The sequence below is a fragment of the Dasypus novemcinctus genome, chromosome 22, assembly GCF_030445035.2.
Source record: "Dasypus novemcinctus isolate mDasNov1 chromosome 22, mDasNov1.1.hap2, whole genome shotgun sequence".
NCBI classification, from domain to species: domain Eukaryota; kingdom Metazoa; phylum Chordata; class Mammalia; order Cingulata; family Dasypodidae; genus Dasypus; species Dasypus novemcinctus.
This window is the reverse complement of record NC_080694.1, coordinates 68,809,565-68,951,145: the sequence shown is the minus strand read 5'-3', so window position 1 is coordinate 68,951,145 and position 141,581 is coordinate 68,809,565. Positions and strand designations below refer to the sequence as shown.

The following is a 141,581-nucleotide window of genomic DNA, read 5'->3' as shown; positions in this document are numbered from 1 at the left end:
TTTGGTTCCCAGTACCTGCTAAAGAAGACGGGCTGACCTGACAGGATGACATGGTGAGCTGTTGCAACTAAGAGACACACCAAGGAAACAATGAGAGACACAACAGGCAGGGAATGGAGGTGGCAGTAAGTGCAATAAACAAGGGGAGGAAAAATAAATAAATATATTTTTCAAAAATACCCCAAGCAGGTCCCAAAGTCACAAGTGAACTACAAAAGCAGGTGGGCCAAAATATCCAGTGCCTGCCTCTAAAGCTTTGGCAACTATCGCACAGACCAACATTTAGCCTCATGAATTGTTCTTTATGACTACTTAGTGGAAAAGAAAAATTCACAGACCATATATATATGGATGGATCTTTACAGTAGGCTGACACCACCCAAAAACAAATGACCACTGCTGGACAATTCTGCTCAAGAATATCGCTGAAACACAGTAGCTAGATAGCCAGAGGTAGAGTTCTATACCAATCCATGGGTGGTGGCTAATGGATGATCAGAGAGTCAGAGATGTGGAAAGAACAAAATTGGAAAATTGGTGAAAAGGGAGTCCAGGAGGAGGTGGAAAGATTGACTTCTCAGAATGGGCATTTTTGTGTGAAAATAGTCACATATTATAAATACCCTTCAGAGCACAATTGCCATCAAACAGAATCGCTGTAAACGAAGGGTCTGTAGGTGTCAGTCAATCTCTCTCCTCAGACATGAGTCCATTTCCAATGGATACTTGTGCCAATTAGCCATGTGTGGAAGCTGGAAGGGGTTGAACAGCACAGTTCTCTGGTCACTAAAACTGACTGGCTGCCACCACTGCCACTTGCCTGTCCTGGCAAAGCAGAGATGGGCACCGAGCTTGTGATATGGTGGTGAGTTGGTACACTGGACCTTCCAAACAGAATGGAAGAATATAACTCTGCCTTTTATAAAAAGCAGATTACCACCCAAAACATCTAAGAGCTATGAATCAATAAAATAAATCCACTTTAATTCTATATGGCAGTTTGAGATTATTTATGAATTCCAAAAAGAGAGATAGTAGTTGTAAAGTGGTCTGTTCTTCTTGCCGTGATAACACTTTGATTGTATCAGATTCAGCTGAGATGTCTGAATATATTATGTTAAGATTAGGGCTTTGACATCTATAGGAACTTGTAATAGGAAATGGCTTCATGGGTTTCACACCCAAAGCATGAGCAACAAAAGAACAAATAGATAAATGGGACCTCCTCAAAATTAAAACCTTTTACACCTCAAAGGAGCATGTCAAGAAAGTGAAAAGACAGCCTACTCAATGGGAGAAAATACTTGGTAAACATATATCTGATAGATGACTAATATCCTGCATATATAAGAAATCCTATATCTTGAAAATAAAAAGACAAACAAACCATTTTAAAAATGGGCAGGAGATTTGAACAGACACTTCTCCAAAGAAGAAATACAAATGGCTAAAAATCACATGAAAAGATGCTCAAAATCACTAGCTGTCAGGGAAATGCAAATCAAAACTACAATAAGATACCATCTTTCTCCCATTAGAGTGGTGGCTGTTTAAAAAACAAAAGACTACAAGTGTTAGAGAGGATGTGGAGGAATAGAAACACTCAATCACTGCTGGCGGGAATGCAGAAGGATCCAGCCATTCTGGAGGACATTTTGGCGGTTCCTTAAAAAACTAGCTATAGATTTGCCATATGACCCGGCAATTCCACTGCTGGGTATATACCCAGAAGAACTGAAAACAAGGACACAAACTGACATATGTACACCACTGTTCATAGCAAAATTATTCACTATTGCCAAAAGTTGGAACCAACCCAAATGCCCATCAATGGATGAATGGATAAACAAAATGTGGCATATATATACAATGGAGTACTACTCAGCTGTAAGAAGGAATACAGTACAAACACATGGGATAACATGGATGAATCTTGAGGACCTTATGTTGAGTGCAGCAAGGCAGGCACTGAAGGACAAATACTACATGACCTCTCTGATATGAAATAGACCAAGTTGTCTCAGAGAGCTGGAGACTGGAGGATAGGCTTACAGGGAACTGGGGTGGGGGGGGAGAGGAAGGTTTTGAGCTGATGCCTACATGGGTGAAATCTATGATAAAGTGGAGGTAAGTAGTTGTACAGGACAGGGAAGGGATAAGACAGGGGCATAGGGATGCTATTGGGTGGGGTTTTGCAGGCTTGAGGGGGGCTAGGGTTGGGAGGATGGGTCAGATGGCCCAAGGAATTGGGGGGAGGGTTGGGGGGAACAGGGGAACATGGGAGATTGTTGGGTATGTGCTTAAAGCTATAATGTTAAGAAAACTCTTTAGAAAATATAATAAGGAAGGATTACCTGTTTAAGGTGCTTAACAGGGGCAGGCTTCTAGGGAGTATGTAAGTGCTCATCTTGTCATAGTGTGTTATATCATTGGGTGGAGATCCATACAGTGAGTGGGAAGGGGTACCCACATCCTGGAGAGGCCTGATGTTCTCAAACAGAGGGAACTGTGTCTCTCAAGAGAATTGGTGGCTCCCGATAGGGGAGGACAGTCTAGTATGTCAAGCCCTCAGCATTGTTGCAAGTGTCTGTGAATCTGGTCCTTCAAGTAGTGAAGCTTGGTTGTCACTGTGGGCTCTGATGGGAGTGGGAGGGAGGGATAGAATAGATGGAAGCAGGGTAACTGGGGGGCAATGGAAGTGTTTTCCAAGATTCTGCAATAATGGATATAGGACAGGTTAAATTTTACCAAAAATGTATAAAAGTCTATACGCTAAAATGTAAACCATAATGTAAACCATAGTGTAACTAAAAATTTAGAAAATTGTACAGTCTAAAATATAAACCACAATGTAAACCAAAGTGGAACCACATTTGATAGCTGTTTCAATATCTGTTACATCAGCTGTAGCAAATATAACATGAACGTGTAAATAGATCAATGCTGGGGAAGGGGGAAAAGGATTTGATGTTGGATATATGGGAGTCCCCTATATTGTATATGTGACTTTACTGTGATCTAAAACTTTTTTGAAGACAAAATTAAAAATTAGAAGGAAAAAAAGGATGTAGACACTGAGGAAGAAATGAAAGAAATTGCCTTGCCACTGTACATACAGGGCAACATCTATTACAGTGATGAAAGGCAAAACATCAAAAACAAAGTTTTATGATATTTTTCATTTTTTAATAACCCAATTTATTTTTACTTTATTTTAGTTTTTCTAAATTAGTGTTTTCTATTTCTAATCTTTAAACCTATCATTACTATTTCATTTTCCTATTAATTGAATTTAGTAATACATTACTCTTCATTTTTGAAGAAATTTTGGACCACAGAAGGGTTCAACTATGGCAGGGGAAGAATGCTGGTGTGGGGTGCTAATGATGGGGGACACATGGTTGGGAAGGAGTTCTCCAGAGCATGTATATAGGGTATATAAAAACGTTCAGATATTTGTTGGGTATTTTCATAGTAGTTATAGTTACAAATGACAACTGAGGAGATGTTGAGTGCCTAGCCAGGGGTGCTCTGTCACATTCCCCAATGGAACAGCAACAATCCCCCAAGTGCAAGGGCAAAGACCATTGAAGCAGGATGGTCCAATCATGAGCCCTTGATACTGATGAGTATGCTTATGAGCCTGTGTGCCTGAAATTTTAACTAGACCTAGAGCTGCAGGATGCCTAAGAGTTACCTCCTGAGAGCCTCCATGTTGCTCAAATGTGGCCACTCTCTAAGCCAAACTCAGCATGTAAATGTATTACCTTCCCCCCCAGCATGGGACATGACTCCCAAGGAAGAGCCTCCCTGGCACTGAGGGATTACTACCAATCACTAACTGGTGATGCAACTAGAAAAAGGCCTTGAATAAAAAGGGGAAATGGTAAAGACAAATAAGATTATATGGCTAAGACTCATCGAAAAAGAGTCAGGAGGTCATCAGAGGGGTTGTGCTCACACACACCTCAGCAGGATCCCAGAGACAGCCAAAGTAGATACAACCCCAGGTACTGGTGCTCCTGAGATGTCCAGAGACACACAGGTTCTGCAGTCATGGCAGATAGCTCTGGAGTTCAGCACCTTGTCAGTGGGCCCTACTTTGGAATTTGTGTTCCTGAGTGTAATGAAGATGAACTCAGATGTGAACTTTCTACACATGCCTCTTCAGTCACTTACATGGAACCTGTAGTTGGCACTGGGGTTGATGTATACTAAGGAGACTTGAATCTCTGGACTTGCCATGTGCCAGCTGGGCCCTGAGCCTCAGCTGAGTTGCAGCTTGCACTCCCTGGTTTGTTGGACTTGCACAGGTCTGCTAACAGGAAGTGAAGATGGTCAACCACCACACTGGGGAAACAAGAGTGCCTACAACTACAAGCAGAATTATCCATCAGCCATGTGGGATCTAAGTCCCCTCTCAATTTAAAGTCGGAGTGGACATCACCATCCTAGGGTCCACAGGATGGAGGAATAAAATATGTATTAGAGTGGACTTACTGGTATTCTACTAAACCATTATTTTGATTCTAGCAATGGAAGAAATTACATCATTGATGTGGAGACAGTGGCCACAGTAGTTGCTGAGGGCAGGGAGAGGGAAGAAGAGATGGGATGTGGGGGCATTTTTGGGACTTGATGTTTTCCTAAATGATATTGCAGGGACAGATGCTGGACATTATATGTCCTGCCATAGCCCACTGAGTGGGCTGGGGGAGAGTATAAACTACAATGTAAGCTATAATCCATGAGGTGCAGCAGTGCTCCTAAATGAATTTACTAAATGCAATAAATGTGCCACAACGATGAAAGAGGTTGTTGATGTGGAAGGACTGGGGAGGTGTGGAGTATATGGGAACCTCTTATTTTTTTTAATGTAACATTTTTTGTGATCTATGTATCTTTTTGTTGTTGTTGTTTTGTTTTTTATTTTTTTTGTTTTTTTTTATTTTTTTGTGTGTACCACCTTTTATTTTTTATTTTTTGTTTGTTTTCTTTTTTTATTATTTATTTATTATTATTTTTTAATTACATTAAAAAAAATATGAGGTCCCATTCAACCCCACCACCCCCGCCCCCCACTCCCCCCACAGCAACACTCTCTCCCATCATCATGACACATCCATTGCACCTGGTAAGTTCATCTCTGAGCATCACTGTATCTTTAAAAAAAAAAAAAAAGACAATTAAAAATAAATAAATAAAACCAAAGAAAAAAATTAGGGCTTTGATTCAACCATACCATTAGAGTGACTTAGCATTGAGTCCCTGCCCCCATGGTGGACTGGTAAAACAGCCTCTCACACAGAAGTAAACACACAGAGAAGATATGAAGAAGAAAGACAGGAAAGACCCCAGAAGGAGAGATGAACCTGATAGTCTACAGCTGACCTTGTGAAGAGAAGAGAACAGTTGAGCCTGAAAAGAAATGAGCCCCAGGGAGAGCAATGAGACTTATGCCAGCCTACAGCTGTGACCAGAAGAAGCTGGGACCACAGAGCCTTAAGAGGAAGAGGGCTGGCTGACCCTTCACAGATACTGCCTGCCATCTTGCTCAACATGTGTCAACAGACTTTGGGTGGAAAGTACCTTTTACAATACCTTGAGCTGAACTCTTTAGGGCCTTGTGTCTGTAAGCTTCTAACTCCAATAAATACTTTTTATAACAATCAACAGATTTCTGGTATTTTGCATCAGCACACTTTTTGGCTGTCTAATACATTCTACAAATGCAAAATTATATGAAAATATTTCCAATGTCAGTAATAACCAGAAAAATTCAAATTAAAACAATCACGGGACTTCCAGGAAGATGGAGGACTAGAAAAACACAGGACTCTCTTCTCCTCCAGAAAAATAGCTAGAGGATAGGCTGAAACAGCCTAGAAATAGATCTTCCAGGGCTTAGGACACCAGGCAAAGGGTGAACACTGCCCAGAGGAGAGAGGGACAAAAGAGGAAAATTGCAACTACAGAACTGTGAGTTGAAACCGGCAGCTGCTGCTACCTGCACCCTCCCCAATACTAAAGAGATTTTTAAATTCTCAGGCCTCTGGACCTGCCACTGCAGATAAACAGGGCTCCAGGGATCCACTTCCCCAGGAAAAGGGAAAGAGAGGAACACAGCCTAAGGCTGACTTGCATTTTTTTTTTCTTTTTTTTTTTTTTTTGTATTTTTTAAAATTAAATTGTCTTTTTTTTTTTAAGATACATAGACCACAAAAAAAAAATGTTACATTAAAAAATATAAGAGGTTCCCATATAACCCACACCCCACCCCACCCCGACTCCTCCCACATGGACAACCCCTTTCATCATTGTGGCACATTCATTGCATTTGGTAAATACATTTTGGAGCGCTGCTGCACCACATAGATTATAGTTTACATTGTAGTTTACCCTCTCCCCCAGTACATTCAGTGGTTATGGCAGGATACATAATGTCCAGCATCTGTCCCTGCAATATTATTTAGGACAACTCCAGGTTCCGAAAATGCCTTCACATCATATCTCTTCTTCCCTCTCCCTGCCCTCAGCAACTACTGTGGCCACTTCCTCCACATCAATTCTACAATCTCTTCCATTGAGAATCACAATAGTTCTATAGTACAATACCAGTAAGTCCACTCTAATCCATATTTTATTCCTCCATCCTGTGGGCTCTGGGATGGTGATGACCACTCCACCTCTAAATTGAGAGGGGCCTTAGATCCCACACGGTTGATGGATATGATTCTCCTGCTTGCAGTTGTAGGCACTCTTGTTTCCCCGGTGTGGTGGTTGACCATCTTCACCTTCCTGTTAGCAGACCTGTGCAAGTCCAACAAACCAGAGATTGGGAGCTGCAACTCAGCTGAGGCTCAGGGCCCAGCTGTCACATGGCCAGTACAGAGATTCAAGTCTCCTGAGTATACACCAACCCCAGCGCCAACCACAGGTTCCATATAAGTGACTGAAGAGGCATGTGTAGAAAGTTCACATCTGAGTCCAACTCCATCACACTCAGGAACACAAATTCCAAAGTAAGCCCCACTGACAAGGCACTGAACTCCAGAACTATCTGCCATGACCACAGAACCTGTGGGTCTCTGTAGAGCTCAGGAGCACCAGTACCTGGGGTTGTATCCACTTTGGCTGTCTCTGGGATCCTGCTAAGGCGTGCATAAGTGTGACTCCTCTGATGACCTCCTGAATCTTTTTTGAAGATTCTTAGCCATATATACTCATTTGTCTTTACAATTTCCCCCTTTTATTCAAGGTCTTTTTCTCCAATTTGACTGGGCTTTTGACCCACAAATTTGGTCTGCTGTGTCCTAGGAGCCCTTCCAGGCCGGGTGGGGCTTGGCCATTGTTTTCCTTGGAGCCAGTAAGGGGCTAAAGATATATGACCCTCCCAAGCTCCTTGTCTGCTAACCCCAACTGACTGTTGAGGGCTCAGGGAGGAGTGAAAGTACTTAGTAGCCAGGAAAAGGGAGGGGGCTGCCAGAGAAGACCGGAGAACTGTCACCGAGGAAGTTTGAATTACAAGGCTCTTAGCTTCAGACAGGAAGCTCTGTCATGCTGCTGTCTTCTCATCTGGGTTGCAACAAATACACTCCAACCAGGCATTGAACTGAAAGCTGTCAAACATCGCCATCTGCTGGAAATGAAGGATGTGCACGTGAGAAAATTTTAAAAAGAGAGGCTTTTTCTGCCCTTTATAGCCTCCCTCCCCAAGGCCCTAGTAAGCCAGTGTGCAACCAATTACTGGGTCCAGAGCCCAGTTTTGGGCAACTAACAGGGACAATCCTAACAATCCAGGTCGAGCCAAGAACCAAAAAGCAGTGGTAACACACAGCCTCCCACCACTAAATCCCTACAGAAAAGAAATTGAGCATCTGAGTAAATTACATCCTAATCAGATACCTAGATATCAGCAAAAAATTAAGAGCCCTACTAAGAAATGGAAGACATGGCCCAGGGAATGGAATATATCAAAGCCCCAGAAGAGATATAGGATTTGAGAGAACTAATTAGCAAGATGTGCACAAATTTCCAAAATCAAATTAAGGAGTTGAAACACAATATAGTTAAGCGATAAATGACATTAAGAAGACATTGAGTGAGTGCAAAGATGAACTTAAAATTCTGAACAGACAAGTAACAGAGCTCACAGGAATGAAAGGCACAATAGGTGAGATCAAAACCACATTAAAGGACATGACACCTGGGGATGAGCCTCCCAGGCACCGAGGGATCACTATCAACTACCAGCTGAAGATGCAACTGGAAAATGACCTTGAATTGAAGGTTCGATGCGGATCAGCAGAATATCCCTGTCTACATATAATAACATGACTTTAAAATGCTGTTTGACCTAATGTAAGGGGGAAAAGGAAAGGAGAAATGAGTTTATATGGCTACGAGTCTCTAAAAAAGAATCTGGAGGCTGTCAGAAGGATTGCCCTTATGCACAACTGAGCAGAGTCTAAGAGACAGATAAAGTAGATACAATCCTCAGGTATTGGTTCCTTGGAGGGCTAAAGAGACCCACGGGTTCTATGGTCATGGCAGAAGGGGTTCACTGCCATGTCAGATGGCCCTTCTTTGGAGCTGGTGTTTCTGCGTGATGAAACTGGACTCAGATGGGATCTCTTTTCATAAGACTTTCATGCTACTTTACTGGAATTGTAGTTGGTGTTGGAGTTTAAGATATAATTAGGGGATTTGAATCTCTGGACTGACAATATGATAGCCAGGCCCTGAGCCTCAACAGACTCCAGCTCCTACAATCGGATTTATTGGTCTCACCTCACTCAGCTAAGATGGAGTTGAAGAAGGACAACCACCACACCACGAAGCCTAGAGAGCCTACAACTGAAAGCAGGAGGATTGCATCCAGTATCCATGTGGAATCTGAACCTCCTCTTGACATAGAGGTGCAATGGACACAACCAATCCAAGGTCCACAGAGAAAAGGTGGCATTGGAGTGGGAAAAGTGGACATGGTGGCTGATGGGTATGGGGAATGGCAGGAAGAGATGAGATGTGGAGGCGCCTTTGGGACTTGGGGTTGCCCTGGATGGTGCTTCAGGGGCAATCACCGGACATTGTAAATCCACCCAGGGCCCACTGGATGGAATGGGGGAGAGTATGGGCCATGAGGTGCAGAGATGCCCAGAGATGTACTTACCAAATGCAATGGATGTGTCATGATGATGGGAGTGAATGTTGCTGGGGGGGAGTGGTGGGGTGGGGGTGGTGGGGTTGAATGGGACCTCATTTTTTTTAATGTAATATTTTTACAAAATAAATAAAAATAAATAAAAATAAAAAATAAAAATAAAACCACATTAAAGGCATACAACAGGAGACTCAAAATGATAGAAGAAAGAATAAGTGATACCAAATACAGAACAGCTAAAATTGAAGAGAGAAAAGAATGGGAAAAAATGAACAGGGGCTCAGAGAGTTGAATGACAACATGAAATACAACAACATACATGTCATGGGAATTCCAGAAGGAGAAAAGAAGGAGAAAGGGGAAGAGTATTTGAGGAAATAAAAGCTGAAAATTTCCCAACTCTCATGGAAGAAATGAACTTACATGTCCAAGAAGCACACCCTAGCCCAATCAGAATAAATCTGAATAGACCTACTCCAAGACACATACTACTCAGAATGTCAAAAGTCAAAGATAAAGGGAAGCAAATCATCATGTACAAGGGATGTCCAATAAGACTTAGCACAGATTTCTCTTCTAAACCATGGAGGTGAGAAGACAGTGGTATAATACAATTAGGATACCAAAAGAGAAAGACTGCCAGCCAAGAATTCTTTATCCAGCAAAATTATCCTTCAAATATGAAGGTGAGTATAAAAAAGTCACAAACAAACAGAAACAAAAGAGTTTACAAAAGAATCTGCCTTTGCAGGAAATATTAAAGAAATCCTCAGAACCTGAAATTAAAAGAAAGGCAAGAGAGGCCTGGAGGAGAGGATAGAAGGAAAAATAAGAGAAAGGATAACCAAAAGAGTAAAAAGACAGACAAAAATATGATACAACATAAGAAAACCAAAGAATAAAATGGTGTAGGTAAATAATGCATTTACAGTAATATCATTGAGTGTGAATGGATAAAACTCCCCAATCAAAGATACAGGCTGATAGAATGGATAAAAAAAAAAAAAACATGAGCCATCTGTATGCTGGTTATGAGAAACTCATTTTAGACCCAGGGATACAAACTGAATGAAAGTGAAAGGTTGAAAAAGGTACTCCATGCAAATAGTAACCAAAAAAGAGCAGGGGTAGCTATAATAATATCAGACAAAACAGTCTTTAAATGCAAAAAAAAAAGTTATAAGCAATACAGAAGGACATTATATATTAATACATGGGACAACCCACCAAGAAGATATAACAGTCACAAATATCTATGCACCTAACCAGGGTGCCACAAAATATGAGACAAACTCCAGCAAAACCGAAGGGAGAAATAGACATGTCTACAATAATCATTGGAGACTTCAACACTCTACTCACATATAGTTATATTAGATATAACAATTAGACAGAAGATCAACAAAGAAACAGAGAACTTGAACAATATGATAAATGAGTTAGACCTAACAGACATATACAGAACACTGAATCCAAACTCAGCAGGTTATACACTCTTCTCAAGTGCCCATGGATCTTTCTCCAGGATAGACCACATGTTAGGGCACAATGCAGTTCTCAATAAATGTAAAAAGACAGAAATTATACAAAGCACCTTCTCAGATCATAATGGAATGAAACTGGAAATCAATAATAGGAAAAAAGTAAATTCGCAAATGCATGGAGGCTGAACAACACACTCCTAAATAATCTGTGTGTCAGAGAAGAAATTGCAAGTGTAATCAGTAAATATATTGAGGCAAATGAAAATGAGAACACAACTTATCAAAACATATGGTATACAGGGACGGCAGTCTTGAGGGGGAAATTTATAGCCCTAAATGCCTATATTAAAAAAGAAGAAAAAGCTAAACTGAAAGAAGCAACTGAACTAGAGAAGCTAGAAAAAGGACAGCAAACCAATCCCAAAGCAAGCAGAAGGAAATAAATAATAAAAATTAGAGCAGAAATAAAAGAAATTGAGAATTTAAAAAAATAGAGAAAATCAACAAAACCAAAAGTTGGTTCTTTGAGAAGATCAATAAACTTAACAAGCCCCTAGCTAGACTAACAAATGAGAGAGAGAGAGAGAGAAGATACAAATAAATATAATCAGAAATGAATGGGGAAAGTTACAACTGACTCCACAGAAATAAAAAGGATCATAAGAGAATATTATGAGAAACTGTATGCCAACAAACTAGACAACCTAGATGAAATGGACAAATTCCTAGAAATACACAAACAACCTACACTGATGCTACAAGAAATACAAGAACTTAACAAATCAATCACACTTAAAGAGATTGAATCTTTTATTAAAAATATCCCAGCAAAAAAGAGTCCAGGACCAGATGACTTCACAGGTGAATTCTACCACACATTTCAAAAAGAATTGACACCAATCCTGTTTAAACTCTTCCAAAAAATTGAAGAGGAGGGGAAATTACCCAACACATTTTATGAAGCCAACATGACCCTAATTCTAAAGCCAGATAAAGATACTAAAAGAAAAGAAAATTACAGACCAGTCTTTCTAATGAACATAGATGCAAAACTTCTCAACAAAATATTTGCAAATAGAATCTAACAGCATAGCAAAAGACTTATACATCACAACCAAGTGGGAGTTATTCCTGGTATGCAAGGGTGGTTCAACATAAAAAGCAATCGGTAATAATATACCATATTAATAAGTTGAAGGGAAAAACCACATGATCATCTCAATCAATGCAGAAAAGGCATTTGACAAAATCCAGCATTCTTTTTTGATAAAAACCCTTCAAATGATAGAAATAGAAGGAAAATCCCTCAATCTAATAAAAGGCATATATGAAAAATCCACAGCCAACATTGTACTCATTGGGGAGAAGTTGAAAGCTTTCCCTCTAAGATAGGGAACAAGACAAAGATGCCCTCTGTCACCACTGTTATTCAATCTTGTACTAGAAGTTCTAGCTAGGGCAATTACATAAGAAAAAAAATTAAATGCATCCAGATAGAAAAAGAGGAAGTAAAACTCACTGTTTGCAGATAACATGATCCTGTGTTTAGAAAATCCTGAAGTATCCACAACAAAGCTACTTAAACTAATAAGTACTTCAGCAAAATAGCAGGGTACAAGATCAACATGCAAAAATCAGTAATGTTTTTTGTACACTAGTACTGAAAAATCTGAGGAGGAAATAAGGAGGGAAATTCCTTTTACAATAGCAACAAAAAGACTCAAATAACTATGAATTAATTTAACCAAGGAAGTACAGGGCCTATTTGCAGGAAACAAAGCTAAAAGAAATTTTAAAAGACCTAAACTAATGGAAAGACATTCCATGTTTATGGATTGGAAGAATAAATATTGTGAAGATGTCAATCTTATACAAACTGATTTATAGATTCAATGCAATACTAATCAAAATTTCAAGAGCCTACTTTACAGAATTAGACAAGGTAATTACCAAATTCATTTGGAAGTGAATGTGCACCTGAATAACCAAAAGCATTCTAAAAAAGAAGAGCGACATGGGAGGAATTTCACTGCCTTACCTTGAAACATATTACAAAGCTATAGTGGTCAATACAGCATGGTACTATCATAAAGATAGACACATCAATCAGTAGAATAGAATTGAGAATCCAGAAATAAACCCTTGCCTATAAGATCAATTGGTTTTTGACAAACCTACTAAGCCCATGTTAACAGGACAAAACAGTCTCTTCAACAAATGTTGCTTGGAGAACTGGATATCTATAACCAAAAGAACCAAAGAGAACTCCTATATCACTCCCTGTACAAGAATCAACTCAAAATGGATCAAAGATCTATATATAAAAGCCAGGACAATAAAACTACTAGAAGAAAATGTAGGGAAACATCTTAAAGACATAGTGGTAGGTGGTAGTTTCTTGGACCTTACATCCAAAACCCAACAAAACAAAAGAAAAAAACAGATAAATGGGACCTCCTCAAAATTAAACACTTTTGTACCTCCCAGAACTTTGTCAAAAGCATGGGAAGGCAGCCAACTCATTTGGAGAAAATCTTTGGAAATCACGTCAGATAAGGGTTTAATATCCAGGATATAAAAAGAGATGCTACAACTCAACAATAAAAAGACAAATGACCCAATTTTTTTAAATGGGCAAAAGACTTGAATAGACATTTGTCCAAAAAAGAAATACTAATGGAAAACACACACACACACACACACACACAAGAAAAACAAGAAAAAATGTTTGACATCTCTAATGATTAGGGAAATGCAAATGAAAACTACAGTAAGATATTGTTTCACACCTATCAGAATGGCCGCTATTAAAAAGACAGAACTAGAAGTGTTGGAGAGGATGTGAAGAGACAGGGATATTTATTCACTATTGGTGGAAATGCAGAATGGTACAGCCACTGTGGAGAAATGTTTGGCATCCCTCGAGAAGCTTAATAAAGACTTGCCACATGACCCTGCAATACCACTACTGGGTATACACCCAGAAGATCTGAGAGCAGTGACACAAACAGACACCTGCACACCAATGTTCATAGTGGCATTATTCATGATTGCCAAAAGTTGGAAACAACCCAGGTGTCCATCAAATGATGACTAGATAAACAAACTGTGGTGTATTCACAAGAAGGAATATTGTGCAGCTGTAAGAAGAAATGAAGTCATAAAGCATATGACAACATGGATGAACCTGAAGGACATTATATTGAGAAAAGCAGCCAGATACAAAAGGACAAATACAATATGATTGCATTACTATGAACCAAATATACTGTGTAACATATTGTATGATTTTTAAATAATGTATGTATATCCAGCACATTGAACTGAGAAATGTAAAAAAAATAAAAGAAAAACAAGATCATACCCTTCCCTCCATTCTCTCTCTCATCATACTGTCAAGTATAAAGGTTGTTAATGTACTGTGTTAGCATACATGTACACATAAATTGGTATATCAACATTTAAAACATGTTTGGCCTCTGAATTAACAATTGGACTTCAATCTATCTGCAGAAAAACACTACACATCCGTATAAATACAAGGATGTTACTTGCAGCCGTTTTTTAAGTAGAGAAACATTGAAAACAAACAAAATATCATTAAATATGTAAATGATTAAATAAGGTACAATCAGATGAAATAATACTATATTGTGGTCACCCCTCGGGCTGAAGTGTGGCCCGGCGGGGGAGCGGCCGCGGCAGGCCAAGCCGCTGCCCCCATAATAGGGTGGCTGGTCGGACTCACCGCCACCCCTGAAGGAAGCTCGGCATGGGCGCAGAGTGCCCTCGGGTCTCCCCTTCTCGGCAGCCATGCTTCTGCGGCTGCCCCTCCTCCCGGATGGCGCCACACGATGCCTGTGGGGCGGCACCCTTCTTCTTCTTTCTCCCTGCGCAGGCGCAGGGCGGAAAATTCCAGTCTGCCCTTTTCCCCTCCCCCGACAGCAGCAACAGCCAGGCATGGGCGGAAAAATCCAGTCTGCCCTTTTCCCTTCCCCCGACAGCAGCAACAGCCAGGCGTGGGCGGGAAACTCAAGTCTGCCCTCCACCCCAGCAACAGCAGCCACCAATCCCTAAACCCTGCCCCTTCCCCCAGCAACAGCGACAGCCAATCCCTAACCACCACCCCTCCCCCGTCCAGTACCGCCCACTGACCTTTCGCCGGCAACCAATCAGAACAGGGCGTGGCTTCGACCAATCAGCCTTCCCCAGCCCCTATAAAACTGTTGCCTCTCCCTCAGTAAAGTGGACTTGCGTGTTTACCTTGTCTCCGCGGTAGTTCTTCTGCCGTGCGCCCTCCAGTCCTGAGAGCCCCCGACAAGGGCCTGGCCTCCCTTGTCCCCAGTTCGTCGCCTGCTTCTCCGGGCGACCCCTTCGTCGCCTGCTTCTCCGGGCGACCCCTTCGTCGCCTGCTTCTCCGGGCGACCCCTTCATCGCCGGCTTCGCCGGGCGACCCCGTCAGCCGAACCACGCAACCCCTTGTGAGACCGATCCCTCGTCTGCTGCCGGACCGACCCCTCATCCCAGGTGGGACCGACCCCTCGTCCCAAGCGGGACCGACCCCTCGTCCAGAGCTGGACCGACCCCTCGTCCGCAGCCAGACCCCACCTCTACCGACCGAGCAAGCCGCCGCACTATATTGCTATTTAAATAAACACATCCATTAGTGGAGAAAAAATGGATTTTTCAATAGAGTATTGTGACCACCTGTTAACAATCTGTTAACAATCTTGAAAAAAAATGCTAAAATTGGTAATGTATGTGAACAGATAATTCACAGAAAAGAAAATTAAAAGTGACTCAATATATGAAGGGTTCAGTCTTAGCCATAATAAGAGAAATGTGATTTGAAACACTAAGACGTTGTTGCTTGCTAGTGGACATTTCCTCCCTCAATACAGTTTGTCCACTAAATTACATTGTTAGTTGGTCCAGGAATATGTACTGGAAAGAATGGGAAGTTTTCCTGATCCCCAATCAGTAATTAATTCAAAGATTTCTAAAGAATAACTTCAACCCCTTCCAGAAGAAGGTAACATTAATCTTCAGATAAGGGATAGGAAATAGGAAGACCTGGTCTTGCATTTCTGAGACGTCAACTTTTAAAAGACAGAATTAATTTAGTTTTTAGTAGAAATCTTGAGGAACCCCATTAAAGGGCTCTTTGTCTTATAAGGACATTGGATGATGCTAAGGCATGAATCTCGGGCATACTGCAGGGTGAGTTGCACACATAAAACCTGAGGTCAGGGTCTGTTTGCTCTTCTATTTGGTTGTCCCACCTGTCATTTCTCAGGGGGTCAATGGTGAGGCTTTTTGAGGATATCCAGCGCTTCCCCTTGACCCCAAATGAGATTCTCATTCGAAATGAGATTCTCACTCCAGGGTCTCACAGGATCCCTCAGGAGGTTTCCAGGTGGAGTCTCTCAGCCATGTTGTCAGCCAGCCATGTTGTCTGCCAGGTCTTCAAACAAGTCTTCCCTTTCCCTTTATTAATGTCCAAATTTACAAAAAAAAAATGAAAAAGGTGAACTGTGAAATTAATAGGCTGATAAGCTTGACAGAGATCCTGGCAAAACTCTAGTAGTAGTTATTTTTAAGGGATTGTTTCTAAGCAATTGGAGTTAACCAAGAACAAATAGTGTAGGGGAGCAGATGTGACTCAACTGATAGAGTGTCTGCCTACCATATAGGAGGTCCAGGGTTTGAACCCAGGGCCTCCTGGCCTGTGTGGTTAGCTGGCCCACACTCAGTGCTGCCACACACAAGGAGTGCCATGTCATGCAGGGGTGTCCCCCACATAGGGGTGCCCCATGCACAAGGAGTGCTCCCTGTGAGGAGAGCCACCCCATGCAAAAAGTGCAGCCCACCCAGAAGTGGTGGCTGCACACACAGCAAGATGACACAACAAAAAGAGACACTGATTCCCATGCAACCTGATAAGAATGCATGTGGACACAGAAGAACACACAAAAAATGGACACAAAAGAACAGACAGTGGGGTGGGGCGGGAGGGAAGAGAAATAAAAATAAATCTTTTTTTAAAAAAAAAGAACAAATAGTGTAAATAAATTGTCACTAGATTAGACTAGATTATTAAAGTGGTATACTAAGGGCCTGATTTGGAAGGAAAGTATCCCTATTTCAGTCAAGATTATAGAAAAGTCTTTTTTTAATAAATGCTGTGAAAATATATGAGCTAGACGTTAGTTCCGTTAAGTAGATTAATATTGTTATTGCACAATGTACTTGCTGCCTGATGTACACAGAAGCCAGTACTAAGTCACCAGAATTTTGAAAAAAGAAAAAGTTGTATTGTGAGGTCGGCCATCAAGGAGACAGGAGGCAAGTTCAAATCAGTCTCCCCGGTCTAAGAATTGAGGGAGATTTACAGGAATGAAGCCAAGGAAGGTGGAGAGAGTGACCGGGTTTCAGGTTGGCATATTCTGATTGGTTGTTTATAGCTCTGTCTATATATGGCTTGGATGGGAAGAAAGGTTGCTAAGGACTGGTTACTTGAGGTTATAATTTGCATGGACAGCAGGTGCTTGGGGAATACAACTTTCAATAAGGCTGCCCAAAAAACAAGTTCAAGAAGAAAAAGGAAAAGTTATAGATAAGCAAAGAGGCTACTTGCTCCTAACTGGTTCTGGGAGGTTTCTTGCTGAGTCTGTTAGGGAGTTGAGGGGGCTGAGAAGGGAGAGGTGGTGATATCAGGAAGAAAGACTATGCAGTCGGCCTAGAGAGTAGGTGGCCATACGTAGCATCTCTCCTGCAGCCTCTTGCACCATGCCTTTGCCCAGTATTCACTGAGCCAATTACAGAATTCTCGACTGCCGGCGGCACGGATGTTGGTTTCGCTTTCGCCGCCGCCACCACCACCGCTGCGGTGGCTGCTGGAAGCCTTCCTCGCACCGCCTTCGTGAGCTGTGGGCTGTCGACACACCTCACCAGCCGTGTGCCGGGGACTGCTGGCCGGGGCTGCTAGTCAGAGAAGGGGGACCACGCTACAAACTCACGCAAGCCACTGGCCAGGAGCAGTAGACCGCTTTATTGGCAGAAGCGGGGGAGCCAGGGCGCGTGGGCTTATGCGCGATCTGCAAGCGAGTCCGGGAAGGGGTAGTGGACAGGAGTTATATAGGGTGAATGCAGAAACATTATCTGATTGGTTGAGACAGCAATATGTCTATATATGGTAACTATAGACTTACTAGACAAAATGGCGGAAGGAGATGAAATGGCGGCGCGGCGCATGCGCACTGTCCTCGCCCCATGACTCAGCACTTTGAAGACCATCCCTGAGCTTACTCAAGGGCATGTGGGGGCTAGAGTGTACTCATAGTCCCGAGTCTTGTAGCGCAAGTCTCATGGCTTGGACGGCTGCACTGCCAGGCCTTCCCTCACTGGATTTATCAGCATCCTAGAGATCATTCCAGCCAAAATCCCAATTTCCTTTAGAGAAGAATAAAATCTTATTAAATTTAGAGATTGAAGGAAATGTTTTCATATAATGATCTTAATTTAGCAATTATGTGCTAGGCCCTTCATATACAATACATTGTATTCTAACCACAATGGTAGAGCTTTTGGGTCAGGGATTTAGTGTCACCATTTTACAGATGCAGCAATTGAACTGCAGACAAGTTAACAATTTGCCCAAAATACCATAATTAGTAAGTGGTGGAGCCAGGAATCAGATCTTTTAAATATTGGTGTACTTTCCATAACACCACTTTATAACTAACTTTCCAAGTATTTTCTAATCTCTTTTTTTTTTTAAATAGAAGCCCTGAAGGGGTGGGAGAGGCTGCATTTATATTCAGAATATCCAGGTATAAGATCCAAGAATCTGGAATCACCAGTTTCTTTTCTAATTTTATCCTGTAGTTTCAGGAAAGTTTTTCATTTCTTGGACCTCAGTTTTCTGTGTGAAATGAAGGAATTTTACCAGGTGACCACTACGCTGTCTTCCAGACTCACAAGTCCACTATTCTAACCATGAAATTTGATTAAATAATATTGAGCATGTAATCCTATTTGCCCCATAACAACTCTGAAAGTTAGATATCTGCACTGGACCCATTCTGTAGATGGGGAAACTGGGGCAGATGGAGTAACTTTCCTAGGGTCTCACACACACAGGTAACAAGGAGTGTAAGCTGGATTCCGTCCCACAACTATGCAGATTTGGTTTCATTTTTATAAGTTTTAAAAGAAGTTAAGCATGGCCACGCACAAAGGTGTGTAACCACTCTTCCACTGAAAAGAACCAGGAATCCTTGGGAAAATGTTTGATTCCAGGCCTAGAGCAGGAAATGTACAAGACAAGCCTGAGATATTTTCTCTTGACAGAAAGGAAAAAAAGCTACCAAAGACTCAGAGATGGGTAAAATGAACATAGGAGACAAAATGAAGGGACTCCCACTGGCCAAAATTGGAATAATTTGAACATCAAAAAGAATGATGACTGCAATGGATTGGGATTCATTATGTTTTTTAAAATCCATGAGTTAATAATGATACTCAAATAGAGAAAAAATGTATTTTCTACCACTGCATAACAAATTACCCCCAAATTTAGAATCTAATAACAAACATTTATTATCTCACACAGTTTCTGCAAGTCCTGGCTATTGGAGCTGCTTAGTTGGATCTATCAAGGGCTTACAGTCAAGACATGAGCCAGAGGTGCAGTCATCTGAAGGCTTGCCTGAGGCTGGCGCACCTGCTTCCAAACTCACTCATGGCTGTTCACAGGAGGCTTCAGTTCCTCTCCACATGGCAGCTGATTTCTCCCAGAGTGAATAATCTGAGGGAGTTTTCAAGCTGGAATTATTTTAGAAATAACATCGCATCTGCCATATTTAATTGGTTTCACAAAGCAACACTGATACAGTGTTGGAAGGGATTCCACAAGGCTGTGAATCCTGGGCAGAGGGCTCATGGCAGCCATCCTGGAGGATGGTCACCTTCGATGGCACTAGTGCACAATCGCTTACACTGAAAATTGGCAGTTAAGCTAAAAATTAAACACTCATTCTATCTAAACTATATTTCAGAGTAACCAAAGAACCCTGAGTTTCTAAGGACTTTATAAAGTCCTTCTTTACAAAGGAATTCCAATAAATAAATATATATGGAAAATATATTAAATTAGAAAATCACCATTTTGTAACCCCTAATGAAATGGTTGACTTAGGCAAAGATTATCAGTGGATGAGACCATCAGGTGAAAGATTTCTGGGGAGCTTACACCAACTATCCCTTGCTGACCCATTTATCAATCTTGGCATCTCAAAGAGGGGACAGACATTATATGCCTCCTAATATGATGCAAAAAGAAGTTACACTGGGGAGCGCATGTCACTCTAGTGGTTAAGCACCTGCTTCCCACTAAGTATGAGGGAGGTCCCAGTACTTCCTAAAAAACAAACAAATGGAAAAAAAATTCTCATTGGGGAGCTGATATAGCTCGGTGGTTGAATGCCTACTTTCCATGTAAGAGGTCCTGGGTTCAATACCCTTACCTCCTAAAATTAAAAAATTTTTAAAAGTCGCAAGCTCCACTTAAGAGGAATTCTTGCCAAAAAAAGTTACACCTAAACCTAGTCAAATCTTTAGAGCTAACATCCAATTTAAAGGAAATGCAAAACTAGAGGAGCAAGAAGACAAAGCCAGCATGTGGGACATTCAGAGCTAATGACTCAGTTTTTTCAGCGAGTTGATTATACGGGAGAAAATGTGAATGATGGAAGAAAGAATATTCTAGAGTTAAATTAAGAGGATTAAAAGATATAACCAAATCAAACGCATAGACTTTAGATCTTGGTTCCAAAAAGACAACTGTAAGAAACTTATTTATATATATATAAGCAAGTTGAATATGGACTCGGGGTTAGATGATAATCAGGAATTATTTTAATTTGGGGGTCGGATAACAGCATTCTGGTGCTGTAAGATGTACATATTTTTTAACATGCATACTGAAGGCCATCAAGTTGAAATAACATGATGTTTGGGGTTTTCTTAAAAATATTTCAACAAGAAAAACAGGTAGATGAACAAGTGCAGCTGAATCTTCTTTATTTTTAAAGCTGGGTGTTCATTATACTCCTCTACCATACTTAATGTAGGCTTAAAATTTTCCTAATGAAATTTTTCATTTTTCCAAAAAGACATTCAATTATTTAGTGTTCTTGGTTAATATCTGTCCATCCAATCAAGCCTTCCCCCTATGATAACGGGCCAGTAAGGCAACGTTTCTGCAGCAGCGCGGCTTTCCCCTCGTTAGCTCGTGCAAACTCCTAGAGAGCACACGCGAAGGAGGGCTGGAAAAGTCTAGGGACTCCACCAGCGAGCTGAGGCATTTCCTAGAGAGTCGGCGGAAGTGACTACTGGCGGACTAGGAAGTGGAGCTGGTCTAGTTCCTGTTTCTGGGGGACAGTGGCGGAAGGAAGGTCTGCGTCTTTGCCGGCGCGGGTGGGCTCTGCGGCCGGGGGTCGCGGAGCCGGCCGAGTGGGGTGGGCAGGGGCAGGGGCAGGGGCAGGTGCCGCCTCCTCCTCCCGGGCCCGGGACGTCGTGACGGCAGGATTTGGGGGCGGCCCACTGCGGGTTCCCGCCCTAGACTAGCCTTCTCTCCAGCGCGCCCCTCTCTCTCCCAGCGGACCTTAGCCCTGTTTTCCCTTTTATTCTTCTCTCCAGCATCCAGTCATTTATTCATTCATTTGGCAAGTTTTTAATCTAGCGCCTTTTATTGGCGGGACCGTTTTAGGCTTCGGGACTACAGCTGTGAACAGACAAACATCCCTGCTCTCACGGAGCCTGCCTGTTAGTGAGGGGAGATCGACAATAAACAATAGACATGCTACAAAAGCAGCTTGTGGAACATGTCGTAAAGTGATAACATGCTTTACAAAAAAGAGGAAGAAATGTAAAGCAAGGTAAGGCCGATCAAGATTGGAAGGAGGGAGTGACTGCAGTTTTAAAGAGGATGCTTAAGGCAGGCCTTGGAAGGATTACATAGAAGCAAACACCTGGAAGGGGCAAGATAAGGAGCCAGGGGGATGGCTTGAGGAACAACCAACAAAGGCCCTAAGATGGATATGTGCCAAAAATGGAAGAGAAAAAGATCAGTGTAGCTGAAGAGGATTGAATAACGGAGACAATGGTAGGAAGGACGTTTCAGAGGTAATAGGCACATCCGGTAGAGCCACTGTAAAGACTTCAGCTTTTATTTTGAGTAAGATGGAGCCATTGGCAGGTTTTGAGCAGACAGACAAAATGATTCAGCTTAAATTTTTAAAGTTGACTGCTGAATTGAGGCAAGAGGAAGGCAAAGCTAGAAGCAAGACCTGCTAGGCTACTGCAGGAGAGGAGAGGCTTGGGCCAGTGGAGGTAATGAGAAGGGGTGTATTCTGGATATGTTAACGTTTTCAGTTTGTCTTCCTGTGCTCCCTCCTCTCCCATAGATGCCTCAGTTCCTTAGCGAGTCTATTTTGTTACTGTAGTCACATCCTTCCCTTTTCTCTTCCCTTTGCCAAATATACAGGATAACAAGGTATGTGATCACATTTGGCTTAATGCTGCTGCTGAACCCCAGATCTGGGGCAGTCCTTGACAACATCAAACCAAGCAGAAGCTGCCCTGCAGATCACAAAAGGCCCTTTAGCCAGCAACCCCAAGATCTGTGTGCCCCAAAGGAGGCTGGGGTCTTCAGGAGCTGCTTCAAAACTTGTTGTCGGGGCAAAGCCAGAAGTGGCTTTGGAAATTGGATCTGACCAGCAGAGAAGAAACCGGGATAGTGCTAGAAGACTAAAAGAAAGCTGGGTGAAAACATGCAACAGGTAAAAGAGCAAGGTTCTACCATACATCCCAAGGAAGAAGGAGAAGTGAGTTCAGGAGAGGAAGAAAGTAGTGGGAGTGGTAATGGACCTTGATTGACCTTGTGGATGTCTTTTCCTTCTGGATATTATTTTCCTGGGTGGCCTGGTGATCATTAGGGCTTTGTAGTTATATAAAGCACAGGCATAACTCCAAGATATTGTGGATTCAGTTCCAGACTACCACAATATAGTGAATTTTGCAATAAAGTCACAAATTTTTTACTTCCCACTGCATATAAAAGTTATGTTTACAGTATACTGTAATCTATTAGATGTGCAATACCATTATGTCTTTTTTTAAAAAGCAATGTATATACCTTAATTAAAATGTAACAGAGACACTAAGTGAGCACATGCTATTGGAAAAACAGTGCCAATAGACTGTTTGACACAGGGTTGCCACAAACCTTCAATTTGTAAAAAACACAATATCTGCAAAATGGAGTAAAGCAAAGTGCAATTAAGCGAGGAATGCCTGTCATTGGATACATTCCATTTTTCATAAGGTACATTAAGAAATAAGTCCTTGATTTTCTGTCCCCTTTTGGAATTTCTGGGAGATGATTTCTGTGAATAAATTTTGTGGTCATTGCAGCTTTTGTGTATGTTCCTCGCCTCCCTAACCTCCCTGATTTCTTACTGTGCCCTGCAATAGTTCGTGCTGTCAGGTGCGCACCCAGGACCACCAAGCCACCCATTTTGGATCTGTGATATCCAGCTCCTGCAGGACAAAGGTGAGGCCCACAAGGTACTGTGGTGGCACCCATGGCAGGTGAGAATGGAGTAGGAACTTAGAATGAGGGGAGAGGCCTTCGTGCTCATTACTGAGCTTTTCTAGCCCTCTGTTGCATAGCTGTATAGTAGATTTGAGTCAGTGTCGAAAGGAACTGAATTCAGTTTATGCCCTCATCTTAAATCAAATTTAAGAAAAATAAAGATTCGTTAAAAAAAGACTTTACTAATCAAATGATCAAGGAAATTGAATGCCTTTAATCATTTACCATGTGTATAATCTGAGATGTATAATAGTATACATATGTGTACATAAGTATTTATACATAAAAAAATGTGTGATAGAATTTAGTAGCAACTCCTACCCAACTGCAGGTTTACCATCATGTAAAATTTGTGTGAGTATGCATGTATAACATTTTCCGTAGACCCTTTTGGAATTATGAAAAAATGTGTGAACTAGGCATGGGCAATAGAAAAGAAGATAAAGCAGTAGCAAAAGAATGCTTTCTTAATGGGTCTTCAATACATGCCCAAGTCCAACTCTTCTTTCTGCTTAAAGTCATCTATTATTATTAAGGTCCTAGAATCATCTCTTGGCCTTTTTTTTTTTTTTTTTTTAATTTTATTTTTTATTTATTTATTTTTAGAAATTACATTCAAAAAATATGAGGTCCCATTCAACCCCACCGCCCCCACCCCCCACTCCCCCCACAGCAACACTCTCTCCCATCATCGTGACACATCCATTGCACCTGGTAGGTACATCTCTGAGCATACCTCTTGGCCTTTAGCCACAAAAGCTATCATTGCAGTTTTACTGAAACCCCGAGAAACAAACTGGCTTTTTCCTTCTGAAATTTCCCAAGAAGACTCTTGTTTGGTCTAGGCTGTGCTTAGCTTTTGACCATGACAAGACTGCATCTCAGTTATTGTGGATTCCACTTGGTTTTTCCACTGCCTTACTCTAAAAGCCCCAAAGTGATGGCACAAGCTCACAGCAGACATGCGTTCTGCATGGTAAGAATCTATAACAGTTCTTTGCCTTATAACATGAATAAACATAAACCTTCTAGTTGGACTTTTTTCCCAACCAACATTTTATTACGAATATTTTCATGTATATAGAAAAACATATTTGTATGGTAAACATCCATTTTTCTGTCACCTGTATTCTATAGTTAACATTTGAAATATGCTCTTTATTGCTTTATCACATCCCCTCTCTGTCCTTCTCTGTCCACTAATCCATCCTGGTATTTTTATGCATCTCAGAGTAAGTTGGAAACAACAGTACCTTGAGATTAATATTTGCATACATTTTTAAAGGTAAAATTTATGTGCAGTGAAATGTACAAATCAGGTGTACCATTGGATGAGTTTTAACAAATGTGTATCCCTATATAACTCAGACTTCTTCAGATACATCCCAATTGGATTTTTACCATATTTTCTTTACAAATTGGGAAAATTTTTGTCAACTCATAATGATTCTTAAGGAGAAGCTTTGTTTTTTAGCTGCAGAATTGAAAGGTAAGCTTTTGCCTTCAAGTTAAAGATGAACTTGGGAAAAGGGCTACACACTCAAACAACATGAAACTGTCTGTTAAAGCAATGTGCAGACATTCTTCTGGGATGAGGTTAATTAATTTATATTAAATCTTAGGTAGCTCTAGACTTTATGGTACTGAAAACCTGGGTGATGGGAGTGGATCCAAAGCAGATGAACATAAAACCTTTTGAGAAAAAGAGAACTGGGAGACTCAAGTCAGATTCAAACCATAAGAATGTATGTATATAGTTTTTTTGTTTTGCTTTGCTTTTTATTGTTTTTATATAGTTTTAACAAAAATGAAACAAAATAAGCACCCATTTAAGCAATAGCCATTATTTTATACCTCTCAAATTTATAATAAATATATTCTATGTTATTAATTTTCATGTATGATTCCTTGTACGGTGGAAATTTCTGCATTTCTCTGAAAGTTTCAAGAAAATACTTACAGATACATTTCATTTTTGGGGGGGCAGGTAGTGTACACTAAAAAGCCAGCTTCTGGGCGAACCTAACCCTCTGTCCCAGAGCCTGTGCCTTTGTGGGTCTGATTTTATGACCCTAGAACTGCTAACTTACCATTTCAGGTCCCACCTCCACCAGCCTCTTTTAGACAAATTTTAACTACTTTCCTCTTCACAGATACCACCAAAAAGCATTTCTAAAGCCTAGCCTCACATTTCCCCATCTTCCTTTATTTTTCCCAAAGTTTCCCACTTTTACTACTGCTTTATCTTCTTAAAATGCTATGTGTGTTGTGTACATTGGTGTTGGAAGGATAGTTTAGTACTAGGAAATTAGTAGTAGAAAACTGAATTACAAGGGAAAACAGTTATTCTCTAAAAAGAACAAATGAAATTTCTTTCTAATAAAACTGGTGGTAGACCAGCCAGTTAAGTTACCTACAAAAGTCAGCTTTGCGTACAGCCCTGGACATTTCTGCTCTGTACCTCTCTGCCTAACCCTCCCCTCCAGAGTCATTCTGGAGGAAACAACTTCAGCATTTGAATACAGAAAGAAAGGTCACTGTAGACACTGAGAGCCAGTAATTTTGGGGTTTTTTTTACCTGCTTTGTTTGGGGAGAGGAGAAGGTAATTCCAGGTGAAGACAAGCCAGAGAATCACGTGGGGTGAGGGAAGAAAGGAGGAGAGTTGGCTCAGCTGTGGTGCCAGGGCCTGGTGCGCAGTACTGGGTGCGGAGATGAGAGAAGTAGACTTGACCCCTAGGTTAGAGCTGCAGAAGCTCTGCACTTGGGAAGAGAAGGTGAACAGAGGGTTTCGTTAAGCTGTGCCATCAGCTCTTGGCTTATTTCTGTTTCTCAGTTCTGCCGCCCTCCCCGCATCCTGTCTTTGCCAACGATGGACGCCGAGGAGACCTGCCGGGAGCAGCATTCTCACTGATGACCCCGGCCCATGTGAGCTGAGGCCCCTCCACCCTTCCTGAAATGTGTCCTTGCCGCCTAAGCAGGGCCGTTTTCACCGCGTGGCCCTGCGATGCCCCTCCCAGATCCAGGTGCTCCTTCTCCTAAGGGACGTTTTGTGTATGTCGAGCCCCTTGTGGATTGTTCCTCGTTCACTGCTTTTCACTTCTGAAAGCCCATGCTCCCTTTCACCGCTTCGTTTCTGTAAACCTCCTCCCTGCAAATTCCTTTCTTCCGCGTCTGTTTCCTGAGAGAGCTGTGGGGTTTTCTGCAGGACAGCAGGTACCCACCGTGTCAGGAGGTAGTGGCATTTGAGGACGTGGCTGTGACCTTCACAGCCAGGGAATGGCAGTGCCTAACCCACGCCCAGAGGCGCCTCTATGCAGAAGTGATGCTGGAAAATTACGGGAACCTGGAGTCACTTGGTAAGGGCTGTCTCTGCACTGGCTCCATACTTTGTCCCTTCCTTAAATTGCTTTATTTATGCAATCTAAGGTCTCATTGAAAGTGAGAAACTTGTTCTTTATCAGGATCTGTTATGCAGCAAGAGGATTTTCTGGGCTACCTTGTTGCTATTTTCTGTCTGGGTGAAAAGGAGACCGCTAGCTTCTGTCCTCCCTGGTCCTTGCTTCCCCAAGCCTCTCATTTTCCATGACTGCCTGTCTTCAGATCCCAAAACAGGTGGCCTCCCATACAGACTCCCATCCTCCCAGAAAGAAGAGGGAAATACACCCAAATGACAGTTTCCCAGAATCCCCTTGCTGCCCTTTTGAGTGACTTTCCTGAGAAAGGCAACCCTAAACATGTTCATTTACATGTTCCTGGACCCCTAAATCCTTTTCCTCGACCCAAATGGGCATTTCTTCTCTGTTCCATATGCAAATAGAGGGATTGGGGCTAAGCACTGCTTCACATGGTGTCTTACTCCTTCTCTACAACCAGGATTTCCATGTCCTAAACCTCCTTTGATTTCCCACCTGGAGCAAGGGACAGAGCCCTGTGTGCAGGATCTGCAGGACAGGGAGCCCCTGAGCTGCTCCTGCCCAGGTGAGTGATGGAGAAGCCTGTCTTCCAGGGGATAAAATGGAACGTTATAGAGTGTGCCATCCTGAAGGAGCCAGAGGGGAACTCCACTTGAGAAACCTTGAGGAAGAGAAAAGACAAACCACTGGAGCAGTCATTCTGTCCTTATCTGATTGGTTCTTTGCATCCTGTCTAATAGGCTCTTCAAATCTGGTTCTCAAAAAGCTCAGAGGACTCGTCTCTTGTCTGAGTATCTGCTACTCTGGTCCTCAGAGAGCTTCACACTCGTGCCTCCACTTTTTCTTGGAGACGTTTCCCGTTTTGAGTCGTGGACCTGGGCATTGCCTTTCTCTGTTAGGTCAGATTATTAAGTTAGCTTCCCTCATGGCTTCAGCGCTCAGCGCTGATGCAGATGCCTGCCACATTGATAATGTTCATCGTACCCCTTTCCTGGGACCTACCTGTCTCCTATTTCTTATTCCTGGTTTTTGTTTGGGTATCCCACTGTCATCTGAAAAGCACCATATCCAAAGTCAAACTCATCTGTCCGTACAAGACGTTCTCTTCATCCAGCTGCCCCTATTTCTGTTATGGTTCTACATTTCTCTTTTTGCTCCTGATCCTTCTGTGTAGTCAGCCAGTCATGAAATATTACCAGTTCTTCATTCAAACTGTTCTCTGAGTTCATCCTTCCAAATATTTCTTTACTCTTCTCCTTTGCTTGTATGCTCTCTCCAACTACCCTATTGCAGTATCTTCCTTCCTTCATCTTTCCTTTTTGTCCATAAACATGTTTTGAGCAACTACTATATAGCAGGCATTACACAAAGTACTAGGGATACAGAGTCAAATAAGATAGGGGCCCTGCCCTCGGGAAGCTTAGTCTTCCTTAGTGGGAAGACGTGAGTAAATGAGTAGAGTACAGTGAGGTGACAGTGTACACACACACACCCCCCTCATATATAAAAACAGAAACCTGGCCTGGGGGAACAGAGACGGCTGAGCTGAGGTTATGAGGAACAAGTGAGATCATTTCATTGAAGAGGAGAGGCATTCTAGGCAGAGAGAGAAATGCACAAGAAAGTATTGAGTTAAAGAACATAAACTTTAAAAACAAATGGTCAGAGCAGAGGACTTGGCGACGTGCGTAGGGGAGGTACAGGAGCAGTGGACAAGGGCAGGATCGTGATTTGAAGTTTTTTACAGACTGAGGGCCTTCAGCAGGACTCCTGTAATAACAGCTCATGTGATTAAATACTTCAGTGTGGCAGTGCTTTACATATAGTAACTCATTTAATTAGCGAGGCCCTGTTTTATAGATAAGGAAACTGAGGCACAGGGAGAAGTTAAGTCATCCTCCCAGATTCACACAGCTGTGGGTGTCAGAGGTCAGGTTTGAAGGCAGAGAGTCTCATCCCAGAGCCAGCGCTCTGAACCCTGTGCTTTGCGCCCTCCCCATCTGGTTGACTGTGAAGTACCACTGAAGTGTGGAAAGCGACATGATCAGATTTATTTTAGAAAGAAGAATCTGGAAGCGGCGTAGAAATGAATTAGAGGGAAGCCAGTCTAGAGGACATTTAGGTGTCTCATTGCAGTTAGCTAGAGAGAATGCATGGGCAGTGGAAATGGGGAGGAAGGAATTGGGTTAAGAGAGAAAAAGGTTGAGTTGTACTGTCAGAATGCAAAGAGCAGAAAGTAAGCCAGCTGAAGCAAAAGAACAAGAATTTATTATAAAGGTCAGGGATGGGTCATTGAACCTAAAGGCAGGTATGCATCAGGCTCCAGAAGGGACGGGGCGCCATCAGTGCCCTCGGACTGTCTTCTCTGCTTCTCCTCGGGTCTGCTTGGTTCTTCTTTCTTGGCAGATTGGCCTTCTGTGCTTCCCAGGCCATATGACCAATCATTTCCTCCCCTGCTCCATATACCCCCCACCTCCACTGATCCTCAGATTTAAGTTCTGAAGATCTTACCCTCAGATACTGACATTACCTGCTCTCAGATCACGATTTCAGAGTACAAGGAGAGGGAAGCTGACCTGGTTAAGGTAGGTGTCCCCAGACCTAATCTGCCCTACCTGGGTGGGTAGTCGCCCCACAGAAATACGGCCCTCCAAGGACCACTCTTGGGAGCAAGGTAGGTGGTTCCTTAAAAAGGGACTGTGGGAGGGTGGACCACAATGTTAGCAATTTTTCAGGTATGGAAAAGTCATTTACTCTTCAAACTGCTTAACATTGCTTCCCCTCCCCCATCTCACATGTTTTCTTTCTTCTGAAGAAAGAATCTGACATACTTATTCTCTCTGTTAAGTGTCAACTGAGAAGATACCGTTTGAGAATGAGAAAGCAAGTTCAGAGCAAGAAGTGTTTGAAAATGAAGAATCCTGCTGGGTGAAATTTAAAAGCCTCCCAGAAGTTACGTCTCAGGGTCCTGAGGTTGAAGACGTTTGTGTACAGGGAATCAAATTAGAGAATCAGTGGGAAATGCCCACAAGGGAGAAACCGAGAGAAGAGAAAGAAGGCTCTGAAGAAGTGACCATCGAGAAAGGAAATACACAGAAGGTACTTAGAGAAGACTTCAGCCCGAAATCAAAATGTCTTCCATGTAATAGCACTCCTACAGAACAGAAACTCCACACATGTGCCAAGTGTGGGAAAAACTTCACTTGGCATTCAGACCTACTTCTCCATGAGCGAATTCACTCCGGTGAGAAACCCTATGTGTGTAATGAGTGTGGAAAAGCATTCAAGACCAGAAATCAGCTGTATATGCATCAGATAATCCACACAGGGGAGAAACCCTTCAGCTGTACCCAGTGTGGGAAGGCCTTCAACAGCAGGTCAGCTCTTTGCCGACATAAAAAAATCCATAGCGGGGAGAAGCCTCACATGTGCAGTGACTGTGGGAAGGCCTTCAAAACCAGGAACTGTCTCAGCATGCATCAGATCATCCACACGGGGAAGAAGCCGTACGAGTGCAGCGACTGTGGGAAAGCCTTCCAGTTTAGACACTCCCTCACCATCCACAGCAGAATCCACACTGGGGAGAAGCCGTATGAATGCGAGGAGTGTGGCAAGGCCTTCAGCGGGAGCTCAGACCTCACAAAACACACGAGAATCCACACTGGGGAGCGACCTTTCGAGTGCAGCGAGTGTGGGAGGGCCTTCCATCGGAGCTCAGACCTGAGCAAACACAAAAGAATCCACACGCGGGAGGGAAGCTACAGGTGCCCCCCGTGCGGCAGAGCCTTCAGCATCAAAGGAGAGCTCACCAGGCACAGACGAATCCACGCTGAAGAGAAACCCTACAAGTGCGAAAGGTGTGGCAAGGCCTTTCGTCACAACTGTAAACGCAGGGCTCATGAGCAAGAACACACCGGGGAGAAGCCCTACGGATGTGAGGAATGTGGGAAGACCTTCCAGGACCGGCACTGCCTCACCGTCCATCAGAGAACCCACACTGGAGAGAAGCCTTTCCAGTGTTCAGAGTGTGGCAGAGCTTTCAGCGGGAAGTCCAACTTGACCAACCATCAGAGAATCCACACTGGAGAGAAGCCTTACAAATGTGAAGTGTGTGGAAAGGCCTTTCATCACAGTTCGGTCCTGAGGCAGCACCTAAGAATCCACACTGGTGAGAAGCCGTACACCTGCAATGAGTGTGGCGCAGCTTTCCGGCAGTGCTCAGCACTGATTGGACATAAAAGAGTTCATACCGGGGAGAAGCCTTACGAATGTGACAAGTGTGGAAAAGCTTTCAGAGTGAGCTCGAATCTTACTGGGCATAAAAGAAGAAAACATAGAATGTGGAGAACCCACAAACCTGAGGAGAGTGGGAAATCCTTCTCTCCAGTAACTGTTTCCCCCACTCTATCTGTAGTCCATATTTTGACCACCAGCACCCGAGAGTAATATTTCTGGTGTTTACCAGAACTTTCCCAGGTTTTCTACCTCTTAGACTGATCCTTCTGAGTATCCTAGATTGGTTCGTCCCGTTTCCCTGACCCCACAGGCTTTGCCTTGACCTTTGTAGTCAATATTTATTTGTTCAGTGAGCACATTCACTTCTAAGGCTTTGTCTATCACCCAATAACAATAATAAATTCTTACCGAGGCTTGCTTTTTGCCTGACACTCTTCTGAAGGCTTTACACATTTTAACTTATTTAATGCATACAACATCCCTATGAGATGAGGAAATTGAGGCATAAGAAGATTAAGAAACTGGCCCAGGATCGCATTACTAGTATATTCTATGCTAAGGCCCCCCAAATGCTCGAACATACCTGGGCAATGTCCATATGCCTGCATCACATCTTTTGAGGTATGTGAGGCTGTACCTCAGTTGAGCACAAAACACTTTAATTAATAAGCATCAGTCATTTTTAACATTTTTAAAAATTTGCTGAAAGCCTGGATGGTACTAGTCCATTTGGGATCAGAATTTCTGAGGTGCAGGGGCAAAGGAAGGCAGAGGGAGGGCCGATTTTTAAATTACAGATAAGTAAAGTCAGCTGTAGGCTGTTCATCTAGCAGTTTACATATGAAAGGAGCAGGAGGCCTGCCCTCATTTAAAGTTACAAATACACCAAAACTTTTTTAAATCTTAAGTATTTGCCATGTCAATTTGCATGGCACAATTGATGCGTGCTTCCCTATTTCCATCTGTTCCCTTCCACAAGTTACCACCTCATCAGGTCCTCGTAGACAGAATTAAAATAAATTCCCACACACAGTAATGCTGTTAAAATTGAGAACACTGGAAGAGGATGCAAAATGTATCATCTTAACAATAATCATTAAGTTTGGCTCTGAGTTCCCTGGCTGGTAAAAAGAGATAATAGGTTACCTAGAATTTTCAAACATGTTTTATTAGTGTTTCTTGAAAATGGTAAGTTTGGGAAATTCTGACTACATGGGGTAGGTTGGTTGGTTGATTCTACCCCCTGAGAGACTTTTCCAGGCTTATAAATATGCTAATATCCATTCTGAATCTTGTGGGAACTATAAAAAGCATTGCTTCCCAAAAGTTTTTGGCCACAGAACCCTGTCTTGGGGAGCATCTTGGAGTATTGATTCACAGAAAGCATTTTGGGAAATGGTTAACATCTGATAATGAAGGACAGGAGTCCAAGAGACTCAATTTTCTAGTCCTAAACTCTAGAAGTAGTCACAAGATATATTAAACAGCAATTAAAATATCGTTCCTTAGATTCAATTTCTACAGAAAATTAGGGCATTTGTTTATATGGCCATTTCTTAAATAGTATCTGATGAAAACATTTAGGAATGGCTGTGAAACTGTTTCTAAAGGGCACTAAACTAGGTATGCAGCTTCAGATGAGGCACGATGACTTGAGGACAGAGCTTAGAGTATGTCTGACGAGTTCACAGTGGATCACTCATGTGTAAGGGTAGTTAACACTTGATAACCAAAAGTAGCCATGCTCTGCTGGGGAATCTGAGCTTGTGTTAATCAAAGTATTGCACATGCTTTTGGAAAACGCATGTGCAGATCACTGATTTCTGCCACAGACTGTATGTGCTCATGGATTTTGGACTCCCAAGTCCTCAGCCTAACTAGAACCATGTGTCCTTTGATATCATGTCTCCCAATCTTTTAGCAGGATCTGAGAAGCTGACAATTTCAGGTTAAATTCTGGCCCTCCTGGCATGTTGATACTTTGAGGTGTTGGTGGGGGAGTCATGTTCTTCAGAAAACACCTAGCTGGTAGAAGTGGCGAGTATGGCATACCATTGTGAGAGTTGAGAAACTTCTGATATAACACAAATTGAGGATTATTTCTAGATTCCACCCTCACCAATCCACCTCAACATGCCCATTATCTTCCTATACTACTACTACAATCCTGATGCTCACCTGCTTCACAAACTCCCAGTTGACTCTCAGCCTTGCATTAAGAAACCCCAAATTACTAGCTTGACCTGTAGGAATCTTTTGATGTCTCCTGAGCATTTAAAATGAATATAGTGAGGGAGCATTGAACAAATTTCAGATATTTTACTGGTGGAAGAAAAGGTTTCGAATTGTCTTGAAGTTTTTAAAGGACTACCTCGTGAGCAATGGATTAATCTTATTCTGCATTTACCCCAGGGTGCAGAACTACAACCATGGGTAGAAACGACAGAAAGACATCTCTGTACACTAAAAAGTGATCCTAAATTGAGATAGGCTTTGCCGTAAAGCAGTAAGTTTTCTTTTCCTGAAGGTGTTCAAAGGTATATATAGAAGAAATGGGTAAACATGGTATTGACTGGAGGGTATTTCCACTGTTCATGGTATGCTTCATTTAATCTTCACACCAGCCCTAAGAAACGTTGGTGAAACAAATTCAAGTGGGATAAGACCTCACCATAAGTAGCAGAGCCCAGCTTCAAATCCAGGTCTCATTTCTTTGCACTGTATCGCACACTGTCTTCACAGTAGTTGACCAACTGTTGGGTAGACATAATGTTAAAGGAATTCAGCAATCAAATGGATAGTTGAGTGATAAAACATGTTTACAGCCTTCTTGAAACCCTAAGATACTTGTAGTTCTAAATCTGAGGAGCTACCCAAACCAGGACTATTGACCTTATTATTTACTTAGAAAAATCACCAAATGAAGCTCACTATTTTTTAAACATAACTACATTCTAAATGCAAAGACAGAAAAATTTCATTATGGATATTGCTCTTATGAGATTGCTTTCACTTTACCTCCGTAAGAAGTGAAGGTAAACATTTCCTCAGTTAAAGCCAGGCTAAGATACTTCTTGGTAATAATTGTAGGTAGAATACATTTACCTGATTCTCCCTTGCCAAACCACTAAAGAGATTTTTTTTTTCAAAAATAAAAATAACCTCACAAGCATAGGAAAAATGGCAGGCGGCCACTACAACAAAATTCTGGAAGCTGAAAAGTGGGTAAGTAGCAATGACGTTAAACCCTAGAAAGCCAAATTCTAGCTTACAGGGAGAAAGTAATGGACCATTCCTATTTTACAAAAGAATCCTTAAAAGGCTCAAGAATTGGTGGCACAGGTGCTGGGCAAGGCAGTCACACACCCGCAGATGTTTCAGTATTTCCATTCCGCAGCCCCTGGCAGATGTTAGGTCTTAAGAAAAGGACTGCTTAGACCTTAAACCCAGAAACGGGGTGGACCTGCCCTGATGGCCCTAATCCCCTGCTTCTTGGAACATTTGCGCTGTGTAAGTAATAAAGTGTCATTTGCTGAAGAGGTCCTTTCTTTCCCAGTCCCGTTTCCCTTGAGGGACCACCACGTGGCAGCTTGCTCCATGCCAGGCACCTCCAGAAGTGGGAATGCATGGATTGAAGGGAGGATAAAGTGAAAGCTGTTGAGCCCCCACAGCAGACTGGAAACCTATTTTCTAAAGAAAGTAAAGCAAAGGATGTAACAGTAGATCTGAAACATTATTCAAAGATCACTCAGCTCTTTTTTAGTTGAGATTAGTTTGGGCAATTTACCTAATGCTTGAACCCCACTAGATTTCTAAGTTCCATAAGGAAAGGGGCCCTCCATATTGTGAAAGGCAAATTGGAGTCCAGTTTGCAGACCACAGCATTTTATTCAGGACACTAAAGTTTTGTTGCAGCAAGGGAAGCCAAAACAGAAGTAACTTTGGGGTTCTATGGATGACGAACAATTTTTATAATCATAAGCAGGAAGTTGGTGCTCACTCTGGCTAGAGGAGCTGGCACCAGATCTTGGTATGTATTCCCATCTTTCTCTCCCACCTCTCAGCAAGCTCTGTTCTTTCCCCCATTTCCCAGTAAATTCTTTTTACTGGTGTAAGTAAAAAAAAAAAAAAAAGGAAGCTGACTTGACTTCTGTTGATTGCACAAGAGTTTGTCTGTGTCATCCAGGTGGGTTAGGGCACTGGGTCAAAGGTAATAAACTAGGGGCTTGTTTGGGTATCTGAGCCAGCTGCCTTGGTGGGTGTGGTAGTTTGAGTCTTTCATGGACCCCAGAGAATCAGGTTCTTAAATTGATCCATTCCTGTTGGATTACCCTATTGTGAACCTTTGATTAGATCATGTTTATTTAAGGCCATTTGATTAGATTACTCCAGTAAGGCATAGCCCAGCGTGGGTCTTGAGCCTCTTGCTGGAGTCCTTTGTAAGTGGGATAAATATGCAGAGGAAGAAGGTGCAGAGACAGAGGAGCCCAGGGAAACTGGCCGAGAAAGCCAGGAGGGCAAGGAGATGAGCTGCAGGAGGGGGCGGGGAAGGCAGCAGGAGGCAGCCCCCTGTGCCTGATCACCACAGCTGCAGCTCTGGGAGAACCGTCTCCTGATAATGCCTCCATGTGGACACTTGGCCAGCCTTGGAACTAAGCTTCTAAGTTAACCAACGCCCATTGCAGAAGCCAGCCGTTCCTGGTACATGGCCTTGGCGGCCTTCAGCAACTAAACTAAAACAAGTTTCTAAAGATCCAGAGTCAACTCAGGAGGGCATGGGCTCTTGGGTTCTGGGGGTCCCTGGCCTTCCTCCATCTAATTTGATCAATCCCTCCCTGACGCCTTAAGGCCCCCGGGAGGCCACAGCCGTGGAAGGCTCAGAGGCCCAGCAGGCTGAGGGCGCTGGCCGAGGGGCAGGGGCTCCTCCCGGCCCCCTGCTGGGTTGGAAGCAGCACCTGAGGGTCCGGGGGTCGTAGGGCGAGTTACTCCTCCAGCGCCGTTGGGAGGGCTTCGTATCCAGCCTCGGTGGGCCCCAGGAGGCCGCCGTCCCTGCCTTTAGGAAAAGGCGTAAAGGCCTCCACAGCGCGGCTTAAGGGCCTGCGTTGTCGGCGCTGGACCCACAGCACCAGGACTGGGCCCGTGTACTAGAACATGCACTTACCAGAGTGTATTACGTATGTACTAGGATGTATTAGGAGGAATGACCTACCTGAAGACCTGTTTTCTGCTGGCCACTGTCCGGGTAGCCATGTGATGGGCATGAGAAAAGTCTCCTAAAAACACATACGGGATGGCACGAGGTCATCCTGGACGACCTTGGAGGCTGTCTGAACTCAGGACAGCACAACAGGACTGAGAAAGAAAACACTTCTCGCTGGCAGCGGTGGGATTCGAACCCACGCCCCGAAGAGACTGGAGCCTTAATCCAGCGCCTTAGACCGCTCGGCCACGCTACCAACCGCGAGCCCTGCACTTTGCCGTATTCTCCCTAAGAGCACACCAAGGACTTTCACAGCCGCTCCGGCGCCCTCCTCCCTGGCTCCCCTCCTCGCCCCAGCACCTCAGGGAAACCCTGCCCGGCGCTCAGCCTCGCCTGCCCGACCCCACGCTCGCCTTCTCACCGGGTGTGAGAGGCAAGGAACCCGTGTCACCCACGCACGGAGAAGGGGCCGTGGCGCGGAGCTACGAAGAAAAGCGGAGTCACCTTTCACCTCTCCGGGATGGGGTGTACAGAGTTCACTGAGGAAAGTGTAAAAGCCTATTTTCACATCTAGATTGCGCTCCAGGACGGATGCAGGCCGCGAGGATTCTTGTTTCTCTGCATCCTCACAAAACTTGACATTATCTGATTTTCTTATTTTGCGAACCTGATGGTGCAATGCCATGCTGCTTACGTTTTCATTCCTCGAATTACTGGCGCACTGAATAACTCTTCTTCTGGTTGTTAATTATTCGAGTTTCCCTTTCAGTGAACTAGCTATCCTTCCTCTTTTTCAAAGTTTCCCTTTTTTGTGTTGATTTATTCCTCACATATTCTAAGCGTTAGTCCTATGGCAGTTTATTGTACTGCCATTATCTTCTGCCAACAAGGTCTTTCTGCTCACTTTGTCTGTGATACCCTTACAGAACAGAAACCCTTAATTGTGACGTGTGGGAAAATAGCTTGAATTTGAGTGTGGGAACCGGGCTTGCAGGTGAAACGTTTCCATAACGCAGAAAGAAGTGTGGGCTTAGGAACACCTGGCCTTGACTAGACGGCACGCTGGTCAGCATGAAAACTGTCCGCGCGTGAGGCGTTGGAGCTTCGTGTGGCCTGCTGCCTGGCCTTGCAGGGGCTGCAGCTTTATAACAAGCCGCTTGAAACTAAACATAGAGAACTACTGCTTTCTAATTTCTAATAAATACGGTGTGGAAACTAGGGTCGAGGCTCTCAGTTCCAGAAGCTGATGAGCCCCCTGGCCCCATCTTTAATTTCTCCCTTGTCTTTATTTCTGTTCTTCCATTTCTTCGGTTTTGCGTCGCCTTCCCTTAGCGCAAACCTATTGCTGAGCTGGTCTCAGCGGTGACGTATACCGTATATTCATTTTCTCTTCTTACGGTTTATAGTTTGGGAAGGGGGTATGTCTTTCTTTTTTTTTTTTTTTTTTTCTTTGACCAACCGGTTGTTTAATAGTTTTTTTTGTTTTTTTTTTTTTGTTTTTTTAATTGACTTTGTAATAATATTACATAAAAAAATATATATGAGGTCCCATTCAACCCCACCACCCCCACCCCACCTCTCCCCCACCCCCTCAGCAACACTCGTTCCCATCATCATGACACATCCATTGCATTTGGTAAGTACATCTCTGGGCACCTCTGCACCTCATGGTCAGTGGTCCACATCATGGCCCATACTCTCCCCCATTCCATCCAGTGGGTCCTGTGAGGATTTACAACGTCCGGTGATTGCCCCTGAAGCACCATCCAGGGCAGCTCCATGTCCCAAAGACGCCTCCACCTCTCATCCCCTCCTGCATTTCCCCATACCCATCAGCCACCCTGTCGACCCTTCCCAATCCAATGCCACCTCTTCTATGTGGACATTGGATTGGTTGTGTCCATTGCACCTCTATGTCAAGAGGAGGCTCAGATTCCACATGGATGCTGGATGCAATCCTCCCACTTTCAGTTGTAATCACTCTAGGCTCCATGGTGTGGTGGTTGTCCTTCTTCAACTCCATCTTAGCTGAGTGTGGTGAGTCCAATAAATCAGATTGTAGGTGCTGGAGTCTGTTGAGGCTCAGGACCTGGCTATCACATTGTCAGTCCAGAGATTCAAATCCCCTAAATATATCTTAAACTCCAACACTAACTGCACCTCCAGCACATTAGTATGAAAGTCTTATGAAGAGAGATCCCATCTGAGTCCAGATTCATCACACATAAACACCATTTCCAAAGAGGGGCCCTCTGACCTAGTAGTTAACCCCATCAGCCATGACCATAACTCCCATGGGTCTCTTTAGCCCTCAAAGGAACCAATACCTGGGGGTTGTAGTATCTGCTTTATCTGTCTCTCAGACTCTGCTCAGTTGTGCATAAGGGCAATCCTTCTGCCAGCCTCCAGACTCTTTTTTAGAGACTCGCAGCCATATAAACTCATTTCTCCCTTCCATTTCCCCCTTACATTAGGTCAAAGAGCATTTTAAAGTCATGTCATTTTATGTAGACAGGGATACTCTGCTGATCCGCATTGAACCTTCCATATAAGGTCATTTTCCAGTTGCATCATCAGTTGGTAGTTGATAGTGGTCCCTCGGTCCCAGGGAGGCTCATCCCCGGGTGTCGTGTCCCACGCTGGGGGGAAGGCATTGCATTTACATGCTGAGTTTGGCTTCGAGACTGGCCACATTTGAGTATCATGAAGGCTGACAGGAGGAAATTCCCAGGCACAATGCTGCTCTAGGCCTTGTTCTTATTTTAGGCTTATCAGCTCACAAGCATAGTCATTAGCGTCAGGGGCTCCCTGTTGAACCCTCACTCCTTCCCAGTCCCCGCCGCTGCACCTGGGAGACTGTCGCCGCTCCCCTAGGGACCACGACAGACACCACTGGCCAGGAACCCAGTACCCCCCCCCCCCCCCCCCGCTGCGGTCTTCAATTGTTGCCACTATGAGTATATCCAAACATCACCATGCACCCTGGACATATATTCTGTACAGCTCCCTGTCAGCCATATATCACCTGTCAATGGTATCCTATGCCAGTATCCCTCCATTGCCATTGTTGAAACACTCTGTGATCCAGAACTCCCTGAAATTTGAAGCCCAATATAATGTCAGTGTCCCTTACTAGGGAATGGCATATAGCGATGGGTTTAAAGGTTAGATAAAGAATACGTGTTGAGGGAAACGGACTTTGGCCCAGTGGTTAGGGGGTCCGTCTACCACATGGGAGGTCCGCAGTTCAAGCCCCGGGCTTCCTTGACCCGTGTGGAGCTGGCCCATGCGCAGTGCTGATGCGCGTAAGGAGTGCCCTGCCACGCAAGGGTGTCCCCCGCGTAGGGGAGCCCCACGCGTAGGGGAGCCCCACGCGGCGTGCACCCATAAGGAGAGCCGCCCAGCGCGAAGGAGGGAGCAGCCTGCCGAGGAATGGTGCCGCCCACACTTCCCGTGCTGCTGACGACAACAGAAGCGGACAAAGAAATAAGACGCAGCAAAAAGACACAGAAAACAGACAACCGGGGGAGGGGAGGGGAATTAAATAAATAAAAATAATAAATCTTTAAAAAAAAAAAAAAAAAAGAATACATGTTGAATGGAAAAAATTCTACATCCTATCTTTTTCTTTTTTTTTTTTCCCCCTAATCACTGAGCTTCTCTTCACAGGAGCCCCAGACCACAGCAATGCATATATATAATATACAGCACTCCCATACATCCACCACAAAACCTTTTCCCTTCCACAGCGATACCCTTACACCCTATTCACATTATATTTACTTAACGTGATGTACAGCGTCTAAGACAATAGCTTTCTAACAAGGTGACATCTGTGCTTACATTGTAGTGCATACTTTAGGATACACAGTTTTTTACATTCTTAGTTATCCTATGTTTTACATTATGGTTTACATTATCAGTCTGGGGTATTTCTTTCTTAAGAAGTATTTCTCACCCCCAGATCATAGCGTATTCTCTGACATTTTCTTCTCTTAGCTCTTTGTTTGTTTGTTTTATTTTGGGTTTTAATTCACCTGGGGCTTAAGTTACAAAGTCTCCTCTCTGTGGTGGAATAGCTAGCATATTTTCAGCTGGTGTGTTGTTTGGATTGTTTTCCATCACTCATTACTCATAAAGCTGACCACTAATGTGAACTATTTATTTTCCTTTTAGCAGGTAACTCTTTATGTGCAATAGGAAACTTGGTCACAATATGTCTCCTCCACCCAAAAAAAAAATGCAAGATTAATTATAATAATGATAATAATAAAAATGTATGGATTAGGGTGATGGCATGGCTGAGCACATCTTGTGCATTGTTTAATTGATTCCTCACAACAGAGCTATGCAGCAAATGCTATTATTATCCTCATTCTACAGATGAGAACACTAAGATTGTGTCTTGGCTGTTTTTTCATCTTCACTAGGGACTGGTGTAATGCAACCTGCACTGACCCTCAGTATTGGTGGAAGCACTTACAGTCCCAGCTGTTGTCCTTTCTCTACAACCATCCACATTCTCCTTTCTTTCTCTCTCCCTGATGTGGATTTTTGGTTTGGGGGAGCTTTCTGTTTGGGTTTTGCCATTTCCTCTCTGAAGTTGACTAGTAATCAGGTAGTCTGGTGAGGGAACAGAGCCTACTGTGCTAAAATACAGAATTAAAGGATACAACTGCCTTTATGTGGAGAAGTAGAAACTGGCACTAATAATTCAAGACAGCACCCTCCTTAAGCACATCCAGTGCTCCCTAAAACCAGACACATAAAACCAGGGATATAAAAAGAAATGAGGGCAGTAGAGACATCTGGACACTATAGGCCAGGCAGACAAGCCCAGGAAATTGGCACTGCACTGGTGGGCCTTATCTTGGACTATTTGATAATCCATCTCCCCAGTGTAGCAGAGTTAGACTCATTCATAATTTTCCCACACAGTTCTTATGCCCTTTTATTTGAACCTATAGTTAGCACTATTCTTATTAAATATACATCCTAGAGACTGAAATCTTCCACTGTCATATGTTGATTGAGCTCTGAGTATCAGCAGAGCTGCAGCCAACACCTACTCCCCAGTTCTTTGGACTGATCCCCAACAACTAACAAAAGAATGATGATGGAAGACCCATCCCAAAAAAGAGACTATCTGCAACAACGAAGACAGTTCCATCCCTCTGCCCATGTAATCTAAGCCCCCTCTCTATCAGAAGGAGAGTGGGCATCACCATCCCCAAATCCTCAAGATGGAGGAAAGAACAAATATAAGGGGGGAATGTAACCATGGACCAAAGTAGACGTATTATTATTTTAGTAATGGAAGAACTTGTAACATTGATTTGAAGACAGTGGTCACCAGAGGTTCTGAGGGGAGGGAAAGGGAAGAAGAGATGTAACATGGGGCATTTTGGGGACACTGGAATTGTTCTGCATGTTATTACAATGACAAATACAGACTATTATACATTCTATTAAAACCTATAAAACTGTGCAGGACAGAGTGTAAACTATAATATAAACTATAGACCATGGTTCATGGCAATGCTTCAGTATGCGTTCATCAATTGTAACAAATGTACCACACTATCGAAAGATGTTGTTAGTGGAGAAAAGTGTGGAAGGGGGAGAGGTAGGGGAAATGGGAATTCCCTATATTTTTGATGTAACATTTATGTAATCTAAAGCTTCTTTAAACATAAAGAAAAGCTTGATATAAAAAATAAGAAGAAGTGAAGCAAAAAATTCTTAGGACATATAGAGGACACAAAAATGACATCACTAGAAGAGGGTGGTGCTCGGGAAGCCACCAGGCCTAGAGCATGGATTTCTTGTGAAACATTAGGCTGAAAGGCACAAAAGAGCTTCAGTATATCCAGGGATTTGGGAAACTACATTACTTTTAGTCTTACATCAAAGCAAAATTTTTAGACAAACAGATCTTAGAGATGTGTGAAAGTTTATTAATTCAAGGAGAGAATTCGTAAGATGACAAAGGACTGTCCCTGTTCAAAGAAGATTTGGAAACTGAATTTATATATGGGGTGGGGGGGTGGGGCAGGGAAACGTGCAACTAATTAGGAAAAAATCACTGCTTCATTTACCATAATCATGAAAACATCCTGTCACTCTCTGTTGATAAAGTAAGATCAGGGGCACCACGATCTTTGGAAGCTTCCAGAGAGATCAGATGTACATAGAACGTTTATAAGAAATGGGAAGGAAATAATAAGCAAGGCAAGTGACTGCTTGTATTAGTCAGCCAAAGGTATGCATGCAAAGCACCAGAACTCTGTTGGCTTTTTTAAAGGGTAATGATTTGGGGTAGAGGCTTACAGTCACAAGGCTGTAAAGCATAATTACTTCCCTCTGCTGCCACGTGTTGGAGCAAGATGACTGCTGGCGGTGCTAGGGCCCAGCCTTCCTCTTTCCCGCCAGGCTCCGTGGTCCCAGCGTCTTCCCAGCTCAGCTGGAGGCTGGGGTAAGGTTCCTCTCTCTCGGGGCTCAGCTGCTCCACTCGCTCCCCAAGGCCAGCTGCAAACTCTCAGGCCAACGGCGTGTCTCTCCCTGGGCATCAGAACCCAGCTGCCTCCTTGGCCGTGTCCCCTTCTCTGCGAGTGTCCACCCACCAAGGGCCAACTCACAGCCCTCGTCGTAATTTCACCAAGTGAAGGCGAAGCCTCTGAATCTCATACAAGCAAAGGGTATCCCTCCCAGAGGGACAGACACTTCTGGGCCAGACGGCAGTGACCAAGCGCTCTTCTTCTCCAGCAGGATCCGCAGGCCTCGCCTCCCGGGGGCGTGCACCGCTGGCCTGCTCCCCAGGTCTGTCACCGCAGTTTTCCTTCGCTGCTTAGGTCTGCCCCTTCCCTTTCTTAGGAAAGAACGCATTGGACGTTCACAGAGGACGACAGCGGAGGCCCCGGCGAGACCCGGCAGTCCCCACACCGCTCTGCCCGGAGCCGAGTGGCCGCACCTGTGTACCTGGGGCGCTCAGCGCTCAGGTGTGCAACCGAAAATCCGGGCGCGGGGCTGCTCCACGCCCAGCACAGCCGCCTGGGAACGACTCCCCGTCTCTCTTTTATTCGTGTGACTGTCTTTCAAAGTCCTTAGGCTTCAGCCGCCCAGCTCGCAGGGTCCATCAGCTGTCTCCGAAATCGCCTGCTCACCGCATCGCTCAGTGGAGTGAGGCAACATTTTTTTTTTCTCTTTTTTTTTTTTTTATTGACTTTGTAATAATATTACATCAAAAATATATATGTGAGGTCCCATTCAACCCCACCCCCCCACCCACCCTCTCCCCCCCAAAACACTCGTTCCCATCATCATGACACATCCATTGGATTTGGTAAGTACATCTTTGGGCACCTCTGCACCTCATAGTCAATGGTCCACATCATGGCCCATACTCTTGAGGCAACATTTTGAAGCAATTAGGACAGTACCCGGCCCTCGGTCAGCACCAGGTAAGTGCTTATTAAGTACACCATTGAAAATTACTCGCTCGGCCTTTTGCACTTGAAACTCCAAGCCAGGTGTGGGAGTCTAGGCAAGAAATGCAGCCCATGAATGCTGAAGGGCAACTTATACGCAAGTTCATGTTTAGCAGTTACAAGTTTCCCTTTCCCAGGGACTAAAACACAAAACATCGTTGTGTTGCGTCCCTTTGTAAAGGGAAAAATACTGCGTTCCCTGACCGGGAATCGAACCCGGGCCGCGGCGGTGAGAGCGCCGAATCCTAACCACTAGACCACCAGGGAAGGTGGCAACTGGGCCCCAGAAGAGACTGATGAGCGGAGCTTGCGCGCGGGGACCCCGGCCCGGGGAGGGGTGCGGGTCCTGCTCGGCCTGCCCTGCGGGGCCGCAGGGGCTGACCTCCCGCTCCGCACCGGCCAGGACGTCGTGGCTTTAACTAAGTCAGTCCCCGAGTTCTTACACTAATCTGCTCCTTTCTTCTTGTTTTTCTCCTCATAAAATGGTGTGTCGTTCGAAGACGAAATCGTTTCTTTCTTTGGTTCTCGGAGTGCTTGACGAGCCGTCTCTCCGCTGCGCCGGTATTTAGCTGAAGTGATAAAGTGATAGGACTCTATTTCGAGCGCCTCGTGGGCGGAGCCGAAATAGCTCAGTTGGGAGAGCGTTAGACTGAAGATCTAAAGGTCCCTGGTTCGATCCCGGGTTTCGGCAGAAAGCCTCCGCTTTTATAAACCACATTGTCAGCGCTTCGAACTTTTACCAGCAAATGTGGAAACAGGCTCCAAACGCAAAGGGCAAGAAGACTTGGGCGGCACAGGGTGTTCCAGTAGGACAGGCCTGGGCTGGTCCCGGCGCGGTAGCAGAGGCGCCGGAGAACCTCTCCCCTCGCCGCAGTATTTAGCACCTTCTTTCACTTCCTGGGTTTGGCACCCGCTCTGCTTTGCTGCTTTCTCCTTTCTCCAAACCCTCCGTTCCCCCTCCTCAGGAAGTCGCCCCCGCAGCCTCAGCCCTGGAAGGACTCTTCCCCAGGTCTTCCCACTCCCAGAGCCTCCTTGCCCCCAACCTCCAGGTGCAGGTGGGCAGAGAGAAGAGGTGGAGGAGACCAGTTACACCCTATTTTCTACCCTAGGTTTCCTCCATAGCCATGTACCGAGGGAAGGAGAGCGGCAAGGGCCTCACGGGCGGGCCTGGGGGAGAGGAGGAGCAGGGCGGTCCCAGCGGCCCCCGGGGCTCTGCTAGTGCTGTGACGCCCCTGCCCTGTCCTAAGGGCCACGCTTCATCGATTTCCTTTTCTGCCGGGTGTTGGATCTCGCCCTTCCTTGGGCCACAAAAACAGAGCAACTCCCTCCTGTCCCTCCCTGAAACTTCTCCCCCGACCCCCCGCCCACCACCGAACACACCAGCAAGAGCAGTGCTGACCCCGCGCCCTGTTCCCCCAGTTGCTCCTCTGAGGTCTGCTTTCCCATCCCACCAGACCTTGCATCGGCTTCCCTGCTTTTAAATTCAGAGACTCTTTTTCGGCTTTAAACCTAATTTTGCATAGATGCAATTGGTGAAACTCTCCTCCCTGGGGCCTGGGAACTCAGCGCTCCCTCTTTTTGTCTGGACTCGTTGGTTGCTTCATTTCAGTGCTCCTTTTAACCACTCCCTGCAAATGACTGCGTCTCGGGGTCCTGAGCGTGGTTGTTCGCTTGCTTGTTTTGGGTTTTAGATAATTGCAGATTAATCTGCATTTATAAGAAATAATAGGGAGATTCCCTGTGCTCTTTACCCAGGTGCCCCAATGATATCTTGTTGCAAAATTAGAGTACAATACCATAACCAGGATTTTGGCCTCAAAACAGTGAAGAAAAAGAACGTTTCCTACCACAGGACCCCTCCCGTGGCCCTTCCCCGCTGCCTCACCGCCCCTCCCCAGCCTCTGCCAACCCTGAGTCTCTTCTCCCATCTTTTCATCATTTCAAGAACGTTGTACACCTGCAGCGGGCAGTTAGGGCACCCAGTGGGATTGGCTTTTTTCACACACTATAATTCTCTGGAGATTCATTCAGATTGTTGTGTGCATCAATAAACAGTCCATTCCTTTTTTAATTTTTTATTTTATTTTTAAAGAAGCTTTAGATTACATAAAAAATATAAGGGATTCCTATATGCCCCACTCCCTCCCCCTCCACACTTTTCCACATTGACAACAGCCTTCATTGGTGTGGTACGTTGTTACAATTGACATTTGGTGTGGTATATTTGTTACATTTACCCCATATCTTCTCTGGTAAAATGTCACTTGGGTCCTTTGTCCAGTTTCTTACTGGGTTGTTTAATTTTTCACTGTTGATTTTTTAGAGTTCTTTGTATACTCCACATATTACTGCTCAGTCTGATAGGAGGTTTGCAAACTGCAAATTGATGAACCCATATTGACGCTTTGCTACTAACCATGGACTACAGTTTACATTATGGTTTACACTGTCCCGCACAATTTTGTAGGTTATGACAAATATATAATAGCCTGTGTCTGTCACTGCAATGTCATGCAGACAACTCCAATGTCCCAAAAATGCCCCCATATTACACCTGTTCTGGTGGCCACTGCCTTTGCATCAATGATAAGAGTTCTTCCTTTGCTAGAATAAGTCTATCATGGAATAATAATAAGTCTATTTTAGTCCATTGTTCATTCCCCAATCTTAAGGATTTGGGAATGGTGGTACCCACTCTACTTCTAATTGAGAGGGGGCTTAGATCCCATGGGGCAGATGGATGGAACTATCTTGCTTGCAGTTGCAGACACTCTCTGTTTCTGGGCGAGTCCAATGAATTGGAGAGTAGGTATTGCAACCTCTGCTTAGATTCAGGGCTCAACTGGCACATGGATAGAGCAAAGATTTAAGTCTCTGGGACATATATTATGAAGCATAGTGCTTTTTAATGCTGTTCTGTGTTTTTAATGTGTTTTTAATGTGTTCTGTGGGATGAATGTACCAGTTTGTTTCTGTGTCCACCCAAGGAAGCACACTTAGGTTGTCTCCAGTTTGAGGCTATTATGAGTAAAGCTGCTATAAACAAATGTGTTCAGATTTTTCTGGAATAAATGCCCAGGAGTATAACTGCTGGGTCATATGGTACTTGCATGTTTAGTTACCTAAACTGTCTTCTAGAGTGGCTGGACCAATCTACATTGCCACCAGCCATGTGTACACCCTCACTAGCATTTGGTGTTGTGTGTGTATGTATATACACAAGCCACTCTGTTGGGTGTATGGTGATAGCTCATTGTGGTTATAATTTGCTTCTCCCTAGTGGGTGACGATGTTGAAGAACTTTCGTGTGCTTTTTTTGCCATCCCTGTATCTTCTCTGGTAAAATGTCACTTAGGTTTTTTTTTTGTCCATTTTCTTACTGGGTTGTTTAATTTTTACTGTTGATTTTTGAGAGTTCTTTTTATATTCCACATATTATTTCTTTGTCTGATATGAGATTTGCAAATACTTTCTCCCTCTCATATCTTGTCTTTTCCTCCTATTGAAAGGGTCTTTTGCAAAGCAAACTTTTAAATTTTGATGAAATCTAGTTTAACATGTTTCCTTTATGGATCATGCTTTTGGTGTCAATTCTGAGATTTCTTTGCCTCACCTTAGAGCCCAAAGATTTTCATTCTATTTTTTCTAAAAGTTTTATAGTTTTACATTTTACATTTAAGTCTGTGATCCATTTCAAATTAATTTTTGTAATAAGTGTGAGACTTAAGTTGAGGCCCTTTCTTTTAAAAAAAAATCCAATTTCTTTAACACCATTTGTTGAAAAGGCTATCTTTCCTCTATCAAACTCCTTTTGCACTTTTGAAAAAAATCTGTTGAGATTATTTGTGTGGGTCTGTTTCTGTGTTCTCTATTCTTTTGATCTATGTGAGTATTTCTCTGCCATACCATACAAACTTGATTACTATAGCTAGATAATAAGTTTTGAAATCAAGTAGACTGACAGTTCCCATTTAATTCTTTTTCAAGATTGTTCTAACTACCCTAGTCCCATTGCCTTTCTTTTTTTAAATTAACCATTTAAAAAATTTTTGCTGTTTACAAGTTTATTTCTGAGTTGCAAAGAACATTTTTCCTTCCCCGTGTTTTGGAATTTCCTGTATTCCCCCATTTAATCTTGGCTGCCACAACCAGACAGACAAAAAGTGAGGATCTTCTTTTGTTTCTTTTTCTTGCATCTGTAGTGAAAACCTTAGCAGCAGACATTAACTGCTCCAGGTCTGTCAGAGATGCTTTTCCATTGCCTTTCCATATAAATTTTAGAATAATCTTGTCTATAGCTGCAAAATGTCTTTCCAGTATTTTGATAGGAATTAAGTTAATCTTATATGTCAATTTGGGAAGAATCAACACTGTTACTAATTTTGAATCTTTGATTCCATGAACATGTAATATCTCTCCACTTACTTGGATCATCTTTGAGTCCTTAAATCAGAATTGTGTACATTTCAGTCCTATATGTGTTTTGTTGGATTATAACAAAGCATTTCATTATTTTTTAAGTGGTCTTATTTTGAATTTTATATTTTAAATCTTTGTGTCCATGTGTTCATTGCTAACATATAGAAATACAATTGATTTTTGCATGTTTATCTTGTATCCTGCAATCTCCCTGAATGGACTTTATAATTCTATGAGTTTTTTGTGTGGGTTTCTTGGAATTTTCTCATAGAAAATCATGTCATCAACAAATAGAGACTATTTTATTTCTTCCTGTACTGTTTGTATGCATATTATTTCCTTTTCTTGCCTTGTTTCACAGGCTAGTACTTCCAGCTCTATGTTGAATATGAGCAGTAAAAGTATACATCTTTGTCTTGGTCGCTGTCTGAGGGGGAAAGCTTTCAGACTTTTACCAGTAAGTATAATGTTGCTTGTAGGCTTTTTTGTAGATGCTCCTTATCATGTTGAATAAGTTTCTCATTATCCTTATTTTTCTGAGAAATTTTTAAAAAATCAAGAGTGGATGTTGAATTTTGTCAAATGCTAATTCTACATTAAATGATATGATCATATGATTTTTCTTCTTTAACTTGTTAACATGGTGGAGTACATTGATTGATTTTAGAATATTGAACAAGTCATGTATTCTTGGAAGAAACCCACTTGGTCATGGTGTATAAATCTTTTTATACATTGCTGAATTCTATTTGTTAATATCTTGTAAGGATTTTTGCATCAGTATTCACAAGGAAGCTGCCCCAGCTCATCCCTTTGAGCAGAAACCTCTTTTTGGTGCTGCTCCTGCATTAATGCAACTTTAGCTCAATAAACTTGCTCTGCACTCCTTTCAAAGTCTGTTTTATTTTAGCAGAACAGTATCAAATATAGCATACTGTTCTGCTTTATTGGAAAAATTGGAGGTCTCTGTGTGGGATGGTATAATTTTTGTAACTGTACTTTAAGTTTTAAAGTATTTCAAAATAAAAAGTTGTGTGTTTTTTAAGGTTCCAACAGATCCCTTTCTCAGAATGAAAGCCAGAGTCCCTCCTGCACTGAAAGGCTGTGTGGGACGGGGTCCCCCTCACTTCCCTGCTGTCATCTCCTACCTTGGTCCTCACTGCTCTCCTGGTTTGGACCCTTCTTAGCCCCATAGCAGCACATCACACCCCTTGGCCTCTGGGGCTCAACCCAGTGTCACCCCCTCTCCCAATACACACTCCCCAGCAGTGTTGGAGATTTGGACCCGAAGGGTCTGCGAGTAGAGACTCATCAGACAACTTTCTTTACAAGGGGCTCTCTGTATACCCTAGTCTACGTGACAACAAGCAGGAACATGTAGCCTACATGACAACAAGCAGCAACATGCAGTTAACTATTAGCATTACTAAGGAACTCTAAGGAACTCAAAAAATCTTATTTCATTAGCATCAGGGGCTCACTGTTGAAACCTCACTCCCTCCCGGTCCCCGCCGCTGCACGTGGGGGACTGCCGCTGCTCCCCTAGGGACCACGACAGAGCACCACTGGCCAGGAACCCAGTACCCCCCCTGCTGTGGTTTTTAATTGTTGCCACTATGAGTATATCCAAACATTACCATGCACCCTGGACATATGTTCTGTACAGCTCCCTGTCAGCCATATATCACCTGTCAATTGTATCCTATACCAGTATCTCTCCATTGCCATTGTTGAACCACTCTGTGATCCAGAACTCCCTGAAATTTGAAGCCCAATATAATGTCAGGGTCCCTTACTAGGAAATGGCATATAGCGATGGGTTTAAAGGTTAGATAAAGAATATGTGTTGACTTGGGAAAAATTCTACATCCTATCTTTTTCTTTTTTTTTTTTTTTTCCCCTAATTATTGAGCTTCTCTTCACAGGAGCCCTAGACCACAGCAATGCATATATATAATATACAGCACTCCCATACATCCACCACAAAACCTTTTCCCTTCCACAGCGATACTCTTACACCCTATTCACATCATATTTACTTAACGTGATGTACAGAGTCTGAGACAATAGCTTTCTAACAAGGTGACATCTGTGCTTACATTATGGTGCATACTTTAGGATACACAGTTTTTTACATTCTTAGTTATCCTATGTTTTACATTATGGTTTACATTATCAGTCTGTCATCTCCTATATGTTATGGTGTAATATTACATGTTTTATTTTTTTTTTTAATTTTTTTATTTTTTATTGACTTTGTAATAATATTACATTAAAAATATATATGTGAGGTCCCATTCAACCCCACCCCCCCACCCCCCCTCTCCCCCCCCCCCCCAACAACACTCGTTCCCATCATCCTGACACATCCATTGGATTTGGTAAGTACATCTTTGGGCACCTCTGCACCTCATATACATTGGTTCACATCATGGCCCATACTCTCCTCTATTCCATCATGTAGGCCCTGTGAGGATTTACAATGTCCGGTGATTACCTCTGAAGCACCATCCAGGGCAGCTCCATGTCCCTAAGACGCCTCCACCTCTCATCTCTTCCTGCCTTTCCCCATACCCTTTGTCCATTATGTCCACTTTTCCCAATCCAATGCCACCTCTTCTATGTGGACACTGGATTGGTTGTGTCCATTGCACCTTTATGTCAAGAGGAGGCTCAGATTCCACCTGGATGCTGGATGCAATCCTCCCATTTTCAGTTGTAATCACTCTAGGCTCCATGGTGTGGTGGTTGTCCTTCTTCACCTCCATCTTAGCTGAGTGTGGTAAGTCCAATAAATCAGATTGTAGGTGCTGGAGTCTGTTGAGGCTCAGGATCTGGCTATCACATTGTCAGTCCAGAGATTCAAATCCCCTAAATATATCTTAAACCCCAACATTAACTGCACCTCCAGCACATTAGCATGAAAGTCTTATGAAGGGAGATCCCATCTGAGTCCAGATTCATCACACATAAACACCATTTCCAAAGAGGGGCCATCTGCCCTGGTAGTTAACCCCATCGGCCATGACCATAACTCCCATGGGTCTCTTTAGCCCTCAAAGGAACCAATATCTGGGGGTTGTATCTGCTTTATCTGTCTCTCTGACTCTGCTCAGTTGTGCATGAGGGCAAACCTTCTGCCAGCCTCCAGACTCTTTTTTAGAAACTCGTAGCCATATAAACTCATTTCTCCTTTCCATTTCCCCCTTACTTTAGGTCAAACAGCATTTTAAAGTCATGGTATTTTATGTAGACATGGATATTCTGCTGATCCGCATTGAACCTTCCGTATAAGGTCATTTTCCAGTTGCATCATCAGTTGGTAGTTGATAGTGGTCCCTCGTTGCCAGGGAGGCTCATCCCCGGGTGTCATGTCCCACGCTGGGGGGAAGGCATTGCATTTACATGCTGAGTTTGGCTTCGAGACTGGCCACATTTCAGTAACATGAAGGCTGACAGAAGGAAATTCCCAGGCACAAAGTTGCTCTAGGCCTTGTTATTATTTTGGGTTTATCAGCTCACAAGCATAGTCATTAGTATCAGGGGCTCACTGTTGAACCCTCACTCCCTCCCGGTCCCCACCACTGTACCTGGGAGACTGTCGCTGCTCCCCTAGGGACCACGACAGAGCACCACTGGCCAGGAACCCAGTACCCCCCCTGCTGTGGTTTTTAATTGTTGCCACTATGAGTATATCCAAACATTACCATGCACCCTGGACATATGTTCTGTACAGCTCCCTGTCAGCCATATATCACCTGTCAATTGTATCCTATACCAGTATCTCTCCATTGCCATTGTTGAACCACTCTGTGATCCAGAACTCCCTGAAATTTGAAGCCCAATATAATGTCAGGGTCCCTTACTAGGAAATGGCATATAGCGATGGGTTTAAAGGTTAGATAAAGAATATGTGTTGACTTGGGAAAAATTCTACATCCTATCTTTTTCTTTTTTTTTTTTTTCCCCCTAATTATTGAGCTTCTCTTCACAGGAGCCCTAGACCACAGCAATGCATATATATAATATACAGCACTCCCATACATCCACCACAAAACCTTTTCCCTTCCACAGCGATACTCTTACACCCTATTCACATCATATTTACTTAACGTGATGTACAGAGTCTGAGACAATAGCTTTCTAACAAGGTGACATCTGTGCTTACATTATGGTGCATACTTTAGGATACACAGTTTTTTACATTCTTAGTTATCCTATGTTTTACATTATGGTTTACATTATCAGTCTGTCATCTCCTATATGTTATGGTGTAATATTACATGTTTTATATCCATCCTTGTGTACTCTCAAGAAACTCCTCTCTCACCCCCCATTTACCTTGGTTCCACACATTTAACGTCCATTTTCCCTTCCACCTTGGTGCCCACAGTGACAGCCAACCTCCGTTTCCCGAGGAGCCACTTCCAGAGATAGATGGAATAGTGTTCAGGGCCTAACTTGCTCAATTGCCCCAATGCCCTGGGAGCCACCCTTTCTCTCGAGGGATACAGTTCCCTCTATTTGATGGCATTAGTCCTCCCCAGGATGTGGGTCCACCCCCACTCTCACTACTTGGGTTTCTACCCCATGGCGTCACCCACTCTGGCAGAATGAGCATTTAGACATTCCCCAGGAGCCCGTCCTGCATCAGACCCTCCCCTCCGAGCATTCTAAACAGGTAACCCTCTTTATTATATTTTGATATTATTTTCTCGGCATTTTACTCTCCACCAACACCTGACCCTCTCCTGTGTTCATATGCTACCCCTCCCTCCCCCCACTTTTGGGCAATGTTACCCATCCGCCCCTCCTCAGCCACCCTCAAGCCTAAAATAAGAACAAGGTCTAGAGCAGCATTGTGCCTGGGAATTTCCTCCTGTCAGCCTTCATGACTTACTCAAATGTGGCCAGTCTCGAAGCCAAACTCAGCATGTAAATGCAATGCCTTCCCCCCAGCGTGGGACATGACACCCGGGGATGAGCCTCCCTGGCACCGAGGGACCACTATCAACTACCAACTGATGATGCAACTGGAAAATGACCTCATACGGAAGGTTCAACACGGATCAGCAGAATATCCCTGTCTACATAAAATAATATGACTTTAAAATGCTGTTTGACCTAATGTAAGGGGGAAATGGAAAGGAGAAATGAGTTTATATGGCTACGAGTCTCTAAAAAAGAGTCTGGAGGCTGTCAGAAGGATTGCCCTTATGCACAACTGAGCAGAGTCTGAGAGACAGATAAAGCAGATACAACCCCCAGGTATTGGTTCCTTTGAGGGCTAAAGAGATCCATGGGAGTTATGGTCATGGCCGATGGGGTTAACTACCAGGTCAGATGGCCCCTCTTTGGAAATGGTGTTTATGTGTGATGAATCTGGACTCAGATGGGATCTCTCTTCATAAGACTTTCATGCTAAAGTGCTGGAGGTACAGTTAGTGTTGGGGTTTAAGATATATTTAGGGGATTTGAATCTCTGGACTGACAATGTGATAGCCAGGTCCTGAGCCTCAACAGACTCCAACACCTACAATCTGATTCATTGGACTCACCACACTCAGCTAAGATGGAGTTGAAGAAGGACAACCACCACACCATGGAGCCTAGAGTGATTACAACTGAAAGTGGGAGGATTGCATCCAGCATCCATGTGGAATCTGAGCCTCCTCTTGACATAGAGGTGCAATGGACACAACCAATCCAATGTCCACATAGAAAAGGTGGCATTGGATTGGGAAAAATGGACATGGTGGCTGATGGGTATGGGGAAAGGCAGGAAGAGATGAGAGGTGGAGGCGTCTTTGGGACATGGAGCTGCCCTGGATGGTGCTTCAGGGGCAATCACCGGACATTGTAAATCCTCACAGGGCCCACTGGATGGAATGGGGGCGAGTATGGGCCATGATGTGGACCATTGACCATGAGGTGCAGAGGTGCCCAAAGATGTACTTACCAAATGCAATGGATGTGTCATGATGATGGGAATGAGTGTTGCTGGGGGGGGGGGGGGGGAGAGGTGGGGTGGGGGTGGTGGGGTTGAATGGGACCTCATATATATATATATTTTTAATGTGATATTATTACAAAGTCAATAAAAAAATCTTATTTCAAGGTACAAAGTCTAAGTGTTCTATTTACTACACAAGGTATGTGCTCATCTTTTCTGTCAGCCTTTTAACAGCTTCATCTATTTGCCAGGAACTCTTAATTACAGCATTCCTTAGGTTGCAAGCGTAGCCATGGAGACAGCACGTCTCTCCTTGTGAGGCCACTGTGCCTCAGTTTCCAACACAGCCTCCTTTTTAAAAACGTCCATAGCCATCACCACCGTGTAACATATTCTATAATTTGCCTATTTACGATGCCTGTTGTTTGTGCCCCCAGCCACGGAGCACAAGCTCCACTGACAGCAGATTGTTGGCTTTTTCTTTCTGCTGTGTTCTCCGCTCTATCTCCAGTGTCCAGAACATTGCTCTCAACAGTAGCCCCCCAAAAACACATGTTGAGTAAATGGATGGAAAATAGAATTGCCTTTTCAAAGGATATGATTTAGGGCATGGTTTTGAGAAATGTGCCTACCTAATACAGTACAGTTCAGTATGCACAATCCTCAGCAACTGGAAGTCTTGATCCTATACCTAGTAAGGTAAAGGCAGAAATTCTTAAATCCAGAAAAGGATTTTATTTCTTAGCATTTCAGCAAGGAACCAAAATGCACGTTGATTCGTTACGTCCTGGCGCCCCTCCGGCCTACTCCATCTACACTTTGTCTGCAACGGTCTACTCCAAATGACTCTCGTGAAAGTAAACTTGGTTTGGGGAGGGAAGGAGTGGCAGACTGAAGAGAGCGTCCAAAATGAAAGTGGCCAAGCAGACATTTCCAGAGAGAACGGAGGGAGTTGACCAGTTGCACCTGCAGGATCAAGTCCGGCCCGCGTTGCCCACAGGGTCAACAGCGCTGGACACAGGAATCTAAGTCCCGGGAGGCCACAGCCTCCGAGGGCCACTGTCTTGATTATAGAACTTCATGCAATGCCATTCTTAAGCAATTGTATTTGCAAAAGGCAAGCTAGACTGTATTTGCAAAAGGCAAGCCTGGTTTGGGGAAAGGCGGTGTGGGGAAATCGGTCCTCTCTGCAAACCTAAGGGGAACGACTTGGAATCAGGGTTTAAGAAAAGAGGCCGCGTCTCGCCGACTGTCCGGGCGGAGCCGCAGGCGCCGTTCGCGGGCGCGGTCCCCCCGCCGCCCAGCACGGGGGGTTTGACCTGCTCCGTGTCCGGCCTGGGCCGGGTCCCCCCCTCCTTAGGCAACCTGGTGCCCCCGGGCTCCCCCGGGAACCCCATGTTGGTGCCGCGCGCGGTGCGGACGCCCGCTCCCCGCGGCGCCGCGGCCCCGAACCCCCGGGCACCCGCGATCCCCCGGCCTCAGCCTCCCGGGAGCTGGGATTACAGGCGCGCGCCACCGCGCCCGGCGAGGGCCAACGCGGTGCGGGGCCTCTGCAGGCTGCGGGGCGCTGGCGGCCGGATGCCCGCCCCGCTGGCCTGCTGCGCGCTCCTGAGCACCCGCGCGCAGCTAGAGGCAGCCGAAGGCCCAAGGCGGCGCCAGCAGAGGGGTGAGGGGGCGAGCCGCGCCGCGCACTCCGCGGAATCTTTGCAAAGGGCGGTAGATTTAATAAGGGACAGGGCAAAGGGCTGGATGGAATCAGTGAAAGCAAACTTAAATTGCCTGGAGATGTGATAAAATGCAGATTCTGATCCTGCAGGCTGAGGTGGAGCCAGACTCTGAATTTCTTTTTTCTTTTTTCTTTTTCCTTCTTTTGTCTTTTTTTTTTCCAAGATACATAGATCACAAAAAAATGTTACATTAAAAAATATAAGAGGTTCCCATATACCCCTCCCATCCCACCCCACTCTTCCACATCAACAACCTCTTTCATCATTGTGGCGTAGTCATTGCGTTTGGGTGAATACATTTTGGAGCACTGCTACACTGCATGGATCGTAGTTTATATTGTAGTTACACTCTCCCCCAGTCCATTCAGTGGGTGATGGCAGGATAATAATGTTCAGCATCTGTCCCTGCAATATCATTTAGGACAACTCCAAGTTCAGAAAATGCCCCCACATCACTCCTCTTCTTCCCTCTCCCTGCCCTCAGCAACTACTGTGGCCACTGTCTCCACATCAATGATACAGTTTCTTCCATTGCTAGAGTCAACAATAGTTCTATAGTAGAATACCAGTAAGTACACTCTAATCCATATTTTATTCCTCCATCTTGTGGACCCTGGGATGGTGATGTCCACTCCACCTCTAAATTGAAAGGGGGCTTCGATTACACATAGTTGATGTTCTCCTGCTTGCAGTTGTAGGCACTCTAAGTTCCCTGGTGTGGTGGTTGACCATCTTCGCCTCCCTGTTAGCTGACCTGGGTAAGTCCGACAAACCGGAGAGTAGGAGCTGCAACTCTGCTGAGGCTCAGGGCCCAGCTGGCACATGGCCAGTACAGAGATTTAAGCCTCCTGAGTATACACCAACCCAAGTGCCAACTACAAGTTCAGTAAAAGTAACAGAAGAGGCATGTGTAGAAAGGTCACATCTGAGTCCCACTCCATCACACTCAGGGGCCCAAATTCCAAAGTAGGGCCAACTGACATGCCACTGAACTCCAGAGCCATCTGCCATGACTGTAGAACCTGGGTGTCTCCGTAGCCCTCAGGAGCACCAGTACCTGGGGCTGTATCTACTTTTGCCGTCTCTGGGATCCTGCTGAGACATGTATAAGCGCAACCCCTCTAATGACCTCCCAACTCATTTTGAAGTCTCTTAGCTATATAAACTCATTTGTCTTTACCATTTCCTCCCCTTTCATCCATGATCTTTTTATAGTTGCATCACCAGTTGGTGATTGGTAATGACTGCATTTCTAAGAGGCTCTCGGCCCATGCTGCTGACCAGTGAGCCATTCTGCAAGTGATGAGGTTGTGGACACTTTGGAACTTGATGGTTCTACCCTTTTTTCATTTATTTTAACAGCCACCTCATTTCAAAGTTAGAGCATTAGAGTAAAAAGACAAAAAAAAAAAAAAAGCATACCTACAGGGGCTACCCCTTAGTCAACCAACTACGGACATTTCCTTTTTAATTCTTGGTTCTTCTTCATACATAAGTTTTTACATGGTTGAATCCATGGTATTTGCGCAATTTCATGTTGGGTGCCTTTTTGTTTTGTTGTCAGTGTTTAAAGATGCAGTGAGTTGTGCAGCCACTCCTTCTGTCAGCAGACATGGGTTGAGGCCCTTACTTGAGCCATTTGTAGGAAGCCCAGCTGGAGAGTCTAGCCCCAAAATATTTAAGCCTGATGAAGAATAGAGACAAGTAAATCAGAGAGACTCAAGATGCACTCCTATATTCCTTGGTAGATGTAAGCATGGGTGTTGTGTACAGGGTGGTTTACTGGAGATGACAACTGAAATATGACTTAAAGATGAGCATAATTAAGCAAGAAAGGAGGCACCTGGAAGGCTCCTTCCTGGCTAAGCAGTAACGCGTACAAAGCTGAAAAGGTGTGAATGTCTAGTTCCTTGGTTCAGTTAGACCTGAGCCTCTGCCTGGGCCAAAAGAAGGAGAAAGATAAAATTTCCCTTGTGTAGTAAATGGTCTCCAAAGACGGTCTCCCAGTGTAGCGTGCCCCTCAGTAGCCACACCCTTGCGCAGCCCCTTCTAGCAGTGAATCTCAGCTGGCCTGACAGAGCTTCACCAAAGTGACACAGTGCCAGTGCCAGGCCCGAGCCGTCAGAAACCTGCCGCTGCCGTCTTGGTGTCTGGGAAAGCTCAGACTGGGAAAGCTCTCTCTCTGACCCGCGCTGTAACGCGCCGAGCCACCTGGAAAGGCCCGCGCAGGCACGCGACAACAGCCTCAGCTGAGCGCCTAGCAGACCACCCCATCGCCCGCCAGCTGGTGAGGGAGTCGGCCTGGACATTCCAGCCAAGCTCCTGCTGACACCACAAGCGCAGAATCGCCCGCAGGGTCAGGAGAGACAAGGAAACACCTGGCACTTGAAGTCACGTGCTGGTTCCTATTGCGGCCATAACCCATCACCACAAACTCAGCAGCTTTCATCACACACATTTACTATCCTGCAGGCTTCTAAAGTCTGGCAGCCTCTTACCTGTCTAAAGTCAAAGTGTTAGCAGGCTGCTCTCCTTCCGGAGGCTCTAGACGAGAATCTGTCTCCTGCTCTTTCTGGTTGCGATTGATAAATTTGTACCCTTGTGGTTGGAGGGCTGAGGTCCCCATTTCCTTGCCGGCTGGGACTGTGGATTTCCCAGCTTCTACGGGCTGCTACTTTCTTTGGCTCTTAGCCCCTTTCTCCATCCAGCAACCGTGACTGGAGGCTTCTCCCATCACGTCCCCTGACCTGGTCCCTGCTTTATGCCTCCACTTTTACAGACTCGTGGTTAAAGGGAACCCCGATAATCCAGGCTAAAGTCCCTAGCCATAATCACATCTGCAAAGTTCCTTTTTCCATGTAAACTACCATATTCATAGGCTCTGGATACTGTGGGAGCTATTCATCTGCCTACCACAAGCCATCATGCTTCGCAATGTTTGCTTCCTATTACTAGAGAATGAGAGCACGTTCTGAGGGTACTTGAACTAAGTTAACCTTGAATTTAACCTCAGAGGCTGTGGGGAGACACAGAGTGCTCTTCTAAACAGAAAAGTCGGTGTGACTGGCATTTTTGCAAGGTTGGCCCACCAGTTCTGTGGAGGGATGGCCAGAACTGGCATACCGAGTGCCTTTGTGCAGGCTACATAGCAACGACCCACTTTGGTGAATGAATTAGAGAGAGGCAACCCTCAGGGCTGCTCAAGTTCACAGAAGGGAGAAGTCCACCTCTCTCCAGGCTTGGCTCCAGAGCCCAGGTCAGGTTTCAGCCCCACTCATCTCCACAAAGCTCTTTTGCAGGGCACCTGTGTGTGACGACCTTGAATAAACAATGGGGGGGGGGGCGGCAAACAAGGCAGGATGCAGACACCAGCTGGGAATCTGGTGCGGTGTCACAGAGGAAGAAAAGTAGAAAAAGGAGAATCAGGAGGAAAAGATGATACAGTCTTCGGTAAAATAGCAGTAGTAATCTGGCAGCAGAATGAAGAGGACAGATTCAAGAAGTAGGGAGGAGGTAGATTCAGAGTGCTTAGATGGCTAGTAGGAATCAATACAATAAGAACATAAAAATAAATACGAGTACTACTTAAACATATATTACCTATATTTAATGTGAAATAACAATGACATGCTTCTTCCTGTCCTGTTATACAGTAGAATATTTCTACCCTGTTTCATTTCCCAATGTTACTTCTCTGAACTGCTGAGCTGCCTGAAGTCTTTAGAATGTCTTTTTTTTTCTTCAAGTAGTGCTAAAACTGGATAAAATCAAAGGTTAAAATTCATTTTGACTTGAAGCTCTGCTCTTTTCCCATCCATCTTACTCTAATTCCAGCATCATCCCAATTTGCTGATGTGAAACCAAATATCTTCCCAACAAAAGTGTTGGAGCATAGAATACTCTGGATTTTGCTTACTAGCAACAGAAGATTTTAAGACTTGTATGAATTAGTATCTACCCCCCCCACCCCCAATATCCATCTCCTTTGTACCTATAGACTTGTTTTCATAGACCTGCTATTTGTCAATCAGGTCCTTTGCATTTATAAATTCATCATATCATATCCATGTCTAAAATGCCCATTATTTTTTAAACACTCCAGAGCACATGATTGCCACCAGAAATTAATGCTCTCTTTTTTTGAGGAAAATGCTTGCAAAGTCTGGAGGTAATCTGAACTCTTGAAATCAAAGTTGGACTCTGAATAAGTTATTGTTTTAGTGAAGAAATTGAGAAAGTCCTGTTTAACTGACCTGCCCTCTTCTAGTGCCTTTTTATTCCATTCTGAAGCAGGCTTACCTCCAAAAACGTCTTTTTTGGGGGGTGGGGGGTGGTATATGAGTTTTTGTCACAACCTACACATAACATCAAACAATATTAGAGAATAAACATATAAATTTCTGTTTTCTTATAACCCTGTTCAGCATTTGCATCCTTAATGTGTTTGCAAATTAGAGAAGCACAGTATTCTTGTCCCACACATTGGAAACAGTATTTTATGGCAGACCAAAATTTTAACCTATTTTCTCTGGCTTGCAACAATAATTGTTATCTTGTAAACACATGTCTGGGTAGGCTAATTGCTTCCATTTCCAAAAAGTAAAAACTCTCATTAAGTGCTTCTGCATGCTTTTTATTTTTTTATTTTTTTATTTCTCTCCCATCCACCCTCCCCTGGTTGTCTGCTCTCTCTGTCCATTCACTGTGTGTTCTTCTGAGTCTGCTTGCATTCTTGTCAGCGGCACTGGGACTCTGTGTCTCTTTATTGCATCATCTTGCTGCATCAGCTCTCTGTGTATGCCGTGCTTCCCCACCTCCACCCCCTCCGGGGGGACTCTCCTTACGGGGTGCAATCCTGGCGCGTGGGGCTTCCCTAGGCATGGCATTCCTTGCCGGGCATCAGCACACGGGTCAGGAGGCCCGGGATTTGAACCCTAGACCTCCCATATGGTAGGCGGATGCTCCATTAGTTGAGCCAAATCCGCTTCCCTGAGTGTTTTTTAAAAGCAGTTTTATTGAGATTATATTCACATACCATACAATCTATCCAAAGTGTACAAACAATGGCTTTTAGTATAATCACAGTGTTGTGCATTCATCACCATAAAAAAAATTTAGAACAATTTCATTACTTCTACATATTTTGAGGAAACTAAAAAATGACCATAAACCTCAATAAACCATGAAAAAGATCATATCACAAATTAACAAATCCTAATTTTTTTTTTAGCCATGGGGCCTGATCTTTTCATTTTCTTTGGTGAGAAGTTTATCAACTGAATGAAAATTTGTCAAATACATTTGTGTTGTCTGCAAATATACAGATACATGGACAAGGTCAGGTTTGTATTTGAACAAGATGTTAACAATCTTCTGTTTAACATTTCCTGTGGTTTCATTAAAATCTTCATACCCCTCAGAAGATGGGTCAAATTAAAGCACTACGAGCTAGGGGGAACATTTTGTCGTTGTTGTTGCTGTGGTTTGACACATCACTCGAAACTGACATACTGTAGAGAGCAAGGCCCTTAGTAAGGCCTAAGGACCTGACTGAATCAGCTCTGCCTCGCTGTAGGGGGCCAGTGGTTACCAAAGCTTTCCCTTTTGTTCGCCCGTGGGGTGTTTTAGTTGCCATCTCACAATCAGGAAATAGAGGGAACCAGGAACCGTAACGTAATGCGTGTTGACACGCCCAACGCTGTTACTGAGAATGACGTTGCCATTTGGGGAGCTGAAAAGCTTTTGATTGATTTACAAGTGCTTGCCTGTCTCACGCAGAGCTGGTGAGTCAGGCTTTGCCTGTGCTTTCCTATCCTCTTCTCCAGCAGGCCCAATCCCAATGTATTTTCCGCAGCACGCCCAGTTTTGGGTATCTACCTTCCTAATCTGTTGTACGTGTCCTTCCATCTGGCATTGAAATAGCACAAACATTTAGACTCTTTTCAGTGAGGTCTGGATCTTCTGGCTTTGATACTGTAATTGCTCTCATTTTTGATATCTGAATTCTTCATAGTCATAAACTCTGCAGGGTTAAAAATTAAACCAGCACCGCCTCGCTGCAAAGCACAGCGGTTAATCCGCAGGCCGAGCAAGAGGCGGTGCCCTCGCTGCTGGTGAACGCAAACCCTGCTGTCAGGGGAGTCAGGGCGAGGCGGCTGCGCGGGCCGTGCCCGTCGGACGCGGGCGGAGGGGGTACCGGGGTTTTGCTCTGTTGGGTTTTTTGTTGTTTTAGGACTCAGTGCTAAAACCCGGACAGCCTAAGACAGAGGGAAAACCTGTCTTCCCCTCTCGCTGCTGGGCCCAGCGCTACGCCCACGAGTTTGCACCGAGATCTCCTAATTCCTTGGAACCACCCACTTGCCTGTCCGGGGACCGCCTTGGGCGTCCTCGTGACGCAGGAGTGATCCTGAAAGACTGTAGCGGGTTGAGAAGCCGGTGCGATTTACGGAGCAGGTGTTTGCATTTTTTTTTTTTTTAACACATCGAGGACTGAAAATAAAAGGCGGGAAAACGAAGTAAAATTCAGAGTTAAATATATGTGATAAAAGCTGGCTTTCATCTGCCTCCTTAGCGCAGTAGGCAGCGCGTCAGTCTCATAATCTGAAGGTCCTGAGTTCGAACCTCAGAGGGGGCAGTCTTGTTTTGCTCATCATTGTCAAAAAGCTGCAGTTCAGCCTCAGTCTCCGTCCATAGCACTTGGCCTGTGAATCAAGGACATTCTGTCGTTTTTCTTCTTGATTGACTTACAAGGTCTGGAAAGCGTTTGTATTTCCTTCAGTTCTCTACTTGGAAAGTCTTCATCTCTTTCAAACATGCGAGCTCTTCTGTCCAAGTTCCTCTGATTTTATGCCATAGATGTTTTCTGATTAACGCAGAGTACAGCAAGACTATCACTCTCCTTCCTGGGACTGTATCCTTCTAATTTATTGAAAAAAATGAGTGATGAGAGAAACAAAAACCCGGTGCCTTGTTTTCCCAGTCTCAAAAAATGAAACTAATTTGGATTTCTTCACCCTTTATAATCTAAGCAGCTACCAAATCACATTGATTCTTCTTCATGCACAGGCAATCTCCTTGACTGGCCTTTTATCTAGTTGGGTCCCAAGTAGGGTTCCCATCCCATCTTTCGCTCACCAACCTCCCAACATAGCCTCACCCTGTTTTCTCTGTACAGCACTTATACTACATGAAGTTGCCTTGTCCTTTTAATTGTTTGACATCTCTGTTGTCTATTCCCCACCCCACCTCCGGCCAAACTGTAAGTTTGGGCATCACCCACTGAGTCTATCTATCCCTGTATTTGCAGGGCCGGGGGCAAGCAATAAATTGTTTTCAAATAAATCGATGAATTAACTATCATATTAAATGTGATTCTTTTCCTTCCATATTCCCGGTCACTTTTGGATTATTGCCATAGTCCCCTCAAGGATCATACCTGCTGAATTTCATCCTGCAGGCTACATTCTCTGGCCCAATCCGTTTTGGGAAAAGAGAACAATCCTTGGGCTGCTTCTCTGAAACGTGGGGACCTTGGAGAGTATTTCTGAAGAGCTCTGCGGACAGTTCATTCTGGTGCAGGCTCAGAAGGCACTATTAGGGAGCATCTTACCAGGGCCCTCTGGAGCCTCAGCCTTGGGTTCTGGGAACCTGCCCCTGCCAGGGGTGGGATGCAGCTGAGAACTCAGAGCTGGGTTCCTGGCCAGTCAGGCAGGTCCTCGCAGAACCAGTGGCTCCTGGTGGAGGCATCACCATTCGCTAATCTCCTTAGCAGAATCGGAAGCTATTTTTTCATGACCCAGAGTTTTCCAGACTTGCCGACTGACTCACAATAACCAAATGCTGGAGACGTGCCAAGCTGGAGTGCCACCCTGCCAAGGCACGGGTAGGGTCTGGCTGTCTTGGGGGTGGTCGGCACATTCTTTCGTGTGTGAAGTCAACTCTGGCAGGGAAAGCAAATCAGCTCAGAACAGCTTGAATCGGAACAGCGGGAGTAATCGCTTATTCATGACCATGACGTCAAGCATGATGGTCTGACCGCAGTGGTCACCAAGAGGCCAAAGCAGGAGCGGCTGCGCTTGTGTCGGCCCGTGTGGGCTGCCTGCGCGGGGCTGGAAGCGGAGCGTTCTGGGGCTATTGCCTTACGCGAGGTTACAAGACCATCGGTCAGATGGGCCTTTGTTCAGTGTGCTGCGTGTGCGCGTTACTTCTATTGAACTTGGGTGTTCAGAAAAGCTCCTCAGGCCCCTCGTTTACAAACCAGCTCTTGAGCAGATCACTTCTCCTTCACTCTTGGTTCACAAACTCATTCTTCACAAGCGGGGGCGGTAACTTCAGTCTGCCTTCATTTCGTAGTTCAGTGGGATAAAGAGGCAAAGAAATACAGGCTCTGACACGGGGCCACGTAATTGAAGGTGCCTCTTCAAGTTTAGGGGTCTTCAGAACACCTGGGCCGTCCCCAGTACAGGGATTTCCTTTTCTCTTTTGCGCCAGAGTAACCTACCCCACCATCTGTGGATCGAAATATTTGACTCTAATGTTTTCTGTTGTTTTCACAACCTGTGTTAGGAGCCCCGTAGAATTCGGCCCTGGCCGGTGTGTTTATACATTGTCAAAGGCGCAGTCACAGTTAGATGCTAAAAAAGTTGTAGTATTCGCCCGAACAGGGACTTGAACCCTGGACCCTCAGATTAAAAGTCTGATGCTCTACCGACTGAGCTATCCGGGCTGCTCTGTGAACATGTTTTTCCCTAGTGTATTCTGGGCCTGCACCAGAATGAACTGTATAAATAGTGCTGTGAGGACAATGCTCACCTTATTTTTCTTTGCTTGTTTTTAATTCTGCCCTGGATTCTTTTCCTTACTCCCAAACCTACGCTTACCCCATGACTGTGACCACACACAATTCATGGAAAAAGTAACTCCGGACCTCGTGTAAAATAACCCAAGGAATCACTTCTAAAAGATAGCCTTTGACTATTGTTAGTTTAATAGTGCCCTGGTTCGGTTTGTCCTTCATCTTCAAAGTTTATGGTCGTTCCCCGCCCCCGCCCCAAGTCCCTGGCACAAAGCGTCTTCAACCCGGCGGCTGTGAGAATTTATTTTGAGCAAGGCTGGCTGCTGGCTGCTGGGTTTGCAGCGGTGGAAGGGACATTCTCTGTCCTCGAGGAGCTCACCCTTAGAACGGAGGGAGACCTCAGGTGAGGCATTGGCAAATCACACCGGTACGTTGAAATGTCACGCAACAAATGCTCTCCAGAAGAAGCACAGGTTACAAGATGCTTAGATAGGCAAAGTATAATCTCATAAACTTGAGTTTCCAAATTCCATCCCATAGCCCGGGTTTACTTGCTATAATAGTAAACTCTTGGAATAATGCCTGGGGCATGTTGACCGAACAATTCAACGAAAATTAGTAGTTGTTATTATCACTTTCACTCGTATTGTAAAATAGAAGATCAATTAGAGCACAGAATTTAATCGTTCTGGTTGTGCAGCCCTGAACAAATTATTTAATCTTTCATCCACTTTCCACTCTTAAATCTTACAACAGCATTTCTCCCTCTAAGATTGGATTTAAAACAAGGATTGTTTAAAACAATCCTTGTTTTAAATTTACATTTCTAATTATGTATTTATCCCTATCACTTATCCAAAAATGAATTTGAGGGAATGGATGTGACTCAAGCAGTTGAGCACCCCACTGCCACATGGGAGGTCCCGGGTTCAGTTCCTGTGCCTCCTAAAGAAAACAACGAGCAAACAGATGAGGAAGGCAATGTGGCTCAGTAGTTGAGCACCTGCCTTCTGCATAAGAGGACCTAGTACCTCAAAAAAAAAAAATGGATTTGAGGTGGCCTACACAGCTACACCATAAGAAAAAAAAATGGAAAATGTGAATAGATCTAAAATCAAGGCAATGGGAATATAAAGAAAGAAAATTAAGGTGAGACTAATGGGGAAGAAAATTATGTATACCATGAACTCTGTACATCCCCAGAAGATGGGCTTATATGGGGGGGGGGGATTTCCTGCAGGGGGGAGATAGGGAAGACTTCTTCAAACTGAGAGCTGAAGCTTAATCAGACAAAAGTGCGGCGCCACCACTTAGTCCTCTGGAAGCTCCCTGCTCTCGGCAGTGTTTGTGGCACCGGGGGCCGAGGGGGCAGGAGGCAGGGACAGGCTGTACCTCAGCAGCCAAAGGAAGCCCCTGGGGATTGCAAGCAGAGCCGGCGAGCCCTTACCCCGGTTTCCTCTACAGAACAAGTCAGAGGGGGCCAAGAGAGGATGCAAAATCTCAAACGAGGTCCCCAGGCGGTAGCAGGGGTGGGGAAAGCTGCAGGGGGGGGGGCATTTAGAAGGAAGCAGAGGACTTGGGGCCAGACGGCCTGGGACCCCGGGTCAGGGTAATTCTTCCCCAAACACGCGCTACACCGGGAAAGCGGGAATCTGAAAGGCAAGGGCACTTTGGCTCTTTGTAGAGTGTCTCAGGAGCACAGAGCTGCTGGTTCTCAGCAGTGAGCAAGCCCTGAGTGATCACGTAAAAACGAGGAGACTCGTGGGGGGAGTGGCCTCCGCGGAGACAGCCAAGGAGGGATAACTGGACGCAGGCAGAGAATGTCCCAGGCCCGGCTTCCACACTGCTGTCGACTGGGGGGATCCAGGTCTTCCGCGTCACTCCTAAAAATCCATCCCAATCCCACTGAACCAGAACATGCTATCATGAGCCAGGGTATCCGTATTTTAATAAGACTCCAGGTGACTCTCCTATACCGTAAAATTTAGAACTCAGATGTATAAGTTATCTACTGCTCCGTAACAAATAAGGACAAACTTAGGGGCTTGAAACAGCACACAGTTATTAAACCAGCTTTCTAAGGGGAGGAGTCCTGGCAAGGCTGAGCTGGATGCTCTGCTTCCGGGTTTCTCAACAGGCTGCAACTGAAGTGTCAGCCAGGAGCCAGGCAGGGCTCACCTGAGGACGGATACCCTTTCAAGCTCATGTGGTTGTTGGAAGAATTTAGTTCCTCCAGGGCTGTTGAACTGCCTTACCTGCTTGCTAGGAGGGCTTCTACAGTGTGGCCGCCTGTGTCATCAGAGTGCAAGCCAAGAAGGCAACAGAAGAGTTTTCCAGCAAAGGCAAAGCACAGTCTTATGAAACCTAATCACAGAAGTGACATCCCATCACCTTTGCCACGTTCTGTAGTTTAAAAGCAACTTACCACATCCAGTTTACAGTCCAGAGGATAGGATTGCTCAAGAGTGTGAACACCAGGGAAGACTTTCTTAGAGTCTGCCTATCACACCAAGTTTCAGAAAGTTCAAAGGCAAAGCAAGAAAAACCCGTGACCTGAGATAGATGAGATGATAACAGCAAAGTTCCTGAAATTGTGCCTGGCACACGGTAACAATTCACTAGATATTAGTTACTATTAATATTATGACTATTATTGTTACCATAAAATAATACTATATTTTGGTGTGTCATGAACAAGCAGTTTCTTCTTCAGGTGGTTGTGCTTAGAACAATCATTGACATGTTGTACATTTTATTTATGTCATTTTCAAAATTGATTTAAGGGAGGTTAAAGGACCCAAACAGAATAGAATAGAATAAAATGGTGTTAATAGAATTAAATAAGAATAAAAGAAAAATAGAATGAAAAGCTTACGATGAGATCAGAAGAAGAGAAAAGTGCACATCCTTAAGACCTGGAAATCTTTTAAAGCTGGGACCAGCAACACGGCAGTTAGAAAGAAAAAAAAAGTTATTTCCTTTCTCCTCTTTCCACTATATCTTATGTGTCTTTTCTCTTTGCACTTATTAGGTATCCAATAATAGTGTGTTGAATGAGTTTTTTGTTTCCACGGAACATCTACCACTATCGACACGAGAGACCGTTTTTGAATTTTCCGATTCAGAGCGTTTGGGTTAGCTGGGACGGTGACTTAGTTCACGTCCGCAGCGCGGCTGGGAAGCGAAGCCTGGCAGACGAGGCCGAGGGCCCGGCCCCAGCCGCTTCCCCCGGCCTTTCCTGCGGGGATGTGAGGGCCGGGGAGGGCGGCCGAGTCCGGCTGCCCGGCAGCTGGTCTCGGGCAGCTTTCCTCGGACGGCCGAGACTTCGAGAGCAGGGGCTGCCCTGCCACCCCCAGGGAGGGCCCCGGAGGCGCCGGGCGCCCCGAGAAGCGGGCGGCGGAGAGGCAGGCTCGGGGTTCTGTCCTGCCTCTTCGCAGCTGCGGGCTCAGGCCACGCGGCCGGACTCGCTCCCCGCCGGAGTCCGAGCGCCGCGGGGGGCGCGCGTCTCCTGGAGCGGTGGGGGAGCGCCGCTCTTCCTGGAGAAGTCGGGGCTGCGCTGGGAACAAGGTGTGCAGGACCCGGTGCAGGGGCTCAGAAAGGAGGAAGCGCTCCTAGGACAGCGCGCGGCGTGGTAGCGTGGCCGAGCGGTCTAAGGCGCTGGATTAAGGCTCCAGTCTCTTCGGGGGCGTGGGTTCGAATCCCACCGCTGCCAGCTTTCTCTTTTCCTCTCCTTTCAGCTTTAAAGCTGTCTTTCTTTCCGTCGCCAGTGCAGTCATTCTTAGAACCTCCAAGGTTGAGCCAAGGTCACGCAGGTTCTTCTCCCCCGGTATGATAGGCCGGCGAGTAATTCTTTCAATTAACGAATAGTAACTGAGCACCCCCTATGCAAGATGCTCACTTCTTTGATCACCACCGTATTTTCGTCACATAACAGACCTTCGTTTATTTCATTCGCGTCTCAAACATATTCAGCACCTACTGTGTACCAGGTCCTGCAGATACAGCAGTGCTTGTCACTGCCTTGCCCAGTAAGAGATGAACGAATGAATGAACACGGCCTACACCACCCAGGGGATCCGATCCGCTGCCCTCCCTTCGGCCTGCTCGTTTCACCTGTTGAACCTGAATTATGCTCACAAGGCACCTGCCGCGCACCTGCCCTCCCACCCCACCAGCGGGGAGCGCCCTCGCCGCTCTGCCCGCGTCCGCGCCTTCCGCACGGCCGCCCTCCCGGCCCGCGGTTCCCCGCGCTCTTCGCGTCCTCCTCTCACGCTCCAGGCCCCGGCTCGGAAGCTGCTTTCCCCTGGAAGCCTCCCTTGATTCTGCCTGCCCCCCAGCCAGCTCCAGAAGTACAACCAGGCGCTGAGCACGTGGAGAGAAACGGGACGGAGGGTCCCTGCCCTGGCGTGCGGTGGGGAAGAAAGGCGTTACGCACATGGGCGCGTAACGGCCCCGAGACGGCACAACTCCTGTAAAGCGTGAAACTGAACGATGATAATAAAGCATGGAACGGAGTAGCATGCACGGTACAATGTATAAACGACAAATTGTTCCAAATGGTTACAGGGTCACGGGATTGGAGAGGAAAGGGAGGAATTGTAAATTTCATTTTAAACACTGTTACATTGTTAAAATGAGTGGATATTGATTACCTAATTCAAATGAACGACTTTTTAAAAAGTCTCCAATGCTGGTAAGTGCCGCAAAGGCGAAGCGCAGTGTGCTGGGGCGCACAGAGGCCTGAGCTGCGCCATGCCTCCTGCCGGCAGGCTGCCCTCATCCTCACCTGCTCTTACCTGGGTGTTCCTGCTGGGATGCTGCCGATGTCCTGGCGTAACTCTACCCATCACTTACACACTTTTTGGAAATTTTTGTGCAACTGATTGTTTTCCTCCATGAAGAAATGCATGGCTCAGATACAGAACGTATTTCCCTTGCTTCCCCACATCCTGAAAGCTAAATAAATATGTGGCATGTCGCAGTGAATGAATACACAGAAGAATGTCTTTGTAACTTGTGAAACGGGGAAGGCGTGCAGAGCTCAGGAGCGGGGAAGACCCTCAGCTCTTTGGCTCTAGGTACAGCCATGCGTTTTGAAGCACCTTTCTATGAGCCACGCCGGCTGGGCTTGCTCGGGACTGCTGACTATGCCGCGCTGACCTGCCCTTTCTGGACTGAATTCTGCTCTATCAGATGACCACAAGCCATCCTGAACAAGTGGGTTCTGAACTGTATGGCCAGGCATCTCTTCCCACAGCCATCCCCCTCAGTGACCTCCACGTGCTGGCATTCGCCTTGCCATGTTTGTGAGCCACCCACAGATGATCCCAAGGAAAAGGCACCGCTTTCCTGACTCCATGCTCAAGAAAGAGCACACCCATGGCCATTTGCCCTATTTCTGCCATCCCCTTGGGGACAGATGTGATAGAGCTGAAAAAATAGTCACCTACACCCTTTCCTCTTTGCCCATTCCCAGAAGGCAATTTAAAGTTGTATTTAAGGTTCTGGTATCACTTTAGGACCAGGGGACGTTTTCCTTTTTCTTTTAGAAATAAAGTTGCAGCTTATGGAATGAAAAGGCTGCCACCGGTACTGGGGAAGAAAGAATTGCTTCATTATTCAGCTAGACTGGAAACAGGGTTAGAGGATCTTTTCACAAGACTAGGAGAATAATAAAAATAGAATGGAGACCCATATGAGCACCTGGCCAGAGGTATTTTAGTTTCACTGCTTCCTCTCCACCCCCCAAAATACATATTCAATTCAACCCACTTTTATTGAGCACGTATTTTGTGACACATTGCTCGTTGGAGACACATTAAGAGGTATCAACGTCAGGAAATGATTCAGGGGTCCCTTGGTAATGCAGCCTAAGGAGATGCCCAGAGGCACAGTAAGCATGCATGGGCAATGATTACCATTTAGATTAACTAAAGCAGTGGTCGATACCCAAGCATTTCTTCCAATCATACATCATATATGGTCTCTTTGTTATATGTTGTTCTTACAGTTACAGGATACTCATGTTATCCTAATAAGATTAAGATCTGGGGGAAAAAAATTACTACGTCCAGCAGTGTGCCAGCCTCTCTTGGTCATCCACACATGAGGACACCTATTTTGGGGCCTGGAAGGTGAGCGAAGAAAGAAAGAAAGAGAGAAAGAGAGAAAGGAAGGAAGGAAGGAAGGAAGGAAGGAAGGAAGGAAGGGGAAAGAAAGAGAGAAAGAGGAAGGAAGGAAGGGGAAAGAAAGAAAGAGGAAGGAAGGAAGGGGAAAGAAAGAAAGAGAGAAAAAAGAGAGAAAGAAAGAAAAAGGAAGGAGGGAAGAAAGGAGAAAGAAAGAGGAAGGAAGGAGAAAGAGGAAGGAAGGAAGGGAAGAAAGAGGAAGGAAGGAGAAAGAGGAAGGAAGGAAGGGAAGAAAGAGGAAGGAAGGAAGGAAGGAAGGAAGGAAGGAAGGAAGGAAGGAAGGAAGGAAGGAAGCAAGCAAGGAAGGAAGGAAGGAAGGAAGGAAGGAAGGGGAACTCCTGCTCCCTTCAGAGTTATCAGGTGATGCCTATGGAGAGAAGGCAAAAAGGAAACCCTCCAAAAAACCTGACGCTGGGCTGTCCCGCTGACTACTCGCTAATCAACGCACTCGCTCATTCCTTCGTTTATCCTTTCATCGACGCGTTCATGCCACAAGCACTTACCGAGCTCCCGCTACGTACAGACCTTGGGGTATCAAAGAAAGAGAGCGGCACCGAGGCCTTTTGGAGAAGTAAGACAGGTTTTTAAAAGTCAGGCTCCACATCACAGCCGCGAGGAAGCGCAGCCCCTCCAGGCTCGCTGCGGGGCGCCTGCGGCGGAGGCGGCGGGAGCGAGGGCGCGGTGGGCGCGTCCTCCCCTAGGCCCGCGGTCGAGCTCACGCCGGCGGGGTCCACGCCGCCGAGGGGCTTGCTCACCGCACCCCGGCGCGCGGAGCGGAGGGCGAGGCGGCAGCCGCAGCCGGGCTCCCCTCCCGCGCAGGCACTCTCCACCGTGGGTAAGTACGACAATTACCTTATTTATTTTCTGAAGTTGTAGGTGTTCTCAGCGGGGCAGGAAGAGGGGCGCGAGCTTTCTTTAAAAGGGCCCTTCTGCTCCAGCCTGGGCTCCTGGGCTGCTCCCCGTCAGCTGGGCCGAGTGGAGAAGCAGCCCCCCAAACCCACACAGAGGGTTCCATGGTGTAATGGTGAGCACTCTGGACTCTGAATCCAGCGATCCGAGTTCAAATCTCGGTGGAACCTTACTTGTGTACTGCTGTGACTCTTTTCTGATCATAATTTTCCGTTTTGGATGAGCTTGGGGATTTCCCGGGATCGCCAGGCTGCTCTCAGGACCCGCAGGGTACGCGCGGAACCTGGTAATGACTCGGCAGGTGCCAAAAGGAAGGAGGAACTGGCTACAAAAAGAAAATGGTGGGTAGAGGGTGGAAACTAAAAGTGAGAAAAGCGCCAAAATTCCAAAAGTAACTGAAAAGCCGCCTGTCAGAAGTGGGATTCGAACCCACGCCTCCATTCGGAGACCAGAACCCTCACGGAGAGGAAGTGACACTTGAGTCTGGCGCCTTAGACCACTCGGCCATCCTGACAGCCGTAAGTAGCTTTTTCAGGTGCGCCTACACTTCATTCTGGCGCCTTTGCACGGTGGGACCCACATGTGGTCTAGCTGACTTTGTTTCCCAGGCCCGCCCGGAGCTTCCCACCGCAGGGCTAGAATCCAGTAGGTCCTGTCCCTGCGCACCCCTCTGTGCGCACCCGGGGTCGCCAGAACCAAGGGCCACCGACCCCGCCCCTCCACAGGGGACAGGAGTGAAGCTTTGCCATCGCAGTACGCCCTGGCCATCGCAGGGGCCCTGGTCATCGCAGGGACCCTGGTCATCGCAGGGGGCCCTGGTCATCGCAGGGGGCTCTGGTCACCGCAGGAGGCCCTTAGGACTTTGCAGGAGGCCCTCTGACCATCTCAGGAGGCCCTGGCCATCGCAGGAGGCCCTCTGACCATCTCAGGAGGCCCTGGCCATCGCAGGAGGCCCTTCAGTCATCACAGGAAGCCCTGGTCATCACAGGAGGCCCTTTGGCTATCATAGGACGCCCTGCTCCTGAGCAGCTGCCTAGCAAACCAGTGGAGTCTGCAGGAGCCCAGCAAGGAAGAAATGAGCGAGCCAGTGTGGACCTGGGGAAAAAGCCTCAGAGCTGGTGGAGACCCGCGAGGGCCAAGGCCAGTGGGAGTCCAGGGCCCCGGGCCTGTCTGTTGAGGCAAGTTGCAGGAGTTGGTCAGGTCAGGGCTTCCAAGAGAAAGAGAAGCCAGGATGGAAAGCTGGAGTGGAAGATACGTGCACAAAGTTGAACCCCTAGAATGCAGCAAACAGGCCGTCGTCCCTCCACTGGGCTCTGGCTAGAGGTGAAGGGATGGAGGAGGAAACTGGCCAGAAGTAAGGAACCACAGAGTCTGACACTTGAAGGCCTCCAAGGAAAGCAGCAGACCCCAAGGATCAACCCGGGTCTTCCCATATGGTAGGCGGAGCCACATCTGCTTCCCCACATGTTCTTTTTAAGGATTTGAAGGTTAGGCTAATGTGTCAACCCCACCAGGTAATTGTGCCCAGTTGTTTGGTCAAGCAAGCACTGGGCTAACTGTAATCCAATGGCATTTATGGACTTTAGTCACCAGTGATTTTACTGCAGTGGTAATCATAGATGGCTGATTACAATACATCAGTCAGGGAGATTGCCATCAGCAATGAATGACGCTTAACCCAATCAGTTGAATGCTTTAAAAGGGGAAATGATTCCAGCACTGAGAGAGAATTTCCCAGCTCGTCTTTAGACAGCCAATGTCTCCCAGAACTCAAGAACCTTCACTGGAGTTTCATCAGAATTCCTGGCTGCAGCCTGCCTGTGGAACCTGTGCTTGTGCATTCCACAGTCAAGTGAGAGACTCACAGAATCGCATACTGTTGACAGATATCTCTTGTTGATTCTGTTTCCCTAGACAACCCTGACTGTATGCATGTACCATAGTTTATACTTTTTTGTTTTTTCTTTGTTTTTTTTTTTTTTTTGTTGTTGTTGTTGTTGTTTGGTACCATAGTTTTTAAATTGACACATTTTTAAGAATATTTTTTCCTCCTGATTTCTTTTTTTAACCACTTTGCTTCTCACCACTTTTTTTTCCCACATAGTTCCAACTAGATTAAAAAAAAACTAGATCTGAATAGTAAATAAATCTGAAAATAGCGAGATCAGTACTGGGTGTTTTTTGTTTGTTTTTAGGAGGTATGGGAGATTGAACCCAGGACCTCCTACATGGGAAGTAGGTATTCAACCACTTGAGTTACATCTGCTCCCCTAAATGCTGCTTTTATAATGAAAATTCCCAGGGGTATGAAGTGAATAACACACTATCTCAAATAATAATAATAATGTATATCATACTCGTTTAATTAGAAGAACTTTCAGGACTTACTTATAAATGGACTTTGTGCATTTCTCAAATGCACAAAGTAAATATTTGAAATAAAAACCATTCCTTTACTCAAGCAAGCCATTTGAATCCCATGAGAAAATAAAGCTTTTCTTTACACTGAACTTTAAGGTTTGAAACTTAAAATAGAATATCATTTCTCTGTATGAAAAAGAGTGCTTTAAATACTTGAGAACTCATTTGTTTATCTTATTTTTCTAACTTGTTTTTAATAGCTAAGGCATGCACATGGTATAAAATTCAAAAGATATAAAAGGTCCACCAACTGCTCACACCTAAGTAGAAATGCCACCAGATTACTGAGAGTCCTTTGATCCCTTCTCTCCAGGGTTCTTTAAATGCGGGTCTAAGAAACCCGTCCTTGCTTCTACCACTGCCCCACACCCTCAGCTGTTCCAGTACCTCCAATCCATATCAAGCAGAGAATGAAGGCAAGGAAAGCTCTGGTGTTCTCTGTGTCTTTTTTGAGCTTCTCCAAGACATTCTCCAAGCTGGGGTATGGATGATGAAAGAACAGGCTTTTTACTTGCACTAAGTGTGGGACAGTTCAATGGTTTAGTGAAGCATTTCTCCTTTTCTCTCCTCTGATACCCCTGGCATTACAGTAGGGTGTCCCAGGGTGACACTGGCATGTGGTCCTGGAACCCTCCCCACACTCTCTCAGGTCCGTTACATGAAGGCTGGTGGTTGTTGGCTGAGGGAAGATGTGGTAGGGTGAAGGAGAGAAGGAAGCGATGAGGCTCAAGGAGGGTTTGGCCCTCACTGGGTCTCTCATACTATTTTGAATACATTTGGAGTGACGGGTGAAAGCCAGGAGTCAAAGATGCTGTGTCATGAAAACCTCTGAAATTCAGGTCACAACTAGTGCTCCTTCAGGACCTGTGGTGGAAACTGCCAGGTGCCTCTCCAGCAGCCATCTCACCTTCTTCCTTACTGATAGAACCCAGCTTTTCATCCCGGGTAGCAATGGGCACCTCCCAGCCTCCTTTTGCAGGAACTTCTGACTCTTCAATAGAAGGCGCGAAGCCTTCCAAGGCAGGGTGATGCAAAAGGACAAATAGTGTCAGACCTCGCTCATATGAAATACTAGCAGCAGAGTTCATAGAGTCAGAGCGTAGGTTACCGGTTACCCCGGAGGGTTGACGGGAAGAGAGTGGGGGAGGGGAGAGGGACTCATCGCCTCACTGCAGTGCTTAACTTGGAAGCAATGCTTCATTCTGTTTGAGGTGATGAAAGGTTGGGATAATGGATATTGGTGACGGTAGCATACTTTGTGAAAGTAATTAACGCTACTGAATTATATGCTTGAAAGGGTTAGAATGGGAAAATCTGAGTTGTACATATAAAAATAAAAATGATGGGGGACGATTTCTCCCTGTTTGTCTGGGACAGTTCCTATTTACTTGTTGTCACTGGGTAATTATTAAAAGCACTCCCTCTTCCTCTCAAAAGTGTTCCTGTTTGGGAATCAAAGCCCCCTCTCAATTAGAGGTGGAGTGGCTATCACCATCCCAGAATCCTTGGGACTGAGGAATCATATATGAACTAGAGTGGATTTACTGGTACTCTACTTAGACTTATTGAGTGGATTTAGAGTGGATTTACTGGTATTCTACTTAGACTTATTGTGATTCTAGCAACAGAAGAAATTACATCGTTGATGTGGAGACACTGGAGTTGCTGAAGGCAGAGAGAGGGAAAAAGAGGTGTGATATGGGGGCATTTTGGGGACTTGAAATTGTCCTGAAATGACATTGCAAAGACAGATACAGGACATTCTATATCCTGCCATAAGCTGCAGAATGGACTGGGAGAGAGTGTAAACTCCAACATAAACTACAATCCATGTGGTGTAGCAGTATTCCAATTCATCAGTTGCAATTTATCATTGCAATGAATGTACCACACTGATGAAAGAAGTCGTTGATGTGGGAAAAGTGAGGGCTGTGGGGAGTGGGGCATAGGGAAGCCCCTATATTTTTTGTGTAACATTTTGTGTAATCTATGTACCTTTTATATATATATTTTTAAAAAGTGTTCCTGCTTGGACAATGAAGTAAACAGCCACTGCATTCTGAAGGGGATGCATTCGCGAGGGACCAGTGCCCTTTCCCGTTTTCTCTGGCCTCGTGTCTAGATTGTGAAACCAGCGCAGCCACTGTGGGCTATGAGATGACCTGGGAGTAGACTCCACGCCCGGGAACGGTGGAGCCGAAAAATATAGAGACCGCGTCACTGAGGATGGTGCCTCTGCTGTGCCAGTGCCCAGCTTTCTTCTGGCCTCTGGGTTTCCTCTCAGACTCGCAGAACCTAACTGGAGTGGATGTAGAGCCCAAGTGACCCCAGATGGCCGGGTGGGGGGGGCTGGCTGAGCTGTAGACTGTGGCTGCTGCCCAGCAGGGGGCCCAGCCACCCAGGGTGGTGCCCAGCAGTCTGCCAGGTCTTCCCTTCAGGGGTGGGGCCCAAATGCCTAGCCCTGCTAACTTTACTTGGCCCCTTACCACACCAACTGGTGTAGGGGTGGCATATCAGTCAGCCAAGGGGGTGCTGGTGCAAAATACCAGAAGTCTGTTGACTTTTGCAAAGGGTATTTATGTGGGCTAGGAGCTTACAGACACCAGGCCATAAAGCATAAGTTACTTCCCTCACCAAAGTCTATTTCCACGTGTTGGAGCAAGATGGCTGCCAACATCTGCCCAGGGTCCAGTCTTCCTGGGTTCCTCTGGGCTCAGCTCCTCTGTTTCCTCCACAAGGTCAACTGTAGACTACGAGGTTCTCTAGGCTTTGCCTCTCTCCACAAGGCCAGCTGTAGACTATCAGGTGAAGGCTGTCTCTCTCCCCCGGGTTTCTGCTGTGTCTAAGGAGCCGTCTCTATTCCTCTGTGTTCTTCTCCTGGCTCAGGTCCTCTCCTCCCAGGGCTTACTTCTCTTTCCTCTGTGTGCTTTCTTCCCAGGGCTCCAGCTCAAGACTCCAGCATCAATCTCCAAATCAAATCTCTCCACCTCTGTCCTTTGCCATGTCTTTCATCTGTGAGTTGAGGAGCGGGAGTTCAACACCCTACTGATGTGGCCCAATCAAGTCCTAATCCTAATTTAATCATGCCCAGCTACAGACCAGTTTACAAACATAATCTAGTATCTATTTCTGGAATTCATACCTATATCAAACTGCTACCAGTGGGTAGGAAAACCAAAGAAATTGGTCCAGATTTACCCAATCAGAGCAAAATGCAGACCTGGATATTATGATGCCCAGATTTTAACTTTTTGTTTTGAGATAATTATAGAATAGTGTGCAATTGCAAGAAATCCTCCAGAGAGTTCCAGTACAGCCTTCACTCAGTGTCTCCCAGTGGTAACATCTTACAGAGGAATAGAATCATTTATCAGAACCAGGAATTGTCACTGATACAAGCTACCGACTTTATTCAGCTCTCACCGTTTTCACACACACTCATTTCTGTGTGTATTTAGTTTTATGTGATTTTCTCGCATGTGTAGATGTGTCACCACCACCACCACAGCCAGAACTCGTCCATCACAAGAATCCCTCAAGCTTCCCTTTTACAACCACAGCTACCTCCCTCCCCTCTCCCTAAACTTTGGCAAACATGAACCTGCTCTAGATCTCAATCATTTTGTCATTTCAAGAATGTTATTTAATGGAATCATATAAAATGTAACATTCTGAGGATACATTTTTTTTCCACATGGCGTAATTCCATTGAGATCCACCCAGGCTGTTACATGTTTCAAGGTTATTCAGTTTTTATTGCTGTGAGGTTTTCCATAGTACCAATGTACTACAGTTTAACCATTCACCACCGGATGACATCTGGCTTGTTTCCAGTTTGGGCATTAAGAATAAAGCTATGAACATCTGTGTACACACTTTTGTACGGCCACAATTTTTTGTTGCTCTGGGATAATTACCAGTGATGTGTAGATGTAAGACTCAAAACTGCAGAAGCCACTTGGCTACCAGATAACCTCAAAGACCTGCTCCACCCAGCCCGATACAGAATAATACCCTTTCTGTCCTCCTTGTCTGTTTATCTTTCCTCATGGCCCTTTCATACGATATATTTATTTATTTATTTGCGTATTGCTCATGTTCCCCTCTAGAATGTAACTCCATGAGCAAAGGAGCTTTTTCTCTTTTGTTCCCTGCAGAGTTCTGGAGCCTACAAGAGTGCCAGGCACACAGTGGGGACTCAAAAAATACTTGCAGAATAAATGAATGAATATATCGCAGACATCTTTCCACATTCTATCCCATTCTTTTTGGTAGCTGCATAGTATTCCACGTGTAGCCCTGCACAGTATTTCCTTTAACTTGTCCCCTATCAAAGCATGTTTATGTTGGTTTCAGTATTTTACAAATTTAAATAATGCCTTAATGACAATCTTTGTGCAGATGGGAAAAAAGTGGAATAGATGATTCAAAGAGTATGTGCATTTATTTATTTACTCATTGATTGATTTGCTATTGCCAAATTGCTCTCAACAATGTTCTCCAAATTTACATGCCCACAGTATCTGGGAGTGTCTGTTTCCTCACATCTCTCCCACAGAGAGTATTGTCAAGCTTTTTAACCTTTGCTAATTTCACAAATTAAAAGCCATATTGCACCTTCATTTTATTTCATTAATTGTAAGTTGGATCTCTTTTCACATGTTTATTAACCATTTGTTGTTTTGCCCTAAGCCGTCTGTTCACATTTCCCTTGCTTTTTTTGTTGTTTTCTTTTTAATTATATTTGTGAAAGTATTTGTCTCTTAAGGAAATTCATCCTTTGTTATAATGACTAAAACTATATTTTCCAATTTTCCTTTTTCTCAACTATTTAAAGGTATTTTCCACATAGAAATCATTTGGTTTTTAATTTTACATAATGGAATGCATCCATTTATCGCTTCTGGGCTTAAAGTCATGTTTAGAAAGACATTCCAGACAACAAGATTCTTTTCTTTTTTAAATCACTCAGGTTGTTTTTTCCCCCAGAACTTTTATCAATTAATTTTTAAAATTTAAATCTTTCATTGTTCTGGAATATATTTGGTATAAGAAGTAGGATGACATCTTTTTTCTTTCTGAACAATGAGGCAATGTTCCAAGATTATTTATTGAATAACCCATTTTTTTCATTTCTGCATTAACTTAAAATTTCTCCTTTATCTCATGCCAAATTCTCATTCCTACTTGTGTCCACTCCTGCCCTGCTCCATAGGCCTGCTGGCCTCTTGTTGATTATTGTAATCGTATATTTTTTCCTCAGTGCTTTCCATTTTTCCAGAAAAGCTATAGTATCACTAGAGAGAAGGGAGAACAACCTTATGCCTCATCAGATCCGAGTTTGCTGCCTAAAAGAATGACCCAACTAGGGAGGGCCAGCAGTGTCCACTGCCCCAGACACATGAGGGTGAAGACTGAGGGAAGCAGAGGTGGCTCCACCGGCAGAGCGTCCGCCTACCATACGGAGGATCCAGGGTTTGATACCCAAGACCTCCTGACCTGTGTGGCGGGCTGGCCTGAGTGCAAGGGGTGCCGTGCCACACAGGGAGTGCCCCACATGCAAGGCGTGCGCCCGGCAAGGAGAGCCGCCTGGTGAAAAAAGTGCAGCCCGCCCAGGAGTGGCGCCACACACACACAGAGCTGGCCCAACAAAAAAGAGATGCAGTTTCCCAGTGTTGCCTGATAGCGCATGTGGATGCAAAAGAACACACAGCTAATGGATAGAGAAAGCATACAATGGGGGGAAAGGGGAGAGAAATAAATAAAATAAATCTGAAAAAAAAAAGATGAAGACTGAAAAGTGTCCCCTGGATTTGGCCAATACTAACAGAAGTCACTGGCGCCCTTGGAGTGGGTAGGTTAAGCAGAGAAAGTAGGTAGGAATTTATTATTCATTTTTAAACAAAATATTTTATTAGCAAAATTGTATTTTATCAGGTTTAGTTTCCACTGCATATGCAGACAGTCTAAATAAGCACCTGAAATGAGACCAAAAAGTTTTTTTGTTTTGTTTTGTTTTTTTGCTCTCTTATGCATATGAAGTCTGGATGGAGGCAATCTACAGTCACTAAGGATGTGAGCTCATTCTACCTTTTGTTGCACCATCTTGGTGCTGGTTTCTGTCTTCAGGGTTGCCTCATGGTCCAAGATGGCTGCTCTAGCTCCTCCCATCATCTACACATTCCAGACTGGAAAAAGTAGGAAAGGGGATGATTAAAAGGGCCTACTTCCCAGCTGAGTAAGTTTCCTTTTAAGGAGCTTCCTTAGAATTCCCACACAACTTCCACTTAGATTGGATTAGTCACCCACAAGTTCAAGATGGTGCTGAGGTGTGAAAGAAGTGCTGGGTGAGTTGAAGGGGTCCTGGGCACATCCATAATGTTTATTGTCTGGGCAGGATTTCTACATTGTAGCTTTGCTGTGGAAGATCGAGCCTGTATGGACCCCTGAAAATCATGTCCTTACAGCTAATCCGTTCCTGTGGTATAAACCTACTGTAGGCGGGATTTCTTTGGATTAGGCTACGTCTGCAGGGCGTGGCCCAGGGTGGGCCTGAATGGTTTTACTGGAGTCCTTTATAAGTGGGCTGAACCCAGAGAGACACAGACAGGGAGCCCCTGAGGTTGACAGAGGGAAAGCATAGGAGGAGCAGAGAGAAATCCCTCACAAGCTGAGAGAGAAAACCCTGGAAGCCAGAAGCTGAAATCGGTGGAACACAGAAGCTCGGAGAAAGCCGCGAAGCTGCAAGGTGTGGGTGGCGGAGCCTGGAGGAGAAGGCAGAGACCAGCAGGCGCCCGGTGCCTTGCCATGCGGCAGAGGAGTCCAGGGTCACCGGCAGCCGGTCTTCGGGGAGAGCGTCGCCTGGCAATGCCTTGATTGGGACATTTTTCTCAACTTCTGAACTGTAAGTTTGCAAGCCAATAAGCCCCCACTGTAAAAGCCAACCCATTTCTGGTATATTGCTTTCAGCAGCTTTTAGCAAACTAAACAAGTGCCTTCATGAATTTACCATAGTACTGGCAGTAAAAGAAAATACCTTTTAGCTGGGCATGTGGCTACCCAGAAAAAGAAACATTAAGGAAGGACTGAAGATTGGCTATTTTTTAAAAAGATTAATCTTATTTATTTACATCTCCCCACCCCCTCATGTTGGCATTTGCTGTGTCTCTTTGTTCTGTGCTGGTCTTAGGAGGCACTGGGAACCCACGTGGGACAGAGGCACCCAATCGCTTGAGCCACCTCCGCCCCTGCTTGTTGTGGCTCTCACTGTGTTTTCCAACTCTTGTCTCTGGGGGTTAGCTATTGAAGAGTCATCAAGTAGTCCTTTCCAGTATGGGTCAAGATTGAAAAACATTTTTAAATAAAGAGCTGTATCAGAAGCCCCACGCTGGAGCCTGCGAGGCCACGTTCAACTTGCAGATATGATCTTAAAATTTTTAGTAAGTTGCCAACATTTAAAATTTTCATGTAAAACCCTAGATTCCTGCCTTCTCTTGAAAAAGTCTAAACCTTTTGCAATGTGCTGGGCCTGCATTCCCAGTGGCCATAATTGGTTAGGGATGAGACGTGAGGGAGGGACATCTGTCCTTTGCTTAGACAATCCCATCTTCCCCTATTTTGTCCCCAACTTGGTCTGCCCATTTAAGTTACCTTCTTGTTTCCAGTAGGCATTTGTGCTTGCACCTGTCATTTTACAAATGAATGAGTAATAATGGTCACAAAGCTGAGAAGTATGCCAAAAGTGCAACAGTGGAAGCCTTAAGTTAGCTGCCCGTCTGACCATTTTGCCTGGGTGTTTGTAGTTTCTTACTTTAAGTACTGAAGTGCTTTCCGTGTGGTTAGAGCTATGTTCTAGGAAGAATGCAGAGTGCACACATTCTGGAGAGGAGCCCCTCCCTCCTCATGGGCAGGCGGGGGATGGGGCACCCGCAGTGAAAACTGTCTCCCACCCAGAGGCACAGCCTCGAGCCCCTCAGGTCCACATTTTCTTCCGCCCACAATACATGCACACGTGCCCCTGAGTCCCAACCTTCTGCGACTCCTCGAGGCCTGTCCCAGGAACTAAACTCCGCAGTCCTGAAAGAGATAAGGGTGGATTTAGGGTGGTCATTTTTAAGGTATCACCGGCATTTTGAGTATTCAGCAAACAAGGGAGCTGGAAGAGATTACCAAGAGTAAATCTTCCCTTTCCCCATCCCCAATCCCACCCTACCTCATCCATCAGTTTTGTTCCACTTTTCCACCCATCACCAAACCCCCAGGGATTTGGAGGAGTCAAGATACAGCATCAGTCCTGGAAAACAAAGTCAAACTCTGGATCCACATCCCGGATAAGGAGCTGGTGGGCAGCCTTATCTGCTCCTCTTCACCTATCGTAATGCTTATTGCTCCTTTGGGAGTAACTCCAATTTCCTCCAAATTTCAATTTTGACCAGTTCAAAGAAAGACCAGACTCTAGGACATGCCCTCGCGCCAGTACCTGACATTTTTCTGGAATTGGGCTGGAGCTCTCTGGGCCTGGAATTTCCAAGACCTGTGTACTCAGAACGTGGTGGGGAAGGGGGCGTGGGCCTGGAGCTGGCAAGTCTGCTCAGTTCCGCCAAGTCTTGCTCAATGAAAGAGAGGCTGGGGGTGGGCGTGGGGGGAGCACAGGCCCCTCCTGCTTATATACAAAAACGATGCTGAGAAAATACAACGAGGAAATACCGAGGCAGGGGTGAGGGAGCAACAATAGATCTAAGTCTCCCAGCTGATGCAGAGCCTGGGCCCCTGCAGGAGTCTCAGGTACCTGCACTTAGGCAAGGAGCCTATTAAAATAGGGTTTTAATAGCATTGGGACCCTCTTTAATGGATAAATATCCTACAGTCCCAAAACTAAAAAGCATAATGAAGTCTCCCTCCTTGCAAGGAGTATAATTATCTCCATTTTACCAGAGGGGCAACTTGGGATGGCAGTGGGGGAGAAACCTGCTTGGGCACAGAAGGGAACTAGTGGAAGGGGCCTGGCCGACTTGTTTCTGCCCTTGGGAAATGTTAACCTGTTCTAAGAAATAAAACAAAGTTTCCTTTGCCAAAAGATTTAAATTGGAGTGTGGAGGCCCTTCTGGAGGTTGCTCTTATGCAGATCCCAGCCCGGTATCACAACTGCCACTGCCTGAGCCCGCAGCGTGCCTCAAGAAACAATGTTCCTCAAAACACTGAGTCCCGACACCAGAACAAACCACAAGGTGAGGAATTCAGTAACTGTCTAACCCCAAGGACAATTAGCTACTCCAAATAGCCACCAACCACAAACAACGCGCCTGACTTTTCCTTTAAAAACCCTTTGCCTGGAAACGCCAAGGCACTTTTGGGTTGCAACCTGAATCTGTGCTCCCCAAATTCTAAGACCCCAAATCAATGTCTTTATTGCCTTTCAGCTTAAATTCTTATTTTTCGCTTATTTCTCAGTTGACATACATTATCGTAAACTTTTTTTTTTAATGGCAAAATCGCGAGTGCCTATAAATTGGGCTGCTGAACAAAGTGCATCTGCCCGGGGTACCAGGTGGGGTTCAGCCCGCCACCGCCCTCCCACCCCCACCCCGCGCAGCGGCCAGATGTCTGCGCTTCCCGGTCGCCACACAAAGCCGCCTTTCACCAGCCCGAGCCGAGGCCGGGGCACAAAGAGGAGGCTCGACAAAGGACGAGGGCCCAGGCCGCCGTGGAGGGGCCCGAAGCGCGTGCGGGGGCTGCGCAATCCCCCAGCGCCCGGCGGACGCGCCTGCCTCGGTTACCGGCCCTCCCCGAGCTCCGGCTCCCGGGGACCCGCCCAAGGGTGGGTGGGGGGGACACCCCAGGCGGCCCAGGGAGGACCCAGTCCCGGGTCCCAGGCCACGAAGTCGCGCCGCCCGCTGCGCGCTGGGCCAAGCCCCGCCCCCCCGGGCCGCCCCTTCCGCTCGCGCCGGGGTGGGGTCTACGCGGCCGCGGGAGCCGATCGGACGCGGCCACGTTGTCCTGCGCGCCCGGCGCGCTTCCCCCGGCCAGCCCGACCCGCTGCGCCCCCTCGCCGATCCCCTCGCGCCCCCCGCGGGGCCGCTGGGGCCGCGGAATCCCGGCGCCCACCCGGCCGCGCGCAGGCAGGGCCGCGCCGCCCCAGGCTCCGGCGCGCGGGCGCCCCGGGTCTCGGGGCCCGGCAGGCGCCGCCCTCCACGGCCCTCTCGGCTGCTCCCCGGCGCCCCGGAGCCGCTCGCGGGCGGGAGCGCAGGCGGCCGGGGCGCGGCGCGGGGCCCATGCCCGCGCGGCCCCGCGCGCCCGCGCCATGGCCTCCGGCAGCGTGGCCGAGAGCCTGCAGCAGGAGACCACCTGCCCCGTGTGCCTGCAGTACTTCGCCGAGCCCATGATGCTCGACTGCGGCCACAACATCTGTTGCGCGTGCCTCGCGCGCTGCTGGGGCGCGGCCGAGACCAACGTGTCGTGCCCGCAGTGCCGGGAGACCTTCCCGCAGCGCCACATGCGGCCCAACCGGCACCTGGCCAACGTGACCCAGCTGGTGAAGCAGCTGCGCACCGAGCGGCCGTCGGGGCCCGGCGGCGAGATGGGCGTGTGCGAGAAGCACCGCGAGCCGCTGAAGCTCTACTGCGAGGAGGACCAGATGCCCATCTGCGTGGTGTGCGACCGCTCGCGCGAGCACCGCGGCCACAGCGTGCTGCCGCTCGAGGAGGCGGTGGAGGGCTTCAAGGTGAGGCGGGCGCGCAAAGGCGCGCGAGCCCGGGGGCTTCCCGTTCACGCCGCCCAGAAAATGGCCGAGCCGGACGTGGGCCTCCCGCCGTCATTTCCTCTCCGTGCGCTCGCATTTGGGAGGGAGACCTGAGCTGGCGGGGGGAAGCCGGGCGCCCCCACCCCACTGCCTTTCCCCGCCGGGCCCCGTGGGGCGGCGCCTGGAGACGGGGTGCGGGAAGGTGTCTGCTGGGGCACCCCCCGGGCACGGGAAAGGCGCACGGAAGGCCGGTACACACCCACAAACCCGAACCCGACGCGCCTCCTCCCCGCCTGAGCACGCGGGTCACCATCTCCCACGGGGGCCCCCCCGGCACCACCATCAGGAGGGGTGGGTGAGGCGCCCCGTGCCGTGCCCTTTGTGGGCCGTGGAGCCAAGCACTGGCAGGGAAACAAAGTCTGAACTCCAGAGCAGTTGTAAGGCAGCGCCGAAGGCCTGCGTGGCGCCGCGGTAGCGCCCACGTGTTGGAGGGATGCAGGAATCCAGGTACACTTAGGTGCGTGTTGAAACATGCCTCACTCATCACTTCCCAGTTATGCTGTTTTTCACCCGTGTTGACTGGCTTAACCTCCTGACAGACCTCGGGTAGGGGGGAAGGGGTTCATTGGTGTCACCCGTGACCAAGACGAGAGTTCAGTCGTGTTCTCAGTCCACGCCTCTGGAAGTCCCGGCACCTTTCCACTAAGCCACAGTGTCCTGAGGCAGGTGGGAGACTGGCCTGAGGGCTCCAGGGGATGCGGCCTCAGGGTGCACAGTGGCCATGCTGATGCCAAGGCCTGCCTCATCTCCAGCTGTCCCCTGTCATGGTTTTCCCAGGAGCAGATCCAGAACCAACTGGACCACCTAAAGAGAGTGAAAGACTTGAAGAAGAGGCGGCGGGCACAAGGGGAGCAGGCGCGCGCAGAACTCCTGGTGAGTGTGGCTGCGGTTGGCAGGGAGCCTTGCTTCTGCTCCAGCCCCTTCCGGCCGGACCACCCAGAACCGTTAGGTGCAGGGAGAGCAGCCGCACGTGGCAGCTGGGAACACACCTGGACAACCCAGGATCGCCCGCCCTGTCCCGTACTTGGGGAAAAGATGGAGGAGCCAAGCTCCCACCCCTGGAGATGGCACCTGTCAGGTTTCACCTGGCTTCGCCCTTGAGGAAGCAGAGGTGGGATTCTGGGGCACCCTGAGCCTCCTCGTGGGCAGCTCTGAGGCAGCCCCCACGGCTGCTTCTCCCCGGGGTGTTTACCTGACGGCCCTCAACTCTGAACTCTTCTCTGTTCCCTTTCCCCATCTCCCCACAGGCTTGCCAAGCGGCGGGTGTGCTAATTCAGGATAGGGGTATTTGTGTCTTGTGTTTCGAAAAATGAAAAAAGAAATAGACTTTTATAATACACTTGTATATCTACCACCCAGGTGTCTTTGTTGGTTTTTTTTTTTAGGTTTTTATTTGTTTAATAATAAAAACATTATAACTCCCCTCTTAGTAGAGGTATTTGCATCTGAAAAGAAAACTCTTGGACTAGTAGTGGACAGTCCCATTTTGTGAACGTTTTGGCAACTGCTCCCAGCCAGGGCATGGTAAGAAGCTTGTTGGCAGGGAATTGCCTTTTCCCACGGTGCCTTCCCATGCCAGCACTTGTGCCCACAGCTCTCGTGCTTGAAAACAGGTCTGATGGGTGGGGAGCCTCCTCGGTGAGCCGGGATGGGCTCACGTCGTGACGCGCACCTCAGCGTCTGCGGTGGGAGGGTCGTCACGGGATAGGGTACCTGTGCCTGATACTACCCAGATAGACGGGGAGAGTCCTGCCGCCTGCCTGGCCTCTCTTTCCCCGCCTGTGGAATGGGTAGGTTGGACTAGGCCAGCAGTGTCCCGTCCCCTCCGAAGGCATGTGTGGTGTTTCGTGCTTGTTGCAGCGATTGCTGGGCAAGGAGGCAGTGTCCTGCGGTGGAAGGCGCAGGCCTGTCCAGGCAGAGCTCTCCCCCCGGGGCTTTGAGAAGCACTGGACTTGTTGATCTTTAAGGTCTCTTTTAGGTTTAGTTTCCTGTTTCTAAGGTTCTATTTTGTGGTTTATGTCTTTGAAAGACTTGTCTGGCTGGGGAGAGGACTGAGCTTCTGGGAAGTATTTTAAACAAGGATGCATGTGCATTCCTCAGCTGTGCAGTGCGTGCCTGAGACAGGTGGTTGGAGGAGGGTCTCGGGGGGTAGGCCAGGTGCCAGCACATGTCTCTTAAGGGCCAGTGAGTCTGTATTTGAGGCTTTAAGGCCTCGGGGTCCTTGTCGTAACCGCCCAGCCCTGCTCTTGGAGCACAGAAGCAGCCGTGGACAATTCGTGCCTGAGTGGGCATGGCCGTGTCCCGGGAAAACTTGGCTCAGCCCCCGTGGAGCCCCGTTTGCTGACCCCTTGTTAGGAACAAAGCTTTAACAGAGGTAATGCTCGCCCTGACGGGGGTGGGTGGAAGGACAGACGGACAAGGGAGCGGCAGGCCTCTTGAAGACAGGCCACGGATTCTGTGTGAAAGGCCCCAGAGCCAAGGTAGAGATGGTGCTTGGGTGTTCAAACCCCCTCAGACAGAGGAAGAGAGGGTGGGACTGAGGCCAGTGTGTCCTTCCCCTTCACGCCATCCTCAGGCCACGTGGCTGGCCGTGCCCCTTCCCTGTGTGGCAGCTTTCGTGCCTTCCAGCTCCTGGGGAAAAGGCGCGGAAGGTCAGGTCCCTCCTTCCCTTGGCCCTCTTTGCGTGCTTCAGCCGTCAGAGCACATGCCTGTCTCCCCACTCCACTGCACGCTGGTTCTCTGCTGGGACAGTACTGTCACGCAGTGCCTGCTTGGTGAGCTCCTGCTCATCCTCCAGAACCCGGAAGGGCACTGCTTCTCGGAGCACTGCGCCCGCCTCTCCGGGCCAGGATGGCACTGCTTCTCGGAGCACTGCGCCTGCCTCTCCCGGCCCAGGATGTCGCCTTATCTTTAATTAGCCATCAGCGAACCTGACTCTCGCTTGACCAAGTTTCTCGAGGACAGGGACTATGTCTTGATTTTCTCTGGGCTGACCCAGTCCCTGGCCGTTATCGAAGCTCAATCAAGACTGGAGCAGACGAGCGAGGGAGCAGGGTGCTCGCGTGCATGTCCTGGGATGAACCAGTACCTGGAGTTGGGCGGTCGGGGCGACTTGGGAAGTGCGCCTCTGCCCTCCTCACCGCCCTTCTCTATCGCCCACCCAGAGCCTGACCCAGATGGAGAGGGAGAAGATCGTTTGGGAGTTTGAGCAGCTGTATCACTCCCTGAAGGAGCACGAGTATCGCCTCCTGGCCCGCCTGGAGGAGCTGGACTTGGCCATCTACAACAGCATCAGCGGCGCCATCACTCAGTTCTCCTGTAACATCTCCCACCTCAGTGGCCTGATCGCCCAGCTGGAGGAGAAGCAGCAGCAGCCCACCCGGGAGCTCCTGCAGGTGAGGCTTGGGAGCCCTCTGCCTCTGGGCTGATCGCTCTGCCGGAGCGGCCAGGGCTTGCCCAGCGCCGTATCGGGCAGACATGTGCACTGGAAGCTCCCCTTGATACGAGTTGGTTCAGTCAATTGCAGTGGCTCCTGGAAAGGGCAGTTAGAGACCTGATGCCCGGGCCTGCCGGGCACTGACCAGTGGGCCGAGCGTGGCCAGGCGCTGTGGGCCTGCTGGTGGCATGTGCTGACTGTGTAACGCAGGATCTGAATCACGTGGCCCTGTGACTTGAACATTTGCTTGCAGAAGCCCGTTGACTAACAGCTAACGCTAACCCAGCTAGTTATCTGGTTCTGTGCTGGGTGGTGACGCACCCACAAAACCGCAGGCGCGTACGCGGGGAAGGTCAACGGGGCGGTCCTGTGATGTATCCTGGGTAGCACAGGTGATAGAGCCGCAGGCCCCTGGCCCAGCAAGGCTCCAGATGGGCTGTGCTGTCATTTATTCGTTCAACGCTGTATTAGTCAGCCAAAGCGGTGCTGACGCAAGGACCAGAAATCTGCTGGCTTTTATAAACAGTGTTTATTGGGTAGAAGCTTACAGGTACAAGGTCCTGAAGAGTCCTTCTCAAGGCGCCCTAAGGGGTGCTTCCTCACCCAAAGTCGGCTGCCACTTGTTGGCGCAAGATGGCGGACAACGCCAGCAAGTGCTCAGCCTTCTCTTCCCTCTGAAGGCTCAGTGGTCCAGCTTCTTCTGATCGCAGCTGTCGGCTGGCATAGGGCACAGGGCTCTCTCTTCCTGGGGCCCGATTCTTTCCGACGCTGGTCTCTTCACAAGGTCAGCTGTAAACTATCAGGCGAATCGCTTGTCTCTTCCCACGTCTATGGAGCTGTCTCTCTTCCTCTGTGTATCTCCTGTGTATCTACTTCTGTGTCCTTGATCGAGCGTCCCTTTATAAAGCCCATCGAGGGGGGGGCACTCAGCCCTGCTCATCCTAATGACGTGGTCGAACCAAAGCCCTTATCTTGATTTAACAAAGTAAAAGTGAAACTTCTGAATTTAATACAGTCAAAGGGTGTCACGCTCAGAGGAACAGACCAGTTTACAGACATAATCAGTATCTCTTTTCGGAACTCATAAATAATATCACTGTGACAGATGCATATTAATTGTGTGCCTGCTCTGGCTCGGGGCTGACCTAGGCACTGGGATTAAGAAGTGAGTAAGCGCTCCTGAAATTTAGATGCTAACATGCAGAGCAGATAGTATGGTGAACAGGCAGTGATCCCAGGTGTGGGTAAATGCCATGAAAAGGGGGTTGGTGGGCGAGGGGGGCAAACTGGTTTAAAAACAGGGCCTCAGGGGTGCCCTTACTAGCGCTGCCGCAGTGGAGCAGTTTGGAGCCGCCGTCGAGGTGTTGAGTGCTGACCGGGTGGGGTGAATGGAGATGGCAAGGGTCCTTAACTTTTAAGAAATAGGATTGTGGAGGGGAGGTAAGAAAATACTGAGTGGTGGGGCAGGATTGTGGGGAGAAGATGCTTGAGGAAACTCGTCAGAGCTATTTTAAAAGAACGTGTTGGGGGAGTGGATGTAGCTTGGGTTGAGCGCCTGCTTCCCACATACGAGGTCATGGGTTTGAATCCCCGTACCTCCAAACCCGTGTAGGGGTGAAGCCCCATGGCGTAAGGGTCCAGCTTTGGGGAGACGTTGAAGCTTGAGAACCGGTGGATGAACCCGGGGGGTGCCCCTCTGAGAAGGCAGGGGGAGTGGAAGTGAAGCCTGCCTAGGATTCGAGGGGTGGGGGGGAGGCAGGAGCAGGCAGGCGGTGGGTTGGTAGCAACAACCTGATGCATTGTATTCTGTCTCCAAGTTGGAAAGCAGGATCCTCCGCCGCCGTGGAGGAGTGGCTAGGAAAATAGGAGCTTTGTGGAGCGTGGGAAAGCCGTCTGGCCTGGGAGACGGCAGTGTGTAGTGAGGCGCCCCGTTGCGTGCCTTGACACTCGCCTGCAGGCACAGGGCTTGTCCGGTGCGAGGTGGACTTGGGGTTATTTTTTGTTCATTTGTTTCTTTAATCTTGGTAAAAATACACATAACATAAAATTTGCCTTTTCAAAGTGTACGACTCCGTGGCGTTTGGTAAATTCTCAGTGTTGTACAGTATCACCACTGGCTAGTTCCAGAACATTTTCATCACCCCTAGAAGGGACCCCACCCCAATCAGCGGCCACTCCCATGCCCCCTCCCCCGCCCTTGGCAGCCACCAGGCTGCCTTCTGCCTGTGGATTTGCCTGTGCTGGGTATTTCACGTAAATGTAACCCTACAGTATGTGGCCTTTTGTCTGAATATTGCCTCTGTGAACATAACAATATAGAACACTTCGAGAATTTGTGTGTCATCCTTGTGTAGGGGCCACTCTAATCTCTACCGTATCCTTCCAATTTTAAGCAAACACCAGACTTGAGGTTCTAAGTGCTCTTTTTTTTTTAAGGCAGAAGGTGTTTGTGACAGTGTTTTTGAAAATGTGGACCATGATGAGGGAAGTGGAGAGAGGTCTGTTGAGTCCATTGCAGGGGGAGGGTCTCCTTGATATCGCAGCGTGGTTAGCGGCTCTAGAGGCAGTCGTGGGAAATGCAGGCACGAGAGGCACTGCCACTGACGGCAGGAATCAGCAAGGTGCCCACTGTCCTCTCCCTCCATTTAACCTTGTTTAGCCAATGCCATTAGATGAGAGAGAACAGTTCATTATAGAGCCCCAAGAAATGGAGGAGTTAAGCTTTTGTATTTACAGATGGTGTAATAGTATACTTGTAAATTAGAAAATCAGTGCTAAAACTAATGACAGAGTTCAGCATGGTGTCAGGGTATAAAATCAATATACAGAAATCAGCATAGACAACCATTAGAAGACAAATTAGAAGAGAAAACCCCATTTCTGGTTAAAAAGATAAAGTACCTGGGAATAAACTTATGAGAAATGTATAAAAATTTATGAAGTGAAAATTATAGAACATGAAAGACACAAAATAGACTTGAACAAATGAAAAGATATCACTTGTTCTTAGATAAGACACCTCAACATTATCTAATTGTCAGTTCTCCATCAATTAATAAATTTAATTCAATCTTGATAAAAATACTAACTAACCTTTTAGTATTATTAAAGGCAACACTGGAGCTAGACAAATTGATAGTCAAGTTCAGATAGGAAAACAAGCATATAAAAATAGCTAGGATACACTGCGAAAGAGGAGGTATGTGGGGGGAGCTATTACATATGAAAACGTACTACAAAGCCCGTAAATTAAAGTAGTTGGTAAAGGCACATCAAAAAACCACACAGGCACACACTGTAACCAGTTAAAAAAAGGTTCAGCTGCCCTCATAATAAGAAAATGCAAATCAAAACCACCATGAAAGTGGCAAATTTTTTTAAAGCTGGGACTACACTGTGGGGAAAAGAGACGCCCGGATGCTGGTGGGCGTGCAAAATAATAGAACACTTTTGGAGGAAAAGTGGGCAGTGTCTAACAAAACCATATTTACAGTTAGGCTTTGACCAAGAATCCTTCTAGGAATTTACTAGGAAAATACATATGCACACAGTTGCTTGTTATAACATTATAATTGCAAAATAATGGAAACAGCCTAACTGCCAAGCCTGGGAGATTGGTTGATGCACTTTTGCTGCATCCCACAATGGAATACTCCGCAACTGTAGGAAGGTGGAGGGCTCCCTGCATGGGCCAGGCACACTGCCGCCTCCACAGCTCCCGCGGCTGCTTGTGGCTCATCTTGGTGTGAACTTTGTACCGCTTTTGTGAAGCGCTAGCTCTGGAGACTGACGGAAAAATCCAAGGAAGGAGTCGGGCCTGAGAACAAGGACTGTGTTAATTTGAAGGAGAGGGCAGGATGGTTCTTGGTGCAGTTTAAATGAACGAGCCAGTTGTTTAATGAAAGCGTATTGGGATCGACAGGGTTTGTCCATGAGCAGATCAGATGCTGGTCAGGCCACCCGTGTAGCTGGAAATGGAGGACGGCGGTTCAGTTGACGTGTTCCAGGAGCAGACAGGAGGTGTCTGCTAAGACGGGAGCCTGCTGCTTTCCTCCAGACACTGGCCCTACAGGCCAAGAATACATTCCCAGTTAGAAAACTGCAACTTGGTTCCACTACTTCCCAGCTACTACTGTTTAATTTTCTCTATCCTTCCATTTCCCCTTGCCCACTCCTGATTGTACGTAAAGTAACTGGTGTATATGCACAAGCATAATGTTGCTTTTTCTTTTTTTTAAAGAAAATGGCCAAAGGTATGTTTTGATGGACACCAAATGAAGATGGGATGGGGGAAAAAATACTGGTTCTGTGAAAACACACTTTTTCTCCATTAGTGGCATGCTCATTCATGCAACTCTTATCTTTATATTCTAATAAGTTATTTTGCTTAACAAAACCAAAACAACATAAAAATCCTTTGTACCTTCTTCAATTGGTGAATTTTAATGTTGTTGTTTTTTTTTTTAATTTATCCTTGTAAAACCACGGAAATTTTATAACTTCTTCCAATGTGGTTGCTTCATGTGGGGCAGTCTGGTCTAAGTAGGGATAAATACTCTTAAAAAAAAAAAAAAGAATCCTAGATAGTGTTCCCTTCAAGTCAAGTGTCTTGTTTAAAATGAAAAATATGTAAATAAATAAAGAAGTTACCTATAAACAGATAGGAAATCATTTCTAGTATATATTGTTAAGTGAAAAACTCAAAGTACAAAATATAATTTGTAAGAAAGAAGGGGAATTTGGGAAACACATGCGTCTGCTTATTTTTGCAAAGGAAACACTGGAAGGATAAACCAGAAAATAATGGGGATGGGGAGAATGGGATAAAGGGGATAGGAAAGGAAGCAGCACTTTAGACATTTTGTGTAGTTTTGACTTTTGAAATTATGTTGATGTTTCATTTCTTAGAAAAACTAAATTAAATCAACAACGATGGAGTAAACACCCTAAAACGGAATGAACCCAACTTTATTTTAAATTAGTACTATAACCACCAGAAGGGGGAAACACCAAGCCTAGTAACTTTTGAATACTGTACTTGACTATATATCCTTAATCTAAAGAAAAAAAGAATTACCAGAAATCTTCAGTTTAAGTTCTCATGGAGTTATTTTTTGTTTGGTTTCATTTTGTTGTTTCTTGGTAGTGGTTTGGGTATAGTACTTAGGAAACTATTTTAGATGTATTGAAGAATGGAGCAAACGAGTAAATTAGCGAGATACAAATATGGAATAGAGAAAAGCACAGAAATGCTTTGTGGGGTTGGGGGCGATTCCTGAGTTCTAGCTCTTGTCCACTGAAAGGGGTTGGAAACAGTGCTACCCTAAAGCAGTGACCACAACCAGCACCCCGATTGTGGCTTCTGAAATAAGAACCTGCGAGTCCATGCTAATAATAAATAAGAAGGGAAAATTCTTTCCAGTAGAATGTCAATTAATATAGAAGGAATTTTGAAGTTAGAAAATGACATTCTGGCAACATTCATAGTAAAATTTTATCAACGAAAGCTAAATCGAAGAGGGGAAAGTTTGATGAGGATTAGTATAGTTCCATAATTTCAAGGTATCATTTATAGATTACTTACTAATTACCAAAGGAAAAATAATAACTCTGCAACAATCAAAATCAACAATGCTAATAAGGGGCAAGTGAATATTATGTTCCTCAAATGGACACTAGGCAGAGCTGGTTCAGCCTGAATTTGAGCATGAGGGAACATCACTCAGATTGAGGGGCAGTCTCTAAAATAGTTGGTCTGTATTTTTTCTCTTCCTTTCCCTCCTCTCCCCTGCCCTCCCCTCCCTGTCCTCTCTCCTATCCTCTTTCCTTTCCTTTCTTTGTATATATTTTTCTTGTTTAACTGAATTCCCAGGGCCTAGCATATTATCTGCTAGATAGTAAGTATTTGTTAAATAAATGAATGCATTGCTTTTCATTGCACGTTTATTCCTCTTTCTGGATAGAAAGGAAAAAGGAGTCTTGAGTCTTTGACACTTGCCTAATTGATATTATTCTGCTACACTGAAAATGTTAGTTTTATGTGGCTACTGTAACAAATTCCCACAAACTGGATAGCTTAAAACAGGAATTTCTTCTCTCAGTTCGGGAGGCAAGAAGTTGGAAATGGCCTGTATTCTCAAATTCTGCCAGTGTCAGGAAAGAACGCTGAGGAATTGTTCCAGGTTAAAGACACACGTCCCAGTAACTAAGGGCAGCGTACAATCACCCCTGGGAAAAAAGAATATTGTTAAAAGGATTGATTAAATTAGAATGTGAAATGTGGATTAAATAAATGCATCAGTGTTCAGTTTCCTGAATTTGACAATTGTTCCAAGGTTCTAAAAGAAAATGTCCTTGCTCTAGGAAATAGACACTGGAGTATAAACAATGGACTTGCAGGGTTCTGAAGAAAAATATGTGTATCCATATATATATATATATGGACTTGAGAGAGACAAAAAGTGATAGCAAATTAGGTCAACTGTTCAAAATTGGTGACTTTGGGAAAAGAGTATACAGGTGTTCATTGTACTAAGCTTTTCTGTCAATCTGAAATTATTTCACCTTAAAAAGTCAAAACAAGCTGGACAGGTAGGCAGTGTGGTCCAGGGTAGGGGCTTGATTTAGTAAATATGAGCTGATCCGGTCCCTTGACCAGTGGGTGGGGGTTGCAGAGGAGGGTGTGGGAAATTCTGGTAAAGGAAATCGTGTGGACCCCAGTCTCCAGGCTGATTTTCAGCTCCTCAGGTCAACCTGTCCACAGTTGGATTTTAGCAAACATTTGTAAGAGAAAATTGAGCTGCTGAGTGACTTCTCATTCATAGTTTCCCTTTTTCTTTCTCTTGCAGGACATCGGGGACACATTGAGCAGGTACTGTTTCTTCTCCCCCCAGTCTCTCTCGCACTTGTTCATCCTGAGAGGAGGCCAGAGGTGGGGTGGACATCCTACTAAAGTGACACAAACCCTCCCATCCCTGCGGAGAGCCACTAGAGCGCGAGAAGTTCATGAGCCACAGCGTGTGGCGTGGACGTGGTGGGGTGTCCCGGGGACGGCGCTGGTGGTGCAGCGGTGTGAGGACGCGCTTGGAACATGAGCCATCCCCGCAGAGAAAGCAGGACTTAGAGGAGCTCGGGCCGAACACAGGGACAGCTTAGGGTTGTTACTTCTTGAACATTTCAATCAGTTCCCTTTCTTTCTTTCTCTTATTGGGAAAAATAAAGCCTCAGGAAGGTATGAACAGCTCAGAGTTCTATAATTCTGGGAGCCACCTGGGTTCTGGCTCTTCTGATTAATGCCTCTCTTCTATCATGAGATGGGAAGCGAGGTGGTGCTCCCTGGGCGTTGGTTAATGCCTCTCTTCTGCCATGAGATGGAAACCGAGGCGGCGCTCCCTGGGTGTTGGGACGTGACTGATTGGGAAGAGCTCGGACTGGGCGAGAAGCCAGGGCTGAGCTGTTCGCAGGGCAGTGGCGAGGGCAGGCAGGGTGGGCTGGGAAGGTGACTCTGGGTCAGGAGTGGAGACGGACTTGAGGGATCTGGGTTTTGAAGTTGATTAAACTTTTGAATGGGGAGGACCTTCCAGAGGAAGGTGCTCAACTTTGGGAGGGCATTTGAGGTCATGGGAAGAAAGCGCGGAGGGGAGAATAGTCTCTAAATGTGCGTGGGGCCACTAGATGGGGAGGGGGACTGGGAGGGCTTGAGAGCCCCCGAGACAGTCGAGTCGGAGCTGGTACCAGGACCAGCTGGATGACGCAAGGACACACTGCCTTCTCCTGCCTCTTTTTTTAAGGAGGATCCAGGGATTGCACCCTGGGCCTCGTACATGGGAAGCAGGCGCTCAACCACTGAGCCACTGCCACTCGTTTTTTAAAGATTTATTTTTTATTTCTCTCCCCTTTCCCCCTCCCCCAGTTGTCTGCTCTCTGCGTCCGTTTGCTGTGTGTTCTGTAGGAATCTGTGTCTGTTTGTGTTGTGTCATCTTGCTGCATCAGCTCTCCGTGTGTGCATTGCTCCATTCCTGGGCAGGCTGCACTTTTTTTCACGTTGGGCGGCTCTCCTTACAGGGCGCACTCCTTGCTCATGGTGCTCCCCTATGCGGGGGGCACCCCTGCATGGCACAGCACTCCTTGTGCGCATCAGCACTGCACATGGGCCAGCTCCACACGGGTCAAGGAGGCCTGGGGTTTGAACCTTGGACCTCCCATGTGGTAAACGGACGCCCTATCCATTGGGCCAAATCCGCTTCCCATCCTGGCTCTTTTTGATGCCAGTCTTGTTCTGAGCCAACATTGCAGAGGTGGACACTCAAACCCTAGCACCCTGTTGGCTATTAAGGATTGCCTTTGGCTGTCCAAGATAAACAGGCGTCCCAAATTAAAAGATACTTTTTATCTCATTGGCCAGAACGGAGTCACATGGCCACATCTATCTGTAAGGGAACACTGGGCAGCCTAGTAAAAAAATTTTCCCCCTGAGTTGCCTCCCTGCTCAGTTTATTCATTGTGCGCTTGTTTTTCCTTTAGGGGGCACTGGGAACCGAACCCAGGACCTCCGTGTGGGAGGCAGGTGCTCCAGCACTTGAGCCACATCCGCTCCCCAAGTAAAATGTGAAAATAGAAGAAGGGGTATCGGAGAGGCAATTAGCAGTCTTTGCCCTAGACCCCTTTGGGGGGTGGAGAGTGGTAACTAGGTATTCTTGGGAGAGTTCCTGTCTGTCTGCAGTAGTCGCTCTCTCTGCATCTGGGAACCTGAGGATTCTGGGTAGCTGCCCACTGTTTTATAGTTTCCGGGCTGCTCAGGCAGATACCATTAAATGGGGTGGGCTGAACAATGGGAAATTCATTAGTTCATGGTTTTGAGGCTAAGGTAGAAGTTCAAGGCATCATCAAAGCGATGCTTTCTCCCCAAAATTGTGCCTTTGTGGGGCTGGCTGCGGACAAGCCTTGGTCCTTGGCGTGGCCCATGGCGACCTCTCCCAGCTCTCCTTCTCTCCTGGGTCCTGGTGATGTCTGGCCTCTGCTGCTCCCTCTGGCTCTGTCTGTCTGAATTTCCTTCTCATGAAGGACTCCAGTCATAGGGTTAAGACGGTCCTGATGGAGGTGGGCCACACCTTAGCTGAAGGGCACAGGTCCTGCTCACAGCGGGTTCTCACCCACAGGAATGGATTAGACTTAAGAGCCCATTTTTTCTGGGGTACATACAGCTTCAAGCCCCAACACGCACCGTGAATAGCAAGGACTTTGTCCTGGAATCCAGCCTTTCCTGGCTGGGTCGGCCTCCCGCAGTGAAGTCAGCAAACTGGTTTGAGCACTTGCTGTTGGAACAGCCGTGAGCCAGGTGCCACGGGGGATGCCAGCGTGAGGAGACGGTCCCCTGGTCCCCTGGGGACAAGCTGGGAAGAGGTGCGGTGCTGGCTAAAAGTCCCTTACGATGTCCAACAGCTTGGCCCAGCCCTGGTCCTGGTCCCCCAGAAGCCGTGGACTCGGGAAAGGGATTCACTCGTATTTTTTTTATTTAGGGCTGAAAGAATCAGAATCCCTGAACCCTGGATCACACCTCCAGATCTCCAAGAGAAAATCCACATTTTTGCCCAAAAATGTCTGTTCTTGACTGAGAGTCTGAAGCAGTTCACAGGTAATGTGAGGGGAAGGCTCTTGAGGGGAAAGGGATTTATGCTGGGAAGATCTGTGTGATGTCTCTGGATGTTTCCAGCCAGGTACTGAGATGCAACTGAATATCTTTTTCTTTTCTCCCCTTAGAAAAAATGCAGTCAGATATGGAGAAAATCCAAGGTAAGCTTATCACCTAAATGGGCTTTTGATGTTGAGTTTGGAAAAAGAGCATCTGGTTAGTCATGGGAAAATGGGACAGCGCTGGCCAGCCAGCCCAGCATTTTTACATCTTCTTTTTTGTCTTAACTTTTTCAATTAATAACATTCTTTAAAAGATTTGTTTTATTTATCTCCCCACCCCCCTCACTCTCTACATCTGCCCATCTTTTCTTTAGGAGGCACTGGGAACTGAACCCGGGACCTCCTGTGTGGGAGAGAGGTGCTCAGCCACTTGAGCCACCTCTGCTCCCTGCTTCGTTTCATCTCTCATTGTGTTTCCTTATTGGGTCATCTTGCTCGTCTCCCCTGTGAGGAACCAGGAACTGAACCCGGGACCTCCCATGCCATATGCTTGAGCCACATCTGCTTCCCAATTCGTTGGTTATTAGAGGTTGTTTATTGGGAAAGAACACGAGCAGAACTCTGTCCTTACATTTCATTTGAGCTTGTGTTCAAGGTTACTTGCTCGCCTTGTGCCTCCGGGTTTGGGTGCTGGCTGGGACTCTCCATTCCAGGCCCCCTGACCAAGCAGTACTGGCCGTGGCAGCGCAGTGGGGAAGGGGCTGGGAGCGAGGATTCAGCAGTCAGTGCCTCACGTTAGAGACTCTACTGTCATTTCCTCATCTGTAAATTGAGAAACGTAATAGCTCTTAATTCAGAGTTGAAACGACTAAGTTAGTTGCTCCTTCTAGAGCAGTTAGAATGAAGATGGATCTATGCCACACTGTATGTGTATTTATTAAATGAAGTGGTCCAGGCTTTTGGGGGCACGCTTTTTCAAAACCTAAAATTGTCTGCTCGTCAGCCACGTGCAGTTAGGAGGTGGCTATATGCTGAATGCTGAAGTTCCTAGGCTGGGATCCCTTACACGTAGATAAGCCCTTTTCTTATGTTTTATAAATTAAATTCCCTGTACTCACTGATGCTCTTCCGGGATCTATTACCTGTACCGTATCACGTATAGGAAATCCTTAATCGCACTGCCTCTCCTCAGATACACACGTTTTGGGGGGCATCTAGCAATGTAGATTTAGGTGATGTACCCACATCCTCCACAAACAAGACAAACGGGGAAAAATCCCACTTAATACCGTGGACAGCATTAGAAGTGGTTAGTTCAGGCAGGACTTGCTTGCTCACCTCTCATTTACTTCTCCTCTTCTCCTGCCACCTGAAAGGCTTACCGAGGGCGTGTCTGTGGAAATGCTTCGTCCCTGCCAAGTGCCTTGTAAACGACTGGTCTTGCTGGCCCCTCAGTGGCTGGGGGCTCCCCCCCGCAGAGCCAGCCGGCCCCTGGGGGCTAAAACCCTTGGTGCTGACTCAGCGGCCCCATTTTCTGCCAATCTCAGGCATGTGGGGATCCTGCCACCCCACGTTCCCTTTCGCCCTCACTTAGCTGGATGGCGGAATTCTGCCCTGTCTGAGGAAACCCGTGCAGGGCAGCAGGTTCTGGGGCCTCTGACGGACACCCCTGCTTTATGACGACTCTACCCAAAGCTCCCTCACGTGCGTATTCCTGGGAGATACTCATATGACTTCTGTAACTTTTTTCTCTTTTCTTTCAGAATTGAGAGAGGCTCAGTTATACTCAGGTAGGTGACAGGAGATAGAACCAAGGAATGAAAAATCCTTGTGAACCTGTCTACCCTTACGAATAAGTTTAGAAGTTGCCTAAATTTTGATCCTTTGGGCTACACGTGTAAAATTCTTGCCACAACAACAAAGCAACTGGTTGTTTCTAAGTGTTTACAGTATCTTTGCCTCATGAAATGCGTTAGAACTGAAGCCACGGGCCTTTCAACATAGGGAGAAGTCAGGCTCAGGGGCCATGAAGGGCTATAGAATGGAAACTGCCTTTCCCAGAAAGCAGAGTGCTGCTGGCCCGGGCGCCCTGCTCTCCTGCACAGCCGAGGGCAGCCTGTGGTTTGGGAGAGGTAAGAGTGGGCGAGCTCAGCTCAGGTGCTAGAGAGTCTGGGAGGCTTGTGTCATCCCATCACTGAGGCTGGGGCCAAAGGTCAGGTCCTCCCACGCCACCACTGCAGCTTCAGGTTTAGAGAGACTGGGCAAATCTCAGATCCCAGAGTACTCAGATCCCGGGTGTGTACTTTTCACACCTTCTGTGTGTGGAATCCTCGGGAAGAGGGACTCTGTGTACTACAGGTCGTTATTCATTTGGCGCCTGCTGGCTGTGATCCACATTTCACTCCTTCAACAAGTTTTAGTCGAGTACCTCGTTTGTGTCTGACCCTGTCCTGCCCTTGAGTTTACTGAGGTGTACCCAGGACCCAAGAAAGAGATGGGCGGCTATTGTGGACAGATTGCTGGACCAAGGACCGAGCCTCTGGGGGTCTTGATTGCCTCCACCAGTCACTTCTCATGAACCTTTTGTTGGCGTCATTTACCTGCCCGAGCTTCATTTTCTGAGGGCTGATGTTGGAGAGTGATCCTCCTCACTCCTCAGCAAGGATGGTGAAGAGCAACTGAGAGAATATGTATCAGAGCTTGTAAAGCAGGACTGCAAGATGCTGTACTATTGAATACCAGAGTAGGGGACACAGATGAGCTGCAGTTTGGGATTTCAGAGAACGGACAGTGATATGACTTGGGCTGGTTAAAAAAAGCTTTGAAGAGATGTGGGCTTTGTACTGAGTATTACAAGGAGATAAATTGGGTTGGATGTGCTCAGTAAAGAGCCCACGGAACAGAGAACATAAAAACATGAGCTGAGACATACTTATCCACAATTCTAAAATCTCCAAACTCTGAAAGCCAAAAGCTTTTTCATTAAATTTTACAGTAAGCTTTTTGTAAAATCTGAACAGTTGTAAGACTGTGTCTCCCATGTAATATGACCGTTCATATGTTTCACAGAAAATCTATTAAGATTTGATTATGAAGTGCTGCACCAGATCCTGCCTTTCTGAAATCTGTAATATTCTGAATTCTGTAAAACTTCTGTCTCCTGAGGCTTTCAGGTTAAGGGATTGTTGATATACATTTAAGAGAACCTTAATTTCTGTTTATAATGGATATTGTGGCTTAGACATGAAAAAAAAGAAGGGGGATAAAATGTCAGTACTTTCAAAATACCGTGACTAAAAAAGAGCCAGCTCATCCAAACAATAATCTTTGAATTGGGCAACTTCAGGATGTCATAAGACAAATGAAGCCTACAGTGGGGAACTCTTAGTCTTTTCTCAGGGACATGGGAGAGAGACTGCCTGTTCTGGAGTGGGATCGCCTGTGGGAGAATGCCTGGCTGCTCTAGACTGGGATCTCCTGTGGGAGAAAAGCTGACTGATCTAGAGTGGGATCTGTGAGTGAAGGCTGGCTGCTCTATGTTGGCGTTCCCCTGTGGCCATTAGCTAGACGGCTGGCCTGGCCATTAGGTGGACGGCTTTCGCCTCAGTGAGGCGAACTTCTCAAACGGGTTGTGAGTGACGATGGGGCCCAGGTATCACACAGCCAGGTTAAACACACAGTAACTACCCCGGAGACGCAGGCTCATGGCGCAGGTCCGGGTTATTGGGGAAGTGGTACAGCTTATATAGGCAGGGGTGGGGGCTTGAGGTGACGTGGCAATTATAGATAGGCTAAAGGGACTGTGGTAATTTGAAGCGGCTACTGATTGGATGAGGCAGGTTTGAAGTTGGCGCTTGCGGGCTTCTCTGGGGGGAAAATGGCTAGGAAGAAGGGAGGTGCCGTTTGTGATAGCCATTGTGTATGCTTAGCGGCCATTTTGGCTACATGTTGTTTGCCAGCAAGCTCACTAACACCTCTAGACTGGGATCTTTTGGTAGGAGAAAGGCTGGCTGCTCTAGAGTGGGGTCTCCTGTGGGGAAAAACCTGGCTGTTAGGAGAAAGGTTGGCTGTTCTGGAGTGAGATCTCCTGGTGGGCAAAAGCCTGGCTACTCTAGAGTGGGATCTCCTGTGGGGAAAAGCTGGCTGCTCTAGACTGGGATCTCTTGTAGGAGAAAGGCTGGCTGCTCTGGAGTGGGATCCCCTGGTGTAGAAAGGCTGGCTGCTCTAGACTGGGATCCCCTGGTGGAAAAAGGCTGGCTCTCTAGAGTGGGATCTCCTAGTGGAGAAAGGCTGGCTGCTCTAGACTAGGATCCCCTGGTGGAGAAAGGCTGGCTGTTCTGGAATGGGATCCCCTGGTGGAGAAAGGCTGGCTGCTCTGGAGTGGGATCCCCTGGTGGAGAAAGGCTGGCTGCTCTAAACTAGGATCCCGTGGCGCTCAGCACTTATCTCCCTCTGTGTCTTTGCAGTGGACGTAACTCTGGACCCAGACACGGCCTACCCCAGCCTGATCCTCTCCGATAACCTGCGGCAAGTGCGGTACAGTTACCTCCAGCAGGACCTGCCTGACAACCCCGAGCGGTTCAATCTTTTCCCCTGTGTCTTGGGCTCTCCGTGCTTCATCGCTGGGAGACATTACTGGGAGGTGGAGGTGGGCGATAAGGCCAAGTGGACCATAGGTGTCTGTGAAGACTCCGTGTGCAGAAAAGGTGGCGTGACCTCGGCCCCCCAGAATGGATTCTGGGCTGTGTCGCTGTGGTATGGGAAAGAGTACTGGGCTCTGACCTCCCCGATGACTGCCCTCCCACTGCGGACCCCTCTCCAGCGGGTGGGGATTTTCCTGGACTACGACGCTGGAGAGGTCTCCTTCTACAACGTGACGGAGAGGTGTCACACCTTCACCTTCTCCCACGCTACCTTCTGCGGGCCGGTGCGGCCCTACTTCAGCCTGAGCTACTCGGGAGGGAAGAGCGCAGCTCCTCTGGTCATCTGCCCCATGAGCGGGATCGATGGGTTTTCTGGCCACGTTGCGGGTCACGGCCACTCCATGGAGACCTCCCCTTGAGAGGAGACGAACTAAATCGGCTGCCAGCCACAGTCCTACCCCAAGCCCAGGGCAAATTCCTTGCCACCTCCTGTCCACCGCAGCTGGATAGCCTTCCCATTTCTGTGCCCGTGTTCTCTACTGTCCTCTCTCTTCCCAGGCAAATCGTGAGATGTAACGAGCAGTATCAGATTGCCCCGAAATAAAAAAAACACGAGAGATGTCCACCTCCAGTGTTTCACCCCTTTGGTTTTACACATTCCTGGAGTGGCTAGAGAGGACGGAAGTGTTTGGATTTGGAAAGCCGTTCGAGCAACACCTTCCTGGCCCAGCTCCTCTGGTTCAGCCCGACGTGGTGACCGTGGGTATTTGCTGTCGTTTCTGGGCCGGGGAGCAGAACTGCGAGGCCCTGTCGTGTGACCCCCTTCGGCCCGGGTTTCCCTTCTGGGGATAGCACCTCTACCCCTGGCCCCCACCTGCCGTGGCTTTCCTCACGCCGTGAAGGAGGTGTGTATGTGTTTTGGTTAGTCGGTTATTTTACAATCCTGGTGGGAGAGAACCGCACCTCTGTTTGGAGATAATGTTCTAATCAGCGTGCTATTTGCCTCTGTATCTGTTCCGGGCGCTTTGTCTGCTCCGTTCCAATGAAAGTGCATTTTCTGTCGGGCACCGTCCACTGTTGCTAGGCCCTGCCGTCTCGTCTGTGGACTGGCGGTCAGTCGGTCACGCCCATCCCTGGGAGCCTTCTGGGGTGCTGTTCCGGGGTGCAGTGACGTGCTGCCTCCTTTTTCCATCTCCTTGGTGGAGGGGGGGCATAAGCCCTTGGGTGTGTGCCGCCTAGGGGCAGCTCCAGCCCACAGCCGTCGGCTCGGGGCATTTCGGGCAAGCCCCCGTGTTTCTCAGCCCTGCTCTTCCTGGGGCAGATGCCCCTCTGTGTAAAAATAAAGTGAGTGTGGATGTCGTTTACACTGTCGTCGTCTCCCCAGTCTTAGTGGGGTTGGGATCGTGCATGTGGAGCGAGTTGAAAGAGGGACGCAGGGGAGGAAAAGTCAGTGGTGTTGATTTCCCTCGTGGGTCCAGAATCACGTTCTGAGTGATACTTCCAGCTGGATGACACGACCTTCTCCTGGTCCTGGGAAAGTGGAGGTGGACACCAGAGCCTGCAGCTCTGTACTGACCCGTCCCATAACCTCACTGGGAGAGGGTGTCTTCAGGCCTTTCCTGATGGCAGTCGGGCAATGCAGCAGAGCTTGGCGTATCTCAGAGAGCCCAGTATCGTGTCTGCCAACCCAGAACCACAGGCCCGAGCCCTTGGGTGGCTGCGCACTGAGGAGCAGCGATCAGGCTGAGAGAAAGCTCCGTTCCTGGGGATTTGGGTCTTTGCCTCTTCTAGGCACGGCCTCAGAAGACAAGATCCTACGGGTTATGCTTACTCGGGCATTGCAGTGCCATGGCTGAGGTTCACGGGTTGGCGCTGTCATGTCCTGTTTCATTCACTTATTCATCAGGTTTCAAGGGAAATGGCAGCCAGGTCCTGTAGGGGAGGCCTTCCGTGGGGAATACGTACACTTCACCAACATGCTTGGAGAGCAGTGTTTGCCACGTGGTGTGGAGTCTTCTTTTATAGATGAGGAAACTGAAGCCCAGAGAAAATGAACTACCAAGGCACACAGCTCGGAGCAGCAGAGCCAGGGTTCAGACACGGCCACGTACTTCTTACCTGTCCCACGATACATGTGGATTCTGCTCTCTGTGTGGGAGGGGCAGAGCCGAGGGCTGAAACCTGGGAGTACCGTCCACTGACCTGGTCCACCCAGCTGGGATGCCCGCCTTACAGCAGGGAGCGTGTCTTCTGCAGACGTGGCATCTGCAGCTGGGAAAGTGGGTGAGGAGGCTCACTTTAAAGCGCGTCCCACTTTCCCCTAATTAAGTCCACCGGGGCGGGGGGGAAGAAGGGTCCACAAAGAGGACACTGTCCTTGCTGCCCAGGAGGTGAGATCGTCTCCAGGCTAACTTCGGGACCCGCACGGGGCTGCTTTATCCCAGTAGACCGTGCTTTAGGAAGAGCACCTGAATGCCCCTTAGAGGCAGAAGCCAGAGCAGTGATGAGCAGTCCTGTGGGAGTCGCACAGCTGCTTCCGTCTTGAACGGGGATGTCTGTACAAGGATGAATACTGCTAAGCTAATACTGAGGGGAAAGTTCTCGGAAGACTGTATACCTTAAGGTACTGTTTTTATAATTTGAACTGAAGAATTGTGGTTGCCTGTGGGCCATGAGCGGGGAGGAGGGGGAAGGCACAGTTCGTGTGAGTTGTTACCTCCTGGTTCTTGTGGTGGGTTACATGGGCATTGATTAAATTTTTAATTAAAAAGTTTTTGAATAGAATTAAACACAACTTGTAAATCATTTTAAAATTTCTCATCTGCAGAAAGGGAAGCAGTCTTCAAATTAACTGAAACAGGGTTTGGGCCCCTAACATGGGCTTGGTGGGAGTCTTTTTGGCCTCTCTCTGGTTTTTCCTTCGGAATATTTGAAGTTAATTTTCATCAGGCCTTCAGCATTCCCTTGTTCCTCAAGTCATTCGCTGCTCAGGGGAATCCTGTGTGAGTGAGGGTGTCTCTCTGCAGCAGCTCTTGTTTTTTCTGATGCGGACCCTACCATGCAGAGAAGAGCATCTTCTCTAAGGGCATTCGAAGCCTAGAAGAGACAAAATCAGAAGAGGAGAAGCTAAACGTGACTATGCCCTCCACAATGTCCAGTACAGTTGAGCAGATGAGACAGTACACGTGATAATTGCCTCACACTCAAACGGACGGTGAAATTAATAGGTGTCAACGGTAAACAAAAGCCATGTGTTAATGCCTGTGGTGATCTAAGAGAGTAGATGGAAATCACACATCTCCTCCCAGCAAAAAAAACAACTCCAAAGTTTCCCAGTGGATCACTGTAGGCTTTCGTTCTTTGCAGATACAAGACAATGGTTCTTTGATTCAAATAACTAGAGTTGTGTGCCCCAGCTGAACTTGATTTCTGAAAAGAATGCAAGAAAACATGGCTTCTGTCCTTGGAAAAGTTAACAAAGTCCATTAAGAGGGAGAAAAATGGCAAAGCAGTGGAGAACACGGGACAATGTGTAACTAGCTCACGGGCCCTCTCGAAGCTGTGCCTGTGCTCACTGCCTGGGCCCTGCAATAAATGTTAACTTAGTTAATGTAATTATGAAATTAAATGACTAAACCCCTGCACCTCGTTTAACCCAGGAGTTCCTCCTGTGTCAGGTCTCTTGAGAAAGCCCAAGAGAACCAGCCTTGGTGAGATTATTGTAGAGGAAGTAGCTTTGCTAGGATGTTAACAGGTATGGCATTTGAAGGTAGCCTTTTCAGGTACATTCATGCCTCTTTTCCACATCCCTATTCAGAACAAATACAGGATTTGCTGTGATAATACAGTGGCATGTGACTGCCAAACCCAGTTTAGGGTTGGATACACAAGAATAAGAAAAAAATATTTATACTTCATATATACTAAAGTATATGTCATATACTTAATATATTTTCAATATAATACATAAAATTAATTTCCTTTAGTGTAAAGAGTTCACTTTTTTCAGTCTACCCATTATTTTTTTAAAAACTGCAAATATGCCAGAATATTACCGTACCTGGTTTTTGATGAGGCTATGGGTTTTGGGGTTTTGTTTTGTTTCCCTGTTGTGAACACTTTACTATAGAAACCTTTTTCTTTTTAGATTTATTTATTTATTTTCCCCCCTTCTCCTCCTCCTGCCCTGCTGTTTTTGCAGTCTTCTCATTTTCTCTCCTCTAGTATTTGATTCCAGAGACCCCTGATGTGGAGGGAGGTTCCCTGTCAATTGTGCCACCTCAGTTCCTGGTTTCTGCTGCACTTCACCTTGACTCTCCCTTTGTCTCTCTTTTAATGTGTCATTATCTTGCTGCATGACTGTCATGGGCACTGGCTCACCGGGCGGGCACCCTTTCTTTTTTTCACCAGGAATCGAACCCGGGTCCTCCCATGTGGTAGGCAGAAGCTCTATCACTTGAACCACATCTGGTTCCCTAAAGAAACCTTTAAGAATACAAAATTGGAGAGAATATACAGGGAACCCATCCTAGCTCCTGACTTCAAAAAGTACCAATTTATGGTCAATCCCATTTTGGATATATCATCTCCCTTTCCAACATACCCCTGTTATTCTAAAGTAAATGCTGAACAGATAGGAAAGAAACAGATATTTTTATGATCCTCACATAAAACAGTTAAATTCATTTGCAAGGTTGAGAATGAAATTGTTTTTGAGTTGGTATAGGTCCCCATTGTCAACTTATTTTCTTTTTAGTCCCCCTTTTTTACAATAATTTGTCCAGCCTTCCAAAAATCCTTATGTTCTCATAAAAATGTAGAATGGCCTCTGGAATTCCTGAGTTCCTATTACACAATAAATACTGTTAGTAAATAATAAACATTTACATATTTAATTATAGCTTACCTTATTCAAGAAAGGATTTCAAGCTTTTTAAAACAATATAGCAAAACAAACAAACTATAGCAAAGTAGCAGTTTAACATAGGATAAAGGAAGAAAAAAATGATGGGGCAAAAAATAATCAGGAATGAAATGAAACAAATGTATAGTATGCCAACACACAAGGACACTAAATGTGGGCCACAATTTGGTTTTTAAGTTTCAAATGGACACCTTGTTAATATTATATCTCAGAGTTTCCATGAGATGGAAATAAACCAAATTTTAATGGATTTAGGGATTTGTGTTTGTAAAAAATAGAAATTTCTGCCTCGGCTCTTGGTAAGTAAAAACTCTCACAAAGAGTTTATTTTTCATATAATGGGTCATACGAATCAATAAGGAAAGCTGAACACCTCAATAAAAATTTGGTAAAGTATGAATTAGCAATCGGTTCACCACGGAATATAGAAATCCTTTACAACACCTTACCATATTCACCCATTAGAAGTGTTTTTTTATCACTTTTTCATGTTACTGTCCTGTGTTGGGTAGGTTTTGGGTTTCTAAATTTCTGGAAGGCAGTTGGACAGTATATATCACAAGTCTTTGAAACTGAATAAACTCTGATTACTGATTTGACTTTTAAAAATTTTTAAGGAAATAATTGTAGGCAATTGAAAATATTATGTACACAAGGATGTTCTTCACAGCATTGCTCATAAAAACGAAAAATTAAAAACAACCAAATATTCAACAACACCAGTTTTATATGGAATACCTCCAGTCATTAAAACTCTTGCAATAGAAAAGTATTGGGCAGGAGAGTCATAATGCTTTAATTTTAAAAGCAAGTTTCTGTGAGTTATCTGACAGAAAAACTAGTAGGAGAAAATATATCAAAATGTTGATAGTGGTATAGGTAATTTCTAATTTTATTTTTGATGTATTTTCTCAATTTGTGTGTATTTTGCAATAAGAAAAAAAAATCAGTATAAATGAGGCCACTCAGCCAAAGAGCAGTCTCCTATATTGAAAGGAGGTAAATTAGGGGACCACTGTTCCTGTACTTCTCACTTATTTTCTCTGGAATGATCGAAAATCGCAGAGAAAACCAAGCAGCTTTGGGGTTTGCCAAAACTCCTATTTCCTCAAAAGAGATAGCTGGAAAAAGGAAAACTTTTGAGATTAATAAATACAGAAAATAACCTGTCCGGACAAACTAATTAATAAATTTCCAACTCTGTCCTTTCACTCTCTGAACTTCACAGTCCAAACTACTGCAGTTTAAAAAAACAAGTACCCGGTGTCCCACCCCACTAGGTAAAAACGTTTCCTTCAGAGGCCCGTCGGGCACCCGCGGTGTTGGCGGGCGCGCAGCGGCCCCGCCGCCGGGAGGAGCTCTGTTCGCTCCCGGGAGGAGCTCTGTTCGCTCCCGGGAGGTGCGCGCGGGCCGCCGGGCAGGGGCTCGGAGGCCTCGGCGCAGAGCCGGCTCGGGGTTCCGGCAGGCGAGCAGCCGCCAGTCGTGGACACCTCCGCCCCGCTCCCCGCCTCGACCCGCACTTGAATCCCGAGCCTGTGGTGAGGGCCGAGCGGGCGGCCCCGGCGCGGCCCCGGCGCGGGCACGTGGGCCCCGGCAGCCGCCGCCGCCGTCCCCCGCGGCCCAGGACGCTCCTCCCGGGGCGGCCAGGCCGGAAGCCGGCCCAGCGGGGACGCTGAGGCCGTGGAACCCGGGCCTCGGCAGGCTTTCTGCTTTCGCACTGTGTCATCTTAAACACACAGATTCCGGGTGTCCAGGCCCACGCTCCCATGTCACCGAGGATGAGCGACTGGCAAGCAAAGCAAGCAGCGGAAGCAAAACGGTGTTCTTTCCGCCCTTCCCACGGCGGGGTGGCCGTCGACAGGCCCCGGGAGCCCGCGGCCAGTTCCCTCCACCAACAGTTTTTCCACAAAATCCTTTTCCTCTTCAAGCTACGGGCGGTTTTCTTTCTGGCGGGGACCAACCGCCGTCAGCGTAGGTAGGCGAGCGTCATCGGGGAGCGCCAGCATGTCTACTTTAGGGCTGAATCTCCCCCCGGCTTCCGAGTGTCAGGATGGCCGAGTGGTCTAAGGCGCCAGACTCAAGCGTTGCTTCCTCGTTCTGGGGATTCTGGTCTCCGAATGGAGGCGTGGGTTCGAATCCCACTTCTGACACAATGTTTTTTTTTTTCCTCTCTCCAATTCTGGAACAAATCTATACTGGTCTTAACGGTATAAATAAAGGCGAACGAACTCATCTATTTTAAAAGTTGATCTTTAAAATTTTGCCATAGCGCCAACCCTAAAAATCAGTGAACGAGGAAGCATCGCGAGAGCTTATGGGAGTCGCGAGATTCGTGGTGGGAAAAAAAAAAGCCTACTAAAGAGCGGGGGTTGCCGCAGGTTGTCCTGCCGGTTGTATCGCGAGAGGAGCGTGAAGTCTCGAGCTGCGGAGTGCGGGTGTTGGTGCTCCGCGGGCGAGCAGGGCGGAGGAGGGTCGTCGGCTCGCGGCTGCTTCACCGCCGGACTCTGCTCGTTTTGTCCCAGACCCGGGCCCTCGCCTGGTGGGGCAGCGCACAGATCCACTCTCAAAAGTCGAGGGAGTACTGGCGTTTCCTTCGTACTTTATGCACATCCCTGCTTACGTTGGCATCTGATTATTATTGTTTTATCTCTTCTGTCACAACTGAGTACCATTTTAACGCCTGTTACACACAAATGTATAGAATAAAACAACGTTACCTTCTTCCCCAAACGGTTTATTGTATTTCTTTACAGTTCTTTTTTCTTTGCGTTCATATATATGCAATTATAAACGTTTTTTTTTTTTTTTTTTTTTTTTTTTTACAAATGTCATACGATAATACTATTCTCTAATTTTTTTTCACTTATCATTTCTTGGAATCTTTTCCCTGTGAACACTCATTTTCTTTATTTACAAAGAAAATATTGGAAATTATTCGACGGGGGATTTTACTTTATTTAACCATTTCTTTTTTGCTGGAGGTATTTCTAATTATCATGCACCAATAAGTGTTCATTAATGTAACTGTAAGCTTTTATCCCAAATAAATAACCTTTTATAAAACCCAACAGATTGCTGGTACTTTGCCTTAGCACCCCCTTTGGCAGACTAATAGAACCTCTAATGCCAGCTACTGAAGATGCAAAACACCATCATCTCTTTCTCTTTGTTATGAGCACGGGTGACTACTCATTTGATTGATTTTATTAAATATGAGCGAGTTGGCAGGAGAAAAGAAAGCTGGTTCATTTGACAATAGAATTTTCAGGAGACATTCATCTCGGGCAAAATCCAATTGTTCTCTTTGGAAGTCCATAGCTTGGGTTCAGATGGCTAGAACCAAATGGTTTCATTTACTGGAAAACAGGCTCAGCTTCCTGCCATGGTTAAATTAACTGCAGGTAGGTGAAATATGAAATGAAATGTGAAAGCTTAATTAGGGGAAATGAAAATAATTCTCACAAGATGATTATTATTAAATACATAAAAGTATAGAGCATGATATAAAATGTGCATGTTATAAAAGGAATTCTAAATTTGCCTTCAGGCCCTAGTTACAAAATGACTCCCTGCCAAGGAGATGCACAAGGCCATACGCTGATGCAATCAGACTTCAAGAATGTGCATCTTGAAGAATAAGGTTTACAGGAAATAGCACAAGAAAAAGAAGTCCAAGCTCTGACCAATCAGTTTCGGACAAGTTTCCTCCTGTAACTGAGAGTTACGAATTAACAAATTATAGTGTTTAGTTTTATTTTCTAGCATATTGTAAAACAGACAAAAGTTAATAATTGCTGAAGTTGTTTATACTTCCTATTGTGTTGGTTGTTCTAACCTAGTTTATACTTGCTATTGTAATGGTAACCACTCCATCTCCCTTTGTTTGAATCCAGAAAAATGCTCAACTCCTTTGACAGATTTTTAGGCCTGTTTTTCCTGCTTAGCAAAAAACTTTTCTCTCTGTGGAACCCTGGTGTCTCAGGAATTGCTTAGTAACACTTCTTCCTCGATGTTCACTTTAAGAGATCTTGCCTGAACACCGTCATTCCCCTGTTTTGGGGGCCTATAAATTCCCAATGCCCCCTAAATGCTTTGGAACACCTGCTTTCACTGGGTGTTGCCCACTTGGCGAATTGTTGTACTGGTAATAAAGCACTCTTCTTTCTCTTTACAGTAGCAGTTCTTTTGACAATGTGTTCCCACTGCCCTCATAGGAATTTTTCCAGAGCTACAGATGAGCATCTCTGAAGACGCAAACAAGTTGTACTTCTTGCTGGAGAACAGGTTGAGTTAGAAAAACACAGGAAGATAGTATGAGGGAGGGAACACAGACCCACCCCCACCCCCTGCAGTACTGCTGCACTCACAGGTGCTTCTTGGAGTTACTGGGAAGACACGTTCATCACTCCTTCCACCTCTCCTTTACTGCTCCCCACAGAAAGAGGAATGATCTGAGTAAGAGTTAGTAAGACCTTTCACATTTTTTGGACACACCTTTCTCTTTTGGGTGGAATAAATGTTCTACTCTGCTTCTGGGATGCCAGCCTTCTGCTTTGGTATTTTTAGAGTACCTAGTCCATCACACAGCTGCCTGGGAGTTGTCTAACGGTTCTAATGGGCATGGAAGGAAGGAGTACAAAAGTCCACTCTAGCTTCATGTTCAAACCAGCCTCTTCCAGCCACACTTACCAGCAATGAAGTTGCTATTTTGTTTCTGCCACTGGTATATATATGTTTCAACTCTTTCCAATCTCTTAAAGGGTACTTTTTTAAAAAAAGGTAAAATGCTGGCTCTCATGAAAACAAAAATAAATGTGCCAAATACTTTATTTAACTCATAAAATAATGAGGGAACCAATAAGATGCTCTGATTCAAAGGAAAATTCAAAGCACCACATATTTATAGGCAATCTGGAATGCCAACAAGGAGAATAAAATGGACTGCTGATTATTTAAAAGAACGAAAAGGAGATTTAAAAACTCTTTCAAAATTTACAATGGAAGATGTATGCTCTTACCCAAAATCCACTCTATATACCTGGATTTACCCTATTGCTCTCTGCAGTGTTTGCATTTCTGATTCTTTTTTGGAATAAGAATTCTCCTCTGAAGAGCTTTCACAAAACGTAAGGAGTTTCCCATTCTCACTTCCCCATATGAAGTAAAATGCCAATTATCTGTAAGGTGGCATAGAGGAAATACCTGTTTTTCAAGCATTTTTCTTCAGAAATATCCAAGGGCATCCCATCCTCCCAATATAGCTTGGCTTCCTGAGGAAAATAAATGGTGAATTTCCCAAGGGCAAGTAGCCCACCCTAGGATAGCATTAGTAGTGTGAGATTAGAATGATAATTGAATTTACTAACCATTTCATCTGCTTGAACTTCCGCTCTACCTAGGGAATTATAAAGAAGACACAAGGGAGTGGAGGCGGCTCGGGCGATTAGACGCCTGCCTCCTACCTCGGAGCTTCCCAGAGTCTCGTCAAAAGACCAGCAGGCACAACAAATGCAAACAAGGAGGGGGTGGGGAGAAATAAGTGAAAAAAAAAAAAAAAAGAAAGAAAGAAACAGGTTCACTGAAGGAGGCTAACATACCAATAATCCTTTGAGGTGCTGTTTAAAAGCAAAAACCTGCCCCAGTCTGGGAGGAAGAACTATAATAAAAATTCAAGCTAACTCCAGCAAAGTCTGCTAGTCTTCACCCAAGGACCAGAATCTGACATCAACATCCCGGTTGCTAATTAACAAACTGGAATACCCTGCCGGAGTCGCACTCCCTGCCCCTGCCGCACTCCACAGAGCTCACTTCCTGTCGTCCTCAACCCTCCCTGTCCCCCCCACCTTCCCCTTGTTTCAAGTAGCCCTTTGAGCTGCTCCTCCAAGTAAGTTTTTTGAACAGAAACCTCTTTAGGTACTGCTCCTGCATTTATGCCACTTTAGTTCAGTGAACTTGCTCTGCATTCCTTTTTAAAGTCTTTTATTTTCAGCATAACAATAGTAATATTACTAGCACCACTAATTTAGTAATTTCTGCATAAGTGCTAAGTGCTTTCTAAAAGGTTGCTGTGTATTAGTGTATTTACTCCTCACAACTCAGTGAAGTAGGTGATATTGTTATCCCCATTTTACATATGGAAAACTTGAGTTCCAGGGAGAAAAAATAACTTGCTCAAGGCCACTTGGCCATAGAAATATTTGTGTAAATAATTGCCTCTCCACCTTGGCAGCACAACTAAAAAAATCATCTGAGGAGCTCTTAAAAACCACAGGTCCCGGTGGTGACCAATGAATGGCCACAGCTTCCACCTTGCTCGGTCTGGTGGAGGTCCCAGCACGGCTTCCAAAAGGCAGCTGGCCTTTGTCATAGCTTCTAGGAATGTCCGGACGTTAAAGGTCTTTGTTATTCGTGGCGTCCTCCTGGGAGCACACTTCACAGTTTATGCTAATTAGTGATTTAGGGTGGGGGCTGACTGAGCCCCAAAGTCGACCAGGTGATTAGAGGTTGGGGCTTTGGGCCACAGGTCATTAGTCCTTCCTCAAGGGTGGGCGTCCTTGGAACCCGAGATCAACCACAAGGGCAAAGAATCCCTCAACCTCGACTACATGAAGAAGCCTCAGTGAAAACTCTGGACACGGAGACACTCCGGTGAGCCAACTTAGTAATACTCAGTGTGTGTTGTACTCTGTGCCCTTAAGGACAAAGGAAGCTTTGCATTTGGAACCAGATGTGCACAACACGGTTCTTGGCTGATGTTAATTTGTATCCTAGTCCTGTGACTGTGTGTATTGTAGGCATCAATGACTTCTATCAGTGTTTCTAGCAAGTGATCAAACCTTAGGTGGCTTTGGCAGTCTGGAGGACTGTGTCCTTATCTTCCCAATTTGTCTAACTGGAGGTACTTAGCTCAGTCATAAGCAAGTTTTACAAACTTCAGGTGATTCCAATGTGCATCTAGTTTTAAGAACTGCAGATGTGAGTAAAGGAGCTACATGTGTTTATATCTGTGGGAAAAGATGGCAGAAATGAGGAAAAATTAGAAAATCGTATAAGTCATATCATAGTATTCAACTTGTTTTTACTATCTGGTCAAGAGATCTAGAGGCTCACTGACATTTTAGCACCCCGCTAAATTTTTCCCTGAAGGCCCTGGTTTTGTGAAAGCACCAAGAGTGATTATTTTATTGTGCAGCTGCAGTTGGAGAATCACTGCCCTGGGGGCGTGAATGGGTTTGATTTCCTTTGCTGACTCAATTTTCTTTTTATCTTTTTTGGCCCCCTGCCAGAGCTTTCCCCCACATACACTCACAAATGTCCATCATTCATACCCTTTACGATAAAAGCTGATCTTTTCAGTGAGACTGAATTTCCCCATGAGGCTGGTTTTTAAAATATATTCATTGAGAAATCTTGCTGTATGTAATATATCCCAGTGTACTGGGTTTGCCCTGGGGTTGTAATAGGGAACCGGGGAAACAGCCCTTGGGGACACAGGGACCCGGCTGGGGGCAGACCAGCCAGCTGGCAATTGTAATGCTGTGACTGTTGTAGAATTTAAGAGAAGTTCAATTATTTGAGTATAGAGAGGCCAGGACTCAAGAATGATTTTGAGAAGGAAAAATGGTTTATTGACAGCCGGCCGGACTCGGGAACTTCTGTTTGAATCCCGAGCCCGGAACAAGATTTTCAAACGTCTTTTATACTGAGAGGAAAGGCCAAATGGTCCCTTTGTTTCAGTTCTCAATAGGCTTCAATTAGCATATATCTCTTCCACATCTTAGGTAAGCTTTTAGCATGGACTCCAGATATTCTAGATAAGCTTTTAGCATATTTACTTTTTGCATTTCCCCTAAATACTTAAAGTTTATAGCCCTTGCATTGTTAAACATTTCCTGGGACTGGAGCCGCTGCCACTGTCTCTAAGGGCAGGACTGCAGCCTCTTACCGTTCCACACCCACAAGTCAAACAACTTAGTTATCTCTGAAGAGACAAAGAGCCTTCCACCCATAGCCCACTTCATGACGAGTGTTAAAACAGGCACCGGAAGAAGTGCTATAAACTAAGGTCTCAGGCTAAGGAAGAGAAAGCCAGGAAAAGAATGGAAGTGGGGAGGAAGACTGATTAAAGCAGAGGGAAACGAAAGTACTTCAAAATGGCATTGGTGAAAATTTCGATGGGAGGAGGTGGTAGCAGAAAAAGCTGGAGAGAGTAACGGGTCAAATCACTAAAGACTTGACCTTCTAATCTATATTGAGGCTCGATGTCTATCCCTGGGGTGGGTGAGGTCCTCTAAACCTATAGCCTTAGTTAACTGAAAGAATCCAAGACTGAGAGACTAGACCTGGAGAAGCCTTGCAGGAGGGGAGTTTGATCTGGGCAACTCAGAGATTGGAAGATGTCCTTATATCCGAAATTTGGTCACAAATCAAGAGAAAAGGAAAGGGAATCAGAAAAAGGCATGCGTTTTAAAATTCTACAAGCCTTTCTGAGAGTCTCATCCATCGCTTCACCCATAAAAGGAGTAGAAGAGCAAAACTAAAGGGAAACTTGGTTATGGAGATATGGAAAGTTAGGGAAAGCGATTCACATTTACCGCAGATTTTAGAGCCCAAGTTAGTCTAGAGAGGTTGTACAATGTGTCCGCAAGGTGCAGAATTCTGTGAAGAGGGCTGGCCGGAGACACTGCGCCGGAATAAATTGTGTAGGTCGGGGTCAAAAGGCTTTGCGTTTCAAAGCCTGACTATCAGAAGTCCATCTGCCTCGTGCCTGGTTTTCAGGATCAGTGAGATCACGTGTTCAAAAGAGCATAACTGTACCAGCACGAAGTATGGAGCCTGTAAATGCTGTGTAGTGTTGGCCGGACAAGCAACTCGGTATTTTATGTGTTATGCATGACTGGGTGAGTTTGGGCGGCTTTCCCACCCTCCTGGGGTAGGGACCTGATGCCTGGGAGCCTCCGAGAGGTGAGTCCTCCTCGTGTCCTAGAGAGGGCCCGGAAGTAGCTTGGCTTTTGCAGGCTGGGACGACTCTAGGCTCTGCCTCTCTACGGTCAGTTAAGTTACTCTGACTTCCCGGCTGTCCCCCTGGAATTCGAATTTGCTAGCCCGAGGGTCGAGGCGCGGCCCCAGCGAGTGAGGAGGCTCGGTGGTCCCTGGGCTCCCGCGGGAGCTGCCGTGCGGGCTGCCTGGGCCCGGGCCGAGGGCTCCCGCTCCCAGTTGGCGCCACCGGGCACTTCCGGCTGGAGCCCCCAGGGTGGTCCGCAGACCGGCCCGGCTCTCACGGCTGGCTTAAAAGAGAGAAGAGCCTCCTGTTTGTTCCCTGTATTTGGTGCTTTTTAAGCGCTCATCCAGTTTTAATGTGACGTCAAGAAAAGTGTTTGGGAAAGCACTTCGTAAACTGTCTAGTACTTTATGAGCGTGAGAGCGTTGTATGTGACTGTGTTATATAAAAACGGGGAATCGGCTCCAGCACCTGCCAAGTGCCGTGGAGATGAGCAGACGCTGTGGAATCCCAGAGGAGGCGGCAGCTAATAGTTTAAGAACCAGGAAAAGGAAGAATCTTTACCTTTTAGTTTGTGATCTGTTGTCTCTCACAATTTTTCTTTGGTTGTGGGCTATTCTGGAATTTGCCTTCTGATCGAATGTAACGAATTTTGGCTTATTTTTTAAACTAATAGTGATTTTTCATTCCGTTTATTTGGCCAGAATGTAGCTGGCATCTAGGTGCTTCTGCTCATCATAGAAGAGTTGCCTGTTTCCTTTCCGCGCTATAAAGAACCTCAGGGAAGTAACTCTCAACGCGGAGTTTAATCGTTTTTTCCTTTGAGTTATTTAAACTCAGCGCACCATGAAGCCAATAAAAACTACAGCTTTGTCCCTCCAAGTTCCCCAGGAGCCTGCGAGGCTTCTAATCCCAAAAGAGGATGAAGATGAACATATTTGCAGAGAATCTGGCTTTCAAGGGAAGAAACCGAATAGCAGGGAAATCTGTCGCCAGCGTTTCAGGCAGTTCTGCTATCAAGAGACCCCTGGGCCCCGCGAGGCGCTGAGCCGGCTCCAGGAGCTCTGCCGACTGTGGCTAAAGCCGGAGACCCACACCAAGGAGCAGATGCTGGAGATGCTGGTGCTGGAGCAGTTCCTGATCATCCTGCCCGAGGAGCTGCAGGCCTGGGTGCTGGAGCGGCACCCAGAGAGCGGGCAGCAGGTGGTGACTGCACTGGAGGATTTAGAAAGAGAGCTGGATGAGCCAGGAGAGCAGGTGGGAAGGGAATTCAGGTCTGTGTGGGGAGGTCTCCGCAGTTGGGAGAGCTGGCACGTTTTTCTAGTGAAGTCTAGAGCCACCAGCTTTCTGATTGTGCATTCATTTTTGAAGGTAGAGAAGTCTGTCCTCTCCCTTTTGGGATTTTCATGAATTTTTTTCTTACCTCTATGATTTTTAGCTCTAGTTTCCATATTGATGACCTCATGAACCCATCTGTCCCCAATTTTTTGTAGGTTCTTGTTAGTACACAGGAAGTGCCCCAGATGAAGACAGAACCTATGGAAACCACGCTGGAGTTAAAAAGTGAATCTCCACAGTCCAACCTCTCCCCACAAGACAAGGGTGAGGAGCAGTATTCAATTCACTATGAATGGAGAGAGTGGGAGGACAAAGATGCTCCTTAGTTGACCTTGGGAACCAAAGTAATATTAAGAATTGTGGCTTATGTGAAGGAACTCTGGGTTCCTGGCTTTTGCTGTAGGTGTTTCACAAAAGCACCCAACCTCATAATGCAGTAGGGGCTGCAGGTCTCCAGTTTAACTGGAAGCTTATTCGATTATGATTCTTACGGCAAGGAGGACACCAGATCTTGATGCCAGAGACTAGTTAATGCTGGTAATACCTGTTCTTCCTTCTCTCTTTCCCTGAAATATTGCTTCTACTCAAATTTTCCACCTGATTTTGCCCATTGACCATCTTTTATTCTTGATTGTTTATATGAAAACATTAATCCTTTCTCATTATGTAAGTGCTCTTCTGAGTTTTCACTAACATAAACCTGACCCCATATTCCATGTGGCAGCAAAGTTTTTTTAAAATAAAGTTTACTTGGAGCCTTGTGGCTTTAAATTAATTCTTTCTTTCTCTTTATTGGAGAAGTTGTAGGTTTAAGAAAAAAGCCATAAATAACAAAATATACCTCCTTAATAACACCTTGCATTACTGTAGTATATTTGTTACAATTCGTGAAAAAAAAATTTTTATAATTGTACTATTAACTGTAGTCCATCATTTTGCAATAGGGTTCACTATATTCTACAGTCTTACGTTGTCTTTATTTCTTTAAGTTTTTATTCCAGTAATATATCTATATCCCATAAGGTTTTTTTTCCATTCATCTCAAGGTATTTACTGATTTCCTTGTGAATTCTTCTTTGACCCATTGATTAAGAATGTGTTATTTAACTTCCGGTATGTGTTGATTTTCCAGTTCTCTGCCTGTTACTGATTTCCAGCTTCATTCCATTGTGACCAGAGATGGTGCTTTGTACAATTTCAATCTTTTTAAATTTATTAAGACTTGTTTCATGACCCATCTATCCTGGAGAATAATTCACGTGCACTTTAGGAATTTGTACTCTTCTGATTTGGTTGCAATGTGTATTTCTGTTAGATCTAGTTCATTTATCATATTATTCACGTTGCTTGTTTACTTATTGATATTCTATCTAGATGTTCTATCTATTGATCAAAGTGTTATATTAAAGTCTATTATTGTAGAAGTGTCTTCAGAACTTCCTTCAGTTTTGCCAGTGTTTGCCTCATATATTTTGTAGCACTGTGGTTTGGTTACTATTTGCATCGTTTTCCATTCTTTCACTTTCAACTATCTATGTCTTTGGGTCTAAGGTGAATGTCTTGTAAATAACATATAGTTGGCCAGTCTGTCTTTTGATTGATTGGAGCATTTAATCCATTAACATTCAGTGTTATTATAGTAAAGGCAGTACTTATTTCAGCCATTTGGTCTTTTGGTTTTATATGTCATATCTGTTTTGTCTCTCTTACTTTATTGCAGCCTCCTTTTTCTTTATAGTTCATCTATTGAGGATACGGTACTATTGTATTGGGTTTTGCATTTATCCATTTGGCTACCTTTACTTAAGACCTTCAGTTCTACACATTTCTCCAAGCCACTCTCTCCTGTCTTTTCCTTTCGCCATGAAGGACTCCTTTGACCAGTTCTTGTAGGGCAGGTCCTTTGGTGATGAATTCTCTCATTTTCTGTTGATCTGTGAATATTTTTGAAGGATAGTTTTGCTGGATAAAGAATTCTTGGCTGGCAGATTTTTAGTACCTTAAATACATCATACCACACAGTCTTTTCACCTCCATGCTTTCTGATGAGAGATCGGCAATTAGTCTAATTGAGGTTCTTTGGTATGTGATGAGTCATTTTTGTCTTGCTGCTTTTAGATTCTCTCCATCTTTGGCATTTGACGTTTTGATTAGCATGTACCTAAGGGTGGCTCTATGCTCTGCATCCCAGCAGGAGGGACCTGAGCCATCCTGTCTCTGACTCCCAAGCTTTTGGGGCCCAATGAGGGAGAAGGGTCTGGACTGGTGGGTCTGGGTCATAGATTTCCTACCTCTTTCGCTGTTTTTTCTTTTTCTTAGATTCACCACTTATGGAGTCCTCTTCCAGTCTCTATGATCCTCCAATGTTACAAAGAAGTGTAATTTGTTCTTTTATTCATTATTTCTGAGGGGGATCTTTTCCAGGGGTTGTCTTTAAGTTCTCTTATTTTGCTTCGGGGTTTGTGGATCAAATCAATGTTTTACAAATCATCCTTAGTTTGCAATTTTGTGCAAAGGTGCCTCTGAAAGAAACTGCATATATTACTACCAGTATCTGACATATGGATATGGCTTAACTTGAAGTAAAAACAGTGCTATGACAGTTCAATTAATGCTAGCTTATAGCTAGCATTTCCTGCATGCTAGCATTTTTCTAGGCACATGAATCTTCATGTAATCCTCACTGCAACCGTGTGAAGGTCTGTATTGGTATATTCATTTTACCAGAGGAAACTGAAGCACGGAGAGTAGCACTGAATAAGTTGAAGTATGATAAGATAAAGAAAATATATAAAACAAGTAACACAATCCTATTTTCATCCATTACTACATATTGTCAGGCATTCTAAAGATTACCCAGGAATTGTTTCCAATGGCTGGATATATATGCCGTGACAGACAACTGAGCTGAAAAGGTAAAACCTACTGTGGGATGAATTATATGATTCAGGTCAGGAAATGTGACCTGCAGTGGCCCATTTGTCCTACATGGACTGAGGCCTTCGATTTCTTTTAAGTGTTAGCCAGGGTTCTAGTATGAGAGGCAGCTCTTAGTGGGGGCTTGAGGTGGCACTCACTAAAGTTATTTTCTCTCTTGCTTCTTCTGCCTCTTCATAATTCTGGGCCTTTTCCCTTTCCCTTTATGAAAAGCAAGCAGTGAACTGGAGACAGAAGACTGACTTTAAATGCCCTGTCAGCAACACATAACCTCTCATAGCTCAGCTATGCTAGGGCGACATTAATACCTACCTCACTTTTATTCTGAGGATTAAGTGAGTGAACTCATGTGAAATTGTCTAGCATCATCCTGGCATTTAAAAGGTGCTAAAATAATCAGTTATTTTGTTTTCAAAAGTATGAATATCTTTGGAAGTTGATTTATATCCCCTTTGTAAACATTTAGAATCATTTACTTATTTTTCCCTTCATTTATTTCACGTCCACATAGTGAAATAAATTAGTGATATTTGCATATCCTGTTTATTCTTTCAGATGGTAGACTTGAAATTGACAACAGGGAGTTGATTGTAGAGCAGAAAGTTTCTGAAGAAATAAAATCCCCAGTAGAGATATTTGAAAGATTCAATGGAGTTGGTGCCCAGAGACCTGATGGAAGAGAAGGCTCTAAATACAAGAGAAGCTCTGAAAACCAAAGGAACGATTCCAAAGGAAAAAAACCATTTAAATGTGACGAATGTGGGAAAAGTTTCCCACATAGATCTAGCTTTATTCAACATCGGAGAATTCACACTGGAGAGAAACCGTATGATTGTAGGGTGTGCGGGAAAGCCTTCAGAGTGAGCTCCAGCCTCACTGTTCATATGAGAATCCACTCTGGCGAGAGACCTTACAAGTGCACGGACTGTGGGAAAGCTTTTACTGCAAGCACACGCCTTCTCCAACATCAAATAATCCATACCAGAGAAAAGCCCTACAAATGTGAAGAATGTGGTAAGCGTTTTAATGTCAGTTCCAGCCTAATTCTCCATCAAAGAATCCACTCGGGATACAAGCCCTATAAGTGTAATGAATGTGGGAGAGCCTTCATTGCCAAGTCATACCTTGTTCAACATCAGAGAATCCATACAGGGGAGAAACCGTATAAATGTAAAGATTGTGGGAAATCCTTTAGGCAACAATCAGGTCTTGTTCAACATTTGCATATCCATAACAGGGAGAAACCTTGCAAATGTGAAACATGTGGAAGAGTTTTCATCAAGACCTCAAGCCTTTATCGACATCAGAAAGTTCATTCAGAGAAAATTCTGTAAATGTGGTGAATAAGGTAAAATAGTCTGAGGTCATTTAGCAGGGTCTCAGACAGTGTAGACACTGGAAACAATGTAAAAGAAGGCAAATGTTATAATCTGGGTTTTAGTAGTATGAGAAGCACATTTTGCCAACCTACCCACAAGCATCTCCCAATTAAAACCTTCCCCCCATTTTTTGGGAAAACAGATAGTTCTCACTTTTCCCAGTTTGGACCAATATGGATGAAGTTCCCTAAGCAGTTTACTTACCAGTCCTCCAACAACACAGTTCAAATTTCAGTTAACACAGCATATTAACTGAGTAAGTGCACACAACCTTAAGAGGCTACCTCTTCAGGCCACACATCACTGTAAATAAGAGATGTGCATCATGAGCATGCCCACTCGTTTCCAAGTCTGCAGGTGATTGATGACCGTATCTGTTATTCAGGTCAGGTCATGCACAGACAGCAGAGTTTGTAGTTTGTGTTGCCTGCCTCCTTGACTCCCTGTGATAAACACTCATGCCATTTTATAAAAATGTATAATTAAAGATTATCCAGTGCTCCCTCTGCCTACAGAGGCCCACACCAAATCCTAGTATGTATTTCCATCTTTCCATTTCTCAGCAAGCTCTATTCTTTTCCCCATTTCCCAAATAAATTTTTTACTGGCCTAAAAAAAAAAAATCCATTCAGCCAACAAAACTGAAAGAAGAAATTAAAAATAATAAAACTGGAAGGGAAATTCAAATTGCATGTAAATGGAATTCTAGAAGAAATGGCTGGCTGGGAATGCAGACACTACAGCTGTTTGAGAAACTACATATACAGCCAGAGAAGCTTAGCGAAGGTGAACTTAACAATAAGTGAGGAAAATGGTTGTGATGAAAAGGATGAAGATGCCTGGGAGAAAGTGATGTCAACATAAAGCTTCACATAAAAGGACCTGTCAGAGATACTTGACACTTTGACACTGCAAAGGATAAACTGTTGGAAACTGATCCAAACTTAGACAGGAGTATGGTAAGCCAAGGCAGAGAGGAAAGGTGCTTTGTGTTGTAATTTGTACAACTAGAAGGCAAACACCGTTTAAACTAGTGTTGATGTTATTTACAAAGAAATTAAACCTTCAATTTTCAATGTTTCTAATGTTATAAGTTGGTGTACTAGTTTTCATTTTACTCTTATCATTTCCCTGTACATTAATAACTGACAGTTCTGAATTCTTTAATGAGAATTTTGTTTAAAGATTATGCAACAACCCTAATTTTTCTCATTGATGCTGCGTTCCATGGTTTCAGCTTGTACGGTTATTTTTATAGTGTCACACTACTATGCAAAGTGACTACTACCCCTGTTGAATTTCAATTAGGACTTGTAGAGATGTCAACACTGATTTTTTTCCCCATGGTGGGACTTCCAGTTTCCAAGAGAAGTTTATATATATATATATATATATATATATATATATATATATATATATATATATATATATATATATATATATATATATGAGCAATATCTAGGCCGAGCGTGAGAAGGCGCTGGGCACCCGCAACACGGTGGCTGCGAGAAAGGCGGGAGGGCTAGTCCCACGAGGCGCCCGGGGTCGTTAGCCGGAGGGCGTCAGGGCCTCGGGCTGGAAGCCCCTCCCGGGAGCCGGAGAAACGGCGCGCTGACGTCACCCGCGCCTGCGCCCACGGCGCTGCGTGAGGTGGGCGGGGTCGGTAGGTGCGGCGCGACTGCGAGTGCGCAGAGGAGCCAGCTCTCGGCGCCCCGTGTGAGCCGCCTGAGGAGAAGGCCTGCGACCCCCAGCTTAGTTCGGAGTCCTCCCCTTTGCGGGAAACTCCTGCCTGACCCGGGTTCCGAGCTGGAGCTGCCCAGGCCCCCGGGCCGCTGAGGGAGGCGGGGGCTCCGTCAGGGCCGGAGGCGTCCGGGGAGGGGGAGGGAAGTGGGAGGAAATTCTGAGCCGCGTTTGGCTTTGAGCGCGCGCAGGGTGGGGGGTCGGCCTCTCGCCTGAGCTTAGGGTGCCTCCTTATTCCGAGGAGAACCTGAAGGAAACCTGCAGACCCATTTCCTCTTCGTAGTCCTTCGGTTGTTTGTGTCTGAGCTGTGGAATTGCGCCTCCCTCTCTCCTGAGTGAGACTTGTTCTCCCCCTCACAGAGGAGGTGCGCGCGCGGTAGGAGCTGGGTGAGGAGCCGCCTCTGCCCCTTCGCTCCCCGGAAGCTCCGCCTCCCTGCCGCAGGGTGCTGTGGGGAGGGTCGGGGCTTTGTGGCAGGACCCCGCAAGCTGTGCGCACCCGAGGCTACCCTTCTGAAAAATTCGCAGGTTTATCTTATGGGTATTTTTTACTTATCAATGCAAACAGTTACTTGTTCTTTTCAGAACTTTGGGAAGTTTCTCCAGAACAGACTCGAGAACCGTCATTACTTTTTTAAGTCATGCGACTGAAGGACTGAGGAAGGTTTCAGCCCTGGCTTCTCAATCTGTGAGGGACAGAAGAGGCATGTGGCAAAGAAGGAACTGCAAGTAAATGACCAGCCTGATGGAGAAAATTTTTTTGTTTTAATTTTTAAATTTTTTGATCAAGAAATCTTACGCCAACTTTTCAGTTAGTTTTGTTACCAGGATTCCCTTGGGCCCTGTGAAGTGCTGGGCTGATAGCTCTGCCGACAGTGGCTGCGGCTGGCTTGCGATACACACCAAGGAGCTGCTTGCTGATGCTGGAGCAGTTCCTGACCATCCTGCCCAAGGAGCACCAGACCTGGGTGCAGAGCAGCATCCAGAGAGTGGAGCAGCTGTTGTGACCTTACTAGAGGATTTGGAGAAAGAGCTTGAGGAACCCAGACAGGAGGTGGGAAGGGGAAGTGTTTTCTGAAATGAAAAGCAGCATAAGGCTTGAGCTGGGGAGCTTTACCACAGCTGTAGGAGGGTGGGTGGGTAACTTTAAATATATATGTGTGTGTGTTTATTAGAGAAGTGAGTAAATACAGAACAATTATGCTTAATGTGCAGGATTCCCATACATCACCTCTTCACCAACTGGATGTTCATTGTTACAGATTATGAAAGAACGTCATCAAAATATTACTACTAACTCTGGTCCATAGTGTACATTTGGTTTATTTTTTCCATACCCCCCATTGTCAACACCATACATTGATTGGTATTGTACCTTTGTTACACCTCATGAGAGAATGCTCTCTTATTTGTACTGTTAACCACTTTCCATCATCCACTGCATGGTTCACTGTGCTATACAGTCTCCTGCCTGGTACACTTCATCCAAAGTGTACACTCAGGGAGGCGGATGTGGTGACTGGGCTCCCACCTACCACTGAACCCGAGTCCTCCTGGTGAAGGCAAGCTGGCCCAGGGCCTCGACGGAAAGTTGACAGCCCATGCCACTGTGGAGAGCTGACCCCAGACAGCGAGAGTAAATGGGGGTGGGGGGTGGGGTGGAGAGTAAGTAAAAAATGAAATAAAGCTCTTTAAAAAAAAACTGTACATTCAGTGGCTCTCAGCTTATCTTAGAGTGTGCAGTCTCACCTCAGTAAATTTTTCAACATTTTCCTTAGTCCAAAAGGAAAAATCCCATACCCCCCTATTATTGACCCTTAGCTTTGGTATAATACATTCTTTGACACCGATGCAAGAATATTATAATATTGCTGTTAACTGTAGTCCTGCAAGTTACATTAATGCAAGTTACATTAATTGCATTTTCCCATGCGTCACCATATTCTTAACACGCTATAATAGTGACATACTTGTGTGTCATTCTTGTATTTGCACTATTAACCACACTCCTCATCCACCACTGGGATCACTATGTTATAAAACTCCTAGATTTACTCTCTAGTATTATTTCAATTGACATTTACATCCTTAGTCTACCCCATTTCAGCCACAGTCCTGTTTATAGACCAGCTGTGTTAGTTATACTCCATGTAATGTGTTACCATCAACTCTATCCATTTCCCCACTTTTACTGTTAAGTTACAAATTCTACATATATTAAGCATCAGTACTCTTTCTCAGCTCTCATCCTATCTCATAGTAACCTATACTCTAGGTTTTAACTCCATGTGTTTATTCATATTTATTTATTTATTTAAAAGATTTATTGCTGGGAGCCTTCTTCCCTTTGAGTCCGTGTTCTGGCGCTAGTTGCTGAGCTTCCCTTCGGGCCCCAAGTTGGGTGCCAGTTGCTGAGATCAGTTCAGCGATGGGTTGGCTCAAAGGGAAGGCAACACAGAGCTTTACGAAATAAAAGGACAGAGAGAAAGACATCAGAGAAGAGATAAAGATGGGACCAGGGGACTCACGGCTTCTGGAACTGAGAGTCTTGCCCCTAGTTTCCATATTGTATTTATTGGAAACTACTGAGCAGCTCTTTGCTATGAGAACTGCAACATCATCTACAATAATAGGGAACAACTGCAACATCTACAATAAGGAACAGGTCATACAAAGTTCAAATATACTTTAAACTCTTTCCCACAATTTATTTTATTTATCACACCCCCCCCCCCATTGTCTGCTTTCTGTGTCCGTTTGCTGTGTGTTCTTCTGTGTCTGCTTGTATTCTCATTAGGCAGCTCCAGGAACCCATCCTGGGACCTTCTGGAGTGGGAGAGAGGTGATCGTTCTCTTGCGCCACCTCAGCTCCCTGATCTGGTATGTCTCTTATTGTCTCTCTTCTGTGTCTCTTTTTGTTGCACATGCTGTGCTAGCTCTCCATGTGGACCAGCACTCCTGTGCAGGCCAGCACTCTGCAAAGGCCAGCACTTCATGTGGGCCAACTCTCCTCATCGGCCAGCTTCCCTTCACCAGGAGGCCCTGGGCATCGAACCCTGGACCTCCCATATTGTAGACAGGAGCCCGATTGCTTGAGCCACATCTGCTTCCTATTATTCATGTTTAGTTCATGTTAGTGAGCCCATATAATATTTGTACTTTCAAGTCTGGCTTTTTTTCACTCCACGTAATTTCCTCAAGTTTCATCCATGTTGTCGTATGTGGATGGGTAACTTTTATTGCCCCTGTGCTTACTAGTGTTGTTAAACCCTTGTTTTACATCATCTCTGATTCACTTTGTGAATTCCCCTTTGCCTCCTGGGATTGGATTGGGCTTCTGGTGCTTCCTGCCCTGGGAATTTATTTTCTCTTTTATCTGAGTTTTAGCCACAGATTCTTTTTGGGGCCCAATTGAACCTAATTTCCTCCAGGCCCCAGCCCATATAAAAAAGCAGAAGGAGCTCATTTATGAGGTGGTGCACCCAGGAGGAGTCTAGAGTAGTCACTGAACATTGAGCTCCAAACAAGTGAGGGCCAGCCCAAAAGTGCCTCTTCACTGGATGGAGGTGAGAAGATCAATGTCCCCTGAGGAGGCAAGTGGAGGCAGTAGAATGTCTCTGGCTTTAAAAGTCTAAGTGTCAGGTGTAGTATGCTGACCATTTTCAATAGTCTGTTTTTCCATCTTTGTTCCAGTAGAGCCACAGACATACAGTTCAGAGTTTAACTGGTTAGGTTGTCTGTTTAAAATTCCCAATGAAAACATGAGCAGTAATCTTGTCACAAGTCATATATATATATATATATATATATATATATATATATATTTGAAGTAGTTGCTCAGTCACTGAGCTACATCCGCTTCCCTTAGCTCTTCTTATTGACAGTGTAGTCATCTACTCTCTTTCATTCAGCTGTGTGTTGCCATCAGTATTTCCTTTGCTCTTTTCCAATATGACTTACCACCAAGCACAAGCTTCCAGGGGGGGTCTTTGAAAGTAAACCTCTTAAAATTTTTCCATAACTCTGGTAGTAGCTCTCTTTTAGTTCAAACCAGCTTCCTTTTTCCAGTTTCTGTTTCTGTCAGTGTCAAGACCATTTTCCTGGTCCTCAAGGCTTGTAACCTAGGAATTTTCCTTAGCTCAACTCAGTTCGAAATCTGTCTATTGAAATTTGTGGGATATATAATACACAATATTGTGTGTTCTGAGAGAGGATGATCATAACAAAGTTCTCTATCCTCATGGAGCTAAAATTCTTCTCTAGGAAAATCAATCACCTTGGTCAGAACATGAGAGTCATTCAAGGGAACTTCTTCCTCTCTATCAGTTCCTACAGCCCATCAGCCACCAAGTTCTATCTGCTTTCTTACATTTTACTCTTATCTCTTCTTTCATTTCTCATTGTTCTTCCTTTATCCTTCCATAGACTATTTATGTGGCCACTGAATTAGTTTCTTTGCTTCTAGCAGATGTCCATTTTCTCCTATAAGTCCACATTCTACACTATCACTACAGTGACTTTCATAAAACCCAAACCTAGTATTTCTCACCTGCTTAGCATCTGCTAATGGTTCAAATCTTTAGGATGGCAACAAGATTCTTATGATTTAGCCCACCTTTCCTGTCTTTCCCCCTTCATATTCAGACTTTCCAGTCAGACCAAATTATTTTCAATTGTCCAAAACATTTTTAAGAAAATGCTTCAGTGATTTTGTACATATATTCTTTCCATCTGGGAAGTTCTCACCTATCTCCCCTTCCCCTCTCCTGACCATTAGTACTCATATTTATGATAGATTAACCTCTTCTCTGCTAACCTTTCTGTGTGATCCTTTCTGGCAGAGTTAGATGTATCCTTCTCTGAGCTCCCACAGCTTGTATATTCCCCTTTGTTATAGCATTTAACACCTTGGATTGTGTGGTATACTTACTTATATGTCTCATCTCTAGAGTGCAGCCTCCAAGAGGGCAAGGTATTTATGTTAATATCAAGTATATAGCAAGGAACTTGACCCACAGCTGGCATTCAGCATTTGACATGAATTATCTGAGAGTGGCATTTGAAAAACCAAGGAGGAATTTCTAGAAACAGAAAACGAGTAACATTTCTCTATCTTTTCCAATGTAAGATAAGCAATAGTGCTGGGATACTAAGATATAACAACAATGATAACAGTAGCAGAATGTCTCTGGCTTTAAAACTATTACATAATACAGTATGTCAGGCACAGTTTTATGTGCTTAAAATCTGATGAAGCATGAACTCTTGCCCACATTTTGTAGATGAAGAAACAGAAGTACAGAGAAATTATATGACTTGCCCAAGGTTACAGAGCTAATAAGACAGAAAGAAAGGAAATAAGAATTTAGTGTGAATTTGTATGATTTCTCATCCTTCATTTACAGATGGTCTTACAAATCTATAGAATAAAATAGTTTATTACTCTCATTTGATAATCATGTTTCTCCCTCGGCCGTGAAATTTGAATAATTTTTCTTTTGTTTCAGATGTGTGTAGGTTTAGAAATGTAAAAGTGGCTTTAGAGAAAAAAAGCCCTGAAGAAGTAGCATCTCACTCACTGTTACTGGGAAGATTAAAAGGTGATGATCCCCAGAAGCCTATAGTTGAACATGCTTGTGACCTTGAAAGCAGGAATAAAAGGTATCAAGAAAACCTTCATATGGTGAGAGAGAGAGAAAAGCTTCACCCAAGAAAAGAGATCACAGAGAAGTCACAAAATTTGTATCAAAGAAAATGCATAGGGGAGAGAGAGATTATAAATGTGATGAATGTGGAATGTTCTTTACTAAGAAATCAAATCTCATTCGACATCAGAGGATCTGCTCTGGGGAGAAACCTTATAAAATGTGAGAAGTGTGAGAAAGCCTTCATCGTGAAGTCCAGTCTGATTCTGCATTATTGAGAACATACCCTTGACAGACGCTATGAATGTGATCAATATGGAAAAACCTTGAACTGGAGTTCAGGTCTTAGTAAGCATCAGAGGATTCATACTGGAGAAAAACTCAATGAAAGCAATGTGTGCAACAGGGCCTTCAGTCAGACATCTGACCTTATCCAACACCGAGAATACGTACAGGAGAAAAACCTTACAAATGTCATGTGTGTGGGAAAACTTATAATTGGAGTTCACTCCTAATTAAGCATCAGAGAGTATACATGGGGGAGGTGAGAAACCCTTTCACTGTGAAGAATGAGGAAAAAGCTTAAGTCAGAATGCAGGTTTCATATCCCATCAGAGATGGCACATTTTTAAAAACCTTATGGATGTATAGAGTTCAGGAAAGCCTTCAATGAAATCTCACATCTCAGTAATAATTACAGAATTCACATAGGATATATCAGTGTGCTGAAGGTGGGAAGAGCTTTACTCAAAATGAAGGTCTTAATTTACATCAGAATATCCTGCAATGGATGAAGAATGTGTAAATATCATGAATGTGGGAAAGCCTTCTATAATAATTCAAATCTTTCTAGACATTAAAAAACAAACACACACAGACATTAAACAGGAAAAGACAACTCTGATGAATGTGTGTAAAAGTCTACATTTCACTCATAATTGACCTTTATAAAGTAAATATTGGAGGAAAATACCTTGAATAATAATTGTAAAGTGTTTCAATGGTAGCTTCTTGCCTTACTTACATTAGAATATCCATCAAGGGTATGCCCAGGAGTGGATTGGCTAGAACTTGCTTTAATAGAGATATACATAAGTTTTCAGTCATTATTGTACCTCAGGAAGGTGTCATTCTTAGTGATCAGTTCCAAGCTCCAACCTGACTCTTAGGTAGAAATGAAGAGTATTTAATTTGAGTTTGTAGATATTTGAAAACTTCAGTATTTTGAAGACAGGTGAAATATTAAAAGTTTCATCCACTCTTGAAAGTTCCCTTGTAAAGACAATGCTTTGTGATATTCATGATCCCCTGCTCTCTGTTACAGGAAAAAAAGACATTTGTTACATCCAAAGAGGCTTATACTGGGTGTTTGGTATATTTTATGAATTCCAAAAATAGATATTGGATTATGTTTGTAAACTGATTTGTTCCTCTGGGTGTATTAGATTGTATTGGATTCAGAGGTTTCACTTTTGCTTGATTAAATTATGATATTGATTAAGACTTTGATTGGGCCATAACAGTAGGATGTAGAAAACTACATGGCAAAGGAGTTAGTTGGAGTTTTTGATATTGGAGTCCCAGGAAGTAAACACACAGAAAAGCAGATACATGAGAAAGGAGAGAAGTCTCCATTAGACAAGGAAGAGGACCCGGAAGAGAGATGAGCCATTAGCCTGATAGAGCAAACAGAACAGCTGAGCCTGGAGAGAAATGAGCCCCAGGACAGAAATGAGACTTATCCCAGGCTATAGCTAATATTGGAATAAGCTGGGACCATGGAGCCTTAAGAAGAAGAGGAAGTCTGAACCCTTGCAGACTTGGGCAGCCATCTTGCTCCAAAATGTGGCAACAGACTTTGGTGAGGGCAGTAGCTTAATGCTTTATGGCCTGGGAACTGTAAGCTTCTACCCCAAGTAAATACCCTTTATAAAAGCCCGACAGATTGCTGGTATTTTGCATCACCATCACTTTGGCTGACTAATACACTATGTATCAGTTGAAAGGTATTGAGAAGTGAAATATTTTCCTTCCTTGTTCAAAACCTCAACCACTATGTTTAGTCCTTTTCCCAAACTGCCACAAAGATCTAGTGATGTTGGAGCAGATCCAGAGAAAGACAACTCCACTGTTCTTCCTCATCTTTATAAGTTTGTACCTGGTGTAGTGTCTGGTACTTGAGTTCTGTAAATGTTTATTGAAATGAGTTAAAATATAGTGTACTTACTGAAATTCAATATAGTGTACTTATTGAAATGGCATAAAGTGAAAATAAAAATATTTTGCACATATTTAGATATATTGGTGGGATAATTAAAGTGGAAATCTTCAATCTTTTGAAGGTATGTGTGTAACTCATGAGTGATGGCTGGGAGGGCAGTCTTTCCTCCCACAGTTTTAGGATTTATATAGAACTAGGCTGGAAGGAACGTGGACTTGAACAAATGTGACTGTTTTTAGGTTATGCTCGTAAAGGAAAAGAAAAAATTTCCTTACATACAATGAACTTGCTAATGTAGTTATTCTATTCTATATAAAACCATAACCATGTTAATCTTCTCCAGGGTTTTTTTGTGTTTGTGATATAGTCGAATGTATTATTCTGAGCTTGGAAACTCTGTAATCAGTATAGGAATCTCCCTTTAAAAGAGGGAATCAGCATTTTTTTTAAGATTTATTTTTTTAAACTTATTTCTCTCCCCTTCCCCGCCCCCCCCAGTTGTCTGCTCTCTGTGTCCATTCTCTGTGTGTTCTTCTGTGACCACTTCTATCCTTGTCAGTGGCATGGGAATCTGTGTTTCTTTTTGTTGCGTCATCTTGTTCTGTCAGCTCTCCGTGTGTGCGGCGCCATTCCTGGGCAGGCTGCACTTTTGCGCTGGGTGGCTCTCCTTACGGGGCACACTCCTTGCATGTGGGGCTCTCCTAGGTGGGGGACACCCCTGCATGGCAGGGCACTCCTTATGCACGCCAGCACTGCACATGCACCAGCTCCACGCGGGTCAAGGAGGCCCGGGGTTTGAACTGTGGACATCCCATGTGGTAGGCGGATGCCCTATCCATTGGGCCAAGTCCACTTCCCAAGGAATCAGCTTTTAATTAAAAGGAAAGTATGAAGCAATTTACTTGAGCCTTTAAATAATTTGTTTATTCAGGGACTGTGTTGTAATTTTTTTTCTATGAGGTAATGGGACCAGGGATTGAACCCAGGACCTTGTATATGGGAAGCTGGCATTAACCACTGAGCCACATCAATTTCCTGGTATAATTCTTCACCTGTGCTAATACGCAGTGGGTCACAAGCCAGGCCATTGCGACCTTCTATTATGCATTTGGAAATGTATTATGTTTGAGGGCATTTTGGTTATTACAATGACTGGGGTGTGCCACTTTAATTTTGTGTTTGGAATCCAGAAATTATAAACATTATTGTATATATATAATAGTATATACTGTGGACAGAATTATGGTATATTGTAATATAATGTATATTGTAATTATACATCATAAAATGAGGGAGTGGGTATAGCTCAATGGTTTGAACACCTCTTTCCTATGTGTAGGGTCCCAGGTTCAATCCCTAGTACCTCCTAAAATAAGAAAATGTATATATATATTCTTTAATATAAAGAAAGAATTGTTTCATCCAAAGTGGCAGTATTACCTCTTTTTGGGAAACATTGAACTAAAAAAGATGAAATATTTACAACCCAGAGAGGTGATCAAATATGTTTATTAATGAAATAACTAAAGTTGGAAGTAAGATTGTACTTGTAGTCTCTATCAAAAGTCACATATTTCTTGGGTCAAGATGGTAGAGTGAGATGCTTCAGGGCTCTGTCCCACAGAAGCTTTCAACAACCAGCAAGAACTGAAACATCTTTTTCAGTGCTGCAGGATACACTTAAAGGACTGCAGTTAACAGGGTGAGCATGAAATCATGAAAAAGCCTACTTAAAAAGCTGTAGGATCCTATGGTGCCATAACTGCGCCCCGCTCAGTGAAGTGCCAGCCCCTGCAGATTATTTTCCTTTTCCAGAGGGAGCAGAGTGGCCCTTGTGCACATGCTGGGAGCTTGTATGTCTGGCCCAATCTGTTGGACTCATCTCCCCAGAACTTGCCCTACAGGTAGAAGGAAGTTCCTGAGCTCGCTTACAGGATTGTTTAGGAGAGGAGTCGAGTGGCTGCCTGAGGCAAGAGATTGCTGACTGTAGAATAGCAGTACAGTGCCAGGACTGTGAGGAGACCCTTCTAGGGAAGAGAGGACGTAAAACCCTATAATGGGAATTCCTAGGGCCACCCCAAGACAGAGTGCAAGTGCAGAAAGGATCAGGGATTCTTTGGCCTGAAACTATTCTCATATAAGGATTAGCTCTGAAGGGGAGTACCTTTACAGGACAATCTGCAAAAACACAGCCTGCAAGTTGATACACATTGCAGGAGTTCCAGAAGGAGGAGAAAAAGAGAAAGGGGCAGAGAAAGAAATAATGACTGAAAACTCCCCCAATTTAATGAAAGACCTAATTAATACCTATATCCAATGATGTAGGTTCACTGAATTCCAGGCAGGATAAGTCCATATTACAATCAGGTTGTCAAATGCAGAAGGTAGAATTCACAAGAGAGAAGCAACATGTCATGTACGAGAGAGCCTCAATAAAATTAAGTGCCAATTTCTCAGCAGAAACCATGGAAACAAGAAGACAGTAGGATAAGATATTTAAAAAGCTGAAATGCAAAAAACTGCCAACCAGAATTGTATATCCAATACACTATGAGGGAGAGATTAAGACATTCTCAGATAAACAAAATTTGAAGAATTTGTCTTCTTTTCTCATTTACTCTCTTCTAGGATTCACTGGGATTTTATCCTGGAGACCTCTGATGGGGAGAGAGGTTACCTGTCAGTTGTGCCACCTCAGTTCCTGGTTTCTGCTGCGCTTCACCTTGACTCTCCCCTTGTCTCTCTTTTGATGCGTCATCATCTTGCTATGTGACTCACTTGCGCAGGGCACTGGCTCAGCATGCGGGCACTCACTCGCCGCAAGGGCACGCTTTTTCTTTTTCACCAGGAGGCCTCAGGGATAGAACCCAGGTCCTTGCATATGGTAGGGGGAAGCTCTATCACTTGAGCCACATTCGCTTCCCTTTATTTTTTTATTTGTAACTCCACTTTTTACCTCCTACGTGATCTAAAAAGCAAATATACAAAATAATGATAAATCAATGATTTTGGATTCATAATGTATAAATGTAAATTGTGACATAAAAGTGGGGGGTGGAGGGGTATTGGAACATAGCTTATGTTTACTACTGAAGTGAAGTTGGTATTAAAGCAAACAAGATTATTACAGATTTAAGAGAGTTAAATTGAAGCCCCCTGGTAATTACTAAGAAAATATCAGAGAATATGTAAGCTCACAGACACAGAAATTAGAGTACAGGTTGCCAGAGGCGAGGGCCATGGGAAATGAGAATTTAGTGTGTAATGGATATAGGGTTTTTTGTTTTAGGGGGTAGGAAAATTTTAGTAATGGAAGGTGGTAAGGGTTCTACAATATTATAACTGTGATTGATCCAATTGAATGGTATGCTTGGGAGTGGTTGAAATGGGAAGGCTTATGGTGTGCATATGTTCCCAAATAATTAAAAAAAAAAAGAATGAAGAGACAAGGACAATTAAATGCAATACATGATTCTGGATGGTATCTAAGAAAGAAGAAGCAAAGGTTTAAAGGGACATATGAAAAAATTGGAATGTAAAGTGTAAATTTTATATCAGTGTTAAATTTCTTGAATTTAATATCTGCACTTAAGGTGATTACATTAAGTCGATATCCTTGTTCTTAGAAATGTATATGGCATATTAAGTATTCAAGGAGCATGATGTGTACAACTCACACCTGTGTTCAGAAAATGGACTGATAAATCGACAACAGATAGATAGCTAGATAGCTAGATAGAACAAATGTGGCAAAATGTTAAAACTGGTGGATCTGGGTATCTGCAAAGGTAGGGGTATGTCAGAGTTCTCTGTATAGGGTTTGTATTATTTTTGTTAACTGTCCTGTATGTTTGAAAGTATTTCAAAATAAAATGTTTCAAAATGACACATTTCTTTATTTTACTATCATGCAGTGTAAAGAGATAGTTATTGCTTGTTTTGTCTATCTGAAATATAGATGTCGAGATTTATAATTGTGCAGAGTTAAAGCAAGGCTTTGTTAATCTTTTGATTATCGTTAATTATTATTACTCTTTATCATTTATAGTGAACTCCTTAAAAGGAATTAAATTGTTTTCCAGGTGAAAGCTAAATATTTGTTGTTTTATCATCATTTTCAGACAGTGTAATTTCTGATTCAGCTGCATTCCTCCCTCTTCTGTGGTAAAAATAAAAATGCATTAAACAGACTCAAAACTTACCACAAAGCAGAGCTTTGCTTGCACTTTATCCTCCTGTCATACCTCTGACCCTCCCTTGGTCTCCCTTACCGTCCAAGGACCCAGGTTGTACCTATTCCTTGGTGAGTGGACAGGGTGATGCTTCAGGGGGTCCATAAATAGTAGAGAGAACACTCCCCATCCCCGCGTCCCCTGACCCCCTGGCCTGCTAGCTTGTAATCACCTGCCAGTTCTCAGTGAGGACACCTGTGAAAATACTTACCCCTTACTCCTCTCCCCTACCCGCTTCACAGAAACCTCGGTGAACAAGGACCAGGCGGGGGAGGGTGCCAGCTTTTTTGCTTTCTTTCTTCGTTTTCTAGCTAGTGTTGTTAAGGAAAACAGCGGCATTTTACATGCGTGTGTAACTGACCCTCAAGACTGTTTCAGATCATCTAGTACGTCCCCATCCTGCGCTGCGGGGGCCGCTGTCGTAATTTTAGTTGCCCTACAGTGTGCTGTTGTATATTTGACATTCTTCCTATCTAGGCTAATCTCCTTGAAGGAGGAATTGTGTCTTTTATTTAGTTTCAAATGATCAGAGCCTCGCATGGTACCTGGAAAATAGTACCAATAAAAGCTGTTTTGTGAATATGAAAGCTCTGCATCTAACTGTAGTCCTGAAGCTCAGCCCTTACTTTTTAAAATTCTCTCTCCCTGCTTTTTGGGGTTGCAATAGAGTCACTATATCCCACTTGAGCTTTGGTTTACAGTGTCTTCTCTCAACACCTGCCCCTTATTCCAGGCCTCGCAGAGCTGGCACGTTGTGAGGATGTCCTCCCTTTAGCAACCTCTCAATTGCTAAGTTTTTGAAAATATATTCTAACTTGTTCATTTGAAATCTGACCCATACCCAGCTCAACTTGAATTTTATGCAAATTGGAAGTGGTTGAGATGAGAAAGCATCTGTGATTACAAATAATTTTCCCTGCCAAAAAGAAATGATCTCATTGTAGACCCAAGGCTGAGTAAACACTAAAATGCAGTTACATGTAACATGTAACATTCCATGTAAAATACTGCATATGGATATTGGGCAGTGAAGAGGTGAACTGTATTACACTGTATCTGGGCACGTGTTCCCCAAAAGGAGGAAAGTCGGATTCTTATTTTCCTCTCCAATGACCTTTGGGTCCTTAACGTTCAGTAAAATCTGGTATGGACTTATTTTGCATCCACTCCCCCCCCCCCCCAAACACATCATTCAGAAGTTTTTAATAAACAACTTCATTATGAAAACTTTTTGAAAATGTAATTCTGTGAAACAAGGAAGAATATACTTTGACAAAGATATGCCTTGTGCGTTTTCTAATGACAATTATATTTTACAATAAAAAATTTCAGTTTTTATAAAGCTAAAAATACTCCAGAAGGTTATTCATCGTGTTTACAAAGTGCTAGGTTTTTGAAAAATCAATTTTATTGATACATACAATCCATCAAAAATGTACAATCAATAGTATTTGATATAATCAATAATGATTGAAATATGCATTCATCACTTCAGTCATTATTACAGCATTTTCATTATTCCAGTAATAAAAATAATAAAAAGCAAACAGAAAAGCTCTACCCCTTAATAATCACCTCTCAATCTCTCTAAGTTGCCCCGGCAGTACAAAGGTGCTGTTTTGTTTTCGTGTTTCTAATTTATTTGTATTTATAGTTTGTATAGGTGAAGTCAAACAATAGTACCTTTTGTCTAGTTTCTTTCATGTCCTACTATACTTCCTTCTCTTTTTTTCCACCTTAATGGAAAATTATTAATATATTACTACTCACTACTGTCTACTTTGTTTTTGGGAGGCAGAGAGGGGTGTTGAAACTGTGACCTTGTAAATGGAAGGCGGGTGTTCAACCACTAAGCTACACACACCTCCTACAGCAAAGGGAATTAAGGAAGGTGAAGAGTGAAGAGCAGGCAAGGCCGGGACTCCTTGATCGTCTTTGGCCAGAGGCCCATTTTCCTGCATGAGCCAAGGGTGCAGGGAGGGTGGCAGGAAGCGGCAGAAGGGCTGTGGGTCTAGTGATGAAGGCAGGAGCTCTTGGCTTCGCAGGTACCAACCATTTCCTCACAGTAGCACACGCAGCACGCCGCAGGTGGCAGCCACTTACTTTGATGGTGTTTGATGTGCTTTACTTAAATCTAAAGCTTTTGTTCTGAAACTACAACTTTTATTAGTAATCTTATGCTCTACTGTATTGAGAAAAATATTATTTCTAATATCAGAAACCTAAAGAGGTGATCGAAGAATTAAGGACCCTTCTTTAAGTATATCTAATTTTGTGAAAAACTCATTACATGGTCTGCATTTTTATACTTTCATTACAGTTAAGTGACAACTTCACCACATGCATTGCTGGAATCTGCATTTATGAACCAGTGGCCACCCACGGATGGAGTGTACTTTTCACCCCTCTCTCCTTCTCACTTCTTTTTCATCATTTAGGAGGATAGAGCTCTTGGCAGATTAAGGCTTTAGACAGAAAGCAAGTAGGCAAGATTGACTGTAACCCATGGATTGTAAAAGAAACAGCCACAGTCCCCTCTGTAAGTCGATTTTTCAGTGCCCTCAGCTTTCAGTTCCCTTCCTTAGATTTTTTTTTGCATCAATTTTTTAATTGTATTTTTTTGAAGATACATAGATCATGAAAAATGTTACATTAAAAAAATATGGGAAGCGGACTTGGCCCAGTGGTGAGGGCCGTCTATCACACATGGGAGGTCTGAGGTTCAAACCCTGGGCCTCCTTGACCCGTGGGGAGCTGGCCCATGTGCAGGGCTGATGTGCGCAAGGAGTGCCCTGCCACGCAGGGGTGTCCCCCACGTAGGGGAGCCCCACGCGCAAGGAGTGTGCCTTGTAAGGAGAGCCGCCCGGCACAAAAGAAAGTGCAGCCTGCCCAGGAATGGCACCCTGCACACACGGAGAGCTGACACAGCAAGTAAAAGATGACACAACAAAAAGAAACACAGATTCCCGTGCCGCTGATAACAACAGAAGCGGACAAAGAAAGAACATGCAGCAAATGGACACAGAGATCAGACAACTGGGGCGGGGGGGCAAGGGCAGAGAAATTAAAAATAAATAAATAAATAAATAAAAATATAAGAGATACCCATATACTCCACACACTACCCCACCCCCACTCCTCCCACATCAACAACCTCTTTCATCAGTGTGGCACATTCATTGCATTTGGTGAATACATTTTGGAGCACTGCTGCACCACATGGATAATGGTTTACATTGTAATTTACACTCTCCCCAGTCCACCCAGTAGGCCATGGCAGGATATATAATGTCCAGCATCTGTCCCTGCAGACCCACCCAGGACAACTCCAAGTTCCCAAAGATGTCCCCACACCATATCTCTTCTTCCCTTTCCCTGCCCTCAACAACTACCATGGCCACTTTCTCCACATCAATGCTACAATTTCTTTCATTGCTAGTCACAATAGTTCTACAGTACAATACCAGTAAGTCTACTCTAATTCATATTTTATTCCTTCATCCTGTGGACCCTGGGATCGTGATGTCCACTCCACCTCTATATCGAGAGGGGGCATAGATCCCACATGGCTGATGGATGCCTTCCTTATATTTTTTATTTTGTGTTCTGGAAGGTAACTGGGATTGAAGCAGGGACCATGACAACTTGCTTGTAAGTGGATCTGATGGCTGCAGCCCAGGTTACGTGATTGGTCCTAGCTAAAAACTCTGGGGAAGGTAATAGAGGAACACTTGACCTGTTAAGCTTCTGAAGTGTGTGTTAAATGGTGCAGAATACCCAGCATAGAACAGCAGGTTCTTTGGGCAGCCAAGCTACAGCCTCCCCCTCTCTTGCCATTGAGAGTGGGTGTAAATGAGGCAGAAGGCTTGCAGGGATACCACAGGATGAGTCTCCAAATCTGATTTCAGTCTGAAACAACGTATTCATAAATATTATGTAGAGAGGCAGCATTCTATCGAAATGACACAATACATTATTTTAACCCCATTTTCATCCTTTTTTTTTTTTTTGGTCATGGATATCTCATTCTTGGGAAGCCAGGGAAGAGGCTGTGCATCATTTAAAACTGCATCATGCCAATAAACAGCAACAAAAATGAAAAAAGTTGTTTTAACATTGAGCCTGAGTTCCAGAATTAGCATGTTTTGACACAGTTTCCAACTTTACCCCTTATGAGTTGTACACTTCTGGGCAAGAAATCACCCCCTTCTTTGGACCTCAGTTTTTATATCCATAAAATAGGAATGATAATAACTCATAGTTGGAATAGTGCAGGCATAGTGCATGCATTCAGTAAATGTTTGCTGCTGCTGTGTTAAATCTAGGTGTTGCATTTTTCTTAAGTAATGTTATTCAATCACCATATAATTTCAATCATTCTCAAGAGTTAATTTGAGCTTCTTTTTCCTTGAGAAATCTGGAGCTTAATTTTAAAGGATCAGGACTTCATCCAGCTTTCACTATTTCTCTACAGCAATCTTCAGATTCATTTGTGGTATTTGCCCTTTTGCTAAAACTGAACCTACCATGAAGATACTTATAAAATTAACTCAGGACTGTTCCATTTGGGATAAAAGCCCTTGGTGGTTTCAGCCTTTAGGCTTCTCTCTGAGATCACTGGGAGGCAGTGAAAGCCCATAGGACACCAATTTCCAACCATGTTCAGTCTTAGTCATGGAGAATCCTAGGCAGACACCTTGTTCTTTTAGTTGTAGTGACGCCCTACCTACCCCCAACGTTCAGGATCTGAACTTTGAGAAATCCAGGTGCTTTCAGGTTCTCAGCAAGTTAGCTGCCTGGAATAAGCTCATCCTTCACTTCAGTTTGAATATCCCTTCAAAAGGGCCATTCCTTATTCTTTATCTCTGCCTGCTTCTTATTCTTTCCTAGGAGTTGAAACAAATTTTAGCCATTTTGTGTCTGTGTTTAATTGATTTTAACTGCCTCATCCAGCAGAAGGTAAGCTCCTTGAGTACAGGTGCGCGTTCTGCAATGTATTTGTATAGTTCTTGTCATGCAGCATGCACCCTAGGTGTATCTTTTAAAGACAAATTTATCTTTATGTATAAAAGGGCAACCAGACACTGATAAGAACAAGAAGGAAAATGCCAGCTATCATACTTAACACCTTTTCCAAACTAAGATAGACAGGCAGAGGACCAGAACAGGAAAACAATGACCACAAAGGGACCCAAACCCTCAATCTCCTGGCCCAGCGTCAGATACTTTATCCAGGAGGCCACGTGACTGGCTGAGGGCCTGTGGGTAGCCACATGAAATACAAAAGCAATCTAACAAGGAGGGTTCGTGGGTCTTCTATCACTAGTCCCAAAGATCCAGTTAAACGAAGAGTTCTTCGTTTGAGATTAAGATTCATTAACACTTGACAATTATTTACAGCACTCTCTGAAAATTGCAAAAACTAATACCTGGGTGTCAGGAAGAGTTAGAGGATGGGCAGTTAGATGGCTCATTCATGTGAAGTCTTTCATCAATGACTTTGAGGAATGTGATGGGGAGGAAGGCTTTAAGCTGGAAGCTGATGCCGCATCCCATATGGATAACAGCAAGGTGGAGAGAGCATGTGCAGATGGTGCATTCCGAGAG

The 141,581-nt window shown here is 45.2% G+C and overlaps 3 protein-coding genes, 1 long non-coding RNA gene, 10 other non-coding genes and 1 pseudogene across 21 annotated transcripts; 9 read left to right on the top strand and 6 right to left on the bottom strand.

Moving 5' to 3' along the window:
- Positions 1-21,036: 21,036 nt before the first annotated feature.
- Positions 21,037-31,372, top strand: ZNF311 (zinc finger protein 311). Of its 4 annotated transcripts, none has more exons than XM_058285459.1 (8): positions 21,037-21,104; positions 21,349-21,587; positions 22,196-22,490; positions 23,185-23,263; positions 26,140-26,231; positions 26,512-26,662; positions 27,180-27,284; positions 29,568-31,372. In XM_058285459.1, the coding sequence occupies exons 3-8, from the start codon at positions 22,482-22,484 to the stop codon at positions 31,163-31,165; spliced, it is 2,034 nt and encodes a 677-aa protein (XP_058141442.1). In that variant the 5' UTR covers positions 21,037-21,104; positions 21,349-21,587; positions 22,196-22,481; the 3' UTR covers positions 31,166-31,372. The 4 variants fall into 4 exon arrangements, with proteins under 4 accessions (XP_058141442.1, XP_004447450.1, XP_058141443.1 ...); XM_004447393.5 differs by having other exon boundaries at positions 26,140-26,329; XM_058285460.1 differs by having other exon boundaries at positions 21,044-21,104; positions 21,419-21,587.
- A 4,958-nt stretch (positions 31,373-36,330) lies between these two features.
- TRNAL-AAG (transfer RNA leucine (anticodon AAG)) lies at positions 36,331-36,411 on the bottom strand. The gene has a single exon. It is a non-coding gene; the product is annotated as a tRNA-Leu (tRNA).
- A 7,426-nt stretch (positions 36,412-43,837) lies between these two features.
- TRNAE-CUC (transfer RNA glutamic acid (anticodon CUC)) lies at positions 43,838-43,909 on the bottom strand. The gene has a single exon. It is a non-coding gene; the product is annotated as a tRNA-Glu (tRNA).
- Positions 43,910-44,260: 351 nt separating this feature from the next.
- On the top strand, positions 44,261-44,333 carry TRNAF-GAA (transfer RNA phenylalanine (anticodon GAA)). The gene has a single exon. It is a non-coding gene; the product is annotated as a tRNA-Phe (tRNA).
- A 3,422-nt stretch (positions 44,334-47,755) lies between these two features.
- Positions 47,756-47,895, bottom strand: LOC111763813 (small nucleolar RNA SNORA31; annotated as a pseudogene).
- A 14,407-nt stretch (positions 47,896-62,302) lies between these two features.
- TRNAM-CAU (transfer RNA methionine (anticodon CAU)) lies at positions 62,303-62,375 on the top strand. Its single transcript has one exon. It is a non-coding gene; the product is annotated as a tRNA-Met (tRNA).
- Positions 62,376-64,393: 2,018 nt separating this feature from the next.
- TRNAK-UUU (transfer RNA lysine (anticodon UUU)) lies at positions 64,394-64,466 on the bottom strand. The gene has a single exon. It is a non-coding gene; the product is annotated as a tRNA-Lys (tRNA).
- Positions 64,467-68,165: 3,699 nt separating this feature from the next.
- Positions 68,166-68,247, top strand: TRNAL-AAG (transfer RNA leucine (anticodon AAG)). Its single transcript has one exon. It is a non-coding gene; the product is annotated as a tRNA-Leu (tRNA).
- Positions 68,248-71,727: 3,480 nt separating this feature from the next.
- On the top strand, positions 71,728-71,799 carry TRNAQ-CUG (transfer RNA glutamine (anticodon CUG)). Its single transcript has one exon. It is a non-coding gene; the product is annotated as a tRNA-Gln (tRNA).
- A 238-nt stretch (positions 71,800-72,037) lies between these two features.
- TRNAL-CAA (transfer RNA leucine (anticodon CAA)) lies at positions 72,038-72,143 on the bottom strand. Its single transcript has 2 exons — positions 72,106-72,143; positions 72,038-72,083 (listed from the first exon to the last, which is right to left on the bottom strand). It is a non-coding gene; the product is annotated as a tRNA-Leu (tRNA).
- A 6,628-nt stretch (positions 72,144-78,771) lies between these two features.
- On the top strand, positions 78,772-103,924 carry TRIM27 (tripartite motif containing 27). 2 transcript variants are annotated; one of them, XM_058285457.1, is made up of 9 exons: positions 78,772-83,277; positions 84,516-84,770; positions 85,626-85,721; positions 88,013-88,243; positions 95,133-95,155; positions 97,803-97,918; positions 98,044-98,076; positions 99,681-99,707; positions 102,384-103,924. In XM_058285457.1, exons 1-9 carry the CDS (start codon positions 83,233-83,235, stop codon positions 102,977-102,979), a joined length of 1,422 nt encoding a protein of 473 aa, XP_058141440.1. In that variant the 5' UTR covers positions 78,772-83,232; the 3' UTR covers positions 102,980-103,924. The 2 variants fall into 2 exon arrangements, with proteins under 2 accessions (XP_058141440.1, XP_058141441.1); XM_058285458.1 differs by lacking the exon at positions 78,772-83,277 and having other exon boundaries at positions 84,027-84,770.
- On the bottom strand, positions 90,594-90,697 carry LOC111763811 (U6 spliceosomal RNA). Its single transcript, XR_002796587.1, has one exon. It is a non-coding gene; the product is annotated as a U6 spliceosomal RNA (small nuclear RNA).
- A 5,604-nt stretch (positions 103,925-109,528) lies between the features above and the next one.
- On the top strand, positions 109,529-109,634 carry TRNAL-CAA (transfer RNA leucine (anticodon CAA)). The gene is made up of 2 exons: positions 109,529-109,566; positions 109,589-109,634. It is a non-coding gene; the product is annotated as a tRNA-Leu (tRNA).
- Positions 109,635-116,509: 6,875 nt separating this feature from the next.
- LOC101412364 (zinc finger and SCAN domain-containing protein 23-like) lies at positions 116,510-123,232 on the top strand. 4 transcript variants are annotated; one of them, XM_004447397.5, is made up of 4 exons: positions 116,523-117,742; positions 117,979-118,087; positions 120,664-120,738; positions 121,316-123,232. In XM_004447397.5, the coding sequence occupies exons 1-3, from the start codon at positions 117,332-117,334 to the stop codon at positions 120,732-120,734; spliced, it is 591 nt and encodes a 196-aa protein (XP_004447454.1). In that variant the 5' UTR covers positions 116,523-117,331; the 3' UTR covers positions 120,735-120,738; positions 121,316-123,232. The 4 variants fall into 4 exon arrangements, with proteins under 4 accessions (XP_004447453.2, XP_004447455.1, XP_004447454.1 ...); XM_004447396.3 differs by lacking the exon at positions 120,664-120,738 and having other exon boundaries at positions 116,510-117,742; XM_004447398.4 differs by lacking the exons at positions 117,979-118,087; positions 120,664-120,738 and having other exon boundaries at positions 116,516-117,742.
- A 543-nt stretch (positions 123,233-123,775) lies between these two features.
- LOC101411936 (uncharacterized) lies at positions 123,776-131,812 on the top strand. The gene is made up of 5 exons (XR_011647087.1): positions 123,776-123,855; positions 124,124-124,266; positions 124,462-124,605; positions 124,689-124,930; positions 129,384-131,812. It is a non-coding gene; the product is annotated as an uncharacterized lncRNA (long non-coding RNA).
- Positions 131,813-141,581: the final 9,769 nt, after the last annotated feature.

Bases quoted from the DNA above. Each gene is read 5' to 3' on its own strand.
- ZNF311 (XM_058285459.1), top strand. The intron at 23,264-26,139 runs GTGAGGCCCACA...TCTGTTTCTCAG, and splicing joins CCAGCTCCTGCAGGACAAAG to TTCTGCCGCCCTCCCCGCAT. The intron at 27,285-29,567 runs GTGAGTGATGGA...CTCTCTGTTAAG, and splicing joins CCTGAGCTGCTCCTGCCCAG to TGTCAACTGAGAAGATACCG.
- TRIM27 (XM_058285458.1), top strand. From the start codon at position 84,351: ATGGCCTCCGGCAGCGTGGCCGAGAGCCTGCAGCAGGAGACCACCTGC. The intron at 88,244-95,132 runs GTGAGGCTTGGG...TTTCTCTTGCAG, and splicing joins CCACCCGGGAGCTCCTGCAG to GACATCGGGGACACATTGAG. The intron at 97,919-98,043 runs GTAATGTGAGGG...TTCTCCCCTTAG, and splicing joins GAGTCTGAAGCAGTTCACAG to AAAAAATGCAGTCAGATATG.
- LOC101412364 (XM_004447396.3), top strand. From the start codon at position 117,332: ATGAAGCCAATAAAAACTACAGCTTTGTCCCTCCAAGTTCCCCAGGAG. The intron at 117,743-117,978 runs GTGGGAAGGGAA...AATTTTTTGTAG, and splicing joins TGGATGAGCCAGGAGAGCAG to GTTCTTGTTAGTACACAGGA. The intron at 118,088-121,315 runs GTGAGGAGCAGT...TTATTCTTTCAG, and splicing joins CCTCTCCCCACAAGACAAGG to ATGGTAGACTTGAAATTGAC.